Source organism: Hydractinia symbiolongicarpus, chromosome 2 (genome assembly GCF_029227915.1).
Source record: "Hydractinia symbiolongicarpus strain clone_291-10 chromosome 2, HSymV2.1, whole genome shotgun sequence".
NCBI classification, from domain to species: Eukaryota; Metazoa; Cnidaria; class Hydrozoa; order Anthoathecata; family Hydractiniidae; genus Hydractinia; species Hydractinia symbiolongicarpus.
This window is the reverse complement of record NC_079876.1, coordinates 26,674,860-26,819,038: the sequence shown is the minus strand read 5'-3', so window position 1 is coordinate 26,819,038 and position 144,179 is coordinate 26,674,860. Positions and strand designations below refer to the sequence as shown.

At 35.2% G+C, this 144,179-nt stretch overlaps 10 protein-coding genes across 11 annotated transcripts; 4 read left to right on the top strand and 6 right to left on the bottom strand.

Moving 5' to 3' along the window:
* Positions 1 to 20,332: 20,332 nt before the first annotated feature.
* LOC130630430 (uncharacterized) lies at positions 20,333 to 25,302 on the top strand. The gene has a single exon (XM_057443918.1). It carries the CDS (start codon positions 20,480 to 20,482, stop codon positions 21,488 to 21,490), a length of 1,011 nt encoding a protein of 336 aa, XP_057299901.1. The 5' UTR covers positions 20,333 to 20,479; the 3' UTR covers positions 21,491 to 25,302.
* Positions 25,303 to 30,911: 5,609 nt separating this feature from the next.
* On the bottom strand, positions 30,912 to 34,656 carry LOC130630042 (tigger transposable element-derived protein 4-like). Its single transcript, XM_057443441.1, has 5 exons — positions 34,476 to 34,656; positions 34,175 to 34,400; positions 32,318 to 33,442; positions 31,125 to 31,221; positions 30,912 to 31,046 (listed from the first exon to the last, which is right to left on the bottom strand). Exons 1-5 carry the CDS (start codon positions 34,654 to 34,656, stop codon positions 30,912 to 30,914), a joined length of 1,764 nt encoding a protein of 587 aa, XP_057299424.1.
* Positions 34,657 to 41,972: 7,316 nt separating this feature from the next.
* Positions 41,973 to 44,258, bottom strand: LOC130630041 (uncharacterized). The gene is given in 6 exon segments (XM_057443440.1): positions 41,973 to 42,218; positions 42,288 to 42,877; positions 42,947 to 43,077; positions 43,166 to 43,257; positions 43,377 to 43,494; positions 43,687 to 44,258. Coding segments are annotated over 6 exon segments (1,281 nt in total). The 5' UTR covers positions 43,885 to 44,258; the 3' UTR covers positions 41,973 to 42,066.
* Positions 44,259 to 59,406: 15,148 nt separating this feature from the next.
* Positions 59,407 to 61,966, bottom strand: LOC130630429 (uncharacterized). Its single transcript, XM_057443917.1, has 3 exons — positions 61,232 to 61,966; positions 60,917 to 60,938; positions 59,407 to 60,535 (listed from the first exon to the last, which is right to left on the bottom strand). The coding sequence occupies exons 1-3, from the start codon at positions 61,532 to 61,534 to the stop codon at positions 60,078 to 60,080; spliced, it is 783 nt and encodes a 260-aa protein (XP_057299900.1). The 5' UTR covers positions 61,535 to 61,966; the 3' UTR covers positions 59,407 to 60,077.
* Positions 61,967 to 76,869: 14,903 nt separating this feature from the next.
* Positions 76,870 to 109,654, top strand: LOC130630427 (uncharacterized). The gene is made up of 2 exons (XM_057443916.1): positions 76,870 to 78,127; positions 109,522 to 109,654. The coding sequence occupies exon 1, from the start codon at positions 76,877 to 76,879 to the stop codon at positions 77,468 to 77,470; it is 594 nt and encodes a 197-aa protein (XP_057299899.1). The 5' UTR covers positions 76,870 to 76,876; the 3' UTR covers positions 77,471 to 78,127; positions 109,522 to 109,654.
* LOC130630424 (uncharacterized) lies at positions 85,935 to 89,475 on the top strand. Its single transcript, XM_057443913.1, has 3 exons — positions 85,935 to 86,846; positions 86,942 to 87,382; positions 88,630 to 89,475. Exons 1-3 carry the CDS (start codon positions 86,006 to 86,008, stop codon positions 88,794 to 88,796), a joined length of 1,449 nt encoding a protein of 482 aa, XP_057299896.1. The 5' UTR covers positions 85,935 to 86,005; the 3' UTR covers positions 88,797 to 89,475.
* Positions 89,052 to 90,259, top strand: LOC130630425 (uncharacterized). The gene is made up of 2 exons (XM_057443914.1): positions 89,052 to 89,274; positions 89,355 to 90,259. The coding sequence occupies exons 1-2, from the start codon at positions 89,052 to 89,054 to the stop codon at positions 90,257 to 90,259; spliced, it is 1,128 nt and encodes a 375-aa protein (XP_057299897.1).
* On the bottom strand, positions 89,885 to 94,326 carry LOC130630423 (uncharacterized). Of its 2 annotated transcripts, none has more exons than XM_057443912.1 (2): positions 93,080 to 94,326; positions 89,885 to 92,650 (listed from the first exon to the last, which is right to left on the bottom strand). In XM_057443912.1, the coding sequence occupies exons 1-2, from the start codon at positions 93,684 to 93,686 to the stop codon at positions 92,040 to 92,042; spliced, it is 1,218 nt and encodes a 405-aa protein (XP_057299895.1). In that variant the 5' UTR covers positions 93,687 to 94,326; the 3' UTR covers positions 89,885 to 92,039. The 2 variants fall into 2 exon arrangements, with proteins under 2 accessions (XP_057299895.1, XP_057299894.1); XM_057443911.1 differs by having other exon boundaries at positions 89,885 to 93,706; positions 93,842 to 94,315.
* Positions 94,104 to 96,565, bottom strand: LOC130630426 (uncharacterized). Its single transcript, XM_057443915.1, has 3 exons — positions 95,825 to 96,565; positions 95,510 to 95,531; positions 94,104 to 95,128 (listed from the first exon to the last, which is right to left on the bottom strand). Exons 1-3 carry the CDS (start codon positions 96,125 to 96,127, stop codon positions 94,671 to 94,673), a joined length of 783 nt encoding a protein of 260 aa, XP_057299898.1. The 5' UTR covers positions 96,128 to 96,565; the 3' UTR covers positions 94,104 to 94,670.
* Positions 109,655 to 126,630: 16,976 nt separating the features above from the next.
* On the bottom strand, positions 126,631 to 127,792 carry LOC130630040 (52 kDa repressor of the inhibitor of the protein kinase-like). Its single transcript, XM_057443439.1, has 2 exons — positions 127,499 to 127,792; positions 126,631 to 127,422 (listed from the first exon to the last, which is right to left on the bottom strand). Exons 1-2 carry the CDS (start codon positions 127,790 to 127,792, stop codon positions 126,631 to 126,633), a joined length of 1,086 nt encoding a protein of 361 aa, XP_057299422.1.
* Positions 127,793 to 144,179: the final 16,387 nt, after the last annotated feature.

Below are 144,179 nucleotides of genomic sequence, written 5' to 3'. Positions count from 1 at the left end.
CTTGCTTACCTACTTTCCTTACCTACTTCCCTTACCTACTTACTATTATCATTGCATTAGGGGAATACTCGCACCCACCAGGCTGACTTAAGACAAGTATTATCATTGCAGCTAGCTGTTTTGTTACCTTAACTTAAAGTATAACCGTCTTTAGACAAGTATTATCATTGCAGCTAGCTGTTTTGTTACCTTATTAACTGAATATTATTTATACTACTATCATGGATGTATACAGAATTTATGAAAATAGCCTAAATCTTATCAATCACATCTAAAAAATTTAACAATCAGATGAAAAGAAAAAGGGCGAGGGGAGGGGGGAGAGAGAGAAAAAGAGCAGAGAGGTAAAAAAGATAACGGGGTGGGGGGGGGGGGGGGGTAACATGGTAAGTACTATCTATTAACATTTCTTTATCATTAGTTATATATCTCAAAACATGTCATGTCTTAAAATTTTAGTCTTCTGTTATCAATGGAAAATTTATTTATAACTTTATTTATATCAACGTTTATTTCTTTATGGATGTGGAGAAGAGCTAAGCCATTTAGTCTATCGTTCGACATAGTACTGCGGTTATAATTTTTTAATCGTCGTAGTGCAGAAAAGGACCTTTCACATTCACATGAGGTGACTGGTAATGTGCCTAAAATTCTTAGGGCCACAGTTATATTTTCAAAGCCAGGAAAATGAATTAATTTAAGTGTAGAGGAAACATTATCTGGTGCATCAAATTTGTACGAAGTCCAATATTCTTCCCACAAGTCCATTTCAGCTTCAATAGCTAAAGAATTAAATTGTCTTCTTCGTAAAACTGAACAAAATTTCTGAAGTTATCCTTCCAAGATTTTTGGTGATGGTGATGGTAAAGAAGAGAAATCATGTTGGATGGAATTACTGCAAGACCAGCATAAGCTGCTAAGGAACTAGGTTCAAATCGTTTACTAAGTTCAGTGCTTAGGTGATCTAGAATTGGAATTGTTAAGCTGCGCAGGTAGTAACTAGATATAGTATCAGCTGATACATTACTTCTATGTACCTGCCGAGAACAAACTCTAGGTCTATTTTCTTGCACACGGACTGTAGACGCTAGGGAAACAGCCTCTTTGTACCAATTGTTGTGATAATCATTTGCAGAAGCTCTTATAGTTAAGGACATATTTTTAAGACTTTGTATAAGATGCAAGCTCGATAAAAGGTCAATAGTTTTTCCTTGTAAAATCTTTGTAACTGGCAACAATAAGTCCATTACTGACCGTGTTACAACTAGTGAAACAATAAAATCAAAATTAGTAACAAGATGCAGAAGGGAGGTAGCTTTTGTAGAAGTATCACGGTTACATTTCTTATCAAGATTCATACTCATGTCCTCCAAAGTGTATACAATTGCAACAAATAATTCCTGAAAAATATCTAAGCCAATTATCCGTTCAATCCATCTAGTCCGACAAACATCAATTAACTTTTTCTTTTTAGCTTCAGGACAATGTCGTAAAATATTTGCCTCTAGGAGCTGTTGCCTAACTTGAGACAGGTTGAAAAAATAGGACAATTCCTTTACTCTTTCTAGGGTATTTTTAACAGATTGGATGGAGCATGAGCCACAAACACTTAAATTTAAACGATGGCGTGACAGTGAGTGTATATAGCCTTCCTATTTATTCTTAAAATGTGAGCTGACAGTCCATTTATATGTCCAGAAACAGACCCTGCCCCATCATATCCTTGCCCACGACAATTTAAAATATCCAAAGATAAATCTTTGGAAACACATTTTAGCAGAACTGAGGCTAAATCTTTTCCTGCTAACCCTTCCTCACAATAAATATATCTTATAAAATCCTCCCTAATATCACAACTGCTGTCCACAAAACGTAAAACCAGAGACATTTGTTCCTTATTAGAACAATCAGCTGCCTCATCTGCAATTATGGAAAAAAACTTATTTCTTTTAACCTCGTTGACAATAGTGTCAGATATCACTGAACCACAACATGATATCAAAGCATTTTGAGACGTTTTCGAGATGTATGTAGCATTCTTACTGGCAGATTGTAAATGTTCTTTTAATACATTGTCTCCTGCACGTACCCTAAAGTTTAAAAGTTCACGAAAATTTCCAGCCCCCCCTTGCGAGTATTCCCCTATTTTTGGTTGTGAATCAGGACCATCTCTGTGGCCACGCAAAGCTATGCCAATTCGCCCACACAAAATAATTGTATCAATGATTGGAATCAGTTTTTGCCTGTTATCGTTAATACTTTTCTGTAAATTTTGGTCAATCAATGTGTCAATTGATGGCCTTGCCCCAGACATATTATCAATAAAAGAATTGAAGAGAAGAGAAGTATTTACATGTAAACCCTGCTTAGACGAACAATGACGTTTAAAAGAAGGTACTGCATCTGGCCAATGTTTTTGAGGTTCAGAAAAAAGTTTGGTGACCTTATAAGATTTACTGGGAAATCTGTCTCCAAATAGGACACAAGGAAGACAAAATGCACCATCCATAGTAGGCGAATATGCCAGCCATGAAAAATCAGAAAGCCATTTATACTGAAATTTCCTGTTACTGACAGGGAAATTGTAAGTGTTATCTGGAATGAATAAATTTGTAATAAGTTTACGAATATCACTTTCCTTTAATTTAGCAACTTTTTTTCGAAAAGATCCAACATCATTTTCACAAACATAAACCATTTCAGGTTCTGTACTATCAACAGTGGAACAATTTTTGGAAATTGTGCTAATACTGGAAGTTATAGCAGGTGATTCATATGTTTTAACTATAGGTTTTGTTAAGAAATTAAGTTTTGTCTGTAATTTACCACCTACACACATATTACCGTCAGTAAATACTTTTTTAGGAAAACATAATTTAAGTGATTGATCAGTCTTTCGTTTTAAAGAAGAATGAACGAGAGGCACGAAATGGTTGGACTGAAATTTTGAAGATAACATAAGGCCTTCATAACAAAACATTATGTGTAGATCAGCCTTCATTGAAACATGCTTACGGGGAATTATTTTTTGGTTTATACAAACCTTAAACTTTTCCTCTCCAATATCAGGGTAATATGAGAATATAATTCTCCCTGTAACTGAGGACAAAGCTAAAAGGCAAAGGAAACTTGACCAGTTTTTGTCATTTAAATTTAAGACAGCTTCCTCTTTTATAAGCTCTTCCCCCTCTTTATTGCTGTCACAAGCAACATGGGAAACACAGAAAAATAGAATATTTTTCAGAGGACTGAAAGAACCTCTCTGCTCTTGAAAGATGGAAGAAAATAGAGGATGATTGGAATAAAAATTTGGGAAGAGAAAAAGTTCCAACGATACCAGAAGTCGTAGCAAGTCCACCAACATATTGTTACTTCCCAAACACAAGGATGCTGAACTGTATAAACAATTTCCAGAAGCTTCAGATCTACAAAAGTGAACATAAAAAATTTGTTCACTTCACTCTACTGCAAATCTACAACAAGAATAACAGCTGGCTCTATTATTGTCATTAAATAGTCTCGATGACCCAAATAGAAACTTTTTGTTTATTGTAGTGAACCCCCTTTTGTTTATTGTTTAAAAGCTTAATAGCGCTTTGTCACCACAATACAATTAATTTATTTTTAAACATTCCTTAGTGATTATCAACAAAAGTAAAAATAGATAGTTACCTCAAAGCGACGAATGCTTTCTCTCTTGCATACCCAGGAATAAAATGTTCAACACTGAAATTTCTGCTTAACAACTTTTTCTCAATCTTTCTCCAATGATCTAATGTTCCAAAATCAGGAAACTCTGTTATTTTATCTTTCAATATCTTATAAAGACTTTTACATTCGCAAATATCATTGCTTTTTACAGCAAGCACAACCCGATCCCGCAAGCTCCCATCAGAAGACATGTTGGATCAGAAAGAACTTCAGAATTGCAGTTGGCCGAAGCTGGCCGAACCCATTAAACAGACCGGCTACCGCGAGGCAATAACAATAGGAAGAGTAAATTATTCCTACGCACCCATCCCCTAATATCAATCTTTCTTTCACCGTAAATTTCGACTAAAGAGAGTCCAAAAGTCCACACTTCGGCGAGATTCTTTTTACGTCACAAATTCTTTTGTTTTAACCAGAGTCCAAAAGTCCACACCTCGGCGAGATTTTTCTCGACGTCATAATTCTTTTGTGTTTCTTTTGTTTAAGAGAGTCCAAAAGTCCACACCTCGGCAGCCGCCGAAGTCGACTGTTTTTACGGCAGAAAACAAAGGAATCGAGAGAAACAAAGTCAGCGAAATGCGGCAAAATGTAGTTCGACTACCGTAAGAACCATAGTACTTCGGCAAAGCACATCGAAGGAGAGTCGAGCCTCGGCAAACACTCCTGAGTGGAGATAAGAATATTACCTCGGATCCTGGGCGCAAAGGAATCTTATTAAACGCTTATAATAAAAATTATGCGTTGCTTTAAATCAATTTCTATATTTAGATACACATGATTTTCTCATTGGCAAAATTTCTCCTTCGGCGAGTGCCGAAGTGGCCGAAGTCTAAATCCGCCCCTGAGCTTAAGCAGCGGCAGCAGTGAATAGAGGAGGCGGTCGTAATTGAATACCGCCTTCAAACAACCATCCTCCCTCAAAAACATGTTAAGCTTCGACAAGGCGGAGCTTAAAAAAAACACGAAAAAAACATAAACAATTATGGCAGAATTCAATATTCCATTCACCTAATGCATCATAGTGCCAGGTTTTAGAGAGATTAGAGAAGCCCTTTTATTTGGTTACTATGATAACGTAGATGATAAGAATTTTTGTTGTTATATGACTTATTAGATCATGAAACCCAGATTTTCAATACTGGAGATATGCTGAATTTGACTTGGATAAGCTAAATGAAGATGAATGTATTGCTAACTTCAGGTTCAAGAAAAATGACATTTATCTTTTGAAAGAACTTTTTCCAATACCAGATGAAGTAGTTTGCTATAATGCATCGAAATTCAATGGTATTGAAGCTTTGTGTAATTTTTTTGGGACGATATGCATGACCAGTAAGATATGGATCCATGATACTAATTTTTGGAAGATCAGTTTCTGCGTTGTACATGGCTAATTATAACATTTTAAACCATATTCATAATAACTATGCCAGACTTTTATCAGGATTCAATCATCCATGGATGTCTCCTGCATCTCTTAAAGAATATGCTCATATCATTGATGATGTTATCTCAAATGGACTTACAGCAAATTTGTTTGGACCAGTAAAAGGAAAAAGACATATGTTGCTATAGCACAGTCTGGTCTTCTTGGACTACTTCAGCAACATTCGCATGGTACAGATAGACGTATAGTTTGTATATATGGAGACCCAGCCTACCCTTTAAGAAGGCAACTTCAAGCACCATTTAAAGGACCTAGATTAACATCCCAACAAACTGATTTTAGTAAAATTATGAGTAAAGTTCGAGTTTCTGTGGAATGGGTTTTTAGGGATATTGTGAATTTTTTCAAGTTCATTGATTGTAAAAAAAATCTTAAAGTTTGTTTGAGTGCTGTCGGTAGAATGTACTTGGTGTGTGACTTGTTGCAAAATTGCAGGACATGGTTATATGGAAACATAACATCTGGTTACTTCGATTGTGATCCACCATATATCAACACATATTTAGCCTAAATGCACACAGTTTACCTTTATTCACGAGTTCGCACACTCGCTGCTTTCCTAGAAAGCAATTATAAGAAGCTTAGCAAGGGGGCTTGGCAATTGCCTTGTCTTTGGATGTAACGACCCCACTTATAACCCCAGTTCTGTGGGGAGGCTAAGTTGGCTCACTTAGTCTACAGGGTTAACGATTCTGCTATACCTGATGTTACGAAGAAGCTATATATGGGGTTTTCACTTCTATCTTTCTTGTTTCCGTGACTTTACATCCACGTTCATTACTCCACTGTCTTCAGGCTGGTCCTGACTTCGGCTGGTCCGAAACAAATGGCTGGTCCAAAGCGACAACTACCCGTGTAAGGCTGAGTGTTGGGATCCCATAACACATGTGGAAAGCTACCGCCAGGTTCACAAGTCCTGGCGCTCGGGTGGTTGTCTACTCATATTTATAGTTTTATATTTATTTATTTATTTTTATATTAAATTCTTTGTTGTATTGTTGTCATTATGTCTGTCTTCTGTTTTCATGTTGTCAGTTTTTGTGTACCGACCGTTAGTTGTACGTATTGCTGTCTTGTTATCTCAAAATCATATGCACTGTTCTGACCTGTTTTATTGACTTAGATCTTATCATCTGTAGGTCAGACTTTACTTTAGAAAGATAGGGATGTCTAGTTTCTGCTGATAACCGTCCGCGGACCTCTTCCAGGTGACCCTGCTAGACATCCAGGGTACTTAGGTTCAGAAATATGGGTCGAAACCTACCTGCCCTGGGTTAAAGTTCTGTTCATCTTTTCCATTGTGTTGTGTCCTTTTTTATTTTTTTATATTTTTTTAATTAATTAATTTAAAAAATTTAATTAGAGGCATATTCTCTAGAGGAGTACAACCTCTAGCTTGTTTCCAAAGACCTAAACAGGTTGAGTTCATCATCGCGGTGGCTTGCCACCTCTTTGTAAATTATTTTCTCTCTTAGACGCATTTTCTCTAGAGGAGTGCAACCTCTAGCTTATTTCCAAAGGCCTAACAGGTTGAGTTCATCATTGCGGTGGCTTGCCACCTTTTTGCAAATTATTTCATTATATTTTATTGAACATTGTTACTAGAAAAGAAACCTGATTAAAAAAAAGTGAAATTAAATGTAAAACTTTCACTTTTTTAAAAACTTCAGATATATACATAGTAAACATAAATACATTGCCATAAAAACTAGATAAAATATACACATATTAACATAGTGGAGCAAAAAATCTCAATAAAATCTATAAAATAAAACACTATAAAATACAACTTTTTTTTACTGAAGATTGATAAATCAATGAAATCAAAACAAGAAATACAATTTTTGCATAGGGACTATGAAATAGCCCTACAACCCTTAAGTCTCCGGAGTTTAAGTTTAACAGCATTAAATTATGGCAAATAGAACAAATAAGAAATAAATGTCAACAATAAAAAATAATTTCAACGCAAAAAAAGTCCATTAAAAAACCACCAATAATCTATTGGTTTTTTGTGTCTCTAGCCATCAATAGTTGGAGCATCGCCTCATTTTGTCTTTGCTGCTGATCTAACAATTTTTGCAAATTTTCTTCACGTTTCGCAGCAATCACAAGATCTTTTTCCCTCGAAGTCTTATCAATATTCATTTTCGGGTATCGTCTCCTGATCTTCGTTTCATTTTTGAATCGGATTCTGTTGCTGGCTCATTGGATTTTCTTTTGCTAGTCTCTGCGTGAGTCTCCATGAACTGCCGTCGCATTTCTGTAGCAGTCTCGCGTTTCTTTTCTGCTGCATCATTGTTCTCTTCACGTTCTTTTAGTGTTAAAAGCTCGATTTCTTCAAATTTTGCTACGCTATCTTCCATCGCTATCTCAAATTCAGTTGGTTCTTTGGAAGCTATTCCAGTTGCTTTTTCTTCGTCTGCTTTTTTGTACTTGAATTTTTTTTTGGAGACTCATTTGTACACGTTCCTTTATCGATAACCGGTTCAGCTTTAGCCTGTCTCTTGTTTTTCAGTAGCGATTTAGGACAAAAGCAGCAGCGTTCTGGAATTTTTTGGATTAGTAATTCACATAAGTGTTTTTGTAGTTTGAAAGGTGTGATTCTTTCTGTTTTACGTAGGGTGCTAAAGGTACCATTTTTGTAATTTAGTTTATATTATTGTCCCATTGTAACTGCTGTTGGAAATTAACACCAAGTATCTTAGTTCAGTCAGTTCTATTTAAAGTTCTACTCTGTTTTGTCGTAAAGATCAAAGAACTTTGTTTTATCATAGTTTAAATTTAAATTATTTTCTTGTGACAAGTCATAAATTACGTCGACGTAAGTTTGCAGTACGTTGATAATTTTTTCGATGTCAGTTGGCTTCCAGTGATTATAAATGTTGGAATCATCAAAAATTAAAGAAAAAAATTTATTAGCACAGGGTTTGATCACACCTGATCTTGTCTTTGCAGAGCGACGACTCCACTTATTACCTGAGTCAAACAAAACAAATAATAGCAAAGTTGGACAGAAAACAGTTAAAACTTACTTACGGAAGAGATCGGGATGTTTAGTTACTGCTGATGACCGTCCGCGGACATCTTCGAGGTGACCCAGCTAGACATCCAGGGTACTTAGGTTTAGAAATATTGTTCAAAACCTACCTGATCTTGAATACACTTCTGTTCATCTTTTCACAAGTGTTGTGTATTTTTTTTGTGTGTGTGTTTTTAATTATTTCCTTAAAAAGAGGGAGAATAATACTGTTGGATGCATTGTCTTTAGAGGATTCTAACCTTAATTTATTTCCAAAAATTTAACCGGTGGAAGTTCATCATTGCGGTGGCTAGCCACTTGTACATTATTTTGTCGCTTGTTCTTCACCTTAATTATCATTCCAACTCTTTTGTCTATGTATTCAACTGGGATCAAAGAATTTTTTTTTACACGGGGGAATACACGTTTTTGAACGCCTGCCGAGCCAGTTTACTATTCTGGCTAGGGTTACCATCTTCCAAAAACATTTTTTATGGGATTGCAACTCTTCAAGTGTTGGTGGGATGTGGGATACGGTTCGTTAAAAACTTTGCAACATCTGGCCACTAATGTGTCAATGTGTCCGCAGTATTATTTGCAAAGAATGACGACTTTTTCAAGACTAATGGTCACAAGAAAATGCGCGCTACCAAAGCTAACATGACTGCCTTTGGTTGTGCAATTTGGGTTCAACTCCTAGTCTTGTCGTCGCCCGGCTATAGTCCTTGTGGATTTGGCCTCGTTGCTTATATTATAATTATGCTGGCGTTCAGCACCATCTGGCTTCGGTTGTGCAAGTTGGGTTCAACCCCTCGTCTTATCGACTAACAGCTATAATCCTTGTCTTAACAAAATCACGATCCAAAATTTGTGTTTTTGTTGGGGTAAATCCCAACATACAAAGTGGTCTTACACATTGCGCAAGCTCATCCTTGACTTCCGTAGACAATAGTTTTTCTCCAAGCCTAACATTTGCTTACCGCTTTTATTCAACTGCTGCATAAGTGTGAGGATAATTATAGTGTAACAGTTGCTACGGTAGTCACGCCACAAAAGGAAAGCTGAAACATGTGAGAGTACACAAGTTCTTTGAGAGCCTAATTACTCTAAGAAAATGAAGAATAGAGTAAAATTACAAATACCACCAAGACACTTATAGGCTAAGGCTGTAGTTTGACCATTGTCACCAATCTTGCATTCCGTTATGATCAGGCATTTTAAAATGAGAGTGAAAGGAAACTTGTATGACAGATTTTCTGTAACTTGCAACATTTGTTGTGGTTCAACGAAGACGAAACTTTGTGCTTGTACTGCCAACATATTGGAAGCAACACTTTACACATTGCACTAGGTACACAACATTACTAGAATTACAGTTCATATTTTCACCTTGGATTTTGTAAACAGCTGAAAAGGATTTGTCTGATTTTAGATTTCTCCACATACTCACAACACCACAAAGCTTTTGGCCACACCTTTCGCTCCCTCCTTCCTTATTTCTAATGGTGGGTAGCTTGGCACGTACCAACATGTCTTTAAGACTTTCACCTCTTTTAAATCCTCCAATGAAAGGTGTGGAAAATACGTCGATTAGGCGTCAGAAGAAGGTGAATAGCATACGAACATTCTTAACTTTCAATTAGGCAGGGTGGTGAGTTAAATGAATTACCAGTTTTCTAGAGGCATTTAACTTGCATTCTCTGTCCAACAGTTCATTTGATGCGTGTCATACGGTTTGATGCACAAATCCGTGCTAAGTTGGTTATCCTGCTTCGTCACCTAACATCAAGAAAGTTTATGCTTTTATCGCAATAATCAGCTGTTAACTTAATTGGGGGATGGCAGCTATTAAGTTGCTTTAGAAGTTCTTTGAGAGATTCCTCCCCGTGCTGCCATCAATAACCCTGTTGTCCTTAGTCAAAATATGGACAGGCTGGACAACTTTCTCTGTAAGGCTGAGTGTTTGGGCCCTGTAACACATGTGGAACGCTACAGCCAGAGTTACAAGTTCTGGCGCACAGGAGGGTTTTATTTAATTCTTTTTTATATAAATATATTTTTCACATATACATTTTTTCTATTTGTGTTCGATCTGTAACCAGTCTGTTTATGTTGTTAGTCTTATGTTGTTAGTTTGTCTTGTGTCGTATTGTTTGTGATAGAAGGATTGTTTTTCTCTTTACGACTTTCCTAAAAAACTGTTTTAGGTCCAAGTTGGACAGTACTCATGCTTGTAAGGAGCAAGATAGTGTATTCAGCACCTTCTTCTGGAAGCCGAATCCCTGTTTTGACAACGACCGTCCCTGTAGACAAGATACTTCAGTGCAGCTTGCTATATTATAAACCTTTTTGATTCGCCAGTATCAACAGACTTGTGTCTAGAATTACCTCCCGTATTACTGCTTACCCTTGTACCATTTCCATACCTTTTACCGTAGATGGAGAAGTGAATGTTGTAAACATTTTCAATTAAAAGCTATTACCAGCCATTGCGGCAAATTAAATAATTACCACTACACAACCGTAGCCTTTCACTAAAATGTTCACAGGTGGATACATTGCAACTATAAAGCGGTAATTTTCTGTGATGACCCTATTATTATCAGCCGCAAGTCATACGTTTTCTTTAGGTGGCTTGAATGGACTCAGTCTTTTCTTTGGAGAGTAACGACTTCACTTATTACCTCAGTCAATTTAAAAAAGGATTAAAAAAACCAAACCAAACAAAAATATATTAGCAGGGGGTGATTACACCTGATCTTGTCTTTTGAGAGTGACGACTCTACTTATTACCCGATTCAATCAAAACAAAGAATAGTAAAGTTGGACAGAAAGCGGTTGAAGGTTGTTTTAGGAAGATTGGGATGTCAAGTTTCTGCTTATGACTATCCGCGGACCTTTTCAAGGTGACCCAGCTAGACATCTATGGAACTTAGGCTAGGTGGCTTGAATGGACTCAGTCTTTTCTTTGGAGAGTAACGACTTCACTTATTACCTCAGTCAATTTAAAAAAGGATTAAAAAAACCAAACCAAACAAAAATATATTAGCAGGGGGTGATTACACCTGATCTTGTCTTTTGAGAGTGACGACTCTGCTTATTACCCGATTCAATCAAAACAAAGAATAGTAAAGTTGGACAGAAAGCGGTTGAAGGTTGTTTTAGGAAGATTTGGGATGTCAAGTTTCTGCTTATGACTATCCGCGGACCTTTTCAAGGTGACCCAGCTAGACATCTATGGAACTTAGGTTCTGAAATATGCGTCGAGGCTTACTTGCCATTGAATAAATTTTTTAGAAAGGGGATTCATACTAGGTCTTGTCTATGGAGAGTGACGACTCCACTTATTACCCCAGTTAAAAAAATATCTATATATTAGCAGGGGGGTTTGATCACACATGATCTTGTCTTTACCTGAACAACAAAGAATAGCACAGTTGAACAGAAAGTGGTCGAAGTTTACTTTATGAAGATAGGGATGTCTAGTTTCTGCTGATGACCGTCCGCGGACCTCTTCGAGGTGACCCAGCTAGACTAGGTTCAGAAATATGGGTCGAAGCCTAGCTGCCCTTGGTAAAGTTCTGTTCGTCTTTTCAAATGTGTTGTGTCCTTTTTATTTTTTTATATTTTTTTAATTAATTCCTTGTAAAAAGGGAGAATTGTGCTTTTAGAGGCATTTTCCCTAGAGGAGTACAACCTCTAGCTTATTTCCAAAGACCTAACAGGTTGAGTTCATCATTGCGGTGGCTTGCCACCTTTTTGTAGATTATTTTCTTATTGCTACTGTCCGAAAGGATAACGAGTGACAACCTGGAAAAACAGATTGACACTGAAAAAGACTAGACCCTTACTTTTTATTTATTTGCTTATTTTATTTTGTGTGTGTGTATGTATATGTGTTGTTTTTCTGTTATTTTTCTGTTACATGTAACATCACACTCCCTATTGTCAGTCATCAGTTATAAGTGAAGTATTCAGCAATAGACAGATAATACTATCACGCAAGGGGTCAATAGGTAGAGTCGTGGGATGGCATGAAAAACATGCCTGCTGAGCCCGCGTAAAAGTTGGCAGCCCCAACCCAATTGTTATCTGTCGCTTCCACCAAGCTTAGGCCGGCCCATGGAATTTTTATGGTCTACAACAAAGTAAAACAATGATACCCCCAACAATATAGACCCTGACCGTATTAGGATTAGCCCTCCGGATTTCGATTTCGCTATTACTAACTCCTCTGTCCTTTCTGCTACCGGTGATTCTTCATTACTCCCTTCCACTAAGCATTGGACATTAGAAACGTGTAAAGTTGTTTTGCAAGACATGCTAGCTGTTGATACCACTGAAAAGTCTTGGCTGCTGAAAGCTAACCCGGATAACTCCCACAGTGTTCTTTCTCAGCAGTCAACAGAACCTCACCATCTTAGCATTATGAAATGGAAATAACCTATTGCTTGGCAGAAGTCAATTGCCACAAAATTGTGGAATTCCCTTGATGATGAAGTTTTCCACAATCTTCTAAGCTCTACCCATTGTCAAAAAAAGTGGAGCTGTTGTAATCAACAATTTACTACCATGCGTTGGAAAATCTCGAATGCACGCCGGGCTTTCTCTAAGAATCCTTATCAGGCTGGAACAAATATTTTAGATCCTAAATGTTCAATAAAACTTGAAATTGCCCAGGAAGAAATGGATTCACACAAACATTCAACCTTGAACGATCCCTCACGCCATATACCTCTTTCAGATCTCCCTGGATTGCCTTCAACACCAAATCTAGTCTCAGCTATCGACTCTTCCAAGCTAAAGTTCAAGGATTTCCAAGCTGTCCTACATTCTCGTAAAAATGCTTCTTTTCCTGGGCTGAACCAAATTCCTTACACAGTATATAAGAATTGTCCTCATATTGCATCGTTTCTGTTTAACATTTTTCAAGCTTGTCTAAGAAGTCTTTTATTCATGTGCAATGGAGAATAGCATCAAAAGTTTACATACCTAAAAACAACACACATTGTCCATCCAACATAAAGGATTTTCGCCCCATAGCTCTTCTGAATGTTGAAGGAAAGGTCTTTTTAGTTTGATTTCCAAGCGGTTAAAATCGCATATTATAAATAAAGAAAAACAACTTCATTAATACTTCCATTCAAAAAGGTTGTATGGAAAAAGTTCCGGGTTGCTGGGAACACATGTCTCTTGTTTGGTCCACACTTAAAAATGCGAAGGCACAACATTCTTCACTTCCAGCCATATGGCTTGATATTGCTAATGCGTACCCTTCAGTTCCGCACAAGCTGATTTTTATGGCTCTCAGACCTTATGGTGTACGAGAATCTTCTGCTCCTTCCAGTTGGCATCAACACTGTAGGGGCATTTTTATCGGCTGTACACTTTCCATTATACTATTTCTTGCAGCTATAAACGTTATTATTGAATATGTGTTTGTTACCCCCAGCCTTATTGATACTGAAGGTAATAAAAATAAAATCCCAGACCAACCCCCAATAAAAGCTTTTATGGATAATATATTCTTAATGTCCACGTCAATTCCAAGTACTCAAAATTTATTAAACAGGTGTACAACAGCTCTTGATTTGGTAGGCATGTCGTTTAGGCCTTCTAAGTCACGCAGCGTTGTTATTGATAAGGGAAAAGTCGTCCAAAGTTCACCCTTTACAGTTGGCAGCGAAAAAATTCCATCCATTCATTCTAATCCAATTAGGTTTTTAGGCAGAACAATAAACTCATCCTTGTCTGATTCTGCTGCAATACAAGAATTTCTAAATGATGCCGAAGACAAACTTATAGCTACAGACAGGTCCTTTTATAAAGGGGTCCATAAGGATTGGTTTTTACACCATCTGTTATTTCCCAGAATCCGCTGGCCATTATTAATTTATAAAGTTTCTCTATATACTATCACAAAACTAGAGCAAAGATTTTCTGTTTTCATTACGAAATGGTTAAAACTACCTCATTCAATTTCCAACATTTCCTTATATTCCTCAACATCGCCTTGTCCTCTTCCCCTGAAAAGTCTTGCATCTGTTCTCAAATCTGCCAAAATCAGTGGACATCTGTTACTAAGAGATTCTGTCGACCCTTGTGTGTCTAAGTGCGTACCAGATTTAAAAGCTGGAAATTGGAAAGTTAGTGAGGCAGTTCTTTCGGCGGATAGTCAGCTCAATTTCAAAAGGATTTTAGGTTGGCATCAGAGCTGGCTTAGGGCTCTTAGACCACAAAAATATACCACCAAAAGGCACTTATGCTTACCGAAAGCTTGTTTCCAATATCATTGAAGAAAATGAAGAATATATTTACCATGCCAGAGCTGTACTGTTGCATTTGCAAGGCAATTGGACAAAATTGTGCTCTTATGTGAAAAATGTTTTACTAGGAGAACAATTCTTTCACTGCCACAATGTCTAACTTCCTTTTGTATAGGGGCAACCTACGACACCCTTCCCTCTCCAACCAATCTTGTGAGATGGGGAATTGAGAAAAACAAAAGTTGCATTCTCTGCAAGAAACCATCCTCAAATGTCTCTCACATATTAGGTGCCTGTAGGACCTCCCTTATAGGGTAGATACACATACCGCCATGAGTCGGTTTTAATTGTTTTGGTAAAGGCATTAAGAGAGTTTTTGGTATCATATGAACCTCTTAAGGTTTCCAAGTGCAACAAAATTAATTTCATTCCGGCCGGTCAATCACCATCTAAGAAGAGGCATACAAAGTGTCCAAGCCTTCTTCACCTTGCTTCCGATTGGAAATTTTTGTCAGATTTAGATTCCGTTTTAGTTGTTCCACCATACATTACAATAACACAATTACGCCCAGACGTGTTATTAATATCCAGTTCTTCCAAAACTAATTATGATAGAACTAACTTGTCCATGTGAAGAGAACACGGAATATTGGCACAAACGAAAGCTTAACAAATATTCTTCACTTTATTATGCTATGAGAAACAATGGATGGGTCGTGCATTTCTTTGATATTGAGTTCAGAATCAGTAAGGAGCTGTTTTCGTCGCCTTGGTTTCCTATTAAAATCCCTAACTTTTACCTCCATGAATGCTTCTTTTTACATCTTAAATATCTCCTACCTGGTCTGTCATTAGACTTTTCATTTCTTCGAAGTCTTTTTAGTATTGGCATCAAAACATCAACCACTTGCAATTCATGTCATATTACCAGGTCCTCAGAATTTATAGCACCATGCATCCAACTTTCTCTGCACACTACGTTACAATCTTCCTTAGATAATTTCTTTGAAAGCGAGGAGTTGTCAGACACCATCACCTCTTCGTAAATTATTTTCTTTAAATCACAGATTATTTTGTGATTGCCTCTAATGTTTTTTTTTTGTGTGTGACTTTAAGAAAAAGCGTTTTTTCTTCACAAGGATCATTTTGCTTGTGTGAGGTGTGGCTTCAAATTGTACAGAGCAGCTCAGGTTCAAACAATATGATCAGCATGTTGAAGCAATGGTGATAGATAAAACATACTTGAGAATGCGAAACGTTTTTATGCGATTTATTGCTCTTTCAACATAAATCCGCAAATTTCCAACATTTTTTGTACGTTTGCATTCTTCAGTCGTCATTTGCGCCTTTATTCTATCACCTCGTGGGATACATAAACCACAAAATCTTTACAGTAAATCTTCTTTATTTGGAACCCTATTTCATCATCTTTTTCCAGCAGATAAAAAATGTACTTGTCAGACGTTTGACCACCATAACAGGAACGTAATGAAACCAGCAGGAAAAATCCCAATTAAAAATTTAATGTTATTATGGATTTTGTAATCTGACCAGGTTTGTGCTTGAAGCTCCAAAGTGATATCCCATTTTCTTGAAAATAGTTGGCAAATTATCCCTAATAACCTCTCGATGAAGTCAGTTTACCAAGCATTTGCCAAGGGCAGTGCTAAGGATACGTACCCAAGTGGTTAAAATAAGACCTACGTTTCATCAAAGTATGTGCATTTCTTAGCTGTTGTAGGAGCTAGGGGGTTTTCACGAGTCATATGTTTTCTTTTTAGAAGAACTGAGATAAGAATATTTTAACCGGAATGAGTCAGCAAGGGGGCTTGACTACACTCAGTCTTGTCTTTGGAGAGTGACGACTCCACTTATTACCCCAGTCAAAAATAAAACAAAATCAAATAAAAATTAAGTTAGCAAGGGGGTTTGATCATACTAGGTCTTGTCTTTGGAGAGTGGCGACTCCACTTATTACCCCAGTTAAAAAAATAAATAAATAAAAAATAAAAAAAATATTAGCAGGGGGGCTTGATCACCCATGATCTTGTCTTTGGAGAGTAACGACTCCATTTATTACCTGAGTTAAAAACAAAGAATAGCACAGTTGAACAGAAAGTGGTCAAAGTTACTTTTAGGAAGATAGGGATGTCTAGTTTCTGCTGATGACCGTCCGCGGACCTCTTCGAGGTGACCCAGCTAGACATCCAGGGTACTTAGGTTCAGAAATATGGGTCGAAACCTACCTGCCCTTGGTTAAAGTTCTGTTCCTCTTTTCAAATGTGTTGTGTCCTTTTTATTTTTTTTATACATATTTTTTTAGTTCCTTGTAAAAAGAGAGAATTGTGCTTTTAGAGGCATATTCTCTAGAGGAGTACAACCTCTAGCTTGTTTCCAAAGACCTTACAGGTTGAGTTCATCATTGCAGTGGCTTGCCACCTCTTTGTAAATTATTTTCTTCTTCTTAGGTTGCAAAGCCAGCCATGAATAAAATTCATCATTATTCTCACTCATTGTATTTAAATCAAGTTCAAGTAAAATGAAGTTCAAGTTCAGGTTCAACTGCAACACAACACTCTATTTTGTTGACCAGCATGTACAATCGAGGGAGATTTTGTACAAATCTGGAGAAAAAAAATGGTAACGAATTTATGTTTAAGATTGTGCAAAGTTTTACGCTGTATGGATCACTGCAATTAAATCAATGTGCCTATAGCAAAGGTCTGGTGTCTAAGGTTTGTTTTCCTCTCACATCTTACCCGGGCACTCTTTCTATACCTATCACTGTAGAAAGTGAAGTCTCTTGTCGCAAGCACAATGGCCATTACACTACTATTGCTTATAACAAGTGCAAATTAAGTGGTTTCATTGCAACGATAGAGCAATGTTCCCTTGCAAAAAAGCTATCTAAATGGTGTACAACATGACATCCTTTTGCTTAAAGAATTTAGGTAAATTGCAGTCAGCACCACAACTTCCAGCTTATGTCAGCAAGGGGGTTTGACTATTCTTATTTTTTGTAGTCTTGTCTTTGGAGAGTGAAGACTCCACTTATTACCCCAGTCAAACCAAAACCAAAATGAAAATAATGTCAGCAAGGGGGTTTGACTGCACTGGTCTTATCACAAGATTGTACAGAGTAGGATAGATGAAAAGTTATGGATGAAAAAATGTGTGCTTGCTGCTGAAGACTGTTCGAAGACCTCTTTTGAGGTGACTCAGCTAGACATTTTATGTACCTTGGTTCTGGAATATGAGTCGAAACCCTTGTACCCTTTACAGAAGTCCTGTCCTACTCTCTCTCTGTTTTTTTGTTCAATTTTTGGGACAATTATCTCTTTGGAAAAAGGAAGAATTGTGTTTTATATCAGCATATTCTTTAGAAGAGCAAAACCTCTAGACTTTAAATTTTAGGACTTCACTGGTCGAGTTTATCATTGTGCGCACACTTTGTAACTTTTGTTCTTATTATCATACTTCTTTTCTCTTCATTTGAAAAAAAGTCTTGCAACAACTGAAAAATGATCGATTTCCCATATCCAGTTGGGAGAACAGCTAAACATCTCTTCCTTTTAGAATTTCTAAGCATTTTATTTGCTTTGGTTTAAAGTTCATACCAGGAAATGAATTCCTACCAAGTGCAACCTATAATCTATTCAAAACTTCAAAAACGGGTCTACCACTCATTTTCGCTTTACTGAACTTCACTTGAACTTAACTGAACACAAGGAGCTCGCTTGAATGCACCATCTTTATAGTATCACGGTGAAGAAGGTCACGCATACATTATATTATTTTTGGCTGTATGTTGGCCATTTTCGAGATTCCAGTGTCTTTTTGTCTCGCCGTCCAGTAAAAAAAGAGACAAATGGCACTGAGGACGAGTTTGTGAAACGGCTTAGATGTATGCAAAGGCGCGCATGGAGTATATGGACACTACTAATTCAACATTGGACAGGTAAGGATTATAATTTGTAATGAGCACGAACAGTTTTTGCCTTTTTTTCAAATCTGGGCAGCTGTCTTTTGTTCTTAATGAGTATTTTCCTTCTAAAATAAATATAAAAAACAACAAATGTATCATATTGAAGAAGAACTACTTTTCGCATCACTAACATACTGCCAGACAGTTCAGGATTCGACCTGTGGTGCCAAGAACTGGGAGGCGCATACGAAGCCACCGCAATAGCAAACGCAGTTGTTCCATTTTGATGTTCTATATGTATACATCCGTTTGTTCATTCTCGGGACCGCGAATGGAATCCTGCTTCAAAGGTTTGGTCGGGGTGTAACAATTTGTTTATATAACGTTTGTTCATTCTCAACAGAAAAGAAACAAACAATGGCGTGCCAATATGACCTTACTTGTGCCATTAAATCAAAATTACAGCAAAAATTTCTTCTCTTCGTATTAAAATAAGATACTTTACCAATTTTAGAGTTGCAATCATTTGGATATAGTTGATCACTATCCAACTTTTTTTGTAAACGTTCTTAAATGCTAGTGGATTTTTCTAGCCCTTTCTAGATTCACCTTTATCTAGAATCATAACTCTATATGATAATACCAAACTCCCGTGTGTCCGATGTCTTTTTTTCTCATTATCTGACAAGTTATCTATTTGTTGCCGTTAATACCTTAGTTTGTCGTCAATAACAGAATTATCAATAGTGAAGCCATCGCATTGTACTTGTCAGTTTAAGGCTAAATAACTTGGACACGGGTGGAAATTACTGACGTCATCTCCTACATGGGTAACTAGGGACTACCTATGACCAAATTAGGATTAATTTCCTAAAGCTGGGTCAACCCACCCATTTTCAAACAGACGGGTTAATGACGTCATGAAAAAACCTTCCAGTATTTCTTTAACTGTTCCTTTAACTATACATTTTCTTGATCACCATTTAAACTGTACACAAAAGATAGGACAGGAAACAAATTTCTGAAAAACTGTACTGACGTCTTTTGAACTCCAAATTTTTAAACTCCAAATTTTAAAATCTTAACCGCTGATAAAAACCGCGTTTGTCTTAACTATGGCCCATGTGCTCAAAAAATCTTCCCTTCCTCCCTTTGGCAAATCAAGTGCAGCAAATATAGTAGAAACACGATGGCGTTGTTTAGTAGCAGAAATTAGTTTTTTCGACTGCAAATTGGTCTTCGCACATAAATAATCAATCGCATGCCAACCTGAGGCATGATTCTCAGAATGCTGAGTAGCAGCAAATAAGTATTGATTGTTCTCAGCCACTCTTACAAGTCTATTATTTGCACAGTCCACCAGCATGTGCAACCCAATAATTGTTTCCTGGGGCATTAAAACGGGCACCAGTTTGTAATTACCCTTACCCATTTGATATGCTATTTTTAGATCATTTAATAGCTTCAAATCCAAGGGATCTTTAATTTTTCCACATCTTTTATGATCGATCCAGGCTTTCTTAATAGCACCATCTCACTCAGTAAGTAATAACCGAGCTGGTTCACCGCCACGTGTAGCATTAAAAAGAGTCAACCTAGCAATTAGACAATTCCTAAGTTCAACGTATACAGATGAATCTAGTTGCAATTCTGCAAACGCAGTGATTTCTGAAACTGCCTTTAGCATATATTCACGCAAATTCATTAAATCATCTTCCAGTGAGATTGCCGTAGGTCGTCGTAATTTTACTTGTCTTTGCTGATGTGTGTGATGAGACGCATCCCCAAATATCATCTCTTTTGACATTCCAAAAATACATAGAAAATTTCTGATGATTCAACCTCTGAATCCTGATTGGCAATCAAATGTTTTGCCTTTGTATGGTTTGCCAATTGTCTATAGGTAATATATAGTGGATTTTAAACTGATCCTTAAACTATCATATTCTTTTGTTGTATACGTTTTAATAGGCACCTTAAGAAATAAGGACGGGAAGTTTTGAGGACGGGACAAAACGAAGAAAGACTGGATCGAGTACACTAATCTAGTACGTGAATAATCACCTTAAGAAAAACAATGTCAGACGGGGTGAAACAAGACAGCAAACATGGTGTATTTCCGAGACGTTCGAGAAAGTTTGCTTTTCGCTTATGACGATAACCTCATAAACGACGAAGAATTTCTGTTGTTGTTTGATTTGAACAGTAGTAAGAATTTGGATTATCCTTACTGGAAGTATCAGCCTTTCGATTTGAATTTATTAAGTGACGACGAGTGTCGAACATATTTCCGATTTTACAGAGACGATGTCTATTTATTGAACAAAAAGTTACATATACCTGAAGAAATAACGTGTTACAATGGGTCAGTGTTCAGTGGTTTAGAAGCATTTTGTGCGCTTCTCAAACGATTTGCTTACCTATGTAGGTATGCAGATATGGTTCCCATCTTTGGTCGACCTGTACCAGAGCTATCACTCATGAGTAATTATATGGTGGATTTTTTATACAACACATATGGAACGCTTCTACATACATTTAATCAACCCTGGTTGGCACCACAGCAACTGGAAATTTTTGCAGCTGCTATTTCGAATAAAGGAGCACCATTGGATCACTGTTGGGGATTCATCGACGGAACCGTCAGACCTGTGTGTCGCCCAGGTGGAAATCAACGTGTTTTGTATAATGGCCACAAAAGAGTACATGCTATCAAGTTTCAGTCCATAGTTCCACCAAATGGAATGATAGAAAACTTATATGGTCCAGTTGAAGGAAGAAGGCATGATAGTGGAATGCTAGCAATGTCTGGACTCCTGCAACAACTTCAGTTACACTCACGATCGCCCAATGGTAATCCACTTTGTGTATATGGGGATCCTGCATATCCATTGCGAGTACAGCTGCAAGGTCCATTTAAAGGTAACTTGAACCAACACCAAAAAGATTACAACAAAGCAATGAGCCAAGTTCGCACCTCCGTTGAATGGGTATTTGGAGATATTTCAAAATATTTTGCTTTTATTGACTTCAAAAAAAATTTGAAGATACAACTCAGCGCAGTTGGGAAAATGTATATCACTTGTGCATTGCTAGCAAATGCTTGTATAAATCTATGACCTCAACGTATTTTGGAATAGAGCCACCACATTTGGAGGATTATTTTTTGTGAACAACAGTTGTTTTGAATAAATACAGTTGTCTAGACATTTTTGTGATATCTTTGTAAAAACATACTCAACAAAATATATATACATAAACAAAATAAATTCTGAGAAAATTATTTCCATCAATGTTGTTTCTTGGATTTCTATTGAAAATAATAATAAAAAAAAGTTTTTCTTAGAAATATATGCTGAATGAAAACTTTTAGTGTTAAACAAAACTTAAGAACCAATATCAACAATCCCCTGCTTCAAAAATCACTACCTTACTTGTATTTGGATTGGAGTCGTACTATTTTTCACTCAGTTTTAAATTCGCGCGACTTAAATTCGCGCATCCTAAAGTGGAGATATTCGCTCAGTTTTAAATTCGCGCACCCCAAAATGTCTACTCTTGTTAAAAACTCTGCATATTGTTCTAAAACGATGGTCGAAATGTCTTTCAATTGAAATTTATTCGTCAAACTAAAGCAAACGTTGCAAATCAAAGGAGATTTTAAAAGCTATTAATTTCAGTACAGTTTGGTAGATCTTTTCTTTTTCTTCAAACAGTTCTTTTCAACAGCATAAAAAATAATACAAAAATTATTCGAAAGGGTCCTCTTTGTGAACTTGCTCTCTAAGTGCATCGATGATTCCCGATCTGCGCCAACCGTTTATTATGATTTCTTTTCTTGTACGAATGTGACCCATTTAGCATGTAGAGGCTTGAGAATGCTGATTTTCAAGTCGACAGAAACATTTTTGGTGCAATTCCATTAGCGATCTGGGCTTGCACTTGTTCAGCATACCACGTCTGTGCTTGGTCACGTAAAAATGATTTACATGATCGATTGACAGTAAGGTCAAGTGGTTGGAAGTAATTTGTCATATTATGAGGAACTGGAACCATCTTTCCATGATGTTTTTCGACTAGATCTTTGACCTTGTCAGTCCATTGTGCTTTGAAAACATCTGCAATCAATAGCCATTTATTTGATGAACGAAAACCAAGCACTTTTTTCTTCTTTTGGACGTAAGGTACGAGAACCTTGTTGATGAGCTCAATTGATTTTTCTTCGTTTGACCAATGATTAATGCTATGTGTAATATTGAACTCTTCGGGAAAGTCGAATGTAGGATGGCAGCGGGCTGTTTTACCCTGGTAGATTATTTGCATCGGTAGGAAAACTCCAGAGAGACTGATTGAGAAAGTCCCTGTTACTTGACGATAATCAGCAGAGTTAGCTATCGGTACTAGCTTTTCGTTTTTCTTATCCATTGTATACTTGCTGAGTAAAATAAATGGCAATGGTGTCTGGTCAATGTTTATCACTAGATCGTCAGGTATATCGTGAGCATCGACAAGTTCTTTAATAGAACGATGAAAAGAAAATCCCATCTCTTTCAAAAAACCGGGAGACACGGGCTGTTTTGCTGTTGTTGCACGTCGCTTTGTAAAACCAATCCGTCGGAAAATTGATTGACACCAAGAAAAATCCAAGTTTATTTGACCTCCATTTTCCTTCAACAGCGAACGGTCATTTGCCAAGACAATCCCTTTTCCAATGGCTATAGCAATATTGTAATTCACTGCGCATCCAGCTTTTCTCATGTTTTTGATCATCTCAAGAACTTTTTCATCGATTTCGGCTGGAAGAAGGGGTTTAGCACCACGATGCTTTCTTGGCAGTTCTCTCAATTCCCCTTGATCTGTTTTGGCTTCTTTGTAGCTTTTGACGATACCTCGAACCGTAGATTCAGGGACTCCAAACTTTCTTGCAGCAGGTCGTATGCCATAAACTATAGCCCATTTCCCAATCTCTGCACGCTGCAGCTTGTCATAATCGCCATATTTTTGCCTTTTCTTTTTTGGTTGGGGCTCGCTGATCATCTGCAACTGTTTTTGAACCTCATTTTGTTCAGAATCTCCTAGACCACTAGCTTGTGCACTCTCTGAGACAGTATCTTCAATTTTCTTAAAATACTTAAAAAGTGCCATGATTACGTTTTCAACGGAGATCTGTTTTAGAAAGACAAAACCATAACACAAACATATCAATGCAATGACATCTTACGTTCGAAAAGAAATTTTCGTTCGATTTTGCAATGCAATTGCATCCTCGGATGAAAACAATCACGTTGCATTTTGACAAGTGATTTTAAAAATGGCTGAGGGAAACTGAGTCGGTTGTCAAGCTATGACAAAATATCTCTGCTTAATGTGTGGTGACTTTGCCTGTAACAGAAGTTTAAATTGTTCTGTGCCAACATCTGAAAGTTACCCTGGGTGGACAGAATGCAAAGTCGCACTGTGCATGAAATGCGAGAAAGAAGAACATGCCTCTTTTTATCAGGATCACCATCTTGAAGATGGAAAAGATTAAAATAAAAGCGTGGCTCAAGACCAAAGTGAAGTTGAAGGAGCACAGGAACTCGAAGACTTACATTTGACTTCAGATGATCATGATCTTGTTATTGATTGTGCTTCCAGAGGATTTCACGAGTACCGAAAGATTTGGTTACCAAAGTTAGGACAAAGGCTTACCGTGAAACGGGATAAAGCTAACCTTTTTGACCCATATTCCATAGGACTATACTGTCAAATCAAAGGAATGATCGAGAAACTTTCAATTGTAGGGCATCTTCCACGAGAAATTTCCCGCTTTTGCAAATTCTACCTTGAATACAACGGTGTGATCAATGCAACAGTACGAATGACAAAGTTCCGCAGAGGTCCTTTACCTCAAGGGGGCTTGGAAATACCAATTAAATTATGTGTTGGAAAAGGAGATTCAAGTAACAAAGTCTTCCGAAAAATGAAAGGGTTCATGCTCGAAAATTACCTTGAGCCAGAGAAAATCCCGCTGGAGATAAAGGTCGAGGAGGAAGACGAAGACGAAGAAGAAGAGGTTTCATTGTAATTTTAATTTTATTTAAAACAGAAAAGAAGTCACTATACCAGCTGAAAACTATCTCAAATTTTTACTTACAAAAACTGTTACTAAATTACATATCAATTTAGGGTTTCTTAAGCGACTTCCAAGTTAGTGATAGGAAAGCTATTTGCGCGGATTATTTTTCGCTAAGTCTTAATTTCGCGCACCTTAGGTCTGCGCGAATTCTAGTACAGCGCGAATTTTAATACAAGTAAGGTACTTTCTTTGCACTATATTGGCCATAAACATTAACATCTGCTGTGTCTGTTGTCGCTGTGACTCCATCTGTTCCCTAATAACTTGGATCATCTCCCGTTGTTGATTTTCAGCAGATGTTTGCTGTGCTGCTTGCATTTCATATTTTTGTTTTTTCAATTCCAACTCATCTTTTCTCAAACTCTGTTCTCTCTCACCTTTTTCCCTCAAGTATTGTATGGTATCAGTTCCAGAACTTCTAGTTTTTTTTGCTTTTTTCTCAGTATCTTCACCTCCAGCCTCTGTGGTTAGGTCCTTTCTTTTCTTACTTTCACTGAACGTTTCTAAAGCTTTCATTCTCATGTCGGATGCTGCATTAGCTTCTTTTTCATTTTTCTCTGATTGCTGGCTATCTTGTTCAGCATGTACCTTTTCATACTCCTTAATTTTCTCTGAAATATCTTCCATCGCATCCATAATTTCATCAACCTCAGGAGCAATACCACTAGCTTTCAATTCTTCTCGAGTTTTATTTTCGTAACGTGTTTTTAAAATTCCAAATCTTTCACGAACAGATCTTTGATCCGCTTTAAATTGTTCCGAATCCAGCTGATTTAAGTTTTCAGCAATAACTTTCCAAGCATTCCCTCTCTCTTTTGTTCGTGTTTTATATTTGTAGGGTTCAAAAAGAAGCACTTCTCTTAACAACAGTTCGTCTTTACGATCGTTCCAAACCATATGTGACCTTGAAAATTTTAAAAAAATAGTAGAAAAAGTAGTTTTCACTTTCGTACACACTATACACTTATATTGCATTTATGTAACAAATTTGGAGAAAAGTATATCCATAATGATGATTTTTACCTTTTTTTGACACTCTTTGCAATTTCTTCATCCATTTTTATCAAGTAAAGCGAAAAAGAAAAACTTTGTTGTCACCTTTATTTCACGACGTGAAACCATGTGTCTTCACGTTGTGAACTTTCGCTAGACGGCTGAATAGGTGGAATCACCTTTGTTCTAAACATGCGCAGTGTTTAAAAATTACGTAATTCTAGGAAATTCCCGTCCTTAAAACTTCCGTCCTTATTTCTTAAGGTCACTAATAGCTCTCTTGACAGACATACAATTTTCTCTGCTTATCATGTCTCTAACATCTTTATATTTTTCTTCAACTCTCTCTTCTTTAAATTGCATATACAAATTTGCTAATTTTCTCATGTCTGCCCGAGAGCCTAAGTTCAGTTGTTTTACCAGTCTTTCTGTTGACTTTCTCGAATGCCAGAGCTCACTTTAAGTTGATTTGTTGAAAAATTGTTATTTTTTGTTCAGAAGCATTTTTTTGGTCACAGAATGCAAAAATCAAAAAATTTCCCCGGATAAAGGTGACCAGGCCCTCTTTGGAATTGTTGCATATCTGATACAATTGGCTTAACACTTGGTATAAACCTTTATATCTTCCAAAGAAAAAAAATGCACTTTATTTAAGTTCTAAATCGTTTTCAAAACAAATGTGTCTTAACTGGTTAAAATTTGGTCACTTTCAAAACATCAAAATCATAAAGAAATCCACTGTATCCACTTCTATCCCAAAGCTTGAACCCCCATCTGTGTTGGGTAGGTATTGTCTGAATAAAGATCGTCCCTTAAACCCAATCATAATTTCGTCAACACTGGAATTCTTCGGGTGACACTTTCAAAAAATTATGACGTAACCCTGCAATCCAGGGATTAACCAAAAACGATTACGTAATAAAACAGAGCTCACACCATCATAGGTCATGTATGTCTCCCAATATGGTCTTACAGACGGCATACACACAAGGCCCATTCTAAAGTAGACACCAATGAATTTGTCCTTTGATGTTACATTAATAATTGAACCATTGGACTGAGTACTGTACAAATCGTTTGTTCTGTCACCATGCTAAGAGGCTCATCCGTGACGAACATCTTGAAGTACTGAAATGGCGTAGCCTGATCATTTGGTCTAGGTTGTGGTGGAAGTTCATGAAATGTTGTATCACCGACATTATTCAATTCAACTTTCTTCCAAAGTCATTTTATTTACCATATTAGCCAGAGGCTGTTCATCATCATCATGATCACTTCAATTCCTCACCTCAAAGTCTGCGGTTACAATTTGCCGCTGTTCTGACACTGAAGTGGTGACATCATAAACATTTTCCGCAACTGTCTGTTATCATGGAAAGAAGATCTCAAAAATCGTTTTATCATAAGTTCCGACAAGGAAGATGCTGCGCAGGATTTCAACAAAATAGATGAAGATTATGATACTGACATTGATATTAAAATGTGAGTTTTAACAGTTAACATCATTTAACTATTGTCTGCTTGCAATATAATTTTCCGTAGCATACTTTCAGGAAAATAAGCTTTGTTTTCTACATTTGTGCATATTGAAATAAACGCCCTCTCGAATAAACGTCTGCTTAAATTTTTGAAAATTTATATAAACGCCTAGGGCGTTTAATCGATCATTTACGGTATGCATCTCACTGAATTATTATGAAATTTATGTTATATAAACTCTGCATTGTGGATTACAAGCAGAACATAAGAATATTTAAGAAAAAAATTAGTCATTTTTTTAAAATTGTTTATTATCCGAGTTTTGTTACTGGATTTAAACGGAATTTGCCATTCCACACAAAACCACAAATTCTGTATTGATCAAAAATATTAAAATTACCAATCTTTAGCTTTCATTTTTAATTACCTTTTTCATTGAATTTGTGGTAGGTAACTACAGTTGATTTATTGGCCTATAAAATATTGAAACCATATTGAAACACGCAATTCTCTTTCAAAACATTAAATAAGTAAGAATCGCCCGCTAATGATCACGTGAACAAAGAACAATCGACGTAAACAACCGAAAAGTATATTTAATATTGTGACAGCAGTAAATTTGTTTGGGATCCAACGTAATTTTTCCCACCTTAAATTTTTCCATTTCTTAGGAATAAAAAAAATAGATATTTATGTATCGGAGGGGACACTTTAAACTACATGGTGACCATTGAAAGTAAAGCATAATATTTTTATTACTATTTTGCCTGTGAGATAGTATTGGTTTGCCCAATGAGATAATGATCACTCCGGTTTTGATATTCTCATCAAGAAAAGTGCCTGTCGAAACGTAGCCTAAAATAAACTCCCTTGTTCATGACATGATAATACCTATGTTATTCAATGATAATGACTAAACAGATCAGTGATGATAAAGACTAAACAGATCAAGAATTTTACAGTTACTTGTTAGTATTAAATTCTAGGATGTTTATTATTGCAGAACTAAGGAACCTTGTAAATAGGAAAGATGCGATAACAGGAACAACGGAACGCGATACAAATGTCATTGTAACTGTATGCACCTGTTGCGTACCCATGAGCATGATGTTTGGACCTTTGACCTTTCTTTAGGATGTAAAACTCTTATTTATAAGTCAACGAACTTAAAAAAGAACACCTAGCTAGGTGTTAATTATTATTATTATTACAAATTTTTACACAGGATGGAACATTCAGTGTTACTACACATTAACATTCTTTTTTTTTGCGAAGACAGTGGATATAAAAAAATCTAATTTTATGATCATATGCACTGTTAATTTATCTGACTGAGAAGTACTGTCTATTTTATATTACCTTAGTTTTCCTAACCCGTCCTCGTCCTAATATTTCATGATAAACATGAATTGTTCCCGGGCAATATATTTCCTGATAGTCATGAAAATTTAACATGCTGCTATGCAAAAACGAAGCTGTATCAACCGGGTGCATGAATTGCGACAGCACTAGCTAGTTGTGTGCTGGCAAGACAGTTAGTTTTTTGTTGGTTGTAAACATTAAAATGGATTTATCACAAAATCTTGCCGAAACGAATAACCAAAAAGAATGTTAGTATTAATGTAATATCGCTATAGCCAGCTAGCTGTGAAGCTACCAATCGATTCAAATTGCTTCAGCTAGCTATAGCTAGTTAGCTACTACCACCCCCCCTCCCAGAAATTTCAGTGTTATATAGATAGCTAGCTAGCATTGGATTTTGTATCTAGCTAGCTATTTTTTATTTACTAACTATGGCTAGCGGACTAGATACTGTAAATGGCGTCCGTTTTATTTTTGTGATTTATCTAACGGCTCTAGGTGTTGATTTATTAGAGCTAGCAACTCCCCACTCGTTACACGACTTCGTGGTTTTGACTATAGGCCATCTCTTGTAGAACTTTGGGAAAATGCCGTTGCAAGGGGGGCAAGCAAAGAACGAATTGAGTGAAAGATCCTACTCCCGTAAATTTTGTCCAAATTCTGTGACGTTTTTATTTCAATGTGAGTCTCAGGAATTATTTCCACAAGATATTTTATGATAAAAATGGTGATTAAAATACTTCCGACTTGACTAGACGTAGGCAATAATATTGCTGCTTGAAACATTGCCGTGAGTATCAGGGAAAATCAGATATCTGAGTGCTATTAAACATTACCTTGAAAATCAATTTGGTAATAAGCAATTTTACGGAGCCATAAAAGTTTTGATTTAAAAATAGTATATAAAATGTTCATTCTGAACAGTTAATTTTTCATTGACAGGCTTATATATAAGTGTAACAGTTTTTGTGAGTGCTAATCCTCCTGTACATAGCTGAAAGCTTTTTATTACGGTCTAAACGCGTCATAAAGGCGAAAGTGGACTGAAATCTTCATTCATTTTTGACTTATCATTTACATTCTTATAATTTATAGAATTTGGTTTTATGCCACAAGAATTTTCTAAAATATTGATGTAGTAGTCGTTGAAAAGTTTGGTTAGCTGTTTTTTATCAGTAACTAAACTTTCATTTTGATCGATCGCTATAACTTCTTTGCTTATTCCACTTTAATATCGAGGGTTTAACAGTTTTCCAAAACCTGATTCTGTCACCCTTTTGAAATACACACTTGTTTCTCTGTTTCTTGTACGTGATTTTGTTTTCAGAAATAGGATTTTTGTATTTTTTGAACCTAGACCTTGTATATATTGCCTTTTTAAATTCTTTTGTCATTATTGGTGCCTCGTTTACACGTAGGGTTTTAGGTTCTGTGGTGCATGCTTTTCTATGATAGATTTGAAAACATTGATGAGGTTTTTATAATTCAGTTCAGGATCTACTATTACAAATCAAGTTTGCGTTCTCAACATCACGTAAAAAGTTGGCTTTTAGTGTTATTTTAGTGTTATTTTAAGTGTTACTGCTGCTTCGTAAAGGGCTGTATGCGTCGCCCAAGGTGGCGACACCCTTAAAGTTTATTCCCATCCTGCGGAGGATAAATCATTCACAACCCAAAAAATTAACCGCCACTATTAATTATTCAGACACACTGGCGGCTGGTCACTTATAACCCCAGTTTTGCATGGAGGCTAAGTTGGCTCACTTAGTCTACAGGTTTAACGATCCTGCTATACCTGATGTTAGGAAGAAGCTATATAAGGGGTTTTCATTTCTATCTTTCTTGTTTCCGTGACTTTACATCCACGAAAATCACTCCACTGTCTTCAGGCTGGTCCTGACCTACGGCTGGTCCAAAGCAAATGGCTGGTTCAAAGCGACAACTACGCATGTAGGGTTGAGTGTTGGGATCCCGTAACAAATGTTAAAAGCTACTGCCAGGTTTACAAGTCCTGGCCCTGGGCTGGTTGACAGCTGATATTTATAGTTTTATATTTATTTATTTATACTTGGAGTAAATTAGAGTAAATATTGCTGTCGTAATGCCTTCTGTTTTCATGTTGTCAGTTTTTGTGTACCAACCGTTAGTTGTACGTACTGTATTGTGTAGAGAGGGTTGTTTGGTTCAAAACCCTTGAATCTACAGAGTATCCTTGCAAAGAGGGAGATCTTGCGCTGCGTTTTGATCTTTAGAGGGTGTAAACTCTACAATTTTAACTTCAAGGATCGTTAGACCAGTCCCATCATCACAGCTTGCTTATAATCAAATATAATCAACGACTGTAAAACGAATTTCAGACTGTGATGTCAAATATTTTTTCTGGTGGTATATTTATTAAAAAAAGTCCATTTTAAGCAAATTTAAGTACTAATTCAGGGTTGCATTTGTAACTTTAACTAACAAAGCGTTATCTTGAACAAAACAAACTTTGTTTGATTGATGAAGATTGATACTTACAATTGCAGCATATTTTCAATTTTTGCTATTCTTCCGCATATATATGTCATCATGTTCAAAATCGTGAAAAATTATGATAAAGGACTATGAGCTTCTAAAATGGTGTCTGTTCCGTTAAACTCGATATTCATCCAATTTCTTGTCATACCGAATGCCATTTGCGTGCCAATGATTGATGGGACAGGCCAATCTCCAGGCAAAATATACTAATATAGTATAAGTGTATGCCGCTCTTAATAATACATATGCAGTATATTTACGGACATGTTAATTAATACACATACGGTATATTTATTACATAACCCAATAATACTGATATGGTATAATTTGTGCCTTAGCAGAGAAGAGACATTTCTAGGCAGTTTGAGATATAACAAGGACCTTCAATGGTAAAATTAACCTATTATTTCTTAATCCACTTGCTCTTTTACACTTAGCTTTGATTGTATTATTTGTCAGGTAGTCACGTTAAGTTTATTTGCCTAGCTAAGCTAATCAGTGCTAGGTAAAGCTTCACATCAGTGCTAGCTAGAGCTACACATCAGTCAGTGCTAGCTGGAGCTACACAACAGTGTTAGCTAAAGCTACACATTAGTGCTAGCTAGAGCTACACATCAGTGCTAGCTAGCTATAGATAGATTATGTGCATATTTTACATGATGGCTAGCCTCACAAATATCGAGGGATTACCCTGTCTATTATTTCCAGGAGGGGCCATGGCTTAGATGGAGACTCCTAGAGTATTTAATGCTCGTTTTGAGCTACGCAGACCCAATTAGGACCCGCGCTCTACTAGACAACTCCCGGCAACATCCAACGGCCCACACAGTGTGCCATCTCCCCAATTTCCCTCACATGGCTTGGGTTAATCCGGGGCAACCTGCCCGGGGCTATGGTAACATTCACTTGTCCATGTTGAATCGCCGTCAAGAGGAATCGAACCCCGGTCTCCCGCACAGAGTACGAGAGCTATAACCACTAATCTACGGCACCATTAACCACTAATCTACGGCACCATTAACCACTAATCTACGGCGCCATACATCAATGGATGCTAGCTACTTGGCTACACACGTCAGTGTTGGCTAGCTACCTCTAGTTTTAGCTAGTTGAGAAAGGTGCACAATGTGCAGTAATAATTGCTATGGTTGTGAAGCAACAACAAAAATAAAAACATGCTACTTATAGAAGTATACAGTAGAGTCTCCATAACTCGAACAGCCACGGGGAAAAGGAAATCGTTCGAGTTATGGAGACATTCGAGTTGTAGAGGTTTTCAACTTTTAGCGCAATATCCTCCCTTTACGTGAACCAGCTGGATAAAAACGTTATATTTAATCTTAAGTCTAACTTTAAGGGGGCTATTAGGTTAATGAAAGTCAAAACAATACACTTGAATTTTTTAATGTTTATTTAGAAAAGAAGTCGGTGATAACTGTTTGCTTACAACTCATATCAAAATCTTTGGCGATATTACGATTCAAGGGAAGCTATCATTTCTTCTCCAAAATGTGAAAAAATACTCAAGTCTTCGAGGACGTTGATAGCTGTACGCACTTGCTCGGCCGTCGGTCTTGTGATCTTATCTTCTTCCTCCTTGTCTTCTTCGTCGACCTCTTCTAATTCTTCGTCTTGAGTCCCAGTGATCTCAGCAATGATGTCAGCAGTCTTCAGACGCCCATGGGATGTACTGACTTCAATGTCAAAATCAATGAAATCTTCAGTTGATAAGTCAGGATCAATGTGGTCAGGAAACCTTCGTTTTATGTAAGAGAGTTCAGCATCGAGGGTTGGAATTTGGTCTCTTTCTACTTCGCTGGTTAAACTTTTAAAAGGGTCGTCATCTTCGTTGATCGCTCTTTCTGCATCCTTTTGGGAAATTCCTGATTTTCGAAAGCAATTGGTGAATGTTTTGTTGGAAACATCATCCCATGCTTTCCTTAGCATGTACATAGCTGCAAGAATCGAGAACTTCGGAGTCGAATTTTCCTCGTCCAAGGCTTTTATCAATTTCCGCACTGCTAGCGATCGATATTTTGCTTTCAGGGCGCGGATAATTCCTTGGTCCATAGGTTGGGTTCGGGACGTGGTATTTGGAGGAAGAAAGATCAATTCTACCCATTCCAGGTTTTCAACATGAGGATGTGCGGTACAATTGTCAATAATCAAAGCAATTTTTCGCTTAGAGACAGAAAATTTTCGATCAAGCTCGCGTACCCACTCTTCGAACAGCTCTCCAGACATCCAACTCTTCTTTTGCGAACGGTATCGACAGGGTAGTGTTTTGACACCTTTAAAGCAACGAGGGTTGGCGGACTTGCCGATTACAAACATTGGCAATCGTTCCCCCAAGGCATTACCAGCAGCTAAACCAGTAAGTCTAACTTTGCTGTGTTTTCCTCCAGAACACTTATCACCTTTCATATGCAAAGTTTTATTGGGAAGGCATTGAAAGAAAAGCCCAAATTCGTCGGCGTTAAAAATGTCTTCCAGAGGATAGCGGGAGAGAATGGTTGGTAATGTTGTCTCCGACCATGGCGCTGTCATTTCCTCAGTGACGGACCCTGATTCTCCAGCGATGGTTTTGAAGGGTACTCTATACCTGAAAGGAATGGATGAGAAAAACGTTTGTCTCTGTAGTTGTGACTAGTGTAGATGGAGCTTTACATTTTGTTTGATTCGAATCATGGAATTCTAAATTTAGAATGCCATAGCCATGATTCGAATAGAAAACATTCGATTGTTACCATGTTTTGATTTGTGAAAGAATTCGAATAGAAAAAGATTCGATTTTTACCAAGTTTCGAAGTTTTGACGAGTGAAAGAAAGCATGGAAGCCATGAAAGTCCAACAAGTCAAAAGATTAACAGACATTATTTGTTGTATAGAACTTCCTATCATTAAACTTATTACGTACGAAATCGACGCTTTTGTCATGGGGTATCATGTTTATAAAAGTAATTGGACACCCTCTGTTGGAGATGAATTTTATGGTTTCATGGAACCAACAAATAAAATGAATAAATATGCAGTTGCAGTCAAGAAAAATGATGGAGAAATCATTGGACATCTACCACTAGGAAAGTCAGGACGCTTTGCAAAAGTCATATTTTACTTTCTGAAGAATGACAGCTTCAATGTTTGCAAAATAACAATTACTGGAAAGTCATTGAATGCTGGTGATGGATTAGGGATGAAAGTCCCATGCAAATTATCCCTCCTCTCTGAAAGAGAGTCTATTGATATTTTGAAAAAACAACTACCAAAGCTATTGTAACATTTTTTTAGATTTTATCTTCACGAAGATAAACAAACAAAATCTTAGTCAACTAACCTGGTTTTCCATTTAGCCATCCACCCCTGAGAAGCTTGAAATGACTCGACACCCAACGCTTCGGCAAACTCAAGAGCTTTCTCTTTCAGCATCGGGCCACTGATTGGGATATTCTCACTCCTCATCATAAGTAACCATTTATGAACAGCTTTGTTCACATCTTCGAATTTTTCTGGCTTTGATCTCTTCGATGTTTGCCCGTTGTTAAACTGCTTGTAAATCTTTTCTTAATTTTTTTTCCAAGTTGACAGGGTGCTTGGAGGAATTTTGAACTCTTTTGCCACATCCTTTGGCGCAGTACCCTTTTCCAACGCTTTAAGAGCTTTGTACTTGATTTTGCACGACTTATTGTCAATTCGACGCTTTGATCCTGCCACAGACGACATTGTTATGAGAGTGTCTTTCTTTTGAAATTCTTTAGATTTTCTCGAAAACGTTCGAAAAAGACGTTCGAAAGGTTTGGATGACGCATCATTAATCATTCGAATTAATAATAAGGCCTGCAAAACACGTATTAACAAGATTTTTAGACCTAATTTATCAGGAAAACTGTTCGAATTTTGATTATGATTTCAGAAAATTCGAGTTATGGAGAGAAAAGTCTCCAAGGGACAAAAAAATTTGTTCGAGTTAAGGGAAGATTCGAGTTATGGAGGTTCGAGTTGTAGAGGTTTTTTTATAAGAGTTTATTAGGAAATTTTCACGATGCCAACGAATTTGTTCGAGTTAAGGAGAGATTCGAGTTATAGAGGTTCGAGTTATGGAGACTCTACTGTATTTCTCTTGTTTCATGTTAACTACACTTGAGTTTGGGGAAAGGGGGTAGGATGTTAGGTTTGGTGTACCAAACAGTATCGAGGAGCCCCAAACCAGATGTGTGTGTTTCCAACCCTTCCCTTAAGACGTATCTCGTGGAAATGACTGCGTCTCTTGTGGAAACGCTAACTCTCCTGGGTGTCTCTTGTGGAAACACCTATGTCTCTTGTTGAAACGCAACCCTCTCAGTGAATCTTATGGAAACGCCTACACGCAGCATATCTCGTGGAAATGCCTACATCTCAGCAAATGTTGTGGAAACGTCTACATCTCAGCATATCTCGTGGGGAAGGGGGGACAATGTCCAGATGTCAGGTTCAGTATCGAGGAGCCTTAAACCAGATGCGTGTGTTTCCAACCTTACCACCATTAAATTTAAGCATATCACCAATGATACAGTAATGTTGCTGATTCGTTGGAACTTTATATTTAATCACATGATACTGATGTAAACAAAGTCTGTCGCACCTTAGCTTCTTGTTTACTCAAAATAAGAATTCTCGGCATGCTTCCACAGCATCCATTATCCATTTACTGTTCTTATTGTGCTTCTTAGAGGTAGCGTGCACACTCATGGCGTAAACCTCCACATTTTTTTTTTCAACATGCTTTAGACATTTTTTCATAGCAATTTAAAAAAATTCTTTTGTTCACTAATCAGGTCATTTTACTGGATCATTGTGCATAAAGCTGAAATTGTTTATGTTTTAACATATTAAAAAAGTTTGTTCGGTCAAAATCAAACAAACTTTATTAATAAAGAAGAAGTTTCTTAAAAGCTATTCGCAGATTCTCTTTGTTAACTCATTGTACCTCCAAACTTTCCTATCTCGTTTGTTGAAGCGAATGCTCATGTTGATCTCACATGTTTTTTGTCACGTTTATCACATTCTATTTAAACAGTATTTTTAGGTGTGACTAAATCTCTCAGGGGCATATTATCTAGTGATTGTGTTGCAATGTTGTTATGAAATCAATCAAAGTTTTTGCACAGTTGTATTTTTTTATGCAAACAACACTAATCAAGTTAATACTGCAATATAATGACATGGTCTGTATTTTTATATTTAGTAACAATGATAGCAATAAAAGTCTGTGCCGGTTGGAATTCTGGGTGAAATCAGATGGATATTTTCTTTAAAATAGAACTTGCTGGATAACATCGCATGATCTGTAAGATTGAAATCTAATAGCAAAAACCAACCATTGTACAATGTTTAACTAACTTTCATGCGTGATAAAATTGTTTAGAAGCTTATCAGAACTAATTGGAACCGTGACTTGTAATAGATATTAAAACAGAGCATACACAATGGGAAGAAATTATTATTGAAGACTTTTTTATTTTGTATTTGGTGGATTATGGTTTTACATTTTATTTATGCGGAATTCTTTTTATTGAAATATGTTTCCTCAAATAATTATTTTTTAGCCATATATATGTTATTTATTACAGTTACACGGTTATGTACTTTACACCATCAAATTTTAACTGTTTCTATTATCTAAAAGACAACGTTTTGTAAATTTTTTTTCTGTTAAACCACGAAAAACAGTATTTTGATATAAACCTATTGCTTTTTTTTTTAAAAATTATTGTAATGTCTGGTTGCACCAAACGTTCTTTTCTCAAGTCTGATTTTTTTTGATTTTATAAGATTTCAGCAGTTACCTAAAATGCCATTTGGCCAAAAAGGTTGCAGCAAAAAAGGTATAGTTGGGAGATTTCGTTTTTTAGAATGTACAAGATCATTAGTGTCACTATGTAATTTATATTATTCAAATGTTTCTAGAGGTGTCAGGAATGTGGAGAGGAGAATGCTCCTGTTAAGAAAAAGTGTCATAAATGTCAACACATTTTTACTGTGAAGGGTGATAAACCCAGTGGCAATAAATCCTGCAACCTTTTTCGTGCCAAAAAGAAAATAAAATCTGTCGTGAGTGTAGTCTGAAGACCTTTTTTATTTTTATATTAGCAATCAGTAATTGTTATTCTTTTTCTTCCCATTCTTCAAATATTAATAGTATGTCAACACTACTGTATAGAGTCTATTTTAGTCAGCTGACATGGCTCGTATTCTAAACTACGACGTTCTTAACATTTTTGCATCAAAGAAAAATGGATGTACGTATGTCGACATGCAGCCATGGGGAAAATTTAAGGCAATATTGTTGGGCCCAAACACAAACAAGGTGAACACTCATGGGAAAGCCTTGCTAGATTTCTTAAAAGGAATTTATTCCCAGCATGGTCAGTCTTGCTTTTGTTTATTTTTGTTTATTTTTGTGTATTTAGCTTTTCAAATTTGTAAAAAGTTTTTGATTAAACAATGAGAGCACAAACTGAAAAAATAAAATGTAAATTTGATGTTCAGTGACAGCTACAACATCCGCACCAAAGTCAGCCAAAAATGTGGTTAGTCAGGAAGAAGAGACTGAGGAAGAAGACCTAACAAGTAACCTAATTGTTACTCTCATTTAGTTTTTCAACAATGTTCCCACAATTGCTGCTTTCATTACCACTAATGTTTTTTGTATATTTTTCTGTCTGTCTGCCAGGTTTTTTTTAATTGAATGATTTTAATTCTTACGTCTTAAGGTATAATTATTGAAATAATTTTCTCACTTGCTGATTCTCCTGAATTTAGATGAGACGCCTGATTTTCAGGAAACGATGGACCGGAATAGCGACGACGACAGTGATAATGATGACAGGGATGGTGTTGGAAATGCATTTAACCTTTTTCAACCAATCAGCGTGAATTAGGATTATTTAGATTTGATATCACTTTTATATTTTGTATCAGATTGGAAGATTTTTAACTTTTTTAGCTTTTTAGCTTAGCTTTTTTAGTCATTGTCAACAAGAATGCTGACTTTTAACTGTGTTGGGCAATAGATTTTTATGTAAAATTATTATCTAGCAGGATTATTTATAACATATCTTTTATATGCCATATATAACGTTTTTATATGTATATATGTATATTTATTTTATACATACATGCGCTCGCTCATTATCGCTGTACATTGTTGGAATGTATATTTATATATTTATGTTTATGTATCTATGTTGAAGATGATATTATTTTACCTGTAAATAACTAAAGTATAGAAAGATATTTATACAATCAAAATTACATATTTGATGAACTGATTGGTCCTTGTCTAGCAGGTAAAAGAAGAAAAAGCAGCGCATGCCGGCGAATCGATTCTTGAAGGGAACAGGAGGATGAATACAGTCTCATCTAAACGAGCATTTAAATCCTGATCCTGCATTTGCACCCCTTTTGTAAGGTTTGTGTGTCTAAAATTCTTCAAAAAGCGGAGCAGCTTGTAAGCAGCAGCCAGCCTGTAGTAAGTGAAAAAAAAAGTGTGATTTTAATTGGTGCACCAGCAGACCTAACTTAAATAAGCAACATGTAAACAGCATTAAGCCTCAATTAAAAAAAAACGAGTATTCTTATTCCTATCCTATCTTAGAATTATAAAGCGTTAAAGCATAAAAACAGAAATCTGCTCCGTGCCATGGAAAACGTAAATTTTAATTGCAGTTCAAAATTGTGCAGCGAGAATTTTGAACAACAGGTTTTTAAACAAAATGCCGTAAGGGTAAATATTTGCAGATGACTACATTACTCAAAAATTGCGGAATTAATTTCAGTAATTTTAGCAAAGGCAACTACTTTCAACTTCGGTATCAAGCCTACATTAAATGACCGATAACTAAAAATAAAAAAAGGATTGTGGGCGCGAAATTTTTATAACCCATTCATTCTAAAACAAGCTTAAAGAGAAGTCAAAATAAAGAGATCAAACTGTGGCTGACATGCAATAATATTCCTCAAGATTTACGCTTAAGGACCAAAAAGAGTTCCAAATATATTTACGCATGAATACAGACACTTACAGACGGCAATTTTTAATATGACATCAGAGCTGAAATTTCTCCTTACCCGATCAAACTTTAAGATAAATTACTTTTTAGGAGCTAATGGAAAAAGTGAGACCCTTCATACAGCGAAATAAACAAGACGTTTAAGGGAACCAATTAGTGCGGAAGAAAAGCTAGCTATAAAATTAAGATATCAACCGTAATGTTTCTAATTTAGTGTGACTGAAAAAATTATTATTATGGTATGCCGCAGTAATAATAAGAGGAGATATATTACCGTCATATCGTCCACTTAAGCCCGCACAAAAATTTAAAGGGAAATTTAGTCATTACCGCATTAAATTAGAGGGGATAAAATAACATCTATCTTTTTAATCTTTTATTTTTCTTATTTTTCCCATTTATTTGTTTCATTTTTGTCCATTTAATTCATTTTTGTATTCCGCTTATCTTCCTTTTTTTTCCTTTTCCCCTCAAATTTTTCAATCTCAGCCAATGTTTTTGAAAAAAAAGATTTTCGTTTGAAGTTTGAAATGTAAATACAAATCATATACCCCAAGAGATCCTGCTGGCTGCACTTCCAAGTGTCAGCCTATGGATGTCTGCATCAACAAGCCGTCTACAGGCATGATAAGGAAATACTGGGTTGCGTACGTAGCAAAATGATTGAAAAGCATGATCAAATTCCTCCACCCAGTCGTCAAGATATGTTTGATTGGGTAGAGGAAGCTTACAACACCATTCCACTCGACACCGAGATGGTAAAAAGATCTTTTGCTGTCTGCGGCATTACAAAGATAAAGTTCGAAATGGTTCCTTTTTAAAAAAAAAAAATTGGAAATGCTTGAAGATAATGCTGATGTTGACGAAGACATCCTTTAACATTGTAAATTTATGTTGTAGTCAATCCGCAACATAATTAGAGGAAATCTTGACCAATACTTTACCCGCACTATTAATTAGACGGCAAAAAATTATTAAAAATTCGCAAAAATGGTTATCCGCACTAAATTAGAATAATTACGGTAGCAACTGGCGAATAAATGGAAAGTTTGATGTAGCAATACCGCGTCCATAGTGTAACAATAGGTCGTTTTATTGTTCCCATATGCCATGCTTTATCTCTGACTGATTATGTGGTGAGTATACCAAGCGTCCAGAAACTTAAGAGAAAACTTTTCATAAGCAAAACCAGTGAACGATGACAATTTCCTAAATGCTTTGGAGCTGCTGACAGCAAGCATAACAGTGGTTCGTAATATTAAAACTACAAAGGTTACCGTTTCATTTATACTGATTTTGGTTGTCAAGGACGTATTGGTGAGGGAGGAGTGTTAATTTTATGTTGTTGTTGCAAGTTGCAGGTAAAATCTGTGAATTAAACAAACCTCCAAGAATACACAGACACAGAAACTTTTTACAGCGAAGTGCATAAAGCTGTTTATATGTCACCCGGGGCGCGACGATTACTAGAGTAAGCCAACAAACAGCGTAACTTGCTACTTCCTTCACCTTTTTATGGAAACAGCCTACCAAGACGAAAAATTGTCTGTAAGGATAAGAAACATCTCATAAATTACTCACAATCAAAACTCCGTCTTGGCAGGACAAAAATCGTACGCTTGAAATAGATAAATAAAATAACGTTTGATTAGCCGATATCCCGAATTTCACTTCTCACAGACCCTTAGTGTCACATCACAGTGACGGGATTGCTTTACACCTCCAGATAAACCAGGCCAAAAATGTGGACATTAAACGATTGTTCTTCTACAAAAACTTAGACAACGAACGTATTTGCCAGAAAGATCAGTCAGTGTGTTTTATTCCCTCTCGTTTTCCATATAGTGTGTTGAACAATCCATTTAGTTGTTGAATTGTAATTCGGTTGCAACACAACACACAATCTAGCATATTTTTAAACCAATTGTTCTGTTACAAGCGAACATAGTGTTACAGTAGGCTCTTTGGTTCATTGATTATTTAAAACTAACTGAATAATGAGATCGTCAGTTGATTTCTACCGTCATCGGAGTTTTCGACCTAGTCCTAATCAAATTGTGAAGATTGATGATGTGATTGTGAAGATTATAGTAACAATTAATACTAAAAATAATTGTTAAAATTTTATCTGATAATGTACTATCCATTACGATAAATGAATTAAGATGAATTGCTTCTATAAACGAGATATAGATTTTAAGTTTCCTCAAAAAATTGTTTTTAACTAAAGCGATGATTATAAAATTAAAATAGGAATTAACCATGCCTTTTTTGTTTGTAATTGAGTACTAATCGATTTCACCTATTGCATGTTGGAAGTTCTGTATGCAGGCCCTCCTACTTTAAAAAACGGTTTGTATGGCTTCGTATGCAGATCTGAGAAAATGCGAGATAGCTCGGTTTTAATTTGCTTGAGAAGTTGCGGTATAACTTAAAAGGTCTCTAAGATATCTAAAGCAGAATGAGGATAATTATTTAATGATTTTACAGTTTCTCTGGGTCTAAGAATAAGATCGATAGCGGGATAGCGGGATTCGAAATAGCGGTACAAATTTTAGTTAGCGAGGTTGAAAATGCTGAGATATATTGAATATAAGCCCATCAAAAAAGTCATTTTACGATATATTACAATTATTTCACTAAAAATGAATTTACAAAGGAAAAATAAAGTAGAAAAATTTAAAAGCTAAGCAAAATCGAAACTAATTCATCATCTTGGTTTTCCGTATTCCCAGGCTCGTCAAAATCGTTTTCGTCGTCTCCTAGATCTTCTATTTCTTTGTCTGAGACAAATTCATCTTCGGACTCTGACAAAATTTCGAAATCAGCATCAAGTTCCTCATCGCTACTACTGTCGCAATTCATCTCCGTAGCTTCCATGTTACATCCTGTTACCTTTTTAAAATGCATATACGCCTTATCCAGACAGTTTTGCACATTTTGCATACTTCTGTGAAGGACAGCAAGCGTAGCCCTGTTCAGTTTATCCTATGATCAATATGATTAAAATTTAGGAAAGGTAATATAAATGCAAGGAAGTAATTTTTTTTCCATTTGTACATACCTGATGCAATTGTGGAGCGATGTCATCAGCTCTACCTAGAAAGAAAAGGTTTGACATTACCATTTACGTAATCATCACTGCAGTAAATGTTATTATATCTTAGGATAACTTTCCCTAACCCCTGTCAGATGACTCCAATAATTGTGTCTCGTTTAGCAAGGTATCTTTCGTATTCACATAATGTTGAATATATCGCGCCATTTCTTTAATTGTTAAAGTCACTTCTTCTTCATTGCGACGTTTCTCCATGGATGCATCAACAACAGCTTTCTTCATACTAATTGAACCTGTGCATGAAGATCGAATACGTTGTTATTCTACCTTCTCTAAACAACAACGACTAAGAATTATTGAGTTTTACGGGATTTAACGATAAATAACACAATAACCTTCCCCTCGAATTGCGTTATCAGTACTAGTTATCTTTTCTCTGTTTATGCCGCATGTCTCTATCAATGAGTTATAATCTTGGACAAACGTTTTAACTTTTTCTCGTTCTTTGTCTAAAATACGTCGGAGCCGTATCCTTTGTTTGCTGGTGCCTATGACAAAAGTAAGGTTGAAGCACTGATGACGTTTTATGTATGTAGTGTTCAGTGTTAATGATGCTATAATTACTTTAAAAAATGCTCGTTCTGTGATATCAAACTTACTCGCTAATTTATTCATAGAAGCCGCTTTCATTGATATTTCAAAGTTACATTGATCGATTAAACGTACAATTTCATCAATAATTTTGTTGGCCAAATTTACTCTTGCGTTGAACGACGAGACATCGAAGGAAGTGTCTTTCTCCTTGATGCTAGAAAGGAGCAGCTTATACTTGCCAAGAATAACCGAAGCATTCTTTTCGTTTCCTTTGACCAAATATGACACGGGTAACAACTTTTGAATGTTATCTTCATAGACGTGCTTGTTTTTGTACCTAGAAATATTTTGTCATAAGTTGTGACATAGAACAAATCAATTCAATAATCATAGAGCAATAACTGACGAAATCGTACTTGCTGCCCAGCATTTCACCTCCTCAATTAAACCTTGCAGTGATCTGTCCGAAATATCTATGTTATTTTCCTGCGATAAAGATCTTGTCACATCTTCACAACGCTTTATATTCTCTTTTGCCTAAATGATTATATGAAAGGATGCAACTTAAATAACAATGAAAAAGTCTATACGTTAATTCTAACTTTATTCGCACTGGAATACCTACTCTTTTCCATCTTTTAAATAATGACTCAGGTAAAAGATCAATTTTACGCTCGTTCCAGTCCATCGCGAATTCTGTAATGTAGTCTTCGCGGTCTAAGCAAACATAGATACGTCATACGTAGTTATGTCATTTTCCACAAATGTAGGTAACAATTCTGGCAAAGCAATTAGGCTGGCAATGTTAATAAAAAATAACTATATAAAACACATACTTTGTTTTAACATGTAATTGGTGACATTACCGATACGTGAAAGGTAACTATTGACTTGTTCAGCCTCCTCTCCAGTAGACATTGCTGCTCCAACCTGCCACCTTCCTCCCCATTTTATCTAAATTAAAATAAACCCAATGAATTAAACATAACAATGAGACGAGATAGTTCCATTAATATTTACGTGAATTAAGAATGTTTCTCTTTTGATTTTGCTTCAAGACATCAAACAACAGTCATTAAGTACATTTCTTTTCATTAAACATTGACAAGAATACTATTATGCAATAAAAATCGCAGAATATAACACCTGACAGGAAAGCTTGTGGATTTTCCCATGCATTACTGATAAAGCTGGTTGCATTTGTTCTGCAAGAAATGGGTCATTAGATTTTAACCACACCCAGTACTTGCACATCACATCGTACCACATAAACTGGGGATGTTGCTCTATCATAAATGTTTTCTGCAAAAAGTGAGCATAACCAAATATCTCTCCTCTGAACATGTTCACAGCTTTCTGTTCTACAGCATGTCGGCATACGCAGTATTCAAGGCCAGTCTCATCAAGAGCTGCTTTTTCCTAATTGTATCTTGAGCTGCTTTAAGGGTACTATTACCGCAATGTACTGGTTGCTGAAAGCAAAGTCAAAATCAATACTCTACAATCAAGCTCAAAACCACATTAATTCGAGTTAAAAGTTTGGCGCAAAAGGTAAATACCTTCGTAAAAGATCCTTTCTTGTACAAATTTAACAAGTCTAAATGAGCGTCAACAGCTACGTTTTTAGCAATGAACAATCCCTGATAATAAGATTCCCCAGAGGCTCTGAATAAATATAACACATGACATTACTTAAATTTATTATAAAAAATGTTCTGCATAACGTACTTCGCTTAATTAAACAAAAGTGATAACATACCGCCCTGAAGATTTATATCGGTATAATTTACTGTTTCCATCAACGTGACAAGAATGTTGTTGATTATAGCATGATGGGCATTGAAATAAGTTTTTCCTTTCCACTTTCGATAGTTCATAATTAATATAACACCACTCTCTGTAAGTTCGTTTGAACAAAACAGGGCTAACAACATTTTTCTAAAAATAAATAAAGGTGTCTCTGGCCTAATGGAAAACTAAAGCAAAACAAAACTTCATCAAATTTTAATTTTGTGATTTTAGCTCTCGCATTTTATACAGACAAAGAGAAGGCTTGAATAAATATCAGCCTCTCAACACTAACCCTCCCGTTTTTACTCGAAATGTCTTCAAGACTGCGGGTGAAGCTATTGAGAGATGAACCAGGCATTCTTTTGGAAAATCGATCCCACATCTCAAAGCAGTTTTCATGGTACACACAGTTGATATGCTTTAAGGATGCCGGCCAATATCTTGATTGTATCAGAAATGGTAGGGTAAATGGATCAGTTAGATGATCACATTGACAGCAATGCACAGAGTGCATGTTTAAATCAAATCTTCCTGATAAAAATAACAGAAAGATAAGGAATAATTATATCATATCCAAAACTGAGGAGATAATCTACAAAAACAGTACTAAATATTACATATGGACAATATAGATGAATTGCATAATACCATTTGTGGTGATAACTGCGATTAAACTGTCGGACATTTGGATTTCACACTGACTGCAGCGATGATGGCATTGTGTACATCTGCTCATGGGAAGGGAAAACGTTTTTTCTATAGGAAAAAACAAAACAAATCACACCGACTTGTTTACATCAATTCCTAACTTTACAGTAAAACAACAGGGCGTACCAATGATGATAACTTGCATATTATGAAATGACTCTCTGGCACGAAGCGAGACATAACAGTTTTCATTAAAAGCCTTTCTATTATGAAATGGATCCATTTGGTGCAACGCGTAATCACATGCCGCACAAAAGTTGCAGTAAGGTGCACAATCATTGCATGCAATCGAAGTTGGATTTTTTCCACAATTCATGCATACATCTGTGTTAGGGACTTTACGTTCCATCATACTCGACAATAAAGTCTGTCTAGCATCTGCCCAGTTAGATTCTGCTCTTGAAATGCGGATATTCCATGCATTATCCTCTGTGGACACAGCTGATATTCCCTCTAACATTTGATCTAGTACTACATACATATAAAACACTGTCAAAAAAATGTGCAATCAGTGTGGAAAGGCAAGTACAATGCTCTAGCATTGAGCTACCATCTGGTTTAGATGAATTGGATTTGAACCAATATCCCTTATACCCGTTCCACTTTTTGTTAGCTTTATTAATATTTTATATTACATACCTTTGATACTTGAGTCGTTGCTCTCTCCATTATCACCAAAAACTCCAGCACTCGAACTAATGTCTTCTTCTGAACTTGATTCTAAAACAAATCATGGTTTAAAAAAAAGATTTAAAAAATTGACAGAATAAATAGTATATATATACAAAATATAATGTACAAAACAACAGTAACAATAACAAATAGTGCTCTTATCTTCTTTCTGTGTATAAATTTTCTATTCAATATATACTTTAGTGAATATATACTTATTACCTTGTAACAAAGGATTAGGTTAATACTTGGACCCCCTTTACGTCTGACAGCTTTATTTTCCACCTTTGCATTTCCAGCAATATACCAACTGTCTTTTTTTTCCTTTTGGTTGACTTTTTAGAATAATTAACAATGGCACTTTCCATTGCTTTCTTTGCCTTTTCTATTTTCTTTACCTCTTTTCTTTCTATTTCTTTTACCTTTTCTTTTTCCTCATTTTCTTTAATCACCCCCAATAATATCTGTTGACTTTGTACATTTGAAGACGACCCCTCTCCCTTTTCATGTTTCTTGAGCTTCCTGTCCATTCCATCAATATATATACTTCAAAATAAAAATAGATATATATGTTTTGTTTAATGTGTGAAGATTGCAGAACCAAAATGATCACAAAAACAAACTTTATATTTTTGCCACACACAAACGTGATATATACCAAGATCCTCCCGGGAAAATCCACAAGGATTTCATTCAGGGCAAATCAAAAAAGACTATTCACCCCAATGTTCAAACAGCTTTGCAAATTGAAGTGTATCGGTATACACCCCACCCAATATAAAATTACACTTTGGTGTAAATATATTCCATGATCAGGGTGTTAGCTAGCTATATAACCAGGATTCTCATACTGCCTGGTCATAAATTAATCATTGTCATGAATGTAGAATGAGAAAAATAGAGAAAAGTGACGTTGCACAGTGACCAGATGTGCAACAACAGTGTGCCACTTATGTATATAAATGAACTAGCAAAGTGCTGGGAATCCCCCAGGATTTCTACAAGTCTATAAATACATAGTATATATATATAGCTATATATAGCTATATATATATAATTTTATAAATGTGGAATTTGGGGGATTCCTCAATTGTGTGTTATCTCTGACTTCACTCAATTTTATGCCTTAACAATAAAAGCTAGCATAGCCAGCTAGCTAATTATAATGGAAAACCAAATAGTTGCTATGTATTATATGTCACCCTCTCAGGGGGCTCTAGATGGTGGCAAAAACCTAAAAATATTATTAGTGGTGGGGAGGGAGAGAGTGGAAGAAGTGAAGAAGGATGTCCGTTGCCTGGCTAAAATAATTTCCGAAAACTAATATATAAAGTATGGTGAGCACTATTGGAGACTTAAGAATAGCTAGCTAGCTAGCTAGCTCTAGCCACACCAGTACACAGCAAACCCACTACATTAGCTATACTAGCTGCACTAGCTAGCTTATCCAGCAGTTACATGAGTTAGCTAAAATAAATTTAAATAGCTAAACTAGCTAGCTTCGTTACGTGCAGAAACTTCTTGTTCATCGAAAAAATAACCTGATAACAACAACCCTAGCTACGCTGGCAGGATTGATCCTGCTGTCCATAATGGCACCTTCCGTTTTGTAAATATACTGTGTATGTATTAATTGACTTTGCCGTAAATATACCGTATATGTATTAATTAACCTGTCCGTAAGTATACCGCATATGTATTACTAAGGACGGAATACACTTATACTATATTAGTATATTTTGCCTAGAGAATGTGTTGGATGGGAAGCATGTTTGAAAAGAGTTTCTCATTAATTTTTTTACATTCTTACAACTAATAAAAGTTTTTAAATTTTTTGAAAGGTAACTAGTAAGTTTGTTATAAAGTGGTAAACGTGTATATTGCAAAGATATATTCGAAATTTTTCAATTGCCTAAGGGTTTTGCTTAACAACAATCTTCTTCAAACTGCGGATAATTCGAATACCGTTTGCCTCGAACTTTTTTTAACTCAAACTATATTTTGTGTCCAGAAACCGTATTTCGTATCCAGTGAGGTAAAAAAATGAAACAGCAAAGCGAGTTGGAGTAACCTCGAGTAGGCCACATGACTCAGTGTATGGATTAGTGAACACAAATAGAAGTAGGGTTTAGTAAACACGAGTAGGTTCCACTCTAAACTCACGTATGGTTTAGTGAACACGAATCACACCGAGTAGGCTATACGACTCAATGTACGGATTAGTGAACACGAATAGAAGTACAGTTTAGTAAGCACAAATAGGTTTCCCTCTATGACTCACTCGGTGTATGGATTAGTGAACACCAATTATTATTTCTGGAATGGATTTTCCTATGACTAGAAAACATTAGTGTTCCTTTAATAGGCTTTCCTCTATGACTCGGTGTATCGATTAGTATACACGGAGTAGTACACAATGCCACCCAACGACTTGGTTTGGATTTTATTTGAAACATTTTTTTAGGAAAACTACTTCTTTTTTCAATATCTTGTTTTGTACTACTTATTAGACCCTGAAATTTTGTGACTTTTCTAACTTTTATTGGACTTTCTAATTCTAAAAACTTTTTGTGAATTTTTATGTATATTTCTGGGAGTAAGCCATTTGCGAACAAGGGGTAAAATATTTAAAGTAAATATTTTTTTTATCTCCTTCTATGCTAAATCTTTAGTCGAAAGTTATTCAGTTGATAAACATTTGAAAGTAATCACATGTGTAAGATGAAATGGAGACCAGGTGGCGCGTGGCCTTGTGGTTATGGAGTTCGGTTCGTAATCATAAGGTCCGTGGTTCGGTCCACAGCCCGGGCATGTTTAGCAAGTGTCTTTACCACAGCTACCAATGCCATGTCAGGGAAATTGGGTAGGTCATGCCGGTGTATACCTAATATATACTTTTTGACCACAGGACCCACATTGATAACAGTGTTTCCAACACTGTGGCTATATCCTGCATAAATATTCGGAATAATAATTGTGTAAATGTCTAATTTACAGACCAGAATATATAATTTACGGACCCAAATTGATATTTTACCCATTGTCTTTTATGACGTCACTACAGGTGATAATGACATCATAACACTCAAAATAAAAAACAATTTTATTTCTATTGTGTTGAATTAAAGTGCGCTACGTTTATGGGAAAATGATTTGTAGTTCATGAGTAATTTATAAAAATGTAGCCGCGGGCACTTTATGCCCCCCCCCCCCCCCCCCCCAGTGCTACAGCAGAACTTAAAAGCCCGGGTTTAATAGGGTTAAGTTAAAGCAGAAAGTGATGGTTTAAAAACATCGGCAAACAAATATATGGCATTGGCGAAAAAACTGTTGTACTAACATTAAGGCACAAATGAAATATAATTCCGACCTCCCTTGCTGCAAGAAAAGTTGATACAACTGCGTCAAAATAGTTAGGCACGGTGGTGAACACCAAATCAGAACAGGATACATAAATTCCAGGTAACAAGGCGATAAATGAACACGCTGAACTTCCCACACGATCGGAAATACCAGACTTATTAAATGAAGGTGGTAAATAAAATGCATTGCCAACCATTAAGCAGTCTTGATCAGAAAAGAAAAGTAGCCCAACACCAACCATCAATATCATATGTTTATCTGCAGCACTCAAAAAATCTTCTGTGTCGAAATTCGCTTCTCTTTCAACGTCGCTATCTCTCTTTGAATCAGTTCCGCTTTCCAAATCATCTTCAACTCTTTCTTCTAGAGAAATAGCAATAGATAATCAGTTACAAGATTAAATAAGGAAATGTAAAAAGTACAATTAGCTAAAGAGTTTTTAGCTTGCCATCGCTGATATCAACAGATTCAATAAAATTTTTGTCTGCAACAGGTGAAAAAAATATCGCAAAAAGGTTTCACTTTCTTCGATAATTCATTTTGTACAAAATCCAATCCTTGTCGTACTATCGCAACCATCGCTGGCATTTTCTCCAACTGAGCACAAGAGTACCTCTATAAGAAAAATTTTAAAACAGTAAAGTAATCAGGAATAAACACGTATATATATCACTACACTAACAATGTACAATCTGTGAGACAAAAATGTGTAACTTGCATGACCCCATAATTATCGTCATAAATAGTGTAAAGACCTTTAACAGTCGTTAGTATTGCAGTGATGTAAGTTCACTGCTAAGCAATATCCTTCATGTAAAACTCACATTTGCCGATAAAATTAAATTAAAGTTTGTGTCGTCATAATTTGTTTCATCGCTATAATAGGACAAATCTTCTTTTAACTTCTCAGTCGTGGTAGCATAAAACTTCAAGTACCTCCTCATATCTTGAACCAACACGGTGATCTCTTCGGAGTATCTTTCGACTTTTAAATAATTTTCAATCAGACGACACTTGTCAATCTCTAAATCAAAATAATAAATTATAAATATCTAGAAGACTGTATCCTCTAAGAACACAAACTTCAACACACCGGAAATATTTACACAATCAATGATACCATTTGTTCGCCATTAAAAATCACCTCGTTCTATGTCATCACACACTACCACACAGGAAAATGCTTTATACTCATTTGCCAGTTCTTCTAATATAGACTTCACGCGAGATATTTTCTTTCGAACAACGTACTTCTATTTTGAGTGATCTGCAAATGATAAAATTATCGCATTATTGAAGATTTTCTTTCAATAAATCACCTTACAAAATAAGAAAATAAATACGCTAGTGGATTAATCTAACATTGACCACCAAGTTTTCTTCATTTTTATCAGCTTTATTAATACGTTAACTTCTTAATAAATACCATACGTGCCACCTTTTTTAACTGTGCTACCCAATGTATCTTTTTGAAACACAACTTCTCGATTAGTATCTGCATGTTTGGAAGAATGTAGTCAGTCGAAAGGTCAGGTGAAGTAACATTTCCCTGCTATCAATCTGAACTGAGGAAGTAAGTTTTCACATGAATTGACTAGCAAATTAACACAAGCTTATCTTGCGTTATAAAAGATTTCAGCAATGCCTAATCTTTTTTTTCCAATTTCAATTTTAATTTATTTTCATTTGTTTCATTTTTGATTTGTGGATAGAAAGTTCTTCAGAAACCTTGAATATGTAAGTTAAACAATAAATGTAATAAGTATATTTTATAAAAAAATTAAGCAAAGATAAAATTCACAGTTTGTCTGGTAATGTAATTTTGCTTACAATAAATTTTGTTTTCACAAATATATTGCGTTGTAAAATGCCTAATTTTTCTAATCTTAGGTGCACATTATTTGTATTGTCCAGAGGACTGCTTTTTCAATTAACTTGGTTTTACATACCATCCTTGTAAAAGGGAGATCTTGCTTTGCATAGAGATCTTTAGAGGGTTTAACCACTCCAACTTAAAATAAGAGCCATTAGACTAGTCAAATCGCTACAGCTTGCTGTTTTGTTATCTCATAATCAATATCAAGCAAAATTTATAACGTATAAAATTCTTACACGTTTGTACTTTTTTACTAACGCCATTGCTAAATTCTGGGCCTTTTTCTCATTCCAGTTCGGCATCATTTTGATAAGAGTTTTCCCCTTATATGAAAAAGTGGAAATGAAAATTCAAGTTTCTTTATGGATATAAATACATAAATGTAGTATACATCCACATTTTTATTAGAAGTTACTCTTCATAACGCAAAACACAAACCAAAACATGTTTATGAAGAAATCAAAAAATATTTACTTTCAGGTCTTTGATACTTTGTAGTATTACAATGTCCTGATAAATAACTAAAAAACTGCTCTCCTTCTTCGCCAGTGGATTTTCCTGTACCTTTTAACCATTCTCCATCCCATACAGCCTAAGTTATAAAGATTCATTTTTAAAACTGTTCATTTTCATCAGATTCCTTTTAAAATACGTGACTAACATTACTTACCTGGTATTGAAGATTGTGGCCTTTAGCATGCATCACAGATAGTGCTGGCCTAATCCCAGATAATGTCTGACCAAAATTATGTGTGCAAGTTGCTCCTTCCAGGCCAGTTATGTCTACAGAGTTTTTTTTTTCGAGAGCAATTTTAGCTGCGGTCCATGATCCTCCACAAACTGCATCGTTTTCCTAAAATCATACCAAAAAACTTCGCTATTTATTATACAAAAAACATCGATGGGACCATAAGAAATTGTTAACACACAATTATAAATATAAACAAACACAATCTAAGAACATAAACTTCCAATGAACGGGCAATTAGTTTTTTCTGGTAGTTGGAATGATGCTATATGAAATCTAAACATACCCTACTCCCATTACCTTTATTTTTCTGTAAAGTAGCTACGTATTTGTCAACCTTTGATTCATCGACAATGAATAGTTCATTGTAGTATGATTTTCTTCTGCGACTAACAAAGAAGTATATATTAAAAGCTTTAAATGTCCTCCGCAAATCCCTGTAAATCCCAGTAAATTTTCAAGAAATATGCACTTACCAATAACAGCTTTGATAACGATATAATTTACAGCTCAAATCAACGTGACAGCTATGCTGCTTTACACTACAACGTGGACACTTCATATAATTCTTTGTATAATGTTTAATTCACGTTGGCAAAAACACGACTCCTTGAATGCCTGAGAGAAACACAAAAGCTGAATAACCCCACCCTAAAATGATATAATTGAAAGGAATAAATGAAAATAAGAAAATTAAATACACTTGACTTTCCTGATTTTTTATCAGTGATTTTTGTTAGAAAATACTACCCTCAAAGGATAAAAACCTCCGTTCATATACAGGTACACAAATAAAAAAAACTATCAATTTATTAAACAATGAGGAAAAAAAGCTGTTACTCATCAATTTTCCACTGTCATCTTTCACAGTCATATATATCATTCAAAGTATTGACAAAAGATTTCACGAAAGACCCAGGCATTCTTTTTCTAAACTTATCCCAAATCCAAAAAACTTCTTCTGTAATGAAGCATGATAACTTTTGCAAACTACATGGCCAGTATCCAGTTCGACAAACTGTTTCAAGATTGAATTGGTCTTGCAGATCCCCACAATTTGAACATTGGTAGATGTATTTTTGAAGCTCGTATCGTCCTATAAAAAGCCATTACACAGTGTCTTAGTCAGATGCAATTAATTCTTCTTTCTAATTAACAAATACCTCACATTCTTTAAAATCTTTACAAATCTTGTAATGTAATCAGAGTAAATTTTTCATTTACGGACTTTTGTACATAGCTGCTTCCTTCACAGCACTTGCATGGTAACCACTTCAACGGTAAAGCCCAGACTGTAGAAAATTGATATTTTACATATATATATTGTATATATACAATGGATTCTTAACAATCATAATCATCTAACAAATTATTGGGAGGTCATGTTGGGTGTTCTAAAACCACTTGTGCCAGATGCTCATGTAAATATTTGTGGCCTGTTCAAAAGTAAAATACATTACCTAGATAGGTAAGGCTAGCTAGCAAGGCTTGTAGGTAGCTAATAAAAAGATACCCACCACATAACCAGGAAGATGCAATGATACTTGACAAAGCTAGCTAGTTAGTTATATCTAGCTGGCTCATATTTTATGTAAAGGTTAATGCTTATTTTTAATCCAAAGGAGTCTTATTACCTCTTATTACTACAAGAAATTTGAGAGCTGAACCCTATATCAAAATTTTGTATATAGCTAGCACAGCACAATAAAAATCACATAGTCAGAACTTAAATAAAAGCAATTGAGCATCTCTCCAAGAAAACATAAAGGCTCTTCCTAGCCGTACCCTAATAAACTTTTAAAAAGCTTGATTTAGTTGTAATATGTGAATAGAGGGATCAATATGATCAAAAAGCTCCTTCGTGGCTCGTGGCTAATCTCTATCAACATCATGTGTGTCGATTACCCGGTTGCATCTCTGTTTTTCATAACTATCACGAAATATATTGTTCCGTAACAATTCATATTTATCATGAAATTTATCTATGAGGACATGTTGGTTTTCCTTGTCTTTCTTAAACGTGCAGATTTTTCACGGATAGAAGAAAACTTCGACAGTGGCGCGGGCAAGAAATTCTGATTGATTTGAATTCATTTCAAGAACAACACCGACTTTATCAGGGCAAAAAAAAGTCGGGGGAAACATTTCGTCGGGTTAAATTTAGTCAAGGAAAAATTAAGTCACTTGCAAAAAATTTAGTCACTTTTCCCCGATAAGGTGTATCATAATATGAAATAATTATTGCCAATAATAGTGACATAATACTATTTGTGGAAGCACTTCATCCAGATGGGGATGTACTGCCGACCCTATAGGTTATCTCAAGTCTGTAATTACTAACAATAAAAACACAATTATTGTTCCAAAATCACTTACAAGTTGGGGTCATTAGATTCCTACGTATTATGAATACTCGTTGTTTCTTGCATTTGAAGATCTAAGTATGAATGCGAAGAAAGACGAAAAGTTAAGAGTCTGGTACATAGACGATCTAAAAGATGAAGGTGAATTTAATAACGTGGGAACATCCTGTGAGGACATGTACGCTGTGTTATTCGATTAAACTTGCTTACTGTGGCCAAATTCTAATTAGGACCTCATAACCCTACATTTTTTATAGCTAACAGAAAACCCTAATTTGAGCTGTTTTACTTAAGAACAAGTTAAAAGTTACGCGTATATTTAATAAATGAAAAAGCTTACCATTTTCAGCTATTGGAATTGTAATTTTAGGTACACCTTCGTTAATGGATTTTTAAAACATAATTTTATTTTCATTTTATTAGTAGATCTTTTTTTTCCATGACCAATGAATGACTAAAAGGGAACCCTTTTGGTTCGGTTTATTTAGTTTACACTAGCTATTTCCTGTGGAAGAATCCACTGTGTTTCTCATTTAATTCATGTAACAGTTATACGTCCATCCAAAAACAAACAATACAGCAGTGCGAATCTTACAATCTGCAGTATTATGAAAATGACCAAACGAACTGCAGTATATATGTGACATTTAAAATCTAAATCTACTAAAATTACTTGCTGTGACCCTCTGACAAGGCGAAAATTATTCGGAAAGAAGCTTACCAAAGCATTTCAAAATACACCTCACCCATAAAATTTAAATCACTCAAAATGCCACATACAAAAAACGCTGATCAATGTCAAACACAAATCTCTTTCAATGTATATGTTAAAAGCAGTTTGTTTATTGCAAACCCTGCCAAAAGTTGACAGAAAATGTGAAAAATAAACAAATTGTGCCTATGGCAGAATTTTTTTATCTAAGGTATAAAAAAATGGATTGCAAGGATAAATCATAATGCAACAAAATGTTTAGCAACTTGCATGCCGTTTAACCATCAATGAAGTTTTACAAATAAATTTTTATTTCCTTACTAATGTTTACATAAAAAATATAAAAAATAACAGCTTTATAGTGTGTACTAATGGGCCAAAAATAATTTTTGGTTAATTAGTCAAGTTAGAAATGCAAAAAAAAGGTTGAGTCATAAAAAGCCATGTTAAAACAACAATAATCAATCGAACAGTTTATTTTATGTCAGTTTTTGCACCAAATTTGCAACACAAAATGCAAATCCTAAATAATATATAAATATATACTAAATTCGCTTATTTTTGTTTGTTGCATACACACGGTCCCACAAAAGCTTTATCAAAATGTAAAAGATGAGAGGTTAATGACAAAGTCAAAGTTTGCAAAATTTAATTATTTTGGTATATATGTTGCATATGCCCTCCAAAATAATATTTTAATCAAAAATGGCTAAGAACCACAGTTTTCAACAAAAACCAGTTAATTCGATGATATTGCATACACTCTTTCCCTACAACAGCTTCACAGAGTGTAAAAAAAATGAATGGTTGTAGGGAATACTTCTGATTCAACAAAAATCAGTTTTTTTGACATTTTGCATGTCCTTACCCATTAAATTATACAGAATATTTAAAAAACTACGATTTGGAACGCATCAAATTTAAATAGAAATAGAAATTTGCAGATTTCCATTTTTTTATATGTATTTTATATATGCCTTCTACAACAATAAGTTAATCCAAAATTTCAAAAAGAAGATAAAAATACCTTACAAAGAGTATAAAATCGATATCAATGAAGTAGCTCTTTTGGTGTATTAAATATGGCCGCCATACGCTCAAACGTTTACACTGAATGTTCTTGTTTAGTAATTCTTAATTAACAAAAGTCAGTTCTTTTAGCATGCTGATTTATGTCTTTGCCCACACACTCTTACATAAAAATGGCAAAACCATAATTTGGAACAAATTAAATACAAAAATAAGTCATTTCTGTCTTTTATTTTCATAAATTTTTGCAGGAAAAGACCTTTGCAAACCAAAAAAAATCAGGAAAATGTTTAAAATTTTTTGTTAATAACGTGTGATAGATTTTGTAGGAATTTTACTCTTTGTACATATATACATGTCAGAGATTTCTCACTTTAATATGAACACACGAATGGCTTGCAAGGTGTAAAGTCAAATTTTACAAAAATTAGTTCTTTTGGTATATCCTTTTGCCACAAAAGTTAACACAAAAAATCAAAAACACAACAGTTTGTATATATTATATACAATATGTACATAAATGGAAAGTCACCCCAGCGTTCTCTTTACATTTTTTACCCTAAGTGTAAAAAAACCATGTAAATCCTTCCCCCACCCCCCACCCCCCAAAAAATAATAAAAATAAATAATCAAAAACCAATGTAAACTGCAACAAAATCAAAAAATAAGAAAAAGCTACGCAAATTTTCCCCATAATGACGAAAACCTCTGTCAAATAAGAATAAAAAATCACAGGTTTTTCGGTGTTAACATGTAGTACTCCCTCGAAAAAGTTTAAACTTTTTATTAAATAACCCGAAATGTCATAAACAAAACCATTTAAGTCAGAACATCTAGAATAAAAATCAGCACAATTAAGCTACCCGAATTACTACACGTTAAATAAAAATGCTTTTGTCTTATTGCATGCAACCAATCTAAGTTTAGTTACACAAATTGTGAAAAAAATACATTATATATATTTGCATAAAAAAGAATATCCTTAAATATTATGTAATAATTTTTTAAAAGGTGTTGTGGCCTGTTATATCTTCTAATTTAAACTTAAAAGGTCAAGTCAAATAAGTTACAGGAATATCCTAGCAAAGATCACAAAGATAGCTTCAGTTAGCTAACTACATGTAAAAGCAACATAAAACTCACAGGTTAGCTGGATAGGTAGGTAGCTACTGGGAATCTTTAGTTTAAAGCTAACATTAGCTAGCTTCAGCAGCTAATAGCTGGTCACTTAAACATAAACTGGAGACTTAGCTAAGTATAGAGAACATGTCTACACATATATAAATTCCTAGCTAGCTAGCTAGTTGTTGTTAGTGGTTGGCATTTTATGATGCTAGCTAACAAACATGTCTCGCATTAATAATATTAAAACTGAAAAAAAACATAAAAACCTTACAGAAACCTTCTTATGATTAATTTATAAAACCATGCTCTTATTCAAATGTTTTTTAAAGATTTATTTTGAAGGAAAGAGTAGAGAATACTCAAAAAGAACAGCCATCTTTTTCGTAAACACAATTTCCGTTTTATGCTAGGAACTTCATTTAACAATCCCTATGCTTTGTCATATGTAGCGATACCTATATGTATGCTCATTTTTTGGCATAAGGGTGTATATATTTATATCGTTATTAGCTGCGGGTTATACATTTACACCTTATGTGCAATTTCTATGAAGTACATCCCTAACTTTTTTAGTTAAATTTTAGCGTACAGCCACGTCATGAGAAAGTGACCCGTGATTTCCGTGTTTGTGGACTCACAGTTTTACTCACGCAAGGGAATTAATATATGAGATATGTTTTATATTTATCTGTTTGGTATGCACTGTATTGTGTGAATTGTATTTATTTTTATTCATTTTATTATTTTATTTGTAACATATTCCTACAAGAGGGTCGCTTTAGTTGGCGAAATGTTTTCCGAACCGGTCTTTTTAGGTAAAATTTGTTAAAAATTGTGACGTATGCACTCAACTAAAAGAGACACCCAATCATTTGTAAAACAAAAGAAAATATTAATTTTTGTGGTATCAGAAGATATTTAAGGATGCGTCTACAAATTCCAAAACAAATTGTTTTGAAAATCGAAAGTTAATATGAATGGTAAACAGATTTAATGGTTTTTGTGCATAATTTGAACACACTATATACTATCCATTGCGTTGGAGTATCAATAATGATGGATTAAGCTTGCAGCAAATCTTATTGCTAGACGTTTAAAGAGGATTGGTTAACAAGTTGATGGGAAAAAACCCAACAAGGTATTTGTCATAGCTCACATGGTTATTAAATTATAATGAAGTAATTATACATGTATCACACTTTTCCCATTAAATATAAAAAGTATTAAATATGCATCGCGGTTACTTTTCATATTTTTGTTTTCAATGTTTCGACTTATTGAAACCAGAAATTTGTTCACGATACAATATACATAAATTCGTAGGATGAAAAACATTTTAAAAATTCTGAAAACAAAACACGAATGGAACATGGATAGGGGAGGTTCTGTAAAGTACATGCATATTTTTAGGACTGATAAATACATTTTTTACTCTGAGGGAATGACATATGTTGCACTTTGGTGTCCTCTTTATTTATGTTTTATGCATTTTCAGAGTAATCATATTCGTCTATGGAATCTGTAAAGGCTTGTTTACAATAGCATTCGTTTTTAACAAAATTTCTTCCTTTTTTTAATTTTAATATGAACATTTCGTGAATATGTTTCTCTTTATTAATAATTTATGATGTGGTAATTTATTAACACCAATACACTTTATTTAACAATTTCATAGTGCACGAAGTTTTTTGTTACAGTGTTCATTATCAAGTGAAAAAATATTTCTAAGCTAATAACATATACACACGTATCTACAATAAAATAATCATTTTTAAGTCAAAAGCAGTCGCAAAGGACGATAAATATTTGGTCTCAAAGGACAATCCGAAAACAAAAAGAAAATAAAAAGCAGGGAGGAAATTGCAATTACGATTTATTTTCAGGACCTAAGGGAAATCAACTTCAACAATGCAGGGAGCAAATTTTAATCTTCGGCAAATAGAAATTATTATTTAGAGAAAAAAAATCTATTTACAGAACATAGTAACGAAAATCAACATAAAAGTCTATGGGTAAAGTTGTTAAACTCAATTTAAACTGCGGGATTAATGTGCAAAAGGCGTGAAAAAAATCATTGCAATAATGATAAAAAGATTGTTAAATGCAGAAAAATGGTGTCAGTTTACTTGATTAAAATGATGTTTATGCTAGTAAAGTCACTTCAATATGTGTGTTATTTGCAGCCCTGTTTAAAATTATAGAAAATGCGCTACTATTAAATAATACAAGGATCCGCAATAAATTTTTTTAACTTAATAACAAAGGGATACCAGACAAGGAAACTTTACCCACACAACAAGCTTAAAAGGACAGCAAGAAACCTAAGTTTCACCTAAACAAAAAAATGACATTAGATATTGTTAAGGTATCCCCTGGTGCTAACAGCGTTGCCTTAACTGTGAAAATTGGGTAAATTAAGTTAAAGTAGATAAACACAGATCAAAACAAGAAGTAGAAACAAGTTAAAAACAAGGTCAGCTAACAATACATTATTTATATATTTCATTGCAAAGCAATGGTGCTAAATTTAACAATTTTTTAAATACAGCATCCAAAAATTATAAATAAGCTAGGATCTGATAATCAAACACTGCAAAAGACAAAAGAAAACTATCCCCTGAAACAAGGTTTGACCTGGAACAGTTTTATTAACTATCCAGCGTAATGATATAGGAAAACAAAATTGGTTCGTTTGAGTCATTGTTTTGGGAAACTCACCGGTAAAATATAGAAACGAAATAAACAATGTGGGATCGTAAAAACTTGAATTATGTTTAGATATTCGAGCAAAACGTTCAAATCCGTAAAAATAATAATAATAATAATAATAATAATAATAATAATTTTAGTGTATATAACCACCAGTTGTGAAACCCAAATTAAATCAACTAAAAGTCATTTAGCTAACCCATTTTGCTAACTACTGTTGTCAAAATTATAATTTGTTTCAGGGTAACAGATATACACAGGCTTTGAAAAAAAAAACACTAACTTATTTGCTCCTTTTTTAATTTCTTTCCTAAGGTTCCTTTCCTAGAAAGAATCATTTTGTAATGATTACTTTCGAATAGCCTCAGAAACACGAATCGTATGGAAACTTAAATGCTTAAACGATCATGTTTTCCTTTTAGTGGAGGAAAACAAATTCATTCAGGTTGCACACAATTTTGCATAAATATCTGCGCAAGATTCGCCACTGTTATCCGAGGTGTCGAGTTCATACAAATCTTCACTAAAATGCAATCTCAATTCTTGACCTTTATGAATAATTTTGCTTGGTCCAGGTAAAATCAAGTAGGCAGAGGTGGAGTTGTATCCGGGGAGAAAAAAGAAACCTGCACCCTTGTGATATGCTGTATCAGGATAAAGTAATTTATTTTGCTTATCTGTAATGACAACTGCAATATTCTCCTCGCCAAAAGGAGGAATTTCGTTGACTCTACAACCCCATTTTGTCGCTGGTCTGTAATCAACGCATTTTACACCAATTCCTCCAACATGGACCAATTTTATGCTTTTTATAACTGCATCATACTGTACTTTAAATTCCCCGTATTCTTTGGGACGTGCTCCAAAGCAGACATTGCGTTTTAATAAAGTCCACTCGTCTAAAAAGTACATTACCATTATTCCATTATTTAACATATATCATATATCGACTAAATTTTTCAGTATCGCTTATACGGAAGCGACTTATGATGAAACAAACTTTTTAACAGTGTATTGTAAACTTTTTAACATATTTTTCACAGATATTTAAATATATTATTCTCTGTTTAGGTGTGTCGAAGATCTGATCAGTCAACAAGAAAGAAGCAAACATCTTAAACTGTTATGTCCAGTGTAATTTTGAGTCTTTGCTTAAATGTGCAAAATTCAACTTCTTCACAATTGTAATAAATTACTTTTACAGTATATGCTGCCTCAACATAGAAGACTACAAATTGAGTAGATCTTAGCAGTATAATTATGTGAAGAATGAAACTTACCTTGTGGACATTTAGGTAGTACCTAAAATCAAAATTAACCCATTTAAAGGAAAGGTAATAAATGCTTGCTTTTAGAAATAATAAAAGCTTTATGAAATCAACTGAGGTTATATGCAAAAAAATGACAAAGTTTAGCCAAAACTTTAATATGTATATTCCAATAACATGAATGCCTTTGTCGATATATATTTAACTTAAAGTGTTATATTATTATATATATGCCTTCAACAACAAGTTTTTTTATATAAAGTATATATCCAAATGCACAGACCAATACAATATTACACAAAACTCGGCACCTTTCCCTACACTTACCTTCTTGTAACTGGTGATTGCTTCATCTGTTTTCAACATTTGCATTTCTTCTCCCTGATCAGTTGCATTCATTTTTACAAACCAGCAATCTCCACGTCTCATCTGTTTATTTTTCGATTTAAACATGGCGTTATCACATTGCTGATCTCTTTCACATTGCAACAGACAGCTTACTTCCGTCTCTCCTTTTAGATATTTCGTTATGCCTCCTTTAGGTAATTCATCGTCCGGAGTGTATAAGTCACCCACAACAAGGGTTATCAGAAATGCAACGACTAAGAGTTTAAGGAATATAAACATCATTTCTTCTCGAGTTAGTCAGTAACTGAATACCATAACTGTTTTGGCTTTTCTTTAAAAATATCTCGATAATACTGTGGTTTAGTTGAATTGATGAAGCGATGAATAATCATTATATTTTATATTATTAAGTAAATACTATGTATTTTAGATAGTTTCACCGCAGTTCTGTTATTTATTTATACAAAAACCATACGAGGGAATAAACGCATACATGAAAAATATAAACCAAACTAAATCACCTGCGTAATAGGGACTAAGGCAACCGTTGAACTTACGTCAAAGAATTAATCAATCACGCAGCTTTACACTGCTTCGAGGTTCTTTTCCTTACGTAACTGCCTATCAACCAATTTTTTATATAGTTTAAATATGGCAACTCCTGTCGATTACTGTAAAATATTTTAACTGTTATATAGGAACCTGAAAACTAGAAATTGTAGCTGGACGTTTTAGTTATGACAGACTAACGCCGACCGGAATAGATAAACAAACTTTTATAGCTTATGAGATAGGTGCTCTGTAATTTGCCCATGATTGATTTTACAACTTTTGCGGAATCATTTTGCCTGCTAACAAAAGTTGAATTACTGTTTAATGACAGGCTTTACAGTCTGTGTTTTTTGTTGACTTGGATTTTGCCATGTCTTTTAATTTATGTTTTCTTGGCTGAGTTGCATTTGATTAATCTGTACAAAGCGTACCTGCCTCTTGGTGTGCATAAACAGTTAAACTGTCCTAAACGTATCGAAGTCGTGTACCAAAGCTCTCCATCGGGAGAGCAACATCGGGCCACCCCTCTTGTTTCTATTAAAACAATTGCATTTTGCATGTATCTGCGCGTATCCAAAGTCGTGCTAAAGGACAGAAGCAGTAGTTAGGAACAAATACGTAAAATTTATATTTACTTTACTAATTCAGTGTCCGCACAATAAATCACTACTTTGGCGAATGAAGCACGAAATATGCCTGTGAATGTTGGAGGGCCAGCGATTTTTCCTGATTGGAATTCCTCTGGTTTTTTAGCAAAAATGGTAGCTTAAATAACCGGTTATTTTGTAAAACTGGTGGTGTTTTTTTTTTTTTTTTTTTTTTAAAGTTTTTAGGGTCAAATGGGTATTAAAAGGAAATTGAGGGAGGAGCTAGTATTTCCGCAGTTATAAACTCTATAAAACTAGAATCATTTGTTTGTTTTCTGTACAAAAAAATTAAAAACAAGTATTAAAATCATTAAAAGAATGTCCTTTTATCTATTTTTTTGTATTTCTTGCTTTATTTCATATGTCAGTTAAGCTTTGTTAAGAGAAACTTGAGAAGTTTCAATAATAAAACAATGCGATTTCAATAATTTAAAAATTTTAGAATTATTCATACAGTGTTTCATAAAACATGTATACCTATTTACACTTTTGTACGGTTTTAGGTTTTTTAGTTCATTGTCATTCTTTTTGCCGAAAAGCGAGCATTCTATTATTTAATATTAAGTATTAAATCGGCTAATATAAACGCATTATTCACTGCTGTCTTGACAATAATTATAGTAACCGTATTCTTTTTTTTCACAACAAGTGATGTCATGCTAAAAGACTCACCAAATAGTAACGCGGAAATTTATACGACTTGTAAAAATCTATCGACAAGCTAGCCGTGGTTTTTTCTAGTCAAAACACGGAAGTCGGGCGACTATGGAACTGGGTAACAACTAATTTATTGGAAACGAAAATGTGAGATACAGGAAGTATCAATTTCTTTCAAGGTGAGTACAGCGTCTCAATAATTAATCAATGTTGGTGCGTAAGTCTATTAAGAAAGGTGTTTTTAGTCAATGCTCCAAAAGTTCATCTTCAGCTTTTCATCGGATATCTGTCTGTTATTTTCACTGGCAGCCTACCGTAATTCAGGAGTTTGCTCACTCCCCACTCTCTTACAGAGTAATTAAAAGAAGATAAGCAAGGGGGTTTGACAATCTGTCTTGTCTTTGGGTGTGACAGTCCCACCTTTAACCCCGGTCCATTAGGGAGGCCAAGTTTGCTCACTTCGTCTACAGGGTTAACAATCCTGATGTACCCACAGTTATTGTTATAAGAAGCTTTGCAAGGGGCTTTGAAATTTTTTTTGGGTCTTCGTGGACTTTAGGCTGGTCCTAACATAGGGCTGGTCCCAAGCGTCAATCACCTGTGTAGGGCTGAGTGTTGGATCCCGTAATACATGTGGAAAGCTACGGCCAGGTTCACAAGTCCTGGCGCATGGGTAGTTGTCTGCTCTTATTTATAGTTTTATATTTACATTATATTTATTTGTTTCTTTTAATGTTGTATAGGAATTTGTAACTGTCAGTAGATGTTTGTGATGTAATGTCTATAGAGGGTCATTAGTTCAATTACTTTGATTCTGCAGACTATCCTTGTAAAAAGGGAGGTCTTGCACTGAATATAGATCTCTGGAGGGTGTAACCTCTAAAATTCAAAAACAAAAGAGTCATGGGACTAGTTCCATCATTACAGCTTGCTGTTTTGTTATCTCACAATCAATCATTTCAAGATTTTTTCAAAGGAATTGACATCAACAAATTATCTGGTGTGCCACTGCTGATTAAAACATTCTTTTGGCGAGCAAAACTTGTTTTTGGCATTGAAAAACAATCTTTCAATACTTTAGGATTACAATTGTATTTAATTGTTATCTTTATTTTCAGTGAACAGTAAAGCAATTTTTTGTTAAATGTGAACATTTCATCCTCTGCAGCATCAAGAGCACCATTTCCCAGAAAATCAAGGCAAATCAATAGGTAATTTAAAAGCTGTAATTAAAGTTTCAAAGTATATTTTTATTGCAATCGCAATACAAGGCTCACACACACATACTTTGTTTAATAAATTTATACTCCTATAACACTTTTATCAGGCGCCAATTATTGGAGAAATGTGTAAAGCCACAATAAAAACTTTTTCTTTAATAATAAAGTGTCTACATGCTTACGTCTTCTCTCACGTTACAGAAGTTACGAAAAAGCATGTGATCACTCACGCGGTAACTTGAAAATACGCCCAACTAGTCATATGCATTTTTCTCTTTGTTATTGTTTTGTCCCTTTTTTCGTTTATTTTGCTTTTTAAGAAGGTTTTATAATTTAACTTGGCTCCAATATATATAGTAGTTTAGAAGCTAATGGTAAATAATGTAATCTTTGTATAAAGAAATGCGACCCTTAGGGCCATTTGATTTTCAACTAAATTGAAAATCAAAAATCAAAATTTAAAATTTAAAAAATAAAAATGACAGGTGGTTAAGTTCTTGCATACCACTATTTCGTAATCATATTTATGATGCAATAAGATTTGCGTTTCCCGCATTTTTTTTGCCGACCCCCTGAACTGCAGCATATTTAGGTGGTTGTGTAAACTTTTTTGTGTGTGAGTTCAAAAGGGTCTAGCCCTTGCATTAACCCCCTTTTTGGTGTGTCCTAGTACATGCCTATATAACTCCTCCAGTGGGAGGTGATGTGTAAGTTGCAGGATTAATTTGCACACGATAGAAAATATGGATTTATCATTTATTTTTTACAATAGCCGTGACGGTGCTCGCACAGAAAGAACGCTGCAGAGAAACTATCTGTCCAAAGACTGGCAGTGATTTACAAGGTATGCGTTATTCACACCATTGTAGACTAGTAGAGTTTCAAATAACTATGATAATTTCATTTTTGTTGATTATAGCTGGACGTAACATCGGTGTGCATAACAGAGGAGTTCGATTCCTCAGAATTTCCGAATCCGGATGAGACGTTTGATTGCCTTCGGGAGTCGCCTTCTGGGACGTATTACCAAGTGGAAGGAGTCAGGGCATGAGTCGGGTTGGAAACCTACCGACATGAATGGTCAATGACATCGGTGAGTTTCGAAGGCCAACAATGTCGCATACATCTTCGTCCATGATGTCGCGTAAACGTGTAGGTGCGGCTGCGAAGAACTGTTTTAAAAGTTGTTCTGGCGGATAGAGAGAACAAAAAAATCGGTAAGTTGATATTATTCCATACTAAACGTTCTAAATTAACACAATAATAAATTATAAATACTCATTTTTTTACAGTTAATCAGAAACGAATTACGTTTATAACAATAACGGAAGCAGAAGCAAACGTCGCCGCAATTACGGAGATGGCAAAAACACGATTCGGTGATCGAACGTTGGTGTTAGTGCGAGAAGGTGGTTTGCGGTACGAGGACTCCGCAGCCACAAGAGGTGTGTGTATATATATATACACCTATATGACTGAAAATACGGTCTTTCCTATTTACAGTTTTAAAGAGAACATTTTCTTCTTACGACAATAAGCTTCTGGAAAGCCGCTGCTCGAAAGGTTTACGCAATAAAAGCCGATGATCTGGAAACATGTGATTATTTTACGCCACGAAGAACTAAAAATTAATTCAATAGACCTATTTCAATATCCATTTCCATTCCGCAAAATACACAGCCGGAAAAGGCATACTAACATGAAAACGAGGTTAGTTTAGAGACAATTTTAATTTGTCAGCGAAGTGATGAACATATATATTTTGTTTACCTTTATTATTTCTCAAGTTAACTTGTCAAATGGGCAAATTATGAACTTTTGGTAAAAAAAATAGAACATGGCACTTATTTTATACCCATTGGGCTTATTAAAATTGCTGGTTTATATTTTTTTCTAGTGTTTAGCTGGCTAGCTAAGGTTGATTGGTTTGGATTTTATATTTGTTACTTCTAGCTAGCTAGTTGGAGCTTTAACCAATGTTGTTTACATATATATACACTTTATTCTTTGTTATTGGATATCTTTTATTTTTTAAAACATCTGTAAATAACATTATGACTTGGCTATCCTAAGGATGTTGGGTTGGTGGTATTAGATTGAATACTGGTTTTCATGTTATATATTCAACAAAATGTAATAAAAGCAATGCAATCACCCAAGTTAATACTCATAAGTATCCTTGAGCCTTGATTATTTAAAAATTATGGCCTGTACATTGGGTTGAGCCAAAATATGTTTATTATAAATGTATACTAAATGGAAAGGTTAAAGCATATTAGCAGGGGAGTGTGACAATAATAACGATACATAGTTTCAGTAAACTAGGTAAACATTTTATAACTTACAGTATAGAATATAAACTTTCTGTAGGAGTAAGAAATAAGACGGTTGTTGGCTAGCTAGCTTTACAGCTAGCTAGCCAACATTAAAGCTTTGATGTTGTCTGCCTAGCTAAACTTTAAAGTTGCCATAAATACACACTTAATGAATAAATATTCATAATTTTTGTCACACTACCACTACTAATACCCTCAATATACTTGTATCCACTACGATCCTTTCAATATGGCAGTTGAAAATTATAAAACCAACATTTGTTGATAACTAAGGTCAGAACAGCTAGTAAACAACTTGGCGTCCTGAACTTTATCTAAACTAACCTCGTTTTCATGCAATGTTTTGATTTTTCGCCACCACGGCTGATCATGAAAAGGCGATATTGAAAAAGGTCTATTGCTTTTTACAAAAAAATTCCCATATTTCGTTTGAATATTTTTTTCGGAAAGGTAATCCCTACTAGGAAGACTAAAACTTTTTTCTTCCACTAAAATTTTCTCCTTATAATAGTACAGAAGTGAGCGCAAAAGCGACAAGACAATTTCACAGAAATTCAGTCGGAAATTCAGTTTTAAATAGAAACACAGGAAATAGCCCGTCGTTACTCAGTCCAACTAAAACAATCACTCAGCAATTTTATTTTATGGAATAGGTTTCATGACGGTATTAGGCAACAACGACGTGAGAATATGCTACAGGCTTCAGCGTAAATTTTTAGTCATTGCACATGCGCAACTCAGAGAAAATCCCAAATTTGTGTAGTCCTATACTCGTAGACAACGCCATGTTGATACCTCAGTCGGAGTGAAGAATACGAGCGAAAGGATGGCTGTATGCACCACAAAAAAACCCAAAAATACAGTAAGTTATGCAATTTTATTACTCTATTTACAGCCACTATTTTCAGTTTTTGTTGTTTCTTAATGGCAATTGCTTGGTTCTCTTGATTTTCTCTGTAGGAGTCCAATGTTTTGGAACGAAGAAAGAGAAATCTTGTTGTGTCGCGAGATCATGTTAATCGAACCTTACCAGATTAAAAAAGCACCAAGGAAAGAGGTGATTCTTGGTCCAAAGTCGCTGTTAACCTCAACAGTATCGAATTAGTTCCTTCCTTCTCAGTCTATCAAAAAGCTGTTCGACAGCATTTTGCTGCCATGCGGAAGAAGCATGAGAAAACGGCATCAGATGAAAAAAAAGCATCTGGGATCGAAACTGATGTAACTGAGCTTGATATTTTGATGGAAGAAATACTAGACAAAATTATAGAGTATGAAAAGGAGCTTGAAGACTAAGCTTTATTGAAACGAGAAAAACAGGAAAGTGACGAGAGTAAGGCCAAAGATATGAGAAGGAAATGCATGGAAACATTTTCTGAAACCTCTAAAAGAAAACAAGATCTTGAAGAGGGGAAAGACCAAAGAGAACTAGATCTTCTGGGAGCGAAACTATAGGTTATTTGAAAGAAAAGGCTGAAAAAGAATTCAACGCGAGAGAACAGGAAATTTATTTAAGAAAGAAGCAACAAGAAATAAAAATAAAAAGTTTGGAGAATCAGGATGCTTAATTTAATCGCATGATGGAACAACAACAAGCTATGCTTCAGATGCAGCAACAGCAGCAAAAAAACAACATGTCGATGCAGATGCAACAAAGAGTAACAACGGGACATCAAGGGACATAGGTAACACTTAGAAGTTGTATTTTGTTTTTTTTATTTACAAGTAGAATTATTTTCTAGACATCAACCTCGCTATTTTTCTTTTTTTTTTCCTTGACAGTTCTCAGTACAGTATGATTTTACTAGGAATTTTGTAGAATTAAGCATTTTGATTGGCTAGGAATTCAGAATTTCCGCTGATTAAGCAATAAAAACAAAATTTTGGTTACAATACAGAACGGAATATGAAAGAAACAGTCTATTCTAAGGATCAGTGATAAACAAACAGCAAAATGTATTCACAAAAAATAGTCGTTAATTTTAGGTGCATCTAAGTCAAAGTACTCTGATGTTATGTTACCATACAAGCAAGTTCGTTGTGTAGCAAGGCGCATGTACCAGGTGTACATCTTTCCGACAGCACTTAGTCCAATCTTCAAGTTCTTACGAAAGTACGAAAGTTCAAGAATGCCAAATTTTCGACAATGTCACCGAACACCCATTCAACCGATATCCTGACTGAACTCATAGATTGGTTAAACAACTTTTCATTTGGGATTAATCTAGCGCCTCTTATTGGACTTTGTAGGTGTAAAAGATACGTAGGATCTCCGTAGATGCACAAGGGATTGCCAGCTAGGGAAAACGAATGTTGATTAAGTTTATTGAGTGAGCCTAAATTATTTAGTAATGCACAATCATGCCGTTTACCTCCCATGGGACCCCAGAGGTTAGCAATTAATCCATTAGGTATCACTACCGATTGAAATTTGATGGAGTGTACTCTTTTATGGCCGTTGTAAAGTGGTTATTTGTTGCTCTGCAAACGGCCCTCACTATTTTATCGATAAATCCCCAGCAATTATCCAGTGCAGCACCTTTTGCATGAACAGTATTGGCATACATTTCCAACTGACCAGGCTGTAAATATGGTTGGTTTAAATCAGATAGGAGTCGAGAAAAGTGCAATATGATACTTAGCTCTGGTACTGATCGGCCAAACAAGGGTATCATATCACCATACCGACATGGATAAGCAAATCGTTTCAAGAATATACACAAGGCTTCAATTCCACTTATTGCTGTTCTGTTGTAACATTCAATTTCTTCAGGTATCTGGAGAGTTTCTTTGAAGTTAAACACGTCGTTCTTATAGAAATACTACCAATACGGAAAATCAGGGTTTTTAGATTTATTCATATCGTAGAGTAAAACCATCTCTTCATCATCAATTAGTCCTTCATCGTAAGATAGCAATACAATCTCTCTCATTTCCCGTTTATAAGGCATAATTCAACTGATAGATGAACACCGTACTAGATCGCATAAGCGTGCTTGCTTAACTATTTTAAATTTACGCGGCAACATCGTAGTCCAGCCCAGTCCCTCGATAACCGAAACCCGTAGTATATATGTTGTATTATTGTACATTGGGTAAACGAAACAACTTGTACATATATACGTGAACCAACCTGTACATAGTTAGTTATGAGTAAAAACATTTTTCTCAAACCAGACAACATTTTGGAGGTTCTACCGAGATAAGATAAATAAAACGTTATTAAAATAAAGGAGACAATTCAGTATCGTTTGATCAATGGATTTTACAATTCGAAGCACAACTTGCAGCATTGGGTAGGCCAATCGACAGACGTAGGCAAATGTTAATATGTTGTACCGAATCGAGTGCATTTGCTACTGTATCAAATGTGATCGCAAACAATGGAGAAATTACTTAGAGTGAGTTGAAAGACGTGTTGAAAAATCGCCTCGCAGGAAAAGATTACCGCAGAACTTTAGAAACTAAGCTACGATCATTATCATTTAAAAAAGGTACGAGTATTAATACATATGCTAGCGATTTAAGAACTATAATAAAAGAACATTATAATATCGATGAAATGGATGCCGATGCAACAGAAGCGATTGCTATAAACCACGTGGTAGCACAACAAGACAAAGAATTCAAAAAAGAAGTTCAAATTTTGCAATGAACTGGTAATAAATCGCTAGAAACCATGTTGGAATTAATCGAATCAAAAATGGAAGGAAATCCTCTTATGGTAGCCGGAGCTTCTGTAAAATCTAAAACTGAGAATCCACGCCTAGAAAGACTTGAGAGTATGGTTGAAACACTAGCGTCAAAAATTGAAGGCATGGACACGAGACAAAACCGTTACTGCCTTCATTGTGGGAGAATCAATCACGTCTCGAGTAATTGTTTCCGAATTAGAAAATGTTTTGTTTGCCAGAAGACTGGGCAAATCGCAAAGTTTTGCCACAACAAAAAGAACAAGGATGACAGTTTAAAATTTTCTGCAGCAATTTCAAATTCTATAACAAAACATGACGCATTAGAGCCAGGTGGTCGCACAATGCTTAAAATAAACATTGCAGGTAAAAACTATGACTTTTTGCACGATCCGGGAAGTCAATTGTCAAAAATAACAAGAGAAACTTACAACTTAGCTTCACCGCAGTTACAAAAAGTGAAAAAGTCAGGAGTTGGAGTTGATGAATACTCCTTCACATAATGTGATGCCCATGATTTTTAAGCTACAGGTACCTGATATGTTCATTTCACGTTCACACAACAGGGCATCGTTAGCTCTTTTGTAGCCGAAACTAAAACGAGAAGGAGTTACAACATGCTTTCGTCATGTTGGGGATTTTCAACCTCCTGAGGGACATTCTCCTGTTTTTAACCAAATTTATATTCATGGAGCAGGTAGAGTACTCAATAGAAGAATGACACTTTCCGAAAATATTGGCTGTAGAGAAGACGTAATGCAAACTGTTCAGGGTGTAATGCACAGAGTTACTTTTTTGCTGCTGCATACAGATACATGCCTGAAATTAAGGCTGATGAAATAGCTCAGGTAGCGCTCAGGTAGCAGTGGAAAGGATACCTGCCTCTCTTTCCTGCTTTCGCTATTGCGCTGTATTTTTTTACTCTCTCGCAGAAAAGAGAGACAGGTCCAACCCGGAGCCAGTAGTTGACTGCCCCTCTCTGATTGGTTTATATTCTCTCGGAATAATTACATAAAGTGTTGTAGTCGGTGGATACACTTCCTAAAGAAATAATTATATTACGCATACTTATTATATTATAGTGAGACTGATTTTTTTAAATTGCGCTTATAAATCATTACTTTCAACATGGCGACGTTAGCAGACGAATCTAATACTGTTGCACAAGCACTGGCCAGCTTTAAATTTTTATGAAGCCAAAACAGTTGCAGGGTCTACTAAATGTGTTAAATGGCGTAGCTACGTTGTGTGTGTTTCCCACGTCTTATGGAAGTTCGATTTATCAGTTGTTGCTATTTGTATGTACCAAGTTGCGTGTAGCTGCATCTTCTTCCCTTAGGTTTTCGTTGTGTCTCCTTTAATTTCCCTGATAGAAGATTAAGTAGCTTCAGCAAATTCGTTGTCTGCTTTGGGATTGCAGGCTTCCAAGTTGGATGTGGCTTTTTCTCAAAAAAATTGTTGTGGAGAGTACAATATTTTCTTTCGTGAGTCATGGCTTGATAATTAAAAGTGGAGAGAATTTTTATGCAGTAAATATATGGTGGATAATGTCGTTTGTCTTGTGGACGAAGTTCACAAAGTGAATTGAATGTGTTATTTTTTATACACAAATAATTGCTAGCTATCTATATTTTGATTATACCAGTGTCAAACTAACGCTAAAGTTTGAAATCATTTTCTATTTAGGGTGTAGCAGCGAACAGAAATAATGAACCGTTCCGTGAAGCATTTAGTAGAATTAGCGAGATGAGATCAATTTTTATTTAAAAATTTGCCAGTTCTTGCCCACAGTGCAACAGTTGATGTTGATCTCAGTCAACTAATAATCAGCAGCTGTAATTTGTCATATCCACTTGTAGTGATAGAAAGAACATTCGTTTTGACATCCCGTTTGACACAATCATTGACATCCCTGACCGTGAAAATGTTGAAAGTTTAAGATGGGTTATTAATATTTTAGTAAGAGGTCTTGATGCACCCAAGGTTATATTGTTTTGTCGTTTTGTGTGTTTGTGCGGATTTATTTTTTACCATGTGCAAAAGATGCTAAAGAAAGAAACATTACTCACTGGTGTGAGCAGGTTTGAAGTTGCTACAAGTTCCTTGGGATACGGTGTAAATACAAAAAAATGTTAAGTATATTATCCATTATGGAGCTGCACTAGACTTTGTCACGCAATACTCTACACATTTTCACAAAGTCAGAGAAGAATAAGGAAATCTATGATGGCTTACATTCGTAATGAACGCAAAGTTGCGTAAGGACAGCTCTATTCCCTCCATTTCATGAAGATGTCAATACAAAAATCCCTTTGTCACCAGGGCATAATTGTTGCTCTTTCTGCAACAAAAAATGTGATTGTGAAGGTAGCTGTCCCTTGCTTCCCTTTGAGTTTCTTCAGACAAACAATGCTACAGCTGTTCTCAATAGGAATCCCATTCGAAGGGCTGAAGAACATCAGAAGCAAGTTGTAAAAAATATGCTAGTCGAATACCGTGAGGGCAATGTTACTACTTCCTAGTGAGGTTGTAACGGGATTGTTAAAACATGTCATTGATCAAATTGTATTGCATGTACTATATATAGATTACTGCAATATTGTCACAATCATTTGCAACTTAACAAGAAGGACACTTGCAAATGGTCATATTGATGTTGTTAAAGACAAGGGCGTGGTTGAAAATATGGCTACCGCAGAAGTCACTAATTTAAAATTATCAGTATCTTATATATATGGTGTGTTAAGATATACACATATTTTACGAAGTGTAAATTAACTAAAACTATAAGTATAAAAGCCATCAGTTTGGAAATAAAGTTAGCTATATATAAAGTCCCCCTAATTCATTGATATTGAACTTAACCAAGGTCCTGGTACACACAATCAAAAAGTTACGCCGAAATGTTCAGAATGGGGTGGCACTAACAGAAAACGTTTACAATATTCTCAGTGCCTTAACTTGACACACCCTACCTGCCTTAATATTTCTAAAGCTGCGCAAAAACACCACACAGCTAAAATTGTCAAAGGGAATAGGAGTAACTACATGGCAATGCAGATATAACTAGTCTTTTAAGACAGACATATGTTAATGAAAAAAAGGAGGTTTCTCTCCAAAGAATAAGAAGCCACTGGAAAACTTCTGCATTCTCCCCTTTACAGGGATTATCGAAAAGCTAATGGATTTCGGCTGTACTGAAACAAACACCTATCAATGTGGAAACATGAGGATTGGTGAAATTCACTCATGCTTGGGATCTGGTGCGGGTCATTCAGTAAGCAACCCCTGTCTCCTGCAAGACACCAGCCACACTCATTGACACCATTCGCCAAAACCAATAACTTTTGTTAAACGTTGGAAAAAGAAGAGTCGACAACTACAATTCGTATCGTTGTTGTTTTACCTACTTCCACAGAACCCAGGGCTAAAAAGGTAGACTTGGAACCAAGCCCTTAGAAAGGTTGTGACAAAGAATGAAAAGCAGCAAACCTGGAAACAAATAAGCTTTCCGACCTTATACATGAACACTTGTGAAATCGTATCGTAATACTTGGGCTGACCAAGCAACCGCCCCTTAGAAAGGCAGACATGGAACCCAGCAACGGCGACCCAAAAAACCATTACATATCGTCTCAAACTTAAACAAGTAATTCACTTCACCACCCAGTCAACTTTTATGCTTCGAAATCCGCCACGCTCCATTTTCGAAAGGAGTTATCAATCGTCTCGAGATTGCAATTGAAGACCCATCCAACCAATGAACAACACACACTCTTCAGTCATCAAAAACAAAAAGCCTTCACAATCTATGGTCTTTTCCACCGTCAGTGGTCTTATAAACTGTGTAAGAATTTAGTTCAGCCCAGGAGAAAAAGCACTTCTACGATAATCTTGAATTTCAGCTTAGAAGAAGCAAGCTGAAACTAGATTTGGTGCTGACGGCAATCCAGGGAGATCTGAAAAGGTACATGGTGTGAAGGATCTTTTAAGGTTGAATGTTTGCGAGAATAAGGATGCTTAGTCCAAGCCTGGCAGATTGTGTTAGGTTTTTTTTGTTTTTAGATTCGCTTCTGTTAGTCCCAGTCCTCCTCACGTTTCTCGCGCCTTCGGCCTTCTTGTGGCAGTTCGTTTATAACTCTTATCGCAATCAGTCGTTCTTTCTGTGCAAGAGACAGAAAATTGGAGCCGTCGGAGAGATCACTTTCTCTACATTTTTTTGTTTAATTTTGTATAATTCATATAAAATTGTACTTTTGGGAAATATTTAAATAATTTTTGAAAAAATTTTTGTATAAAGAATGTATGTATCAACTTTTGTATAATATTCTGAAGATGACTTTGGTAAAGTCGAAACATGTTAAAAATAAAACGTGTCGTAATTTTTATGAAAATATTTTTTGTTTGTGGTAAGAGAGGTTTTATTGTTTTATTGTTTGAATTTTTGAGTTGATAGACTACGGTATTGGTTAATGTTTTTACGTTGTTTTTGAGGTTTGTTTTGACTTGACGTTATTTGTTTACATTTTGTCTTTTGCGCTCCAGAAAATATGCATACGTTAAGAAAAGCTAAAAGGTCGAGAGGTACGGTTAAGAGGGGCATTTCTGTTTTGTTTGACAAAGCTAACGCTGAAATCGAAAAAATCAAAGATACTGAAAATGCGGACTATTCTAAAATATTATCGTTGAAGAATACATTAAGTAAAAAATTTGAAAAATTGAAAACTTTGGACGAAGCTGTCATGAACTTTTTATTAGACAAGGAAGATTCACATTTAGATGCTGAAGAACAACTATCCACAGAATTTATCATAATGTTTAAAACTGAAATAGATTGATTCTTTTATCGATAAAACTGTGAAAACTGCGTCATCAGAAAGAACTTTTAGTTCAAGTGCTTCAGCATCAAACGTAAATTACCTCGTATAGAAATTAAAATATTTGACGGCCAACCCTCAAATTGGCAAACTTTTATTGATTCTTTTGAATGCGCAATTGACAAAAATGATTCTCTGTCATCCATACAAAAATTAACCTATTTGAAAAATTTGGTGGAAAAGGACGCCGCATCGACACTAGAGGGTATAAAGTTAACAAACAATAATTACGAAGTCGCGTTAAATTTACTAAAAGAAAGATACGGTAAGAAACAACTACAAATTTCTGCACATATGCAAATGCTTATTTCTTTGGAAGTAATCAGCGACATTAATGATGTTAAAAAATTAAGAATGGTTTATGATAATGTTGAGAGCCAGGTGCGCAGTTTGGAAGCATTAGGGATAAATTCGGACATGTACGGACCTCTGCTCATTCCAGTGTTAATGGCAAAAACACCTACCGAACTTAATTCAATGGTCAGTCGAAAATGTAATCAAAATGAATGTTGGGATATTAGACAAGTTTTAGATGTTTTTAAAACCGAAATATCAGCACGTGAGAAAACAAATGTTGTGCCGAATGTAGAAAATAATTCTGAAAGTTTTAGAGATCGCACACCTGTTTCAAGTGCGGCACTAGTTATCAACTCTTCGTTTAATCAACATGGTAAAAACTTTGATCTTAAAGCTTGGTTCTCACTATGGGCTAACGATGAGCTAACCATAGTGCGCATGTTGTGTTAGCCGATTTCAATTTTTGAGCTACAGGTACCTGATATGTTCATTTCACGTTCACACAACAGCGCATCGTTAGCTCTTTTGTAGCCGAAACTAAAACGAGAAGGAGCTATGAAAAAGAAAGAACGAAAAAAAGTCTTGTTGTTACTGTTACTTCGAAGAAGACGACGTAGCCTAGAAAGAAGAGCATTAACAAAATTGCAAAGAAGGAAAAGATTTTGGGTCAGAGAAATCTTTCTTAGAAGAAAAGAGCTTGGAGAATACCATCTTTTATTTCAAGAACTTAAAGTTTCCGACAGAGAGTATTTCTTTAGGTAAAATAATGTTCGCTGATCCTACAGTCAGTTGTATTTGCATATCACGATTAGGGTATCGGTGTTAATTTTATTAAGGTACTTGCGCATGTCACCGGACCGATTCGAACATCTGTTGTCGTTGGTTGGTCCAGTAATTCAAAGACAAGACACTCATATGAGAGAATCGATATCAGCGGAACAGCGGCTGGTCATTACCATAAGGTATCTATCAAGTGGTGATGCTCAGCAATCTTTATGCTATTCCTTTCGTATTGGCAAATCAACAATATCATCAATTATTTCGGAAACGTGTATTGCAATCTAGGAGCAGCTCAAATCAAGTATTTGAACGCTCCAAATTCGCAGGAAGATTGGCTAAGAATTGCAGATACCTTTGAAGCGAATTGGAACATGCCACATGTAAAAGGAGCAATAGATGGGAAGCATATCAGGATCCAATGTCCAAAATTCACAGGCACACAATATTATAACTATAAAGGTTTTTTTACTTTAGTTTTGATGGCAGTTTGTGATGCCAATTATTGTTTGACAATGTATGTGGGACAATTTGGAAGCAACAATGACAGTGGGGTACTGGCCAATTCAGCAATGGGAAAGGCATTGGAAGAAGATGCATTGAATGTTCCCAAGGGCACGATTATTAATCAAAACACCGAAGCAGTTCCTTTTTATCTTGTTGGAGATGAAATTGTTCCTCTTAAAACTTGGTTAATGAGACCCGACCCTGGATCTGTTCTTACCAGTGAAGAAAAGAGAATCTTTAATTATCGGCTTTCCAGAGCAAGAAGGGTAATTGAGAACGCATTTGGCATCCTTAGCACCAGATGGAGAATCTTTCACAAGCCCATCAAAGCTACCGTTAAAAATGTGGAAGATTACACTCTCGCTTGCCTCAGTCTTCATAACTATTTGAGACAAACCGACAACGCTATGTATACTCCGCAGGGTTTCCTTGACTCTGAAAGCAAAGATGGTCAGATTAAGAAGGGAGAGTGGAGGTCGATGAGAAAAATTTTTACAACGATGTTTCAAAACCTAAATCCGATTCGCGGGTCTAGATATAGTAAAGATGCCCTTCAAATGAGGAATACTATTACAGATTATGTTAATAGTGCTGTTGGTGCAGTCTCGTGGCAATACGATTATATAAGGAGAACAAGTCACCACTCTTTCGGTTCTTAGTTTTTATATATTATGAAAAACGGTTATATATTACATGTACACTGTTTCATTTGATGCCTAGTGTAATATTTACAAGAAAAAATATCTTAATTATGCACCATTCGCGTGTAAAATCCATTCCCCGGTGTACTCATTGCATCATTTTAGTTTGATGCAGTCGGTGTAACAATACTATTGTGAACTGGACTAAAATGTGCCATTTGGTATTTAAATAAAACTCCTTGAATTTCGTGTTTCACCAAAATATATTCCCGCTCTGAAAGCTTTCGCAAATCAGCCGCCAGTGACTTCACATAAAAATCGATTGCATCCATCTCTTTTTCGGTGGAATCAGCCTTAATTGATTTACCCAAATCACGAATTAAATTGAGTTCCATGTCATCGAGGTATTCGTTTTTGTTTATTCTTCTTCGTTTTGCAGCGTCCTTGTCATCTTTCGCTTGTCCGTTTGCAGGTCGACCTCTTTTTTTTAGAGTGCGCTGTTGTTGCTGTGGCACAGGTGAGGTTAAGGAACTTGTCCTATTGAAGGTTTCAGATGCCCGAGATCAACGGGCCTTTTCAGCTTTTTCACTCTCTTTGGTGGATGTGCCAGATTTTTTTGACTTTTTAAAATCATTCTTCTTTTTATTATATCTTTTTCGAAGCTTCTCAAAGGAGGTCTTTGCAGCACGGTGTAAAAACAATAATCTTTCGTAAATTTCCAGTATGCGTTTTTAACAAGAATACTTTAAAGCTAGTATGACTTGAAAAAACAGATACACATTGCCATTTGCTCTTACCATTTTCAAGGAATTTGAAAGAATTAGCCACTTCCTCCCACGCATTTTTACACAGTCTTTCTCTTTGTACCCCCTATCCGTTTTGTCAAAAACAGGGATAATCTTTCACCCTGAATGCTAACTTTTCTTCTTCTTCGGACGAAAGTTTTTTTATTTTGTCAACCATTTTAGTTTTGAAATGACCTTTTACAACAAAGCATATTACTATTTGTAAAAAAATAAATCGCTTTGAGCACGATTTATGTCGGCCTCCCTTGAAGATCGCTGAAAGTGAGCTTATCTCACTGTTAGCCGAAAAAAAATATCAAAAAATTTTGATTTCAAAAAATCGGCTAACGATGAGCTAACGAAGAGTTTAGCGAAGAGATAAGCAGGTACTTTTACGTTCACACTATGGGCTAAGGTCTTAGCGCATCATGCGCACTATGGTTAGCTCATCCTTAGCCCATAGTGAGAACGAAGCTTTACAGTTGGGATTGATTGATGAAGAAAATAACGTTTTCAACATTGATTATGAACCGGTTTTGGTTTCAAAAAGCGTAACAACAAATACATTTGGAATGAAAACCGAAGAAAGAATTTCAACATTTACACCTGACGCTCTTAATAAAACTATTACGTATACAATTAAAAACACTAATCAAAAGTTAACTAGAGGCCCTTAGGCCTTGAGGTCAGCGCGACTGAGAACTTTAAAAGTGTGAGTGAGAATTGTTTATCCACGAAAGTAAAAAAGAAAATTTTCTTCCGCTTTAAGATAGTAAAATTTAGCCACTTTCCTCTGAATAACGATATTAGTTCAAATATCGTCTCACTTCTTATGCTTGGTTTCACTGCGAGATAGCGTGAGATAATTGACATATTACTGGGCACGGAGAAAGGAGGAAGTACTATTTCTCGAAAGTTCAAATAAATAGGAATCTGACTTTTCAATTTGAATATTCCCGTTTTCAGTTGTAATTGAATTGGGCAGTTCGTCTAAAGCAAGATATTGACTGGTGTAACCTAGGCTGACGTAAAGATCATTCCCTAGTGTAAAAATACGATCAAGATCCCATTCAGTCGAGTAACGCACAGACGCAATAGAAGGGTAACAGATGGCCCACAAAGCATTGCACACGCATTGGCTACCCGCTGATTCTCCAAATCTAGAATGACCTTGATGAAATGAGCCCATTACTATTTTATCTCGGTTGACAGGCCCGGGGTTGGACTAAACGTCACTAGCCATTAGAAAAGCCAAAGTAATATTTACACAAAAATTGAACAGAATGGAGCTGGCTTTAAATAGAGCGAGAAAATTTCTTCAGAAACAGTATAGTTCTGAACTGAGTTGAGTGGTTAAACCGAAAGTACCAATAGCAATGCGATATGCCTACATCGTAAAAATACAACAAAGTAGAACAGTAAAATTATATAGCTAGCTATATTTTTTTTATATATATTATTTTTTATTGTAAAAAAAATCTATTCTATAAGTTATATATATGTAAAAGTATATTGTAAGATCAAGGTAGTGTCCAAGTCTGACAAGAGATTAAATAGTAACAAAGTAAACGCGTGTAAACAAGTAACCAAGTAAACCGTTGTTCTTTTGCTTGACCTATAAGAAAAGAAGAAAAAAAAATTAAACAATATTTTGTAAACAAAGGGAAGAAACTTTTGCAAGAAGGAAAATTTGCGAAAATTAGGGACCATCAAAAGCTCCATTTTCGATTTCACAATCCAAATTAATGCCCCATAAATTAAATTATGAGGATAATGCTACTAAATATATCAAGACCGTATTAAAGAAAAAAATGTATTGAAGAAGAACTACTTTGTTCATCGCTAACATACTGCCAAGCGGCTCCCAGTTCTGCGGACCGCGGATCGAATCCTGCTCACTGCTTGGCAGTATGTTAGTGTAGTAGTTCTTCTTCAATATGATTTACACGCATTATACATTGCATTAGGAGCGAAGCAGATTTTCACCAAGAACTTCATTATTTTGAATATGGCAGACAAAAAGTCTGATGGCTGATAATGTATTTTTACCGATAAATTCTACGGTCCAGTACCAAAATTTTAAATCAGCTATAAAAAACTGTGTTTTTGAAATATCCACCATCTTTGAAAGTCTTTTTGTAAATTGGGACAAAAACTCGAAATTGGCAAATAATATTTAAAATCTTAAAAATGGAATTATTTTCGCCAAAGGCCAATTTTTAAATTTTTGACAGAAATTAATTTTTGCGGATCGGTAACTTTTAGATTCTAAAGTTGCAAAATCCTCCACAATTTATTCCTGCTGTAATTGCAGGAAACATGCCCAGTTATTTCAGCGTGAATATATATATATATTGTGCAATATTATGCAATTTTTACATCTATGGCAACATTAACTGAAATTTAGCTAGTTAATGACGTACTGTCCTAACTGCTAAAGCCGACATCAATAAAATGTTCAGTTCGTGTCATTTATGCATAATGAAAATGTGGTGGGCGTGCAAAAAAATTTGCCATCTTCGTTTAGGGTAGGCATCCATATGCTCACATTGCCAAACTAAGCGTTGATTCGACGTTACTTTGAAAACCCCCACCCCCTTTCAGTAGTATCAGGCCGTGGCAGTTGCAAAAGAGGTAGGTTTAGTCATGATGTTTCAATCGCAGTACGCTCTGCCATCATGATGACGGAAGTACATTCTGACCAAATGTAGTTTGTTTGATGCTACATGGAAGGTCCCCCTCTCTTCCGTTTGTAAACAGACAAGATCCGGGCACTGTAAAATACGATCGTTTTATCAAATATATCTCTCCTGTATCTGGGCCCAAAGCGATATTTTTGTTCTACCATGGATATTAACGTCGAAAAGAACCAAGCCCACCCCCCTAACGTCGAATCGACACTTTGAAAACATTTTCACAAAATAAAATAAAATAATCACAAATGCAAAACTTTAAAATCTTAAAAATGGAATTATTTTCGCCAAAGGCCAATTTCCCAATTTTTGACAGAAATTAATTAGCTAGGTAGCTAATAAGCTATGCAGTGCGACTGGCAAAAATTAGAAACCTATTGAGGTTTGGGAATACTTAAATGCATTAACGGCAGTTACCTAATAGCTAGCTAGCTATAAAACAATAAATAGATAAGTAGAATAACTTGCCTTGAAAATGGTCAACGATCAATAAAACCAGTGAGATCTTCAGTGTACGGAGACGTAACTACCAGTCAGACAGCCAAAACCGGAAATATATTTGTTTTAATTTATATTTTAGCTGTATTTCAGATCTGATCAGATCAGTTTATTTCTTTTAAAATGTCGTTTGGTTCTGGAAACTCATGATTCGTGCCTCCTGATTGGTTGATGAGTGGAAAACGGCTTTTGGATTAAGTAGGCGGTAATAAGGTGGTCGGGAAGCTGACTAGGGACGGACAAAATAACACACGAACACAAAAAGGCAAACTGAAATGAAAGATCAGCTACCTGACGGGGCTGACCAACAATTAAATGTTATAAAGAATCAGTTTCTTCGACAACAGCGTACGTGAAAATTGCTAAGTCAACAATTATACCGGACATCACAACCAAATATGTAAAAAGAAAAATGTTTAATGTCAAGCGTTTACAAAATGAGAAATCGTATATTATTAAGAACGATGATGTATTTCTTCATGAAGACGTGGAAAAATGTAACCTTAAATTTGATAATGTTATTAAATCGATATCCATACCGGTGACCAACACTTCTGGACAAAGTGTCAAATAAAAGAAAAGTGAATTCATTGCTAATGTGGGAGAGGTAGAAGAAATAGATCTGCGAAATGAAAGTAAGGAACTACAACACATAGAAAAGAATCGCGACTATTTATTACCACACATTTAAGTCAGAAGATCTAGAACAATAAAAATCAGCACAATTAAGCTACCTGAATTACTACATGTTAAATAAAAATGCTTTTGTCTTATTGCATGCAACCAATCTAAGTTTAGTTACACAAATTGTGAAAAAATACATCTATTATAATAATACGCCAGTTCCGTGTCTCTGTGACAGGCAAAGTGGATGTGTTCATTTTCCTTTGATCTTACCAAAATTTTCTTTGAAGTAACCGAAAAATGCATGTCTAATGTGTTAAATTTTCTGACGTTACGGCGCAACGTCAAAAACACTATTTTAACGTCAATATCTTTAAATTAGTGAAGCCATTACAGTGCACCTAAAACTTTGAGGCCAAATAACTTGGAAACGAATTGGTGACGTCAATGATTTTTCACCGCCTGGGTAACTAGGGACCACCTAGGACCAATTTGGGTAAGTTTCCCAAACCTGGGTCCCCAAATCCGTTTCGGAATGGAGGGGTTGATGACGTCATCAAAAAACATTCAAATCTTAATATCTCTGCAACCGTTTGTCAAAAATACACGATCCTATACACTTTCTTGATCAGCGTTTCAAGATCTATACGATGAAAGCAACAGGCATACACATTTCTAAAAAAAAAGTTTTGTGTTCTGACATGTCTCTGCTGACGTCATCAAAATTTAAATGACGGTTATTTTTCTCTGTTATCCTGCCTAAGTGGATTTTTCCACGGGCCTTATCGACTAGTTATATATATTTGCATAAAAAAGAATATCCTTAAATATTATGTAATAATTTCTTAAAAGGTGTTGTGGCTTGTTATATCTTCTAATTTAAACTTAAAAGGTCAAGTCAAATAAGTTAGGAATATCCTAGCAAAGATCACAAAGATAACTTCAGTTAGCTAACTACATGTAAAAGCAACATAAAACTCACAGGTTAGCTAGCTAGGTAGGTAGCTACTGGGAATCTTTAGTTTAAAGCTAACATTAGCTAGCTACAGCAGCTAATAGCTGGTCACTTAAACATAAACTGGAGACTTAGCTAAGTATAAAGAACATGTCTACACATATATAAATTCCTAGCTAGCTAGCTAGTTGTTGTTAGTGGTTGGCATTTTATGATGCTACCTAACAAACATGTCTCGCATTAATAATGTTAAAACTGAAAAAAAACATAAAAACCTTACAGAAACCTTATGATTAATTTATAAAACCATGCTCTTATTCAAATGTTTTTTTAAAGATTAATTTGAAGGAAAGAGTAGAGAATACTCAAAAAGAACAGCCATCTTTTTCGTAAACACAATTTCCGTTTTATGCTAGGAACTTCGTTTAACAATCCCTATGCTTTGTCATATGTAGCGATACCTATATGTATGCTCATTTTTTGGCATAAGGGTGTATATATTTATATCGTTATTAGCTGCGGGTTATACATTTACACCTTATGTGCAATTTCTATGAAGTACATCCCTAACTTTTTTAGTTAAATTTTAGCGTACAGCCACGTCATGAGAAAGTGACCCGTGATTTCCGTGTTTGTGGACTCACAGTTTTACTCACGCAAGGGAATTAATATATGAGATATGTTTTATATTTATCTGTTTGGTATGCACTGTATTGTGTGAATTGTATTTATTTTTATTATTATTTTATTTGTAACATATTCCTACAAGAGGGTCGCTTTAGTTGGTGAAATGTTTTCCGAACCGGTCTTTTTAGGTAAAATTTGTTAAAAATTGTGACGTATGCACTCAACTAAAAGAGACACCCAATCATTTGTAAAACAAAAGAAAATATTAATTTTTGTGGTATCAGAAGATATTTAAGGATGCGTCTACAAATTCCAAAACAAATTGTTTTGAAAATCGAAAGTTAATATGAATGGAAAACAGATTTAATGGTTTTTTGTGCATAATTTGAACACACTATATACTATCCATTGCGTTGGAGTATCAATAATGATGGATTTAGCTTGCAGCAAATCTTATTGCTAGAAGTTTAAAGAGGATTGGATAACAAGTTTATGGAAAAAAAACCAACAAGGTATTTGTCATACCTCACATGGTTATTAAATTATAATGAAGTAATTATACATGCATTACACTTTTCCCACTAAATATAAAAAGTAATAAATATGCATCGCGGTTACTTTTCATATTGTTATTTTCAATGTTTCGACTTATTGAAACCAGAAATTTGTTCACCATTCAATATACATAAATTCGTAGGATGAAAAACATTTTAAAAATTCTGAAAACACAACACGAATTGAACATGGATGGGGAGGTTCTGTAAGGTACATGCATATTTTTAGGACTGATAAAAACATTTTTTACTCTAAGGGAATGACATATGTTGCACTTTGGTGTCCTCTTTATTTATGTTTTATGCATTTTCAGAGTAATCATATTCGTCTATGGAATCTGTAAAGGCTCGTTTACAATAGCATTCGTTTTTAACAAAATTTCTTCCTTTTTTTAATTTTAATATGAACATTTCGTGAATATGTTTCTCTTTATTAAAAATTTATGATGTGGTAATTTATTAACACCAATACACTTTATTTAACAATTTCATAGTGCACGAAGTTTTTTGTAACAGTGTTCATTATCAAGTGAAAAAATATTTCTAAGCTAATAACATATACACGTATCTACAATAAAATAATCATTTTAAGTCAAAAGCAGTCGCAAAGGACGATAAATATTTGGTCTTAAAGGACAATCCGCAAACAAAAAGAAAATAAAAAACAGGGAGGAAATTGCAACAAGACACTCGAAAAGCGATCGTTCGAAAACGATCGTTTACGATTTATTTTCAGGACCTAAGGGAGAATAACTTCAACAATGCAGGGAGCAAATTTTAATCTTCGGCAAATAGAAATTATTATTTAGAGAAAGAAAAGTGTATTTAGAGAACATAGTAACGAAAATTAACATAATAGTCTATGGGTAAAGTTGTTAATCTCAGTTTAAACTGCGGGATTAATGTGCAAAAGGCGTGAAAAAAAATCATTGCAATAATGATAAAAATATTGTTAAATGCAGAAAAATGGTGTCAGTTTACTTGATTAAAAAGATGTTTATGCTAGTAAAGTCACTTCAATATGTGTGTTATTTGCATCCCTGTTTAAAATTATAGAAAACGCGCTACTATTAAATAATACAAGGATCAGCAATAAATTTTTTTAACTTAATAACAAAGGGATACCAGACAAGGAAACTTTACCCACACGACAAGCTTAAAAGGACAGCAAGAAACCTAAGTTTCACGTAAACAAAAAATGACATTAGATATTGGTAAAATATCCCCTGGTGCTAATAGCGTTGCCTTAACTGTGAAAATTGGGTAAATTAAGTTAAAGTAGATGAACACAGATCAAAACAAGAAGTAGAAACAAGTTAAAAACAAGATCAGCTAACAATACATTATTTATATATTTCATTGCAAAGCAATGGTGCTAAATTTAACAATTTTTTAAATACAGCATCCAAAAATTATAAATAAGCTAGGATTTGATAATCAAACACTGCAAAAGACAAAATAAAACTATTCCCTGAAACAAGGTTTGACCTGGAACAGTTTTTATTAACTATCCAGCGTAATGATATAGGAAAACAAAATTGGTTCGTTTGAGTCATTGTTTTGGGAAACTCACGGGTAAAATATAGAAACGAAATAAACAATGTGGGATCGTAAAATGTTTAGATATTCGAGCAAAACGTTCAAATCCGTAACAATAATAATAATAATAATAATAATAATAATAATAATAATAATAATAATAATAATAATAATAATAATAATAATAATAATAATAATAATAATAATAATAATAATATATAACCATAGGAGATTATTTTTGTTCCGCTACAGCATTCGTTTGTATTACTTAGCAGAACATGGCTAACAGGCAACTGCGAAGTGAAGTTTTGAAACGCGCCCTGAAGGCATGCATCGTCCAACCGGTAATAAGAAAATATCAGGTAGTAGCCGTTCGTGCGATGTGGGGAAGTGATGTTGATGCCCGCGAGGTCATTTGGGGCAAGAGAATGCAGATGGAGAACATATTGCTTAGCAACGAACAAGTATCCTGTTTTTTTTCTTGTATTACCTATATGGCCAGACCTCGTAAGAGAAAGTCGATGAGGAATGAAGGGGAGGAAGAAGAAGGAGCCGACTCTAGCAGTGAAGGTGATAACAGAAACGGCGCAAATGCGCCTGAAACATTTCCTGGCATTTCTTTCTGGATCGCGTGCGACTTGCCAAACTGTACCTTAAGTCAATTTGAAACAAATTTGTCGAAGTCTTTTATGCAAGCCGGGTTGAATTTAACAACGTGCAATGCTATACAGACAAGAGGTAAATACTTGAACCTTTTAGTACTTGAAATACTGTCAATGTTTTTCGAATATTTTACGCCACATTTGATATTTGTAGGCAAAACCAGTGCATTGCAAGCATTCTCAGGATCGTTATACCAAGTCTTGAAAGACCACAATAGGGAAGAAGCAAAACGGATAGTTGAGATATCCCATCGCACAATGATTAGGAGTGCAGCTAGAGATGAAGGTGTTCAACTTGACCACGTTGCTGTAATGGAAAGCGAACAGTACTCGATGAAACCCTGTCAGTTAATTCTAACAAAAAATATTGATAAAGAGGTATATCAAGATGTAATTCGTGGTTTATCCGAAATCAGATTTACATCGCTTGATTTAAAAGTAATTGATAAATCGGAAGGTAAGTTGCCACGAACAAATTTACTTACTTCTCCAATAATAAGACTAAGTTTTTTGTAGAAGTTAAAACATGTTTTTACATTGTTACACGCATAGGCACAGAAGTAACTATTCCCGTTAAGCCAACTAACAAACTTTGTCAATCCGTGGATATAGTTCGAAGGATGATGGAGAGGAATAGCTTTGGACTGTGCAATGGAGGTGTATACAAAAAAATAGGAGAAAGCAGATACACATACGTTTACTGTTGTTCGGTGAAAAGCTATCTCTATCGCTCGTTGAAAAACAAAGCAATCGCCAACGAAATTACGCCAAATTTACGAGAGTTGGTATTTTTGCTGTCGGACGGCGAGTGTCAAATAATTGATCAAATAACTCTGGATTACAATTACATTGAATGCTTGCCAAATGGAGTTTGTTATAACATCGCCAAAAAATGTTTCGATGTCAAGCCAAATTTAAAGGGATCTCCCCGAGCATTCGTACGGTACTTTCATCGTGAGGGAAAAAATCCCGAACCAAAGCCATTTATAGAAGGTAATTGTTTTTACTTTTCTTTTAACGCGTTAAGAAAATGTTTTTTTTTATCTTTTAACGCGTTGTAACATATCAAGGTGGTAGTTGTAACGTGTTGTAACGTATTGTAACTTGTTGTAACGCATTGTCAGTGAAAAAAATGTTTTTTTTTATCTTTTAACGCGTTGTAACATATCAAGGTGGTAGTTGTAACGTGTTGTAACGTATTGTAACTTGTTGTAACGCATTGTCAGTGAAGAAAATGTTTTTTTTATCTTTTAACGCGTTGTAACATATCAAGGTGGTAGTTGTAACGTGTTGTAACGTATTGTAACTTGTTGTAACGCATTGTCAGTGAAGAAAATGTTTTTTTTTATCTTTTAACGCGTTGTAACATATCAAGGTGGTAGTTGTAACGTGTTGTAACGTATTGTAACTTGTTGTAACGCATTGTCAGTAAAAAAAATGTTTTTTTTTTATCTTTTAACGCGTTGTACCATATCAAGGTGGTAGTTGTAACGTGTTGTAACGTATTGTAACTTGTTGTAACGCATTGTCAGTGAAAAAAATGTTTTTTTTTTATCTTTTAACGCGTTGTACCATATCAAGGTGGTAGTTGTAACGTGTTGTAACGTATTGTAACTTGTTGTAACGCATTGTCAGTGAAGAAAATGTTTTTTTTTATCTTTTAACGCGTTGTAACATATCAAGGTGGTAGTTGTAACGTGTTGTAACGTATTGTAACTTGTTGTAACGCATTGTCAGTAAAAAAAATGTTTTTTTTTATCTTTTAACGCGTTGTAACATATCAAGGTGGTAGTTGTAACGTGTTGTAACGTATTGTAACTTGTTGTAACGCATTGTCAGTGAAGAAAATGTTTTTTTTTATCTTTTAACGCGTTGTAACATATCAAGGTGGTAGTTGTAACGTGTTGTAACGTATTGTAACTTGTTGTAACGCATTGTCAGTGAAGAAAATGTTTTTTTTTATCTTTTAACGCGTTGTAACATATCAAGGTGGTAGTTGTAACGTGTTGTAACGTATTGTAACTTGTTGTAACGCATTGTCAATGAAGAAAATGTTTTTTTTTATCTTTTAACGTGTTGTAACATATCAAGGTGGTAGTTGTAACGTGATGTAACGTATTGTAACTTGTTGTAACGCATTGTCAGTGAAAATGTTGGCTCTTTTTCTTTTAACGTGTTGTAACGTATTGTAACTTGTTGTAACGTAGTTCTAAAAAAGGTGCACTGAACTACATTTGTAGGTGTCGAAAATAGTTTCCCAGATAGAAATGTGCGGTTGCGTTTTTATCAAAAATGGTACCAAATTTTGCTCGCCGGTCAGTATCCCATGAAAGAAAAGAAATTGTTGCTGGTAGGTCCTCCTGATAGTGGAAAGACTAGTTGGTTTGCTCCATTTCAAGGTAATTAAATAAAGTTCGTGAAAACTTCTGACTTTTAGACGGCACTTACTGACATACATTTGTCCTTTTAGGCATTATTCCAGAAATGTACATTGCTGGCGTGGTTCGGGATGGTCGATTCTCAGGCCACCTGATAAATAGAAATACACAAGTCGTATTTATGGATGAATGGACTAGCGACAGTCTATGTTGTGAAGATGCAAAAAGAATATTGCAAGGTAAGTCGATGTCGATGCAGTACATGAACATTTACTTTGAATAAAATGTGGCAATGTGCAGATGGGATACCACTTTCTCTTATAGGCGGCTTGGTTATGATCCCGCAAAAACACAAAGAACCGGCCCGTTTTCAATACAATTCGGGTTTTTTTATAACAACTAATATAATGCCGGACTTCGGAAATGGTGTAGATGGTGAGGCTATCCTGCGTCGTCTTGAAGTTTTCGAAACTAAGACACTTCGAGTGAAGGACAATAGCATAACAAGTAAGTATCTCATGAGAATAAATGATAACAATGGTGTAAATCAATATGCATAAAAATAAGTAATGACTTTTTTCCCGTAGAGTGGATGAGAATGCACTGCATGGAAATATTTGTGTACGTTGCCAGCCAGTTGAAAGACATCTCGCTTTTCACCAGCGAAACCAATGTTGCGAAGAAAAATCAAGTAGGCGCTGTGTACAACGACGTTGATTGCGATCCGTCGGTCTTCTTGGACGAAGAGCAAACATTGGAAGCATCTAGCAGTTGTCTAAGCACACGAGTTCAGATTGAGAATGCAGTTCCGCAAGAGGCTATCGACTATGCCATTATTGCGGCCGACGATAGGGATGGCATTTTGTACCATGCGCTTAACTTTGATCATGAACTGTTTGACATAGAAAACAAGTTACACAGTGCTGAATATATGCGCAAAATGTACGAGATAGCCGCTGGGGCATGGGAGGAAATCTGCCCATTAATTAATAACGATGAGACCTTGGTAGCATTCAAACGCCGTAAAAGGATCAACTGGCAGGGTAGTGACACGTTCTACGACACGTGGTTGCTTGCTACAAACTCCTGCCGCGATTGCTTCCCGACGAAAGAAATGAAGGAGCTCTACCCTGATTGGGCACAACTAATTGAGCAAGACGAAGACGAAGGAGAAGGTAGTAGCCACGACCGCGAAGAGAACGAGGAAGAAGAAGAGGAAACAAACGAAGAGGAGGAAGGTCATAGGGAAGAAGAAGAAACAGAAGAACATGAAATCAATGCTAAGTCGACAAAACCTGTTTCCACTGTTAAGCAAGAATATATGCCGTTTTGTCCAGCAAATAACAGTACTGCTTTTATAGACCTCGTGTCAGATGATGAAAGTGTTCCTGAAATTTCTTCAGTAAAATTAGAGCTATTTTCCGCAGATAATTCAACCACTTCTCTCGATTGTGATGTTATCTGCATTAGTTCGGACGAAGAAGACAATTAAAAAAAAACTTTTTTGCGTTTTCCTTCCCTCATATCCCACCACATACTCCTTTTCTAAAGTGACATGCGAAAAGCGGTTTTCTCTACAGAAATAGGTTACAAAGCGTTACAACGTGTTACAAGGCGTTACAATCAGCATGTCCATGCGTTACCAGGCGTTACAAGAATCAATCTAGCCATTTCCAAAAATTTCACAGTCATTTTTTCATGGAAATAGGTTACAAAGCGTTACAACGTGTTACAAGGCGTTACAATCAGCATGTCCATGCGTTACAAGGCGTTACAAGAATCACTCTAGCCATTTCCAAAAATTTCACAGTCATTTTTTCATGGAAATAGGTTACAAAGCGTTACAACGTGTTACAAGGCGTTACAATCAGCACGTCCATGCGTTACAAGGCGTTACAAGAATCACTCTAGCCATTTCCAAAAATTTCACAGTCATTTTTTCATGGAAATAGGTTACAAAGCGTTACAACGTGTTACAAGGCGTTACAATCAGCACGTCCATGCGTGACAAGGCGTTACAAGAATCACTCTAGCCATTTCCAAAAATTTCACAGTCATTTTTTCATGGAAATAGGTTACAAAGCGTTACAACGTGTTACAAGGCGTTACAATCAGCACGTCCATGCGTTACAAGGCGTTACAAGAATCACTCTAGCCATTTCCAAAAATTTCACAGTCATTTTTTCATGGAAATAGGTTACAAAGCGTTACAACGTGTTACAAGGCGTTACAATCAGCACGTCCATGCGTTACAAGGCGTTACAAGAATCACTCTAGCCATTTCCAAAAATTTCACAGTCATTTTCTCATGGAAATAGGTTACAAAGCGTTACAACGTGTTACAAGGCGTTACAATCAGCACGTCCATGCGTGACAAGGCGTTACAAGAATCACTCTAGCCATTTCCAAAAATTTCACAGTCATTTTTTCATGGAAATAGGTTACAAAGCGTTACAACGTGTTACAAGGCGTTACAATCAGCACGTCCATGCGTTACAAGGCGTTACAAGAATCACTCTAGCCATTTCCAAAAATTTCACAGTCATTTTTTCATGGAAATAGGTTACAAAGCGTTACAACGTGTTACAAGGCGTTACAATCAGCACGTCCATGCGTTACAAGGCGTTACAAGAATCACTCTAGCCATTTCCAAAAATTTCACAGTCATTTTTGCATGGAAATAGGTTACAAAGCGTTACAACGTGTTACAAGGCGTTACAATCAGCATGTCCATGCGTTACAAGGTGTTACAAGAATCACTTTAGTCATTTTAAGTAGGAATGGGGATGAGTGTGCGTTTAATGAATGTCGCATTTGCGCCATTATTTGCATACTTAAAGGCTTACAGCGTGTAAGTTTCACCTAAACTGTGTGGACGCTTATGTGTACGCTAAAATGGTGAATGAAGAGGCAGTTGTGGTAAACGTTTCGGATAACGAATGCTCAGCATCTAAGGAGGTTTTACCGTTCTCGCATTCCTGTTCAACGCTGGCAATTTCCGTGGAAAAAAATATTGTTTGCTTATCAGATGATGAAGTTTTCCTAACTATACCGATAGCGGCTTTGAAGGGAGAACCAAGTTTTTGCGAACCGCCTTCACACACGAGGGTACTTAATACACCAGATTATTGGCCAAATCGAAAGAGGAAAAAAAGCCTTTATGTGTACGCCGGTTTTGACTGTAACAAAGTTAAAAGACTATTTGAATATTCTGGTTTTCAAAAATCTTTGTAAATTTACAAAGTTATTTTTATTATAAATACAATTTAAACTTATATAAATTGTTTTGTCTTCGCTCTAACCGCCAATGTACTAGCTTTACGGCTACAATGAAAGGAGTAGTTGGGATCTGCGAGAATGGAAGTCCATTTTGCATTGCCATATTTTTGTAGCCCAGCTTGTAAAAACTTGTCCTCCATGGCACTAAAACTAACTTTTTTCTGTCTCGTTTGAACAGGTGTTTCGTGTTCCAAAGTACTTCCAGACGTTTTCACATTTTTGGTGTTACTATTGATTTCGCTTACAGTTAAAGTACACGTTGTTTGATCTCGTAATTTATCCATACATAACCTGGCTTTTGCAGCTATATTGCGCGATTCAGTCTTCTGGTAATGAACTTTAGCTACCTGCGACGTGTGTTTTTGATCTTGAGAAAGAATTGCTTGTTCTTTTGTTTCTAAGTGTGCAACACTTTCGGTTTCGATGATTTGCCTATATCGTGTAGGATTTATATACTTACCAATTGCTTGATAAACAATTCTACCGAATACGTCCGAAATACGCGTCAACTGCTTACCATTTCGACACACTAGTAGATAATCGTTGGTGGGGTTCAATCTTCGTCGTACATTGTCAATGTATTCGTTTATTAGTGTGAGTACATCTATGGAAAAATAAAGAGAGTCAAATCCGTATTTCTCCGCAGTTTTAAAGACATTCTGATCTATAAAACCATCCTCTTTCACGCCTTTAATCATTGTTACTGTAAGAGTTTGATACGTCATGGGTCTTGAAGCCTTCACCATTAAAAATAATACAGCTACTATGAAGGAAGTCGAAAATGATAAATCGTGTGCTGCGACACATGCACTTGCGTTTTTAGCATTTAACACAATTTGTTTATATTTTTCACTATGGTATGGTATCACCTTTTGTAAATCATATAGTGTCGCCCAACAGTCTATACTGTTTAGATATTCAACACTTAAGATACACTTCCATTCAGCTTTCATTTTACGAAGGAGGAATTTCTTAACACGGTGCAAATAAATCTCTGCAGCAACAAATACCGACAAATTTTTTTCAGTCGTACCTGTGCTTCGTCTGTAATCAAGCATGTGCCCAATAGCATTCATGTAGCCAATTATTCCTGAGAAGCCAACCTTCCATTGGTCTCTCAAAAAATCTACGAAATCAGAAAGCATATTAATAGAGCCAACACAGTAGTCGATAACAGGGAATGGTACTTCCCATACCGAAGGAGAATCCTCGCAGCAATATTTGGCATACTTTAAAACTTTACAAGTTATTTGATCGGCCTGAGAATGATCTTTACCACCACCACCTGGACTTTTTAACCATGTCCTAAATGCAACTGCCAAATTACATGTTTTAGCAAAAGACGGCATTGAAAATGTGGAGGCGCGCTTTCTTTGGGGATCTTTTATGCGATTTCTCGTACTGAAGTGGGGAAGTACTTCGTCGATATTCGGTCTTTTATCGAAATAATAAAACCATCCATGACGGTTATAGACATGTTTTCTACACCCTCTTTTACTTCCATACGACTCGCTGTCACAATCAGCCACAGGACAACAAAAGCGGTTATCTTTATCAGGCATTAACTTAAGCCTTTTCGATCTCATTGAGGCTCCCAATGCCTCTTTCCACGCAGGCTTTTGCAAGACTCGTTTTGTCATTCCGATTTCTTTAAAGTTCTCTAGAAACAAAATTTATAGAAAGTTTATAACAATATTAGTTTTTAACAAAGCATAGAAAGTAGGATAAAAAAAAGAATTCATTTGAATAAAAAAAGAATCCTATTAACTATAAATTTAAAGTTTGAACAACTTACCTTATACTTTACTTCGTATACAAAGTATTAGTTGAGAAACTTCTCATTAAAACAATTCCTTTTTATAATGAAGGACGCTCTCCATAGCAGAGTTAAGGTAGCAGCGAAAACGGAATTATTTCAAGTGGCACAATATAAATTAGACTGCAGAGTATTCATAATTAAATAACTATTCCTCAAGATAATCATTTCGCATATATTATCGTTATGATATATAAAAGAATTCAACGGAACAAATAGAGTGGAACGATATATACCGTCACATAAATTCCATCAAATTCCCTATGGGAACGACACGTTCTTGTCTTGTGAGTAACAATAGAACAATACATTCCGCTTTTATAACAATGTTTTAATAAGTTGTTAAAGAACACCAAGTTCCTTAAAAATGGTTCTTTTTTAAAAAATTGGAACATGTGAAGTATTTAATGTGTTTAGGGTGTAAGATAATCGCACATAGAATCACGGACCATTATAATTTCATACGCTATATAATAATAATAATAATAATAATAATAATAATAATTTTAGTGTATATAACCACCAGTTGTGAAACCCAAATTAAATCAACTAAAAGTCATTTAGCTAACCCATTTTGCTAACTACTGTTGTCAAAATTATAATTTGTTTCAGGGTAACAGATATACACAGGCTTTGAAAAAAAAACACTAATTTATTTGCTCCTTTTTTAATTTCTTTCAAGGTTCCTTTCCTAGAAAGAATCATTTTGTAATGATTACTTTCGAATAGCCTCAGAAACACGAATCGTATGGAAACTTAAATGCTTAAACGATCATGTTTTCCTTTTAGTGGAGGAAAACAAATTCATTCAGGTTGCACACAATTTTGCATAAATATCTGCGCAAGATTCGCCACTGTTATCCGAGGCGTCGAGTTCATACAAATCTTCACTAAAATGCAATCTCAATTCTTGACCTTTATGAATAATTTCGCTTGGTCCAGGTAAAATCAAGTAGGCAGAGGTGGAGTTGTATCCGGGGAGAAAAAAGAAACCTGCACCCTTGTGATATGCTGTATCAGGATAAAGTAATTTATTTTGCTTATCTGTAATGACAACTGCAATATTCTCCTCGCCAAAAGGAGGAATTTCGTTGACTCTACAACCCCATTTTGTCGCTGGTCTGTAATCAACGCATTTTACACCAATTCCTCCAACATGGACCAATTTTATGCTTTTTATAACTGCATCATACTGTACTTTAAATTCCCCGTATTCTTTGGGACGTGCTCCAAAGCAGACATTGCGTTTTAATAAAGTCCACTCGTCTAAAAAGTACATTACCATTATTCCATTATTTAACATATATCATATATCGACTAAATTTTTCAGTATCGCTTATACGGAAGCGACTTATGATGAAACAAACTTTTTAACAGTGTATTGTAAACTTTTTAACATATTTTTCACAGATATTTAAATATATTATTCTCTGTTTAGGTGTGTCGAAGATCTGATCAGTCAACAAGAAAGAAGCAAACATCTTAAACTGTTATGTCCAGTGTAATTTTGAGTCTTTGCTTAAATGTGCAAAATTCAACTTCTTCACAATTGTAATAAATTACTTTTACAGTATATGCTGCCTCAACATAGAAGACTACAAATTGAGTAGATCTTAGCAGTATAATTATGTGAAGAATGAAACTTACCTTGTGGACATTTAGGTAGTACCTAAAATCAAAATTAACCCATTTAAAGGAAAGGTAATAAATGCTTGCTTTTAGAAATAATAAAAGCTTTATGAAATCAACTGAGGTTATATGCAAAAAAATGACAAAGTTTAGCCAAAACTTTAATATGTATATTCCAATAACATGAATGCCTTTGTCGATATATATTTAACTTAAAGTGTTATATTATTATATATATGCCTTCAACAACAAGTTTTTTTATATAAAGTATATATCCAAATGCACAGACCAATACAATATTACACAAAACTCGGCACCTTTCCCTACACTTACCTTCTTGTAACTGGTGATTGCTTCATCTGTTTTCAACATTTGCATTTCTTCTCCCTGATCAGTTGCATTCATTTTTACAAACCAGCAATCTCCACGTCTCATCTGTTTATTTTTCGATTTAAACATGGCGTTATCACATTGCTGATCTCTTTCACATTGCAACAGACAGCTTACTTCCGTCTCTCCTTTTAGATATTTCGTTATGCCTCCTTTAGGTAATTCATCGTCCGGAGTGTATAAGTCACCCACAACAAGGGTTATCAGAAATGCAACGACTAAGAGTTTAAGGAATATAAACATCATTTCTTCTCGAGTTAGTCAGTAACTGAATACCATAACTGTTTTGGCTTTTCTTTAAAAATATCTCGATAATACTGTGGTTTAGTTGAATTGATGAAGCGATGAATAATCATTATATTTTATATTATTAAGTAAATACTATGTATTTTAGATAGTTTCACCGCAGTTCTGTTATTTATTTATACAAAAACCATACGAGGGAATAAACGCATACATGAAAAATATAAACCAAACTAAATCACCTGCGTAATAGGGACTAAGGCAACCGTTGAACTTACGTCAAAGAATTAATCAATCACGCAGCTTTACACTGCTTCGAGGTTCTTTTCCTTACGTAACTGCCTATCAACCAATTTTTTATATAGTTTAAATATGGCAACTCCTGTCGATTACTGTAAAATATTTTAACTGTTATATAGGAACCTGAAAACTAGAAATTGTAGCTGGACGTTTTAGTTATGACAGACTAACGCCGACCGGAATAGATAAACAAACTTTTATAGCTTATGAGATAGGTGCTCTGTAATTTGCCCATGATTGATTTTACAACTTTTGCGGAATCATTTTGCCTGCTAACAAAAGTTGAATTACTGTTTAATGACAGGCTTTACAGTCTGTGTTTTTTGTTGACTTGGACTTTGCCATGTCTTTTAATTTATGTTTTCTTGGCTGAGTTGCATTTGATTAATCTGTACAAAGCGTACCTGCCTCTTGGTGTGCATAAACAGTTAAACTGTCCTAAACGTATCGAAGTCGTGTACCAAAGCTCTCCATCGGGAGAGCAACATCGGGCCACCCCTCTTGTTTCTATTAAAACAATTGCATTTTGCATGTATCTGCGCGTATCCAAAGTCGTGCTAAAGGACAGAAGCAGTAGTTAGGAACAAATACGTAAAATTTATATTTACTTTACTAATTCAGTGTCCGCACAATAAATCACTACTTTGGCGAATGAAGCACGAAATATGCCTGTGAATGTTGGAGGGCCAGCGATTTTTCCTGATTGGAATTCCTCTGGTTTTTTAGCAAAAATGGTAGCTTAAATAACCGGTTATTTTGTAAAACTGGTGGTGTTTTTTTTTTTTTTTTTTTTTTTTAAAGTTTTTAGGGTCAAATGGGTATTAAAAGGAAATTGAGGGAGGAGCTAGTATTTCCGCAGTTATAAACTCTATAAAACTAGAATCATTTGTTTGTTTTCTGTACAAAAAAATTAAAAACAAGTATTAAAATCATTAAAAGAATGTCCTTTTATCTATTTTTTTGTATTTCTTGCTTTATTTCATATGTCAGTTAAGCTTTGTTAAGAGAAACTTGAGAAGTTTCAATAATAAAACAATGCGATTTCAATAATTTAAAAATTTTAGAATTATTCATACAGTGTTTCATAAAACATGTATACCTATTTACACTTTTGTACGGTTTTGTGTTTTTTAGTTCATTGTCATTCTTTTTGCCGAAAAGCGAGCATTCTATTATTTAATATTAAGTATTAAATCGGCTAATATAAACGCATTATTCACTGCTGTCTTGACAATAATAATAGTAACCGTATTCTTTTTTTTCACAACAAGTGATGTCATGCTAAAAGACTCACCAAATAGTAACGCGGAAATTTATACGACTTGTAAAAATCTATCGACAAGCTAGCCGTGGTTTTTTCTAGTCAAAACACGGAAGTCGGGCGACTATGGAACTGGGTAACAACTAATTTATTGGAAACGAAAATGTGAGATACAGGAAGCATCAATTTCTTTCAAGGTGAGTACAGCGTCTCAATAATTAATCAATGTTGGTGCGTAAGTCTATTTAGAAAGGTGTTTTTAGTCAATGCTCCAAAAGTTCATCTTCAGCTTTTCATCGGATATATGTCTGTTATTTTCACTGGCAGCCTACCGTAATTCAGGAGTTTGCTCACTCCCCACTCTCTTACAGAGTAATTAAAAGAAGATAAGCAAGGGGGTTTGACAATCTGTCTTGTCTTTGGGTGTGACAGTCCCACCTTTAACCCCGGTCCATTAGGGAGGCCAAGTTTGCTCACTTCGTCTACAGGGTTAACAATCCTGATGTACCCACAGTTATTGTTATAAGAAGCTTTGCAAGGGGCTTTGAAATTTTTTTTGGGTCTTCGTGGACTTTAGGCTGGTCCTAACATAGGGCTGGTCCCAAGCGTCAATCACCTGTGTAGGGCTGAGTGTTGGATCCCGTAATACATGTGGAAAGCTACGGCCAGGTTCACAAGTCCTGGCGCATGGGTAGTTGTCTGCTCTTATTTATAGTTTTATATTTACATTATATTTATTTGTTTCTTTTAATGTTGTATAGGAATTTGTAACTGTCAGTAGATGTTTGTGATGTATTGTCTATAGAGGGTCATTAGTTCAATTACTTTGATTCTGCAGACTATCCTTGTAAAAAGGGAGATCTTGCACTGAATATAGATCTCTGGAGGGTGTAACCTCTAAAATTCAAAAACAAAAGAGTCATGAGACTAGTTCCATCATTACAGCTTGCTGTTTTGTTATCTCACAATCAATCATTTCAAGATTTTTTCAAAGGAATTGACATCAACAAATTATCTGGTGTGCCACTGCTGATTAAAACATTCTTTTGGCGAGCAAAACTTGTTTTTGGCATTGAAAAACAATCTTTCAATACTTTAGGATTACAATTGTATTTAATTGTTATCTTTATTTTCAGTGAACAGTAAAGCAATTTTTTGTTAAATGTGAACATTTCATCCTCTGCAGCATCAAGAGCACCATTTCCCAGAAAATCAAGGCAAATCACTAGGTAATTTAAAAGCTGTAATTAAAGTTTCAAAGTATATTTTTATTGCAATCGCAATACAAGGCTCACACACACATACTTTGTTTAATAAATTTATACTCCTATAACACTTCTATTAGTGGCGCCACATTACTGGAGAATTGTGTAAAGCCACAATAAAAACGTTTTCTTTAATAATAAAGTGTCTACATGCTTACGTCTTCTCTCACGTTACAGAAGTTACGAAAAAGCATGTGATCACTCACGCGGTAACATGAAAATACGCCCAACTAGTCATATGCATTTTTCTCTTTGTTATTGTTTTGTCCCTTTTTCCGTTTAATTTGCTTTTTAAGAAGGTTTTATAATTTAACTTATCCGCCAATATATATAGTAGTTCAGAAGCTAATGGTAAATAATGTAATCTTTGTATAAAGAAATGCAACCCTTAGGGCCATTTGATTTTCAACTAAATTGAAAATCAAAAATCAAAATTTAAAATTTAAAAAATAAAAATGACAGGTGGTTAAGTTCTTGCATACCACTATTTCGTAATCATATTTGTGATGCAATAAGATTTGCGTTTCCCGCATTTTTTTGCCGACCCCCTGAACTGCAGCATATTTAGGTGATTGTTTAAACTTTTTTTTTTCAAAAGGGTCTAGCCCTTGCATTAACCCCCTTTTTGGTGTGTCCTAGTACATGCCTATATAACTCCTCCAGTGGGAGGTGATGAGTAAGTTGCAGAATTAATTTGCACACGATAGAAAATATGGATTCATCATTTATTTTTTACAATAGCCGTGACGGGGCTCGCACAGAAAGAACACTGCAGAGAAACTATCTGTCCAAAGACTGGCAGTGATTTACAAGGTATGCGTTATTCACACCATTGTAGACTAGTAGAGTTTCAAAGAACTATGATAATTTCATTCTTGTTGATTATAGCTGGACGTTACATCGGTGTGCATAACAGAGGAGTTCGATTCCTCAGAATTTCCGAATCTGGATGAGACGTTTGATTGCCTTCGGGAGTCGCCTTCTGGCACGTATTACCAAGTGGAAGGAGTCAGGGCATGAGTCGGGTTGGAAACCTACCGACATGAATGGTCAATGACATCGGTGAGTTTCGAAGGCCAACAATGTCGCATACATCTTCGTCCATGATGTCGCGTAAACGTGTAGGTGCGGCTGCGAAGAACTGTTTTAAAAGTTGTTCTGGCGGATAGAGAGAACAAGAAAATCGGTAAGTTGATATTATTCCATACTAAACGTTCTAATTTAACACAATAATAAATTATAAATACTCATTTTTTTACAGTTAATCAGAAACGAATTACGTTTATAACAATAACGGAAGCAGAAGCAAACGTCGCCGCAATTACGGAGATGGCAAAAACACGATTCGGTGATCGAACGTTGGTGTTAGTGCGAGGAGGTGGTTTGCGGTACGAGGACTCCGCAGCCACAAGAGGTGTGTGTATATATATATGCACCTATATGAATGAAAATTCGGTCATGTTTTTCCTATTTACAGTTTTAAAGAGAACACTTTTTTCTTACGGGAATAAGCTTCTGGAAAGCCGCTGCTCGGAAGGTTTACGCAATAAAAGCCGATGATCTGGAAACATGTGATTATTTTACGCCACGAAGAACAATAAAAATTAATTTAATAGACCTATTTCAATATCCATTTCCATTCCGCAAGATACACAGCCGGAATAGGCATACTAACATGAAAACGAGGTTAGTTTAGAGACAATTTTAATTTGTCAGCGAAGTGATGAACATATAGTTTGTTTACCTTTATTATTTCTCAAGTTAACTTGTTAAGTGGGCAAATTATGAACTTTTGGTAAAAAAAAATGGAACATGGCACTTATTTTATACCCATTGGGCGTATTAAAATTGCTGGTTTATATTTTTTTCTAGTGTTTAGCTGGCTAGCTAAGGTTTATTGGTTTGGATTTTATATTTAGTTACACTAGCACTATTATTGGTTACTTCTAGCTAGCTAGTTGGAGCTTTAACCAATGTTGTTGACATATATATACACATATTCTTTGTTATTGGATATCTTTTATATTTTAAAACATCTGTAAATAACATTATTACTTGGCTATCGTAAGGATGTTGGGTTGGTGGTATTAGATTGAATACTGGTTTTCATGTTATATATTCAACAAAATGTAATAAAAGCAATGCAATCACCCAAGGTAATACTCATAAGTATCCTTGAGCCTTGATTATTTAAAAAGTATGGTCTGTAAGAATGTTACGGTTGCAGCCACAGCTAATTGTTGTTGTTTTTTAAATTCACAATATTCTGTCAATATGTAGTATTTTTCTATAAGTATTGCCAGTGATATTATATTTATAAGTATTGCCAGATTGTTATTCCACATCAGGTATAACTATGGGTATTGTAATTTATTTGTACGTAAAAGCAAAGATCAAAAACTTATGTAAAAATAATTTTTTAAAAGGGTGCTCTTCTTAGACAAATCTGATAGAATTAACATAAAAACTTTTCTGTATTATACTTGTTGAGTTTACGAATTTAAGCTACTGTAGGAGGGCAATATATTTGTTATACAGAAAACTATGTATTTTAATGAAATAATAATCAATAGGCATTTTTTTTTTTTGGGGGGGGGGGGGTGATCTCTTTAAAAACTAATAGAATTTTAGATGAACAACCCGCTCACGATTTGTTCCAAGTCACATGTTGTTTCAATGCAATAAGGTTTAGCCAGTTAAGCTGGGCAGCACTCCCTTATAAGAACAATTTTAAGAACGTTGAATCTATTTTCTTAGAGAATAGAGCAACACTACACCTACTAAATATTTTTATTTATGTAAATGTGTGACCTGTGATAAAAACATTTTCGTAAGAACAGCAGCATTTTCAGTTGTTTCTTCACCTTCTGAAAAAAAATGGTTTATGCCAGAACCGAAAAAATAAACAATTTGTGATTAGTATTGTAGGTTTATCATTTCTTGAAATAATATGAATATGAACAGACAAACCAATACCAAAACAATAAACAATTCGTGATTACTGAGTACATTGGGTTGAGCCAAAATATGTTTATTATAAATGTATACTAAATGGAAAGGTTAAAGCCAACATTAAAGCTTTGGTGTTGTCTGGCTAGCTAAACTTTAAAGTTGCCATAAATACACACTTAATATAAATAAATATTCATAATTGTTGTCACACTACCACTACTAATACCCTCAATATACTTGTATCCACTACGATCCTTTCAATATGGCAGTTGAAAATTATAAAACCTTGGCGTCCTAAACTTTATCTACACTAACCTCGTTTTCATGCAATGTTTTGATTTTTCGCCACCACGGCTGATCATGAAAAGGCGATATTAAAATAGGTCTATTGCTTTTTACAAAAAAATTCCCATATTTCGTTTGAATATTTTTTTCGGAAAGGTAATCCCTACTAGGAAGACTAAAACTTTTTTCTTTCACTAAAATTTTCCCCTCATAACAGTACAGAAGTGAGCGCAAAAGCGACAAGACAATTTCACAGAACTTCAGTCAGAACTTCAGTTTTAAATAGAAACACAGGAAATAGCCCGTCGTTACCCAGTCCAACTAAAACAATCACTCAGCAATTTTATTTTATGGAATAGGTTTCATGACGGTATTAGGGACCTTAAGCAACAACGACGTGAGAATATGCTACGGGCTTCAGCGTAAATATTTAGTCATTGCACATGCGCAACTCAGAGAAAATCCCAAATTTGTGTAGTCCTATACTCGTAGACCACGCCATGTTGATACTTCAGTCGGAGTGAAGAATACGAGCAAAAGGATGGCTGTATGCACCACAAAAAAACCCCAAAAATACAGTAAGTTATGCAATTTTATTACTCTATTTACAGTCAATACCACTATTTTCAGTTCTTGTTGTTTCTTAATGGCAATTACTTGGTTCTCTTGATTTTCTCTGTAGGAGTCCAATGTTTTGGAACAAAGAAAGAGAAATCTTGTTGTGTCGCGAGATCATGTTAATCGAACCTTACCAGATTAAAAAAACGCCAAGGAAAGAGGTGATTCTTGGTCCAAAGTCGCTGTTAACCTCAACAGTATCGAATTAGTTCCTTCCTTCTTAGTCTATCAAAAAGCTGTTCGACAGCATTTTGCTGCCATGCGGAAGAGGCATGAGAAAACGGCATCAGATGAAAAAAAAGCATCTGGGATCGAAACTGATGTAACTGAGCTTGATATTTTGATGGAAGAAATACTAAACAAAATTATAAAGTATGAAAAGGAGCTTGAAGACTAAGCTTTATTGAAACGAGAAAAACAGGAAAGTGACGAGAGTAAGGCCAAAGATATGAGAAGGACATGCATGGAAACATTTTCTGAAACCTCTAAAAGAAAACAAGATCTTGAAGAGGGGAAAGACCAAAGAGAACTAGATCTTCTGGGAGCGAAACTATAGGTTATTTGAAAGAAAAGGCTGAAAAAGAATTCAACGCGAGAGAACAGGAAATTTATTTAAGAAAGAAGCAACAAGAAATAAAAATAAAAAGTTTGGAGAATCAGGATGCTTAATTTAATCGCATGATGGAACAACAACAAGCTATGCTTCAGATGCAGCAACAGCAGCAACAAAACAACATGTCGATGCAGATGCAACAAAGAGTAACAACGGGACATCAAGGGACATAGGTAACACTTAGAAGTTGTATTTTGTTTTTTTTATTTACAAGTAGAATTATTTTCTAGACATCAACCTCGCTATTTTTCTTTTTTTTTTCCTTGACAGTTCTCAGTACAGTATGATTTTACTAGGAATTTTGTAGAATTAAGCATTTTGATTGGCTAGGAATTCAGAATTTCCGCTGATTAAGCAATAAAAACAAAATTTTGGTTACAATACAGAACGGAATATGAAAGAAACAGTCTATTCTAAGGATCAGTGATAAACAAACAGCAAAATGTATTCACAAAAAATAGTCGTTAATTTTAGGTGCATCTAAGTCAAAGTACTCTGATGTTATGTTACCATACAAGCAAGTTCGTTGTGTAGCAAGGCGCATGTACCAGGTGTACATCTTTCCGACAGCACTTAGTCCAATCTTCAAGTTCTTACGAAAGTACGAAAGTTCAAGAATGCCAAATTTTCGACAATGTCACCGAACACCCATTCAACCGATATCCTGACTGAACTCATAGATTGGTTAAACAACTTTTCATTTGGGATTAATCTAGCGCCTCTTATTGGACTTTGTAGGTGTAAAAGATACGTAGGATCTCCGTAGATGCACAAGGGATTGCCAGCTAGGGAAAACGAATGTTGATTAAGTTTATTGAGTGAGCCTAAATTATTTAGTAATGCACAATCATGCCGTTTACCTCCCATGGGACCCCAGAGGTTAGCAATTAATCCATTAGGTATCACTACCGATTGAAATTTGATGGAGTGTACTCTTTTATGGCCGTTGTAAAGTGGTTATTTGTTGCTCTGCAAACGGCCCTCACTATTTTATCGATAAATCCCCAGCAATTATCCAGTGCAGCACCTTTTGCATGAACAGTATTGGCATACATTTCCAACTGACCAGGCTGTAAATATGGTTGGTTTAAATCAGATAGGAGTCGAGAAAAGTGCAATATGATACTTAGCTCTGGTACTGATCGGCCAAACAAGGGTATCATATCACCATACCGACATGGATAAGCAAATCGTTTCAAGAATATACACAAGGCTTCAATTCCACTTATTACTGTTCTGTTGTAACATTCAATTTCTTCAGGTATCTGGAGAGTTTCTTTGAAGTTAAACATGTCGTTCTTATAGAAATACTTCCAATACGGAAAATCAGGGTTTTTAGATTTATTCATATCGTAGAGTAAAACCATCTCTTCATCATCAATTAGTCCTTCATCGTAAGATAGCAATACAATCTCTCTCATTTCCCGTTTATAAGGCATAATTCAACTGATAGATGAACACCGTACTAGATCGCATAAGCGTGCTTGCTTAACTATTTTAAATTTACGCGGCAACATCGTAGTCCAGCCCAGTCCCTCGATAACCGAAACCCGTAGTCTATATGTTGTATTATTGTACATTGGGTAAGCGAGACAACTTGTATATATATATACGTGAACCAACCTGTACATAGTTAGTTATGAGTAAAAACATTTTATGACACACACGTGTCTTAATCTTTCTCAAACCAGACAACATTTTGGAGGTTCTACCGAGATAAGATAAATAAAACGTTATTAAAATAAAGGAGATAATTCAGTATCGTTTGATCAATGGATTTTACAATTCGAAGCACAACTTGCAGCATTGGGTAGGCCAATCGACAGACGTAGGCAAATGTTAATATGTTGTACCGAATCGAGTGCATTTGCTACTGTATCAAATGTGATCGCAAACAATGGAGAAATTACTTAGAGTGAGTTAAAAGACGTGTTGAAAAATCGCCTTGCAGGAAAAGATTACCGCAGAACTTTAGAAACTAAGCTACGATCATTATCATTTAAAAAAGGTACGAGTATTAATACATATGCTAACGATTTAAGAACTATAATAAAAGAACTTTATAATATCGATGAAATGGATGCTGATGCAACAGAAGCGATTGCTATAAACCACGTGGTAGCACAACAAGACGAAGAATTCAAAAAAGAAGTTCAAATTTTGCAATGAACTCGTAATAAATCGCTAGAAACCATGTTGGAATTAATCGAATCAAAAATGGAAGGAAATCCTCTTATGGTAGCCGGAGCTTCTGTGTAAAAACTAAAACTGAGAATCCACGCCTAGAAAGACTTGAGAGCATGGTTGAAACACTAGCGTCAAAAATTGAAGGCATGGACACGAGACAAAACCGTAACTGCCTTCATTGTGGGAGAATCAATCACGTCTTGAGTAATTGTTTCCGAATTAGAAAATGTTTTGTTTGCCAGAAGACTGGGCAAATCGCAAAGTTTTGCCACAACAAAAAGAACAAAGATGACAGTTTAAAATTTTCTGCAGCAAATTCAAATTCTATAACAAAACATGACGCATTAGAGCCAGCTGGTCGCACAATTTTTAAAATAAACATTGCAGGTAAAAACTATGACTTTTTGCACGATCCGGGAAGTCAATTGTCAAAAATAACAAGAGAAACATACAACAACTTAGCTTCACCGCAGCTACAAAAAGTGAAAAAGTCAGGAGTTGGAATTGATGAATCCTCCTTCACATTTGACAGTGTGGCATATTTAACGATGAGCTAACCATAGTGCGCATGATGTGATGCGCATGATTTTTGAGCTACAGCTACCTGATATGTCCATTTTACGTTCACACAACAGCGCATCGTTAGCTCTTTTTTAGCCGAAACTAAAACGAGAATGGAATGAATGGAACATTAAGAAAATACTCCATGGTTCTTACCAAATATTGCACGACACACCAGCCAGAAGAGATGATTATGAAAGTGTGACATCATCTAATGTTTAACCGCTAAATTTTTGTGCTACACGGTATAGTAAGCTACTCTCTTGGTGGTAGAAAGACAAAGTGTATCATTTTTAATTCATGTGCATTAATAATAAATTATAATGGTCACCTGAATTTAAATTGCAGTATGTGGTATTAGAAAAAAGCTAATTTATTGAGAAATATGTAAATTGTACTGTAATATGTCTATATGTTGAAAAGTTTAGTAGTAATGTAGGTTATATGTTTTCATTTTCAGGTGGGTGGAAGACAAAGTTGTAGCAGAGCGTCTCATTGAAATTTGGGAAAATATTGTGAAAATCGTAAAGTTTTGGGAAGGTCTTCCGAAATCAAAACGACCTGCTTCTAAGAGCTATGGTTATGTGAAAGATGCTGCTAAAGACCTGCTCACACCTGCGAAATTGAAGTTTTTCAGTTTCTTAGCTGGAATTTTGCAACCATTTTTGGTAATGTACCAAACGGACAAACCAATGGTTCCTTATATGTATCAAGACTTGACCAAGCTTTTAAAGAATTTAATGAGATTGATTGTTAAGCCTGATGTGTTAACAAAATGTGAATCAATAAGTGATTTAAAAGCTGTCAATTTGAATGATAATTCAGTGCTTATGAAACCAAAGAATTATAATTTAGGCTTTGCTACTAGATTTGAAATAAACGAATTAAAAAGAGAAGATCTAGTAACTAATGCACAGGTGGCTAAGTTCTTTACTGATGCTGTTATATTTGTTAGATCTATTGTTGAGAAGTTATTCGACAAGAGTCCGTTGTCAAAAAATGTTGTTAAAAATTCCACTATATTTGATCCCAAGGTAATGGTTACTGAAATTTCAGAGTTTTGATAGGTTTCAAGAAGACTTAGATGAATTTTATTTTGGTGATGTGGGCGTAAAAAGTTTCAAGGAACTTTCTTTTCTTATCAAATTAGTCTTAACATTAAGTCATGGTCAAGCGTCAGTTGAAAGAAGTTTTAGTATTAACAACTCTGTCCTCAGACAAAACATGAAAGAAGAATCTATCGTAGCTAAAAAGGTTGTGAGTGATCATATGATTGCTAATGGTTTAAAACCTGATAGTATTCAGGTAACTAACAAGCTGCTTCGATCTGTAGCTTCTGCAAGACAAAAGTATGAAGACAGTTTAGAACTACAGAGACAGAAAAAACGCAATGAAAGAGATGAGAATCAAAAGCGCATATTAAATGATGAAATAAGAGACACAAAAGCTAAACGTGATGATTTGCAGAAGACATGTGAAGCATTAGACAAAGAATTCGTTTCATCAGTAGAGAAAGCTGAAAAAGATAAAGATAACGTTGTGTCACTTGTAACCAAGGCAAATGCATTGAAAAGAAGAAGTGTTGAGTTGAAAACTCAAGTAAAAAGCTTAGATGAAGCACTCTTGGTTTTAGAGGAGAAGAGGAGGAAAGTTTCTAAATAAAAACGACTAAACAACTGGCTGTTTCTATTTTGTTTGTTTTTGTGTTGGACTGATTTTGTCTTCTGGATAGATCTTTAGTTTTTGTTTGACTGTAACCCATTTCGTTTTGTTTTATTTTGGACTGAAGTCAAACTTCTCAAGATACGTTTTTAACCAGCACAATTTACCTTATTAGATGGGCCTGGCTACCCACTAACCTGTCTTAAGTCAATGTTCCACTTTCTGGGCTTGAAACTGTTCTGCAGTAGTTAACTTCAGACTAATATCAAGCTAAATGGAATAACAGTTTCTGGCAGTTAGCAGTGTTCAGAAGTACATAAATCTTCTTTTGCTGAAGTTTACATACACACCTGTATTCAAATGCTGGATAATATACACCCAAATGTTTCAATTTCAGTTTCAATTTCTCCCACTGTCTAATATTTATGTTTCTATTTAATGACCCTAGTTTTTTAGACGCTATTTAGTAATATCTAATGCCTGCTGTTTTTTACTTGGGGAACCAGGAATTGAACTTAGTATGCTTAATGTTTATTACCTTGGAGACCCAGGGAAAACAATATGTTTTTTTATGTGACCCAGGGAAAATAATATACTTTTCAAGGGTCATGTCCAGGGAATTTTATATGCTTTTCTTAAAAGCTCAGGGAAAAGTTTTAGAAAATTTCTGTGGGAACCCTGAGTTATAAAAAAGAAAGAACGAAAAAAAGTCTTGTTGTTATTTTACTTCGAAGAAGACGACGTAGCCTAGAAAGAAGAGCATTAACAAAATTGCAAAGAAAGAAAAGATTTTAGGTCAGAGAAGTCTTTCTTGGAAGAAAAGAGCTTGGAGAATACCATCGTTTATTTCAAGAACTTAAAGCTTCCGACAGAGAGTATTTCTTCAGGTAAAATTATGTTCGCTGATCCTACAGTCAGTTGTATTTGCATATCATGATTAGGGTATCGGTGTTAATTTTATTAAGGTACTTGCGGATGTCACCGCGAATTGGAACATGCCACATGTAATAGGAGCAATACATGGGAAGCATATCAGGATCCAATGTCCAAAATTCACAGGCACACAATATTATAGCTTTAAAGGTTTTCTTAGTTTAGTTTTAATGGCAGTTTGTGATGCCAATTTTTGTTTCACAATGTATAATGTGGGACAATTTGGAAGCAACAATGACAGTGGGGTACTGGCCAATTTAGCAATGGGAAAGGCATTGAAAAAAGGATGCATTGAATGTTCCCAAGGGCACGATTATTAATCAAAACACCGGACCAGTTCCTTTTTATCTTGTTGGAGATGAAATTTTTCCTCTTAAACTTGGTTAATGAGACCCTACCCTGGATCTGTTCTTACCAGAGAAGAAAAGAGAATCTTTAGTTATCGGCTTTCCAGAGCAAGAAGGGTAATTGAGAACGCATTTGGCATCCTTAGCACCAGATGGAGAATCTTCCACAAGCCCATCAAAGCTAGCGTTAAAAATGTTGAAGATTACACTCTCGCTTGCCTTAGTTTTCACAACTATTTGAGACAAACCGACAACGCGATGTATACTCCGCAGGGTTTCCTTGACTCTGAAAGCAAAGATGGTCAGATTAAGGAGGGAGAGTGGAGGTCGATGAGAAAAAATCTTACAACGATGTTTCAAAACCTAAATCCGATTCGCGGGTCTAGATATAGTGAAGATGCCCTGCAAATGAGGAATACTATTACAGATTATGTTAAAAGTGCTGTTGGTGCAGTCTCGTGGCAATACGATTATATAAGGAGAACAAGTCACCACTCTTTCGGTTCTTAGTTTTTATGAAAAACGGTTATATATTACATGTACACTGTTTCATTTGTTGCCTAGTGTAATATTTAGAAGAAAAAATATCTTAATTATGCACCATTCGCGTGTAAAATCCATTCCCCGGTGTACTCATTGCATCATTTTGGTTTGATGCAGTCGGTGTAACAATACGATTGTGATCTGGACTAAAATGTGCCATTTGTCATCTTTCGCTTGTCCGTTTGCAGGTCGACCTCTTTTTTTTAGAGTGCGCTGTTGTTGCTGTGGCACAGGTGAGGTTAAGGAACTTGTCCTACTGAAGGTTTCAGATGCCCCATCGTCGCTATCGTCCTCATTTTCGGTGAGATCAACGGGAAACTCCGTGTCTTCATCTCACTCTTCATCAGAACTACAATCCCTATGAATGTTGCTTCTACTCTCACGGACGTACATGAAGTTATCTAGCCAGGAAAGATATTTGTACAACTCCAAAGCCTTTTCAGCTTTTTTACTCTCTTTGGTGGATGTTCCAGATTTTTTTAACTTTTTAAAATCATTCTTCTTTTTATTATATCTTTTTCGAAGCTTCTCAAAGGAGGTCTTTGCAGCACGGTGTAAAAACAATAATCTTTCGTAAATTTCCAGTATGCGTTTTTAACAAGAATACTTTAAAGCTAGTATGACTTGAAAAAACAGATAATACACATTGCCAATTTGCACTTACCATTTTCAAGGAATTTGAAAGAATTAGCCACTTCTTCCCACGCATTTTTACCCAGTCTATCTCTTTGTAACCCTATCCGTTTTTTTTAAAAAACAGGGATAATCTTTCACCCTGAATGCAAACTTTTCTTCTTCTTCGGACGAAAGTTTTTTTTATTTTGTCAACCATTTTAGTTCTGAAATGACCTTTTACAACAAAGCATACTACTATTTGTAAAAAAATAAATCCCTTTGAGCACGATTTATATCGGCCTCCCTTGAAGATCGCTGAAAGTGAGCTTATCTCACTGTTAGCCGAAAAAAAATATCAAAAAATTTTGATTTCAAAAAATCGCCTAACGATGAGCTAACGAAGAGTTTAGCGAAGAGCTAAGCAGGCACTTTTACGTTCACACTATGGGCTAAGGTCTTAGCGTATCATGCGCACTATGGTTAGCTCATCCTTAGCCCATAGTGAGAACAGAGCTTTACAGTTGGGATTGATTGATGAAGAAAATAACGTTTTCAACATTGATTATGAACCGGTTTTGGTTTCAAAGAGCGTAACAACAAATACATTTGGAATGAAAACCGAAGAAAGAATTTCAACATTTACACGTGAAGCTCTTAATAAAACCATTACGTATACAATTAAAAACACTAATCAAAAGTTAACTAGAGGCCCTTAGGCCTTGAGATCAGCGTGACTGAGAACTTTAAATGTGTGAGTGAGAATTGTTTATCCACGAAAGTAAAAAAGATAATTTTCTTCCGCTTCAAGATAGTAAAATTTACCCACTTTCCTCTGAATAACGATATTAGTTCAAATATCGTCTCACTTCTTATGCTTGGTTTCACTGCGAGATAGCGTGAGATAATTGACATATTACTGGGCACGGAGAAAGGAAGTACTATTTCTCGAAAGTTGAAATAAATAGGAATCTGACTTTTCAATTTGAATATTCCCGTTTTCAGTTGCAATTGAATTGGGCAGTTCGTCTAAAGCAAGATATTGACTGGTGTAACCTAGGCTGACGTAAAGATCATTCCCTAGTGTAAAACGCACAGACGCAATAGAAGGGTAACAGATGGCCCACAAAGCATTGCACACGCATTGGCTACCCGCTGATTCTCCAAATCTAGAATGACCTTGATGAAATGAGCCCATTACTATTTTATCTGGGTTGACAGGCCCGGGGTTGGACTAAACGTCACTAGCCATTAGAAAAGCCAAAGTAATATTTACACAAAAATTGAACAGAATGGAGCTGGCCTTAATAAGAGCGAGAAAATTTCTTCAGAAACAGTAGTTCTGAACTGAGCTGAGTGGTTGAACCGAAAGTTCCAATAGCAATGCGATATGCCTAGATCGTAAAAATACAACAAAGTAGAACAGTAAAATTATATAGCTAGCTATATATATTTTTTATATATATTATTTTTTATTTTAAAAAAATCTATTCTATAAGTTATATATATGTAAAAGTATATTGTAAGATCAAGGTAGTGTCCAAGTCTGACAAGAGATTAAATAGTAACAAAGTAAACGTGTGTAAACAAGTAACCAGGTAAACCGTTGTTCTTTTGCTTGACCTATAAGAAAAGAAGAAAAAAAAAATACACAATATTTTGTAAACAAAGGGAAGAAACTTTTGCAAGAAGGAAAATTTGCGAAAATTAGGGACCATCAAAAGCTCCATTTTCGATTTCACAATCCAAATTAATGCCCCATAAAGTAAATTATGAGGATAATGCTACTAAATATATCAAGACCGTATTAAAGAAAAAAATATATTGAAGAAGAACTACTTTGTTCATCACTAACATTTGCCATCTTCGTTTAGGGTAGGCATCCATATGCTCCCATTGCCAAACTAAGCGTTGATTCGACGTTACTTTGAAAACCCCCACCCCCACCCCCTGTCAGTAGTATCAGGTCATGGCAGTTGCAAAAGAGGTAGGTTTAGTCATGATGTTTCAATCGCAGTACGCTCTGCCATCATGATGACGAAAGTACATTCTGACCAAATGTAGTTTGTTTGATGCTACATGGAAGAACCCCCTCTCTTGCGTTCGTAAACAGACAAGATCCGGGCACTGCAAAATACGATCGTTTTATCAAATATATCAAAGCGATATTTTTTTTCTACCATGGATATTAACGTCGAAAAGAACCAAGCCCACCCCCCTAACGTCGAATCGACACTTTGAAAACATTTTCACAAAATAAAATAAAATAATCACAAATGCAAAACTTTAAAATCTTAAAAATGGAATTATTTTCGCCAAAGGCCAATTTTCCAATTTTTGACAGAAATTAATTAGCTAGGTAGCTAATAAGCTATGCAGTGCGACTGGCAAAAATTAGAAACCTGTTGAGGTTTGGGAATACTTAAATGCATTAACGGTAGCTACCTAATAGCTAGCTAGCTATAAAACAATAAATAGATAAGTAGAATAACTTGCCTTGAAAATGGTCAAAGAACAACAAAACCAGTGAGATCTTCAGTGTACGGAGATGTAACTACCAGTCAGACAGCCAAAACCGGAAATATATTTGGTTTTATTTATATTTTAGCTGTATTTCAGATCTGATCAGATCAGTTTATTTCTTTTAAAATGTCGTTTGGTTCTGGAAACTCATGACTCGTGCCTCCTGATTGGTTGATGAGTGAAAACGGCTTTTGGATTAAGTAGGCGGTAATAAGGTGGTCGGGAAGCTGACTAGGGACGGACAGAATAACACACGAACACAAAAAGGCAAACTGAAATGAAAGATCAGCTACCTGACGGCGCTGACCAACAATTAAATGTTTTAAAGAATCAGTTTCTTCGACAACAGCGTACGTGAAAATTGCTAAGTCAACAATTATACCGGACATCACAACCAAATATGTAAAAAGAAAAATGTTTAATGTCAAGCGTTTACAAAATGAGAAATCGTATATTATTAAGAACGATGATGTATTTCTTCATGAAGACGTGGAAAAATGTAACCTTAAATTTGATAATGTTATTAAATCGATATCCATACCGGTGGCCAACACTTCTGGACAAAGTGTCAAATAAAAGAAAAGTGAATTCATTGCTAATGTGGGAGAGGTAGAAGAAATAGATCTGCGAAATGAAAGTAAGGAACAACAACACATAGAAAAGAATCGCAACTATTTATTACCACACGAATGCGAACGAATAAATGAAATAATCCGAAACTATCAAGGTAAAATGAAGAACTCCGATAAGAGTGTGCCGAGAGTACCATGTGAACATTCCATCCGTTTAAAGACGAAAATCCAGTAGCGTTTCCAACCAGAAGAGTACCGTATAGTAAAGAGAAGAAATTGACAGACAACTGAAGACACTGGCTGATAAAAAGTTTATCGAAGAATCGACATCAACATACGGTGCTCCGATCGTTCCTGTGATAAAGAGAGATGGTTCATTGCGGTTATGTATAGATTATAGAGGTATAAATAGTAAAACTATATGCAATTCTTATCCCGTTAGTCGCTTAGAGGATCTATTAGAAGGCGTTAGTGGTTCTACTGTTTTTCCCGTCTTGATTTGAAAGAAGCATATATCGTATTCCCATGAACGCGAAAGATAAGCGTAAGACTACGTTTGTTCACGGTTGTGAAAAGTTTCAGTGGTTGCGTATGCCTTTTGGTCTGCATGGCGCTGCTTTTTTATTATCTGCGGCTATGACTTATATTTTCAATGATTTTAAAGGATTTGTAGGAGTATATGGATATGTAGGAGTATCTAAATTTAGACTCGATTACCTTGATCATCTAGATAAAGTTTTTACGAAATTTGCTGAGTTTGAACTACAAGTTAATTTATCTAAGTGTCAAATTATGAAAGAAAAGGTTTTATTTTTAGGACATGAATTAAGTGCAGGAAGAGTAAAACCTCAAGTGAGCAAGGTAGATGAAGTGATGCGTTTTAGCACGCCTACCTGTGCTTCCGAGGTAAAGTCATTTTTAGGAATGGCCTCGATTTTTCGTAAATTTGTGCCGAACTTCGCACAACATGCAGCTCTATTGTTCGATCTTGTAAAGGAAAATTCAAAATTTGTATGGTCTAGTGAATGTAAACAGGGTTTTTTTATATCAAAAGTAAGTTAAAAAATACAACCTTTTTAGCTCACCCAAAATTTGACAAACCATTTTTTATACAATGTGACGCATCCGCTATTGCAATCGGTTTCATGTTAGCACAATTACATGAGGACCGGGTTTGCCCAATCATGTTTGGCGGAAGAGTACTCAGTGATGCTGAACGAAAATATGCTACTGTAGATCGTGAACTCCTAGAAAAACTTTGAAAAACTGTGAAGTGTATGTGTTAGGCTATGATTACGTTATATATTAATTAGTCTTGGAGGATGTTGTTAACCGTAGGTTTAGATGGATCCAATATTTAGAAAGTATGAGTGCAAAACTATGTTATATAAAAGGCAAGAGCAATGTCGTGGCTGATTTTATTTCTAGAAATATCAAGGAAACTAAGAAACTAGACATTATCTCCACTTGTTTATTAGAACTAAGTGCTATGAGCTATGATGTTGATGATCTTATAGTTTCAAAAATGAACGATCCAACATTGCGTCAGGTGAAACAATCCCTGCAGGATCACATTTATGATATGTTTCCGAAACAATTTTCTAGATATCAACAAAAACTAATAAGCGACAACATTTTGCAGTACAAACACCACGATAAGTTATTATATGTAGTACCACACGACTTACGTGAGGAAACTTGAAGATTATGTCATTTACAATGGTGTAGATAAAACTTACCGCCGCGTTTTAGAATCTTTTTCGTGGCCCAAGTTACAACAGTCTGTTTGTAGTTTTGTTGCTAAGTGTGAAATGTGTATAAAGATCAAACCGCAACATCGGAATCCAGGAAGAATGGGAATTCGCCCGTTTTCCACTTCTACTATGGAGTTGGTCTCGATTGATTATTTACCCCGACTTCACGCGGAAATAGACACATTTTGATATATATCCATATATCCAGTGAAAGATCGTACTGCGAAAACTGCTGTGAAATGTGTTTTTGATTGCTTTGAGAAATTTGGCATACCTTTAAAATTATACTCAGATAGAGATCCGTTATGAAGCAGCTTTATTTCAATCTTTAATGAAAGAATTAGGCGTTAAGAAATTAAGAACTACAGTTTATAATCCTAGAGCAAATGGCCTAACAGAAAAAACAAATGAGTTTGTTAAGAACTATTTAACAGCTTTTGTAAAAACATCGACAGAGAAATGGGATCTGTGGTGGAGAAAAGCTGCATTTGCTTACAATAGCAGTATACATTCTAGCACAGGTTATACTCCGGCCCGACTTATGTTTGGTCGCGAATATAGAATCCCTATCGATGTTATCTACGGAGTAACTAAGGATGATCATAAAGTAACATCTCTCTTTGAATACGAAAAGAAACTTCAGCAACTTTACATTGTTGCTAGGGAAAACATGAACACTAGGCAAGTTAAGTATGCAACGTATTATGATAGAAAAGTTAAAGATAATGTTTTGAAGGAAGGTGATTTACTTTACGTTCTGCTTTTTAGAAACATTTCTCAAAAGTTAAGAATGAATTGGGAAGGGCCGTATAAAGTAAACAAGGTTTCACACCCTTCTTACGAAATTGAAACTTTTAACACCAATGGTGATAAGTGCCTCAAGTGGGTTACAAGAGATAAGTTAAAATTAAGACCTCCCACCGTTGTTACGCCACCGGATACAATACATGAAGGTCACGTACAGCCGGTATTAGTAGATTACGATGAATCATCTGATTTAGAACAAGAGGAGGAGAATGTAAATAATCGAGGCAGGGATTGTTACAACTTGCGTCCCAACACACGTACAACGACACGTTTTGGAAGAAATATCTTTACACACACGGCTAGAGTTATTTGTAATATATGTTTTATGAACATGGATGTGTCTTGTAAATAGTTTTAAATAATATATGCTGGTCATATTAAAAAAAAAAAAGAAAGAAAGAAAGAGGAATATATAGAGATAAAACGGAATAAATAACGACGGAGGAAGTGCATGTAGAAAGTTTTTACACAAAATATAAATCATGAAAAAAAATGTATGTATATGTCATGGTTAGATGTGTTTCTTTTGTAACATTTTATATATATATATATATATATATATATATATATATATATATATATATATATATATATATATATATATATATATATATATATATATATATATATATATATATATATATATATATATATATATATATATATATATATATATATACATCCATATATATACATCCATATATATATATATATATATATATGGATGCCCAAGTGAATCGATAATTTGGAAGTGATAGTTACAGAGAGTATAAAAAACAATCCTGGGGGCTATAAACAAAGTGCTCAGGACTACAGTGATGTAAGAATGTAGAGTACAAATCCTCTTGATCCTATTCCAGCCTTTGAATTCACGTTGAAAAGCTCAATTCTCAAAATCCAGTATTGTTTGCTGAAGCTAAGAAAGTGTTTCCAAATGAAGAATGGTACACTAAGGAAGTCATCTGTAAGAAAACTCTTGTCAATATCAGATTTATAAATCAGCAAGATTGAGCAGAATCTACACCAATCATTGTGTGCGAGCCTCTACAGTCAAAATCTGTATCATGCTGGAATTGACACCCAACACATTTGCTCTATTACCAAGCCCAAGAGCGAGTCTACATTAAAGAACTCTCAAATTTTGACAAGACCTCTCTTGCAAACTATTTCGACCTCGTCGTCCTCTTCAACCGCAACATCACCTTCGATTGTAGATGTGGAAGTAAATCCCAACGAGACCCACAAATCTTTAATATAGTCTGTGATACCAAATGGAACCTTTACAAACTGCACCATCAATCTTCAACTTTATATTTTGACATAATATCTTTTGCTTGTTACAATATTTTAAGGTTTATACTAAGGTTTTTATAATTAATTTACTTATTAGTTAAAATTGTGCAGAAATGTCTTTTTTGTTTGTTTTTTTAAATAATAATTGCACTTTTTAATAATTAAAATGATTCATTTTTTTTAATTGATTTTTAGTTTTCTCAAATTTGGTTTGCTTAAAAACAGTATTCAAAAATGATTACTGTTACGGCTACTTTCGGAAATTTTGAAATACGAAAAAAAACAACAAAAAAACAACAACTTTGCTTTAAAGATATTGAACTAAGTTATAATAGCAATAGCATTAATTTTTCGGTCAATATTTTTATTTACTTCGCCCTTAGAGTGAAATTTTCAGCCTTCCACTCTCATTTACACACTCTGCTTCGCATCGGGTGTAAATGATACTGTCAGGCTGAAAATTTCATTCCGCGGTCGGTAAATAAAAATATTGCCGTCAAAATGAACGCTATTGTTATAATAAATCATAATAGCTTTAGTAAAAAATAAGTCATTTATTAAAGCTTCAAGCTTATCTAATTTCTTTTTCTTAAAATGCATAAATTACTTCGTTTTTAAAATAAAATATCTTGAAACTATAGTATATTTTGGACTTGTCAAAATACGTAATTCTGACTAAACACCAATACACAACTCATTTGTTTGCACAGCTAACAGAATTACTATACCCCAAAACGAATTCTTTGTCTTTTTGACTTCTTCAAAAGAAATATGTTTAAATAACAAGAAATATGTTTAAATATGTTTTGCGCTGTTGTTAAATTTTTCTTTACCGATTTCTTGTATTCGTAGATTTTTACAAAGTGAAACTGATTTTAAAAAATTTAGGTTACTCTAAGACCCATTCATTCAACGTAAGGTGGAGGGGCACTTGGAGTTGCACGTGTTGTCGAAACAGGCGAAACAATTCCTGTTTGTTGTGAAAACTGTGTTGCAGGTATCAGTTTAAACTGTTGGCCTGAGGAGCTAGTCACAAATATTTGATCTTGCTGTAGTTGGTATGGCTGTTGTTGAGCAACTGTGCAGTTTTGTAGTATAGTCGGTTGTGGTGCTGCTTCGAAAGTCTCGACATTTGTTTGTGGTTCTAAAAAAAAAATTAAAAAAAAGTTCACTAGCATGTTACATCTTAAGTTATTCATTGCTTACGCTATTTTTTTTTTTTTTTTTTGCATTTAGTTATTATTTGGTGCATTTCTGGTTATGTTTACCTTCCGTGAACAACAAGAAGTGGTATTGCATGAAAAAGGTTCAAAAGTTATTTAAAAATCTTTTATTTCTTTTTAATATATAGATCTAAAAAGGTTCGCTGATTATGCGAAATTATAACATCATGAACTCTAGCTAGCTAGCTCTAAAATCAAGCATGATTATTGAAACCAAATATTAAAATTCATGTATACGGTTTAAACGCTAAACTTACTGGCAATAACATATGTAGCTAACTGTAAAAATATCTTAGTAAAAAAGATAAACACGACACCTCCCACCTAAGACAAAGTTCAAGCTATTCCATATAAAATGATATCTTAAATTTTCATGCGAGGTAATCGTGATGAGGAAAAATTCTACAATGTATTAGCAAAGATCAAACTAATTTTTTAACTTAAAGCTTAAATACTGCAAAAAACAAGTTGGCTTCATATAAAAAAGCTTGACACTTTGGCTACGAATTTTTTTATTCTTTTGTAAAATCGGTTTTTAAGATTTCTTATTTAAAAAGTTTTGATAATTATGCTAATCAATTCATGATATCACGAATTAAAGAAAACAAGAAGCCCTGGGGGCTCTATGAATTTTCCGCTCGCTACCAAAATATTTGATGACAACCTGCTAATTTGTTGTGTTATCATGCCAAACATTCGAAGAGGTTTGGCGCATGAAGCTCTGAAGATAAAGCACACAAGTGACATTATATCTTACAAGAAACGCAAACAAAACGAAACGTGTCATAATAAACTCATTTTAAAAGAAATTGCTAACAAAAAATACAGCCTATCATTTATGGTTGAAAGTCTTGCGATTGAAACGTTTATGGTCTTAAACGGCATTTAGTTGACAAAAAATCAAAATTTTGATGTGACCATCATTTTCAGCATACTTTTTTTATTAACTGTGGCAATTTTTGTCGAAAATAAAGTAATTTTAATTTTTGGACAAATTTTGGCCTGAAATGACATTTAGGTGACAAAAAATCAAACTTTTGTATCATCATCATTTTCAGCATGCTTTATTTGTTAACTGTGCCAAATTTGTCCGAAAATGAAGTGGTTTTAATTTTTGGACCAATTTTCGCCTAAAATGGCATTTAGGTGACAAAAATCAAAATTTTGATGTCACCATTATGTTCAGCATACTTTTTTTTAACTTTGCCAATTTTTGTTAAAAATGAAGTAGTTTTAATTTTTGGACCAATTTTGGCCTAAAATGACATTTAAGGTGGCAAAAAACCAAAATTTTGATGTTACCATCATGTTCAGCATACGTTAATTGTGTCAAATTTTGTTGAAAATAAAGTAGTTTTAGTTTTTGGACCAATTTTGGCCTAAAATGAAATTTAGGTGACAAAAATCAAAATCAAGATGGCACCATTATGTTCAGCATACTTTTTTGTTAACTGTGCCAAATTTTGTCAAAAACAAATACCAATTTTGGCCTGAAACGTCATTTAAATGACTTCCCAGTACTTAGGGAGCTTGGGTACGAAGTTTAAATCTGTGACGTTGCAATTGTCCGTTTGGGACAGGGTTAGTTAGTTAGTCAGTTATACCAATACTATCCTCCTCTCAGAGGAACGTAAAATCCCAGGGTCGATTTTTTCTCAAAAAATGCTTCGAAAGAAAAAAACGACGGTTTTAAAGAATTTCCTACGCCTTCGGGCGCGAAAATTCAATAAGGTGCTGTTTTAAGGGTTCATCAAGGTACGTGGTGATGTAAATATGCTATCACCTTTCCAGTTTAATGTTTAGTTATCCTGATTATTATTTTTACCAGCAATTGTTTCTGAGTATGTAATCGATAATGTCACAATTCCGCATAACTAGCTCGGAAAGCAATAAAGATTTTATAAAATGATAAAAACATTTTTAGACAACGTTTAAAGCTCTTTTATATGAAATCAACTTGTTTTTTGGCAGAAGGTAAGCTTCAACTTTAGCAGTAATTGGTGCTTACATTTATATTAGTTCACCAACCTCGATTTTCAATACAGCAATTATGTATTCTGAACCCATACACTGTTGCTGTCAGAGCGACTACCATTTGAGCGAGATGCAACACCAGAAGAATTGCGTACACAGCTAATCCATATTCATATCTTTTAACACATTGGATGTTGTAAAAGCCTAATTTAGTTTCACAATCAGCGTACTTTCTAAAAATCGAACGTATTTATGTAATGTTGAAAGAAAAAGGAACGTTCATCTTGTAGATTTATTTCTTACTTACGAGAGTCCAACTATCGATGTTGCTGTAGCGACAAATACTATACCGCTAGTAATTACCACAAATGTATTGCAAATTCCAACAAAACTCAAATTGCGTGATTTCCATCGCATCAACACGCACTGTATACCAGTGATAACGATCCATATTGATGCCACTACAGATGTGCCATGTTGATTTATTGGAACCCCTTCAATACGCAGAGTTGCATAAATACTTATGCCGCAAACAAATGTAATGACACCAGTAATGATCAAAACGATTCCTAATGGTAAAAAAGTCGAGTTGTAATGATTACTGAAGCAGAATCCAAAAACTTCCCTTGCCTCTGGAGTTTATAGCTTATATACGAAAAAAGGCGGATGGGTCGTAAAGATGAATTGATAGGAAAAAGATTAACACAGATATCAATAACTTTTTCTGATATTTTGCATTCAAAACAAAAAAGGTAAAATAAAACAAACAAACAAAATTTCATTTTTCAAAGGGTATTCTACGCGCAACACATGGTGGTCTTACCAAATATTGAAGTATTCCGAGCATTTTTAAATGGCCCGAAGGGTTACTGCCTGTTTGTTGAGACATCATTGTTAATTAATCTAAAAAAAAGATATAATTCATACTTAAATATTTGGTTTCTAAGTCAGTTTATATATCCTGATGTAATATCAAGTATATTATATCAGGCTATCAAAAACTGACTTAGACAAATAATTATTCGACAGGCAAGCGACTATCGAATAATATATAATACACTACTATTATTTAATGGAAGTAACTTAATTTTTTAAGTTTCTAACTTACAATACCTGGTTCGTGAAGATACTTTAAAAATGATTGAGGTTAGATTTTTGAGGAAATCCCAGCCTTCTTATAAAAAAGTGTTTTTGTTTGATTTCCGCAACCATTGCATGCCTGCACATAGATTTGAGTGTTTTACAATATGTATCATACCAATATTTCTCTCGCAACAGTAGAAGGAGAGATTCATACAAGAAAATAAGTACCTTTTTGATGAACTTGTCCTTATTCCGTGATATATCTTTTTTATTTGCTCTCCGTACATGACAACTATTTCTTTTAGACATTTCGATTGAGTTGGATTACTTGCTAATCATATTAGAACATAATAACATGGTGTTAAATAAGCCTTTTTGTTGAATAAATTTAGATAAGTTAGCAGTGCGCAGTGTCATGTAATCTCACTAAATATTTAAAAATACGATCAAACGAACATGTTTTAGTAACGGCATATTTTTCCCTATAACTTCAACCCTCGCAACTTTTTAAAAGCAATTTCGGACATTCAGCATATCATTTAAACTTTCGGACAGATTTATTAGGCATCAAAAGATATCAAAATCATTTAGTTGTTGATTAAATTAAATGTCTTCCCCTCTAAGACATGATTTCTGTGGTACTTTTAAGTCGTGTTTACTAAATGCTTAACAACGATTCCTGTATGCACATTATTTTCAACGCTAAAAAATCTTATGTACACGATGATAATGGCAGCAGAAATTACAAAAACCTTCAAAAAATGTAAAATAAAACTGAAAACGGGACAAAGTAATGGGTTCGGGCATTCTAACAACAGATTAGATTAGTAGCGGTAATTAGCGAGCAGTATTTTTTTGGCGATTAATCTGATTATTAAAAAAAATGCATACTTTGGCTTTTTTTCTATGATATTTGCAAACTCTCTGTATTTCTCCTGGACGTGCAATTTCCCGCGACTTTGTTTAGTATTTTCCCACTTCCTTTAAGCTCGGAGATCAGAACGGGAATGTTTTTTAGCGCAAAAATGTTATTTCCTAAATTAAGTATAAATTTATATCTATACATTAATATACATAGTCTATCTGCACAAAATGGCTCCATTATAGCTTTATTTCGGCTTCCAGTAAAGTAATGTCGCTACTCATGCTAACCCGAAATACCGCTGCGAAAGACTGGTCTCTACAATATCAGCTGTAGTTTTTTTCTGACTCTGAGCAAAATGGTACCACAGCGTAAGACACGTGTCTGCTCTGTGGGAGCTAGTGGACTATGTTGTGATGTTCTGACTGATACCAAAGAGAAAATACTCGAATTAACATGTACAGAAAAACTTCGCAGAATTTCAAAAGGATCTATCCCCATGATACCATTAAAGGATATTAATCTAAAATCAGCTAGTATGAAGAAACACAAGCAGATGGCTATTAGTGCTGCAGATTCTGACAAATCCTACTTTAAAAGAAATGTTTCTTCAATAATCCAGGACCTAAATGCAAAGTTAGATCTAGAAAAGCCTGTATCAGAACATGTTTGCACTGTTCTCTCTCAATCAGAAATTGGACGTAAAACTTCAGTGGGTGAGCATTTGTGTTATACCTACAAACTTCATTATTTAGCTGACCATAAGTATGTTAGTAAAGAAGTTTTTAAAAGTCATGTGTTAGGGATTGAACCGCTGAAAGTGGAACAAATCAAAAACCGCACAGGGTTTCAAGTTGAGCCTGAAGGTACTTCTTTGTTGTCAAGTGTACAAGATACTGAGTGTAGTAAAATTACAGTGCAGCAAATTCTGGAGCAAAATTTGTTTGCTATACATATTGAAACGGCTACTACAACATACGACATACAAAATAACTCAACACAAGAAATTTGCAAGGCTATTTGTAAACAAAACAATTTAAACCCAATCAAATTAAATATCAGTTTTCTAATTGATCCGAAGCCATGCGGTTCTGATTACATTGATGTTTGTCAGACTTCAGAAAAATGACACAAGGCTAGCAAATTTATGATTACGGGAAACCGATTACCATCATTGTTGGGATTATACGGGCAGGAAAAGTTTTAAAAATATTGGAATATTGTACAAAGTGGAGCAAGCGACGAAGGTTTATTGGATGGAATTGAAAATATTGTGAGAACATACGAAGCAGAAGGGATAAAATATTTTGAAAAAATTTCCAAAGCTTCAACAGAAACATGTGGATTCTTCACGCATCCAGTAAACAAAAGATATGGTACCCTGACGCTTTTGGCCCATGTGCTTTATTGGTCGAAATTAAAACTCGAGTAAAGAATTCAGATGGCCCAACTCAATCTTTGAATTCCTTTCCAAATTATTTTGTTCAATGTCAATTGCAGATGTCATGCACAGACGCGAAATTTTGTGTTTTGGTTTCTTACCATCCTGAGACTCAAAATGGTACGTTTTTCCTCATCAAAAGGGATGATCTGCTTTTGGACATCATAACACTTATTTGCGACAGTATTATAAATGATCAAAAAATATATGATTGGCCATACACAGAGACAAGAGTTTTGGAACAACTTGGAAAAGCACTCTTAGAAAAAAATTTGGACTTTAAAGCATTAAAATCACTCAGGACTTACGTCAAAACTTGCACTAAATCGGTACAAACTGTTGAATTTATAGACGATTTTAATACCATATGACTTTAAAAAACATTATGCTTTAGTAAAAAATATATACAAAAACAAACTTAAATAAAACAATACCTCCACTAGGAAAGAGTACGTTTTTTACGCACTGTTTAAAGAAAAATGACGATAACAGATCAAACTACTCTTTAGGGCCAATTGAAGGCGTTGTTATATTTGCAATATGGCAAAGCATTATCCAAGTAGAACTAAGGAGATCCATTTTATTTAATGGCCAAACATTGTTCAATATAGTCCAATCTCGGACACGGCCAATAAATCTTTTAACGTGTATACGCGTAAAAAATTGTCTTGGATTTCTGCTTCACTGAATTGAGGATTATTTTTTTGTTTCCGCCTGTTAAGTGATACTTTACTTGTACATAATTCTTGGATTGAAAAGCCTTTGTCCGACATAACCTCATGCTCTTCTTGTACAAATTCCAGAATACCAGTTTTCTCAGTAATTTCTGAGTCCGAAATTGATCCTGGGAATATCACTGAAAAATAAGCCCATACCATGTGGTGAAATGCCAATCAGTGCTTTGCCAGTGACTGTGTTTTTGTAATTTGAAAACATTAAACTGTTTAATTCAAAATTTGAGGCATGCTGAAATTTGAATTCGGTTGCATCAATAACAATATCTGTGAGACCATGATCAGTTTCGGTGAATGATTTTGGCATTTTTCATAACAAATAACCATGACTGGGTTTTAATTTGATACGATTGAATAACGTAGCAAGGAAAATTACCCAGGCATCAAAAATTCGCTGAACTGCTGTCTCAGATTTTTCAAGAATATAAGCCATAAATCTTATATCAATTCCATGGCGACAAATTACCAAAACAGTAAGGAATTGTGTGGCAACATCAACAGTTTTATTTTTTGCACTAGGTTTGCAATCGCCAAGGTACAAGATGTACATAAGGTTGCATAATTTCCATGACTAGATTGAATTTTTTTATTTCAAAGCCGCACAAATATTTGAACCTTTGTGGAAATTGTTTTATGTTATCGTATGTAAATAGCTTTTGTTGTACACTTTGCAAATTTCTGTTAATATCAGCATTCTCAGATTCAAGTGTAGTTATTTTTTGCTGCAATTAACTTAAAGATGTTTTTAAAATTTCAATTTCACCCTCCATTTCTCTAACAGTACAATTGACCTCAATGATTTCTTTAGTGAGATCTTCTGTACTTGCCAGTTTTCGTTTGCAATTTAAACGACGGTTTAAATTCCTTTTTATTCTTGGTGTTGCACTTTTGATAAGCACTCTCCTTGTGTTTTTTTTAACAGGCGAATGTTTGGAAATTTCTAAAGCAGCATTTAACATTTGTTTTGAATTTTTAAAAGCTAGCTTCATCTTAATTGAAGGGTCGGTAGCTGCATCCAATTTTTTCTTAGCTCTGCTATAGCGAAGTTTCAATTTTGCTAGCTGAGTTTCGGGTACAATTATATTTGGTAAATCATCTGTGCCTTTTCTTACGCCACCTTTTTAATGTGGAGAGCATATGAAGCCATTTTTAAAATTCATTCCTGTTGTTTTAAACATCTTATATTTTCTCTGAATATCAGGCTGTCGAGCAGGGTCGTATCCAGAGAATTACTGGATGTAGGCCTATATAAAAAAATTCTTAAAAAATTTTTTTTAGAATAATTGAATTTACAACGCCCCAACGGGGCGTTGCATTGCGCCCTATCGGGCGCAATCCAGAACAACTGAGGGTTTGGGGGGCGTTGTGAGCCCCCCAACGAGTTCAGGGCGGAGCCCTGGAAGCCAACGCTTTTAGAGCCCTCTAAATGCCTCAAATGGCTCTAAATGTGTCGAAAAATGACGACAATACAGTTGTTTTTATGACAGAAAATACAAAGAATCGAATAAATTTTGACACACAGAAAAATTGTTTCACACCTTTGACAGTCTTCTGAATAACAAAAAGGACAAACTTTCTATTTCAATAGGCAACTGTATTGACTAACTCTCTTCCTTATTTCTGTCTGTCTTTCTTTTTTCATTTCTTTCTTTCTAATATTTCTGAAATGAAACAGTAATGAACAATTACTCCTGCTGGGAATTGAACCCAGAAATACAAGAGTTTCGTTGAAAACAGGAATGATACAGCAAGACAAAACAATAGAAGGTAAAAAAAAAAAAAAACTCACCGTTGAACTTTTGTTTCCATTGTTTGAGCATTTGAACTTCTTTCATTTTACAATTGTGAATTTTCAACTAAATATCAAAGAAAACATTTATCATCATATTGAAGTTCATACTGGTCATACAATTTCATACAAGATAACAGCAGCAACATCATCAAAAGACTGAAATGATAGATTTATTTTTATACACATAAAGTTTACAATCGAATGAAAATAGGTATTTACAACACTGTGTACACCATGTTTAACCTATAATTTATGGCTGAAGTGACATATAAAAAAGGTGTGCTAAAACTATAAAAACAATACTTAAACTCAGTCACTAAAAATATTAGAAAACGTCATTCTACGTTTGTTAGCAGCTGCAAATTCATCTACAACTTGATCTAAATCAACAGTCACATCTCGATTGAACATTATAACACTAAGACTGTTCAATCTTTCCTTTGTCATTGTATTCCTCATCCATGTCTTCACACGACGTAAACCTGAAATACTCCTCTCACAGGTGCAAGTAGTGACAGGTATAGTAGCTAGAATTCGTATCGCTTCATGTATCGATGGAAATAAAAGTTTGTCAGTGTGTTTTAACAGACCTTGCAATGTGGTAGGTAACACTCCGGTGAATGTTCTCCACTTAACTTTCCACATATCTAACTGTGCGTACAAGTTACTCAGAGCAGGAATATCATCACGATATCTCTGAATAAATTTAGAAAATTCAACTTTCCATGTTGGTTGGTCTCCCAAAAGAACACGACCCTCATCTGAAAGAATGGTAGTTGGCATGATGCTGAAACCAGAGTAGACACTGAGATTGTCAATAGAAAATCTAGTGTCCAGTTCTTGCAATATATGATCGATGAAGGGAATAGCAACAGCCAATTTGTAGTACTTTTTCACTCCATTGGCAACATAGTTCTCTCGATACAACTGGATGCTGCATCGACGTTTCATTGATTCCACAACATCAAGCTCAGTAGCTGAAGATAGAACTTTTTCATACCACTTATTAAAATGGGTGTCAATATCTGATCTGATCACTTGCAGTGTTCGTTTCAACAAAAGCACGTTACTTGATGTTTTAACAAGATCAGACTCAATACTCTGTAATTTCACAGTGAGACCACGAGTGTAACCCAAAACCTTTTGAACAATTACCAACACAGCAATGAATTCAAACTGAACTATGCCTAGAAGGTGGTCTTGCATCATCCACGTTACTACGACTGAAGGATTTGTCTCTATTTTCTGTGATTTTCTCCAAAGTGAGCATGACAGATGGTAATAAATCACAGAAAGAGTCAAGTCCATCCAGCCTGGCTACCCATCTTGTACGACAAATATTCAAAACTACTGAATGGACAATCTCAGGTGACACAGCCTCTATGACACCTTTCAGGACATGAGTTCTGACAGGCGAGCAGTAAAAAAACAATGCCACTGCTTGAAACTGTGACATCATATCAGCAACCATGGGGAGCTTACAGCCAGCTGCAACACATAGGTTCTTAATCAATGTGGATGCTCCTGAACATTTTCCAGCCATTGCACCTGAAAAAATAGAACAAAATGAAGATAAAAATATATGGATAGCTAATGATAAACATGGTTATTTGTATCAGATTTTAACCTGCTCCATCATAGCCTTGTCCCCTACAATAATTCATGTCCAAGTTGTTTTGCTCCACAGCATCAATTATTGTAATTGACAGCCCTTTACCAGAAAACCAAGTTTACATTCTGCCATCTTTAAAAATGTCTCTCTAATTTCATCTTTACTGTCAATATATCGCAACACAACTGGCATCTGTTCTTTGTTGCTTATATCTACTGCCTCATCGCCAAGAACAGAGAAATACTTAGATCGTTTTTTTTTGTGCAACTACTTGGGTGACAATGTTTTTTGCAATAAGAGATAGGAGTTCATTTTAAATAGTTTTTGACAAATAAATAGCATTTTTGGCACAGTTACTCATGTGTTCCTTCAAAGCAGGGCATTCCAACTCTACTGCTAGTTTCACAAAAGCCAGAAAATTACCAGGATTACCAAGTACTACTAATTACCAAGACTCTCAAATTGCTCATTACATTCTCTTTAGATTGAAAGTGTGCAGTTGGATCTGTCTCATCACGACCTCTTAACGAAATTCATTGTTGAGCCATTGTAATGAGAATCTTGATCAATGACTTCAATACAACACGATTTTTCGTAATTTGTACATGCACAATATTGTTGAGCTGCCTATCAATTCTGGTGTCTGTTGATGCCATTGTAGCTTTAAAATTTGCTGTATCTACAACAGACTTTTTATGATGTGGAGATTTATGGTGGTGTTTTTCAAGTAAAGCCTTTGCATTTTTCCAATCTCCTAATGGTTCCTTGCACAATTTTTCCATTTTCCCAACATTTTGTGAGTTATTATGGAACATCACACAATTTATGCAAAATGCCCCATCATGGATTTTTGAGTAACATAACCATGGATAAGAAGTCAACCAAGAATGAATGAAACGTCGATTTGAGATTGGGTAATGAAAGTTTTCATCAGGCATCCAAACAGAATTTAAAAAAGCTAATTTTTCAGTGACCTTTTTTGCAACATTGTTCACCAAATTTCCTATATCAAATGAATCAATGTTCGCATTGTTCACTTCAGGAAATTGTAAAGCACCATCATTTACTGAATCATCAGTATTCATCATATTAATCACATCAGCTTCAAGGATATGATCAACTTCCACTACCTTTTCGTCAGATTTATTTTCAGTAGGTTGTTCAACAGTAGATTTGGATGGTTCGATAAGAGATTTTGAAGATTCACCAGTCTCTGTAAAATTGAAAAAAGGATTGAATCAGTAAAAATTGCCATACTGATAACTCATCATTCCATATTTGTAATTGTTTGAAAATTGTTGTGAAAAATTGATTCCCTACTAAAATCCATTATGAGAACAGATATAAATAAAATGTTTGCACCTTTATCTCATCAAAAGTGTTATATACCTAGCAAGTTTTGACTGAAGTAGGATGTTATTGATTTTCGAACCACACGATTTTTTTTCACTGCTTTTTGTGAAGAAGGTTGTCCAGCCACAATATTTGGAAGATTAGACACCAAGGTTAAACTATGCTTTGCCAATTTTCTTTTACCAGTTGGTAGGGGCAATAAAACAACAAAATGACTTGGTCGCATTACTGTCTTTGGACGATCAACACAGGAATTGTACCATAATAACACCAATGGGGATTTACTTTCAACATCTTTTTTCGGTGAAAACACGTTATTGAAAAGTGAATCCAACTTTGAATCTCCCAGTGGCTGATATACAAGCTGAATAGGGAACTAATATAAACAAAAATATTGTATATCTCTATGAACTAAATCAATTACATAAGCTATGATAACTAGCAACCATTTCAGGTGTATTTCAAAAAGTTTTATAGAAATATGGAACACATTAGGACCATGACTATCTTGACTATTCCCCACTAAGTGAAGAAATTTCCCAGATATATATCCACAGTAGATTCTACATTTTGTCTACTCTGTATATACTGTCGTATGGAAGTTAGTTACCTCAATAACATTACATAATGCCATAACACAGACAAATGATGACCAACTATAATTCCGTGATGTATATGAAGCCTCCTCTTTTAAAGCAGTGATGCGACACTTCGTTTCGGTATAAACTTTGCAACCATGATCTGATAAAGCCTGTGTAAACAGATTTTTTGAATTTTTGCACTGCAACTGATTTGCAATAATTTCAAAGTGTGGATGATCAGCATAAAATTCAGCATTTTGGAACAACTTTTGACGTCAAGACTCTCAAATCATATGCTAATGACTGGTTACCAACCAAACCAACTGACACTGCACTGTACAAACAATTACCATGACCAGATATTCTAGAAGAACATGCATCCAGTCATTGACAATGAAAATATCTTGCCATTTGAACAAATTCCGGTTATAATTAATCGTGGTTTATCCTACTGTGTTTCACATAAATATACTGTTGCAACTGACAAGTAAAAAAAAACTTTTAACAGAAACAAAACAAAACTTTATTTTTGCTGTATAGCTATATACATGTTTACTGGTCTAGGTATGTTTTCTACTATATTGAAACTATACATACAGAATAAGTGCTCACTTTCTTCGAGAATGTGTAAATAAACAAAAAGAACTTGATACCTAACTGGCTTGAGAGCAGGATTAACATTTTTTTTGAATTTTTCAACAGTAGAGATGAATATAGTTTGTGCAAGTTCATCTGTCTTCAAAATAGATGGTGACGACGGTGAAAACAACTTTTTAGTTCTCTAGTTGCCTTCGAAACGAGTTCTGATGTCTTTTTGTTGTTGTAGAATAAGTTCAAAGTCCATGTTTCTTCAAGATGCTAGCTATACATTACTAAAAATAATAAGATCTATTCTCGATGCACAACTGGACTGACTATTTTTCAATCTTCCTCGACACTCTGTTCATACTACTCTAGCTACATGTAGACATAAATAAGTTGGCAGTGTGGGGGGGGGGGGGGGGGAGATGATGTCTTCCACAGGCCAGGTAGTATAAACTCAAACAAGACTAACAAGTTCCTAGCTAGCTGGACATATGATTCATGCATGACATTATTCCGGTGTTTTATAAAATATGAAACCAACAAAAACTCTGAAAACTCACCTGAAACACAAATCTCACGAAACACACATATCTGAGCAGTATCTAGAAGCCATGTTTGATCATCTATTCTCTGGCTCACTGAACTTTGACCCGAATTTGAGTTTTGTCACCAGTCCTCTGAGCCTACTTGCGAGTTGAATTTCAGCCTACTTGCGAGTGAAAAGTACTAGGCAACTAGACTGTGTTTTCGCGAATTTGAAATCCCCGTTGAAATAACTGTGTGCCATCGGTTACTAAAAACAGCTGTCCAGACTTTAGCCTACTTGCGAGTTTTAGGACAAGTGATTTTCTAAGGCAGATTGGCGTGTCTCGATTGGAAAGACAAAAATTGTTAGATTATCGAGACAACGTAAACAAACGGGATTCAAAGCGCCACTGGCTATAACATATTCACGTACACGATGACTGCGCGCGATCTATGAATATTTCTTGTCGATTCTCTCACGAGCTGCTTCTCCATAGAATTATCATATGCAGGATTTTAATAGCTCCATCTCAATGTAGGCTTTAGCCTACCTCGCCTATAGCTGGATCCGACCCTGTCGAGGTAGACGATAAAACTTTAGTTTATTTCCATCTTGACCTTTGATAAATAATTGTTAAACCACAAAAATGAACTGCAATGAAACTTCATTTTGACACAACCTACACTGACTTGTTTACAAACTGAACTGCCGAAGCGCACGACTTTCAGATTTTTTCCCCGCACACAAGTTTGGCTATACCTCAAAAGCGCGCACCGTGAATGTGGCTAATAACACAATACCAAATATGAATAGACTATGCGTAGTATACAAAGAAATTTGACTAACATACCTATACTTCGCCTACCAATTACCCCAGCTCATCTATCAGAAATTTTGTCGTTTTGGAAAATAGTCAATTTCCTAACTACGATAACGCTATGTTGTGTTACTTAGTATTAATGGCGCATTTGGCCTATTGCGAATATCAGAGCACATCTCTCCAAACACAAATGGGACCTCTCACACACATATCATCGCATGATTATAGTGTTTCAAAGGAGAAAAACATTCTTTACATTAACATCAAAAGTTCAAAAACTGATCCATTTAGAGTCGGCTTTAACATCCGTTTAGCCAGGTTTGTGGACGCCTTTATCTCACAAATGCATTTGCTCATTACTTGTCATTTCGTGGTTTGGACCCCGGTCCCTGGCTTATTCTACAAACCGGTGACATACCAGATTTAAGTTTGGTCTAGCCACTGTTGTCGCAGATATATTCACTTAATTCACAATGTTTTAGAAATTGATGTACTAGCATTGCCGATATTTATTAGGTCACTAGGCTATGGAAGTAATATGTTGATAAAAGTCATTACCTGACGCTCAGGGCATGTATACATGTGTTCACCGATAGGCCTGACGCTCAGGACATGCCGATGGGCCTGACGCTCAGGGCATCTCAATTCTTTCATACATCTGACGCTCAGGGTATAAATGAAAACACCATATTTGGCATGTGCCTGACATGTCTTTTTTGCTGAGAAATGCCGCGAGTTTTTCTTTGTTTACATTTTATGCCATTTGATCAACATAAAACATATTCATTTGCTGGACAAAATCACGTGATCAAAATAGAGTAATTCTATTTCTCGAAAAATCTAAGTTTCCCTTGACGACCAAAGCAGCCGTAAGTTTTTGAAATTCAGGAAAGTGAACGAAGGAAGTAGGTTGCTTGGGATATACATTTACAAATATCGAGAAAAACATAATTTATACGTTGTACCACGTTTTGTATTTTGGTTTAAGTGAGAAAGCAGTTTTAAAAGGAAGTTAGGTTGTTCTGAAGTGTGAAAGTTTTAGGTTGTATGGTACAGAAAGATATCATAATAACTAGCTAGAATACATTTTTAAATGCAGTTTTTAGTAAGTAAGCTGCTTATTTTACTGCAATTAGATTTGTTATAATTTTTAAATAAAGTTGGCTAGCTAACTGGTTTATTGATACTGGGGAAAAGGGGGCTTTGTACTTATCTTGCTCTTGCTATACGTGTAAAAAGGGTTTACTGCCATTATTTTTGACCGGGATTGTAGCCACAAGATTAACAAAGCATAGTGTAAAAAGTAAGAAATTTCAAATTAACCTTTAAGCTTTAACACTTTTTAAGAATACTGATACTACTCGTACAAGAAATTGTTTTTTCAGCGCGTAAACAAAACAAAACTATTCTTCCATTAATGTTTACATTTTAACAAAAAACTGCTTTATATCAGAGGAAAAGAAAAAAATGGTGATTTTGACTTGTATTGCCAAATTTCATTATCATATAAACAATGTGACTTCTTAATAAGCAAGAGAACCCTTATAAACAAAATGTTTTTCAATGCTTGGTTTTCTTGAGAATACACGAGTTCACAGTTACAGATAAGCATTTTTTAAAGATATCTTCCTTTTGCTACAAAGCTCCTATTGAGAATTGAAAAAGGGGATAAACTGTTATGCATTTAAGAGGGTTGTGATCATAATGTAAAGTAAAATATATTTTTTCTAAGTAGCCATTATTTATTTAGAAAGCCTATGGTGAAAGCCTTATTAAATTCACTTTGAGTACTTCCTGTTTTAAGTACAGAAAATTTGCCAACTTGAAGAGATTTATGCCTGCATTCCTTAGCTTATTACCAGGGAAATGTTTCCCAAGCTGCAGTACTGTATTAACTAATAGCTAGCTAGGCAAAGTTTAACTGTTTTCTTATTTATTTTATTGGTAAAATTCTTCGTAACTATAGCTACTAAGCTGTGTATTGTCGAACCCATTGGAAGAGAGTAGTAATAATAATAGTAACAACCCTGTACGTGGGTTTAGGCTTTTGCAATTATGCTGGTAGGTTTGTGTTGCAACGCTGGGAAGTCTGAACAACTGTGAATGTTTATTCTTGCAAAAAAAATTATTTTAAAAGAAAAGAGAAAGTTTATTTACACCTTTTTTTCAATCGTTTTATAACAAAGAATTTAAAAAAATACACAGAACACAAATTGTTGAAAGTTTATTCCTGCAAACTTTCTAAAAAGAAAAGTTTCCAGTGATTATCTTTATCTGGACATTAATTAAATTAGGAAGTTTAATTCACACACGCAGTTTAATTGTTTTAATGTTGATAACTATTTCTATTTTCAGGCAAAATGATTTCCAACTCATGTGAGCTAAGGCATGTCTAAGGTCGTATCGCCTACCTAAAACTTCGCACTTTGATGAAAAAGGTTTACAATACAGCAAGCTGCACTGAAGTATCTTGTCTACAGGGACGGTGGATGTAAATAAAATTGGGATTAGGCTCCCAGAAGAAGGTGCTGAATACACTTTCTTGCTTATTACAAGCCTGAGTACTGTCCAACTTGGACCTATAACTATTCACTGAGAAAATCTTAAAGAGAAAAAACAATCCTTCAATCACAAACAATACGACACAAGACAGATCTAACAACATAAACGGACTGTGGTTACAGAACAAACACAAATGGAAAAAATGTATATGTCAAAAATATATAATATAAAAAAAGAATTATATAAAACCCTCCTGTGCGCCAGAACTTGTGACTCTGGCTGTAGCTTTCCACATGTGTTACAGGGCCCCAACACTCAGCCTTACACAGGAGGTTGTCATGACAGGACCAGCCTGTACATATTTTGACTAAGGACAGCAGGGTTGTCAAGCCTGAAGACCAAGTTAGTAAACTTGGGCACCTTACTGAACTGGGGTAAAAAGTGGGGTCGTTACACCCAAAGACAAGCTGAAAGCAAACCCCCTTGCTAAGCTTCTTTTAAGTTACCAGAGAAGAGTGAGCTGAACTCTTTACCCTCTGGGTATTGACGGCAAACTGGTTCGAATGAACTAGCTGGGGTAATATAAAACCGCTCGGATTTACATTTTCCTCCCCCATGACCCTGGAAGTACAGGTTTTATAAACGTAATGATAAATGTATAAGAAAGAAAGAAAAAGCGGATCAACAGCGAACGTAACAAAGAATATAACATGAATTGTTGTTGAGAATAGGTGGAGAGCATTTGCAAACCGCTCTATCATTGCAGTGGTACCAAGAATTTGTGGCAGGATCCTTAACATAAGCCCAATAATGACCTGCGGTTAATGTACCGGAGTGATTAATTGTTGCTAACAATGAGTAGTTCTGATTAAACATTGTGTCCGTATCACTGACGAGAGGTAGTTGCAGGAGAGAGTCACGTAAAGAAACACATTCAACAACTCTGTTGTCTTTTACCAGATGTTCACCATGTTTTAAAAACCTTTTAAGATGCAGGAATAAGATTTCACTACTCCTGCTGATTTGCGTTTCTCTAGTACTCTCTCTATGTGCAAAGCATTGCGGACAAAACCACTTGTTTCCATCAGTTAGAATTTCCGGTTCTAAAAATTTGCTGACACAAGATTGGATTTTAGATGTCATTGGCAGTGTTAAAATGTCCTGCATTTCGACATTTACCGAGGTGCACAGGCAGGTGTTACAGCTTACGGACATTGAGATTTCAGTTGAGATTTTATCTGCAGCAATCGGGGAAAATCCCTTAAGGGCGTCCAAAACCACAAACAAAATCTCTGCTACATCTTGCTGAGTATTAAATTGGAAGTCCAGTTTCCCATCAGAGTGCATTTGACGTTCAAGGGCCCAGAGAAAATTCGAAGGGTCAACAGGTGACAATGATTGCTTCAGCTTCGCCATGTTAAGCGAAATAGACCTCGCAATAGGTGATAAATGAAACGATTCTGACCCACTCTGGCACCAGAGTGTTGGAATGGTACTTAATACTTGCAAAATGGCGTTGGCGTAACAAGTGTTGCCTTTGTTTAAAAAACCGATGTTTTTATAGACACTAATTGGTTGAGTGTCATTTTTATTTTGGCTAACCTTTTTAGATGGCCCCTTTCGGCGAGATGAAACACCCTTGGTCTCCACAATGGGCAAAGCCTGCTTGGATTTGGGTAATTGCATTAAGGAGTCAGTTGACCAAACATTGGATTCACGTGCCAGCCAAATACAAAAAGAAGACCTCATACTGATTTTACCGAGATCATTTGCAGTGGAATAAGCAAGTTTGTTGGTGAAACCCATTCTTTTTAAACAGGCAGTGGTGGTTCTTGCACAATATCCTCTTGCTCCTACTTCCACTGCGAAGAAATCAACTTGCCAGCCATTAACCATAATCACATTCATTAAACAGGAATATTTGGCAACTTTTGTGGAGTGCCAAGCATTCATGTTTTCCTCACATGGGCAAGTGAGTTCTACAATAATAACGCGCTTAAGGTCATTTGAATATAACACAAGGTCCGGTTTAAGCTCAGAAATGGCAATATGGCTAGGAAACACATAGTTCGAGTGTGTGTCAGCAACAATCTTCCAATCTTTGGTAAGGTGCAGTATACCTGACACTTTAGATTTTGTATGTGCCTTTGACCCGGCTCTCAGAAAGGTTATTTTTTGACAATTTTTAGGAGGTTCAGAAGGAAGCTCAAAAATGAACTTTTTCAAAGTTTCTACCAAATGGGTAAGTACAGAATCGTGTCTAAAGGTATATCTACCCTGGGAAAGAGCAGTTTTACAAGCACCAAGAATGTGAGCAGAAGTGCAAATTTCTTTGTGACATAGGAAACATGATGGTTCTGTATTTATTTTCCACCTCCTTAGGTTACTTGGTGATGGCAGAACATCGTAAGTGGATTGCAGGCAGAAAGATAAGAGATTAGGAGGAGTTGCTAGGATGTTCTTCCATGAAAGATCAAACTTTACGTAGTTCTCCCATCTTGTCCATTGGCCCTGCACCTGAAGTTGCAGTGCCTTAGATAGATAGCTTTCCTCGTCAATCTCAGCCGATGTTTTTGCGATTAACTTTCTGTACTTGTGAGTGGTTTTTGGTGGTATTACTTCCACTTTACAAATGCCAAGACCGGTTCGTCCACGCTGTACAGGACCCCTTATGGTCTTGTACTTTAATTCACCCTCAGCTATGTTAACTGCATCGCTCACCTTCCAAGAACCTGCCTTTAAAGATGGATCGAGTGTTGACAGAATCGGATCTTTGGAGTGACGCAAAAGTAGGTGGCCGCTAATCTTTGCGGATTTTAAAATAGAAGTGAGGCTCTTAATGGGCAGAGGGCAAGGAGAGGAGTCAGCATATAGGGAAATGTTTGTGATGGAACGGTGTAAGTTCAGCCATTTTCGTATGAACACTGAAACCTTTTGCTCTAGGCGCCCAGCAACAGACATCGAGACCTCGTATATTAACAGTGGCCACTGAATTCGCGGGATCAAAAGATGTTGCAAGATCCAAAGTTTTTGCGCTCCAGTGTATAAGGACTTATTAATGACACCAAGCCCTTCTATCAGCTTTTCCTCCAATTCGTTGATGGACTTCCTGTCTGAGATAGAACAATCAATAATCCGGCCTAAAAATCGCACTGGCGAGGCATGAATAGATGGGATATACTGTGAGAAATCAATGTCGTTTTCAGGGCTACTTACACTAAAAGGGGTGCTATTGATAGATCTCCCCTTGATGATCACAAAACTACGGGATTTTTCAGCGCGAAATGTCATATTGGCCCAACTTAGAGCTGTGGTGCACCTGTTAAGGAGTACTTGTGTTCCAGCAACAGAAGAAGACATGATGTTTATGTCGTCCATAAAAGCCCTTATTAAAGGTAAGGATACTCTGTTAGAGGTGATGTAGCATGACACAGATGTTGCCAGCGTATACTCCAAAATAACATTTATGCCTGATAAAAACAAGACGATAGACAGGGTGCAGCCAGCGAAGATGCCCCTGAAGTGCTGGTGCCAATTGCTTGGAGCAGATTTGGAGAATGATTTGCTGTACAGCCCAGAATAGTAACCCTTTACAATGGCAATCCAACTAGGAGATATACCATACCTTTCCAAAGCAAAAAAGATTAATCTGTGCGGTATTGAGGGATACGCACTTGCGATATCCAACCAAATGGTGGCAAGATCAGTTCTTGCAGAGCGTGCATCTTTTAAAGCTGCCCAGATTGACGACATGTGTTCCCAACAGCCAGGAACATTCGCCATGCACCCCTTTTGAACAGACGTGTTAATAAACTTATTGTTATGGATGACATGTGTTTCTAGTCGCCTTGAAAAAATACTAAAAAATAATTTTCCTTCGACATTTAGGAGGGCTATAGGTCGAAAATCTTTTAGGTTAGATGGTACAGGAGTTTTGGATTTGGGAATGTAAATTTCTTTGGCATGACGCCATTGAAGAGGCACAACACAATTTTTTAAACAACACTTAAATACATTAAACAAGAAGGATGAAATTTTCGTACATTTTTTGTACACTTTGTAAGATATGCCATTTAGCCCAGGAGCTGAGGCGTTCCTACGCGTATATAAAACACTTGCGAAATCAGAAAATTTGAAAGATGTGGCTGAGAAAGCTTTCTTGATCTGCGGAGGTGGTGGAAGACCTGGAAGAAGGGGAAGAGAAGAGTCGTGAAAATTATCAGATAAGCTAGATAATTTATGGTTGTCCAGAACAGACTGTTCAACACAAAGACGAATATCTGATTTAGGGTTAAGCAGGTCCTTTCCTGCTTTGTAGGGATCATTCCTAAAAACCTTTTGGGCGTTCTTAAAGCTCCACTTTCTTCTTCTGCGTTTCTCACCTCGACGCATCACCCTTATTTTTATTCGAACTTGTTGCAACAGTTCTTGCAAGGCAGTTAGTTCCTCCTTGATGGTTGATGAGGCAATCTGCGCTAACAGAACATTTTTCTCCTTAACCAGATTAATGGAACGTATTGTACGCCTGTTAATACTGGCAATGTTTTTTGTTTTATTTGAGGAGCGGCAACCAAATATTTTTGAAGCCTCTTCGTAAATTAAAGTTTCGAGTGTTTTAACTTTCTCAGAAATGGATAGATTGGTACAAGCCTTTAGCTTGCTATGCACAGCACTGTCTAAGTCACTCCAACGCTTATCATTCATCTTACCCCATAGAATGGGGGCTTTCTCATCGAGGTTCTGAAGTTTGTTTTTTTCCGTGTGACACAATTTACTTTTGTGGGATGAAACCGAAGTAGAGATTGTGATCTTAAGCTTTTCAGCACCACTGAGAGAACAAACATCCTCCAAAACAACTTTACAGCTTTTCATCAAGTGCTTTTGGAGTACTGTATCATTTTGTTTATTGCAATGATTCTTTTCGAAGTTGGGTATAAAAGAAGTCATAACTATAGGGGTTGATTATGCACAGGATAAGATTGTCAGCCCTGCGTTGCCTGGCGCACAGGGTAAGGCTATAGTTTTCACAGCGGCACCAAGACTGTGAGGATTCGCTAGCGACTAATTAACCCATTAGCCATTCATCCGTTGACGCGTACCGTGGATTAGGGTCCGGTTATAATAAAATCAAAATCAGTATACACAATCGAGTCCTTTAAAACGGTCATGTCGATCCAGTTGCAAACAGTTTACCGGTCTTTCCCAGTGTCACTAGTCTCTCCCAGTGTCCCTAGTCTTTCCCAGTGTCACTAGTCTTTCCCAGTGTCAGGTTGAAACCATTGCGGTCAACAATAAGATGAAAAAGGTTTACAATACAGCAAGCTGCACTGAAGTATCTTGTCTACAGGGACGGTGGATGTAAATAAAATTGGGATTAGGCTCCCAGAAGAAGGTGCTGAATACACTTTCTTGCTTATTACAAGCCTGAGTACTGTCCAACTTGGACCTATAACTATTCACTGAGAAAATCTTAAAGAGAAAAAACAATCCTTCAATCACAAACAATACGACACAAGACAGATCTAACAACATAAACGGACTGTGGTTACAGAACAAACACAAATGGAAAAAATGTATATGTCATAATTTGCGTCAGAGAAATGCTATAAGCGCGCTCTTTTTTTTATTGAAAGTGTGACCATAGACGGCTAAGTTTTTGTATGCACCTGCATCTTTCCACTTCGGGACTGTCTTCTAGGAGTATTATAACAAATCGTACTTTTAGGCTTTCAAGGCATATTCGCTAGCTATGCTACATTCTCAAGTTGCGGTTCAGTATAAATAAGGTTAAACATCATGGCCTCTCACGTTTACAAACTGAGGAACTGATGTATAAATTAATAAAAGTACAATAATCATAAAAAACCGCTATTTTACGCCAATTATAGCATTTCTTTGGGTGATTTACTGGGTTTCGGCTCACTTTTTCTGATAGCTAAATAACTCTACTAAATATTTCTCAGAAGTTAAGGGTTCGTGGAAATGTTGCGAAAGTTCAATTTGTTCTTACTATCCATTATATTTTTTCTTAAACAAGCGCCTTCCCAAAGTTGTTGTTGTACACGCTTTGTTCACGTGAACATTAAAATTTAAGCCAATCAAGTTGAACATAAATGACGTAACTTCAAGTTTCATAATGGCAGAATGCTTCTGAATAATAGCGGGAAATAAAAAGCACAACAAACTTTGACTTATTATAATCTAATTTATTATCAAAATAATGAGTAATTATGCATTTCATGATCCACGAATATGTGGATACTATCGCACTGCTGTTGATTTGATTTTATCAAATACCGAACTCGTTTTACCTCTTGCTATACGTAGTCAGTCCTTTAACAACAACGAAAGTGGCTATTCAAGCTTAAACGAAATTTCTGATTTGAACAACACCCCAACAGATCTTTTGAATTTTGTTGACGAAAATGAGCAATTAAGCATCACTCGTAGCGGGATATCCGAAAACAACCTACATTCCACACCAAATGTAAAATGCAAACAAAAATCGTGTGTATTTGTTCCAATGGATGAGGGATTTGAAAAAATGAAAATACTATTTCAAAATCATTTTGACATGGAAATACTTCAGTATAATCTATTTCAAAAAAACAATCAGCGATTTATAAATACAAACAAAAAATGGAGCAGAAATAATGCAAGAAACAAAAACCAATACTATAGTTTTTTCTCTCCTACTAATTGGAAAAAACTCCAAGATAAAGAAAAACTCAAACATTTACTAATTTGTGACGAATGCACCTTAAATCATGCGGAAATGCAATCCTTATTCCCATCAAGCACAAAGAGATTTTGCCAAGCAAGAAAGGAAAACATATCCTACACTACAAATGAAATGAAAAAAATACACCCCAAAAAAAACACTCACAGACTGCACAAATACAATCTATGCTGCTATTAATTTTGGACTTGAGAAGAAATTTGGAGTTAATTTTTCAAAAGGCTTGGCTAGTGTAAAAGAATTGAATCTTCAGAAAAGACCAACTACTTATGAGAAAAAAAAAAGAAAAAAGAGCTAAACGTGATCAATTCCTTGCAGAAAAATTTGGATGAAACAGCAGTTGATAGGTAAGGTTACAGCTTCTTAGCAACAATAACGGAAAAGCTTCATATATAATATATACAATAGAAGTGAAATATTGACCAATATAAAATACCAAAACATAATGTAAAACAAGTTTTAAAAATTAACAAAAAGCTTTTGTTTGTTTGCTATGCCAAGATCAGTTAAGCTAAAATCTTTCATAATACTACAATATATATTGTGAAAAATTGTAAAACTACTGATAACACTAAAAATTACGTTGAGCAGATTTTTTTGGTGGATAAGCGTCTGATAGAAGCAATTTCTGAATGAAGCTTTGGTGAAAAAAAATGCTATAAAAGCTTAATAAACTTTTGTACAAATTTTGATTTAAAAGTTACTAACTTTCAAACAACCCAGAAATATGAATAAATACAATTTAAGTTGTTACAATAAATTTGTGTTACCTATAAAATAATATATTACTTATGTATTTAGGTGTTTTAGTATGCGTCAATCTTTAAAACGTTGGGATAAATCAATGAAAATACAGTCATTTGAAACTGTTGATACAGCAAAAAAAAAGAACAAAAGAGGTGAAGAAAAAAATTGAAACTGGTCAACAAACTCTGAAAAATCACGCAGAAAATTACAAAAGCTATTCTTGGGATAAAAGTGGTCTTGAGGAAGAAGTAAATTGGTTTAAATTCAATTCTGGAGATTGATAAGAAAAGCAAATTTTCGAGTGAATTTATTTCAACTGACTTTTTAATTACAGGCAAAGTTATGGGATTCTAATACAGAAGTTAACTGGTCAGAAATTGGTAGAAAATACAAAATATTGAATAAAAGTGGCAAGTTTGCTCAAAATGGTGGTCAAATAGCGAAAGAGTACCTCCTATACAAAGCGAAAAATGGGTTTAAATTAACGTATAAAGGCAAAGATGAGAAAAAAGATATCGTTAGAAGAAGATTAAAAAGAGTTGCAAATACAACGGTTCCAAATGACATCAGTGCAAAAAAGGTAATTCTTACTTTTAAACAACAATATGCCAGTTTATATAATATATATAGTATATACAACTGTATCAGATTTTATTTGCTTTTCTCAAAGGTGAAAAAACTGCTGGATGATGAGATAGCAGCAGGAAAAATCTTAATTGGCCATTTAGTCAACCCGAAAACATACACTAGATTTTCAATAAAAGATGGAGTGGTTAGTTCAACAGAATTCACAGTGGAAGGACGTAAACACAAATTGCATGAGATACGCAATAAACTGCTGCTGAAGCACAAAAAATATATGAGATCACAGCCTGATAGTTATTATGAAAGTTTGTCTGAAAAAGATATAAATGAACGCTTATTGTTATTACAAGAGCAGAGTGCGGACCACTCAAATCTGAAAATGAAGCTGAAACAATACGAGTGCACAAGAAATTTACAAATTTGGCATGATGCTTCCACTATTGCTAACCACAGCCACATTTTGTTTGCTGTGAATGTTTTATATGACACTGCAGTATTCTATACGGATAAGGAGTACTTGCAGATTTATGGAAACAAGGTAGATGTACAAAGTGAAATAGAGAGTCCAGAGTTGTACATAATTGGGCGATGTAAATCTTCTGATGAGCAACTAGGTTATGTTGACACAAGGGTGGAATGCTTACAAGACCTAAATATTCCAATAACTACTGATGAAGGAGTCACCATTTATGACAAAATGAGATTGTTCCATGGTGATGGACCAGCAGCACAACTCGAAGGAGGTAATCAAAAAGGTGGACATTATTTTTGTCCAACGTGTGACATATTTCTATACCAAACGGATGATATAACTTATAGTTATCAGCTTAAATCAAACTCACTGCAAGAATTACGGCATAAAGTTATAAGTGGAAAATATGGACTGATAAACAGTAATAAAGGTAAACTAAAACCCTTTGCTGCCTTGTCAACTAAGGAACTTCAGAAGGAATTGAACTCAAGAAAAATATCCACTAATGCAACAACGAAAATAAATCTTGCTAAAGAACTAAAACAACACTTAAAGGATACTACAAGAGTACCAATTCTTTTAAAAAATAATCCAACTAGTGGCCTATCAAGTCTGAACCTGGAAAAATACGAGATCGCTATGCTGGAGCCCATGCACGACATTGGGGGCCATATAACTAATCTTTTTGAGGAGCTACTTCACCATTCGACAAAGGCTGACAAGGAAAAATTTGACGAAGCATTTGAGATTAGTCATAAACAAAAAGAAACACAACGGAAATGTGATAAACGCAAATCACTATTGACAATAATTGTAACCCTTGACGGTAAAATAAATAATAAAGCTATATGCCTGCTCAAAACATTGGCAGATATACAAAGAATACTTTACTTGAACGAATTGAAAAGAAATTCCCAGGAAATATTGCTTTAAATATTTATTGCGCGACTTGCCCAAAGTAGCATTTCCTAGATCGCGGTGGAAAAAAAGACAAGCCTTAGCCGACATGAGAAAAATTGTTCTTATGTTGAATTTCCAAGTCACACACAGATTCGTTATCGTAAACCGTGTGGTACAACTCTCATGAAAAGTCTTATTGGATTCAATGGAAATTAAACTTTCTTGTATCCTAAAAAGGTTTACAGTACTCGTAGTATCAAAACTGCTATACAAGAATTATTGAAGCGTTCTGGTTTTAAAGAATTGGAAATCGTAGAATTGTCATAGAACTGATTGTGAATGCTGATGGCAGTAGATCACCGACTTTTTATGATGTAATGTCAGCTGATTCATTATCGCACAAACAATGGATTTCAGTTCTAATCGTACTATGCAA

Coding starts and splice junctions, on each gene's coding strand:
- LOC130630430 (XM_057443918.1), top strand. CDS start 20,480: ATGGTGTATTTCCGAGACGTTCGAGAAAGTTTGCTTTTCGCTTATGAC.
- LOC130630042 (XM_057443441.1), bottom strand. CDS start 34,656: ATGATTAATGATGCGTCATCCAAACCTTTCGAACGTCTTTTTCGAACG. Junction 33,443..34,174: donor ATGGCTAAATGGAAAACCAG/GTTAGTTGACTA, acceptor CATTCCTTTCAG/GTATAGAGTACCCTTCAAAA. Junction 31,047..31,124: donor GGTTATGTAATAAATATACC/GTATGTGTATTA, acceptor ATACTATATTAG/TATATTTTGCCTGGAGATTG.
- LOC130630429 (XM_057443917.1), bottom strand. CDS start 61,534: ATGATGTTTATATTCCTTAAACTCTTAGTCGTTGCATTTCTGATAACC. Junction 60,939..61,231: donor CAATCACCAGTTACAAGAAG/GTAAGTGTAGGG, acceptor TTTTGATTTTAG/GTACTACCTAAATGTCCACA. Junction 60,536..60,916: donor ACTACCTAAATGTCCACAAG/GTAAGTTTCATT, acceptor TGTACTTTTTAG/ACGAGTGGACTTTATTAAAA.
- LOC130630427 (XM_057443916.1), top strand. CDS start 76,877: ATGGGAAAGGCATTGGAAGAAGATGCATTGAATGTTCCCAAGGGCACG.
- LOC130630424 (XM_057443913.1), top strand. CDS start 86,006: ATGGCTAACAGGCAACTGCGAAGTGAAGTTTTGAAACGCGCCCTGAAG. Junction 86,847..86,941: donor AGTAATTGATAAATCGGAAG/GTAAGTTGCCAC, acceptor TTACACGCATAG/GCACAGAAGTAACTATTCCC. Junction 87,383..88,629: donor ACCAAAGCCATTTATAGAAG/GTAATTGTTTTT, acceptor CTACATTTGTAG/GTGTCGAAAATAGTTTCCCA.
- LOC130630425 (XM_057443914.1), top strand. CDS start 89,052: ATGTGGCAATGTGCAGATGGGATACCACTTTCTCTTATAGGCGGCTTG. Junction 89,275..89,354: donor GAAGGACAATAGCATAACAA/GTAAGTATCTCA, acceptor TTTTTCCCGTAG/AGTGGATGAGAATGCACTGC.
- LOC130630423 (XM_057443911.1), bottom strand. CDS start 93,686: ATGACAAAACGAGTCTTGCAAAAGCCTGCGTGGAAAGAGGCATTGGGA.
- LOC130630426 (XM_057443915.1), bottom strand. CDS start 96,127: ATGATGTTTATATTCCTTAAACTCTTAGTCGTTGCATTTCTGATAACC. Junction 95,532..95,824: donor CAATCACCAGTTACAAGAAG/GTAAGTGTAGGG, acceptor TTTTGATTTTAG/GTACTACCTAAATGTCCACA. Junction 95,129..95,509: donor ACTACCTAAATGTCCACAAG/GTAAGTTTCATT, acceptor TGTACTTTTTAG/ACGAGTGGACTTTATTAAAA.
- LOC130630040 (XM_057443439.1), bottom strand. CDS start 127,792: ATGGTTGCTGATATGATGTCACAGTTTCAAGCAGTGGCATTGTTTTTT. Junction 127,423..127,498: donor CACCTTCTAGGCATAGTTCA/GTTTGAATTCAT, acceptor GTGAAATTACAG/AGTATTGAGTCTGATCTTGT.